Genomic DNA, 117,500 nt, shown 5'->3' with positions numbered 1-117,500 from the left:
ATGTGAGCAAAGTGCAGAGACAAAAAAAAATATCAGCCTTACAGCAGAGATTTCAGAATAAAAATGCAAAACTTGAAGTTCATCCAGCCAGCACAGGAAATCAATTGACAGAGAGAACCCAAGAGTGAATATCTGAGGAGCTGTTATTGAAAAGGAAAATGACGGAAATTTGAAAACCTGATCTGCAAAAAAGAAAAAACACTGACGGGCTAAATGGAACAGTTGAGAGCACACGGCACAAAAACAGATGTCAGAGAATGAAGGTTTTGGAGTTTGAAGTTGCCCTTTTTTTACTTTTTGTTTCGTTTAGTCAAATCTAATTTTAGTGGATACTGTTCTCTGTCAGAGAAGTTTTTGGCTTGCCCTTTTCTAGACAGAGGAGTCGACCCGCTCCATTAAGTCTGCGGCCTCTGAACTGTAATGTAGACTATTTCAAGCCAGAGGGGGAAACCATCAGCTCATTAGAGAAAAGGCTGAAGGTTAAGGTGATGCCGCCTGCAGCTCTGGAGATGCAGTAGCTTGTAAATTGTTAGTAATTAACATATTAATGCATGTTTACACTGAAATGATCTTCACAATTAAGACATGTACAAGGAGCCGACTGCAAGGCAGCGGAAACCATGGATTAAATCCAGTTTATGAGTAATCACAGCTTGTTTTCCTGCAAGTAATTGCATTCTTTGTTTTTTGAGATTTTATTAAAAGCTGCTCTAAGCTTTATTCTCCGAAAATAAAGGCATCAATCTAATATTGAACGGGATATGAAGGGGATTCAGTATTTTGGATGCAGCCTCTTGTTATCATTAATTTGTTTTCAATTCTTTTAGGCCTACTCTGTTGTCACAGAGATATTTTCCAGATCCAGCCGGATGTGGTGTGTCGGTGCAGATATTTTTGTGTGCTCTCATTTTGTCTTGACTCATGTCTGCCTCCCTGCATTCATTCCTGTTGGTGGTGTTTGAAAGTGCCTCTTACACGTCAGTCTAGTGAGGCGGGGCGGTAGGTGGATGAGCATTGCAAGGTGGTGGTGGAGGTGGAGGTGGTGGAGGTGGGGGGGTTTCCATGACTCTAACTAGGTCAGTGAAGACACACCTCTCTCTCCCTTTGCTGTGCCCCAGCTCTCCACCCTCCTGTCTCCTTCCCCCCCCCCCCCCCCCCCCCCCCACACACACACACTGTGACGCAGTGCAGACTTTCTGCACAGGCCTGCTGTTTCTCCCCTCTGATACCTCTGAATCTGAAAAAACACACAGTGCCCTCTTACACTTCATTCTATGACAGTGATGCTCGCTGCAAAATCAGCATATAAGCAAACCAGACTTGCACCTATTCCACCAAATGTCAGGGCAACACACTTTTTTTTTATAGTCACTCTTCCTGTGTGCTGGTGTGTGTGTGTGTGTGTGTGTGCGTGTGTGTGCACATGTGTGTGTGTGTGTCAGAGATGATAAAGAACAATCGCCGTATTCATCTGCAGTTTTTTTAAAGCCCATTAAATACTCAACTTGTGACTTATCATGCGTCTGCGTGCTCTTTTGACAATAATTATGAAATGTGCATGCTAAAGAGCAAACTCCAAGTATTACGTAAGCCCTGCATACCGTACAACCATCCAAACACTAGATGGCTCTGTTTGTGCCGGCTGTGCTGTGATGACTCATCCAGGCGGTTACATATGAACTGAATGCTAAATCCCCAATTCTCACTCATGCTTGATCCTCAGATGAAATGGGGGGTACTTCAGTAAACAAGTTGGACATGAGGATGCAGTGATTTATATGTGAAATACAGATGAGAACAAAAATGTGGGTCGTGAATAATGTTCTAAAATTAGCTGCACGACAAAACCCAAACATGAAAGGGATGCATGACGTATGAACAGGAAGCGGTTATCACAAAAAGGAGGATTTAGCTATTTCACTCTTCCCTCGTTAGATCATTTCAGCCAGAAAGAGGATTAGAACAAACTGACGTGGCTTTGAGTTGTAAATGAAAGAGAATTGAGGATGTGAGGGAAAAAGGGAGGATGAAAAGAAAATGGAGGATGAAAGAGGAGCGAGATAAGGAGTGTATGGGTGTCCAGCGCCCAGTGGATGGCACATAGCAAATGTAGGTCATCAGACCAAAGACGGAGGAAGCAAGATGTGCGAAGCGGAAGCGAGAATAATCAGTTTTAGGATTCTGGGAATGACTTTTCATGTGGATAGAAGCGTCTCGGCTTCCATGTGTGAGTGCACACGCATGTGGCACATAACCCAGTGCGTGTGTGTGTCCATTCACACTCCCTTGGGTGTTAATGGGTCAGGTTCACATGGCAGAGCACGTTGATTCACACCAGAGATAAAGAACCAGTTGCAGTGAAAACCTCTTTTTTAGTCTTTGCATGGTTGCATATTTGTGTTTGCATCAGATTTCTGTGACGATGTCGACACAGACAAAAGCAGCACAGCTTCTTCCACACTGAGGCAAACAGGCACTGCAAGGCCGTGATCATGAAAAGGTTCTGATCTTCAATCTCTCATGAGTGGCCTTTGGTTTTCAAATCTATAAACTATATTAAAGCACTGTGATCGTCCCTCTATTCAAGAGGTTGTGGAAGTGGCCACTTGTTTGGATGGAAACAAAGGAGGAGAGATGTAGAAGGGCGGAGGAGAGAGAGTGAGATAATTTGTGGCAGAGAGAAAGAGAGAGAGAGAGAGAGAGAGAGAGAGAGAGAGAGAGAGAGAGAGAGAGAGAGAGAGAGATTCACTGTCTGTCAAGACAAGTCTGGACATACAGCAGAAATTTCAGCACAGTTTAAACTTTGGATGTGTCAGCATGTTCCTCACACGCACAAGCAGCCATGAAGAACATTTCAGTGAAGACCTGCAGCCGGCACTTAGCAGCATACATGAAGTGGAGTTCTGATAAGAGGGTTGCTAAGTTTGATTCATGTGACTATTTGTGCAGGGCAAATAGAGAAGAACCAATCTTCCCCTGTTCAGCAGTAGAGGACCCTCCAACAGGCAATAAATGTTCATGTGCAATAGCAGTTAAATGCTAAGGCCGAACAGAAGAGAGCACATGCCTCCGCCAGAACCAAACAGTCCACATTTTTTATTTGGATTTGCACCAAACTGCACACACTAGTAAAAATCTGTCCCCTACATACACCAGGAATATGTTGAAAAGCGTTATAGAAGGGTGACAACTATTCTTGGATCTCAACCCAAATGTGATGTATTTTGGTTTTGCATAATGCTGCTTAATAACAAACAAACGGATGAAAACATAACCTCCTTGGTGGGTTTAAATATAATGAATCAATGATAGAAACTGGGTTTGGAGAGAGCAGGTACAATTATTAGATGAATTATAAATTCATTCAACCAATATCACACATCATAAGCATCAGAATAAAATGTGTCTGCTGCATCATCACTTCCAGCCAGTTATAAGCGCTCAGAGAAAAAAACATTTTTAAATCTCTCAAGTAAAACAACCCAAACTGCTTATGTAGGAGTTCATACAGGATTACTCGTTAAGAAGCAGAGTTATCCAAAAAGAGTTGAATCAGGGACAAAATCCTGGGTTGTTTTTTCAAGTATCAAGTCAACAATCAGGTCCAGTTGCCCTAAATTCAACTCTCGTTGGATCCTCATGACTGGATGAGAGAGGAATAAGGTTTCAGAGTCTTTTATGGCGAGGAAATCCTCATTTCACTGCCGGGGATTGGTCAGGGGTCAAGTTCAGTTGAGATATGTTCATGACAAACGATTATTAACAGAGGTCTGACTCTGGAATGCTTCTTCCTTCATTGCATTCAGGTTTTACTTTATTCATCCAGTGCAAGCTGTGCAGAGAACCTAAAACACTTTTTGAATGTTTCACATTAGCTTATTTTCAGTGATAGCAGCACTGACACTACAAAAATACACGGTTTTCATCCTGAAGGACTTTGGGAGTGCATATGCCCATTGAGTTAAATCTGTACACAATGACCTGTGATTGAACTCATATCTAATTTATAGTGCAGAGTTACCACACTGGAGAGCGGGGCGGTGGGTAAAAAATTCAACTGATAAGGAGAGACTGAGAGTGAAGAAGAAACAGATGTGCTTGAGTGAAGAGAGGCAACAGAAGCTTAGGGAATGAAATGTAAAGAATATGGAGATGCTACGTGGATGTGAGGTGAAGCTGAGTGGAGGAAAATGAGCGGGTCGTGACAGGAGGGAACAGTGTTTTCACTCTGTTCGACACACTGACCTAGTGACGCAGCACAGCTCACCGCTCCGGATTACAGAGCAATGGCTGCAGGGGAGGGAGGGAGAGGAATTAATTGGGACTTCAGAGAGGAGAAAACAGGGAGATTAACCGAATGAGGAAAGAGGGAGCGGGGGATTACAGTTTGTTGTTGGCAGCCTGAGCCGGAGCCTGAAATAATCTCAGGCACAGTCCAGTACATGTTTATGTGCATGGACGTGTTTCTGCCTGTTATGGATGTGACATTCAAATGAGAACAATGAAGGAAATGGAAGGATATGAGGGTGTGAACATTGTGTTTGATAGTTTGACGGTAAATCAACGCTGTTCACATACGAATGCATGAAAACGTTTGTTTTTTCATTATGCCCTATGAGAACCTTCACTGGAATGTAAGGAGTCGATGCTGCTAAGGCGGAGAGAGAGAGAGAGAGACTGGCCATGGGGCCCCACTGAAACCATGTGCGGCCAATCAGTTACAGTTGGTCCCTCATCCCCACAAAGACTCTTTGATGTGAGCGAGGCCTTTAAATTCAACCCAGGGGAGTCACAAGGCTTCACTGGCTGTTTGATCTGAGTCAGGAGAAACCTTATTCCATTCCTAACAGCAAGACGTTCTGCACAACAACCAAATGGCCAGACATTAAAAGAGTCGGTGATATTCATCCTCGGCTGCGAAAATCTGAAAAGCAGCCTTGCACTGCACTGATCAAAAAAGTATGATGGGAAAAATGATCTATTCCACAGTGAAAATGTTGGACTTTACTTTGAAAAATTGTAAACAGTGAAAGTGTTGGATTTTACTTTGAAAAATATCCAAATATGTAGTCAGTACAAATTGTGGATATTCCCATATGTACAGTGCCTTGCATAAACATCACCCCCTTTGGACTTTTCTACATTTTATCATGGTATAACCACAGATTAAAATTTATTTCATCGTGAGTTTATGTAATGGACCAACACAAAATAGTGCATCATTTGGAAGTGGGGGGAAATATTACATGGATTTCACAATTATTTACAAATAAAAATCTGAAAAGTGTTGAGTGCATATGTATTCACCCCCTTTACTGTGAAACCCCTAACAAAGATCTGGTGCGACCAATTGCATTCACAAGTCACATTTGCAAGTCACATAATTAGTAAATAGGGTCCACCTGTCTGCAATTTAATCTCAGTATAAATACACCTGTTCTGTGACGGACTCAGAGTTTGTTGGAGATCATTACTGAACAAACAGCATCATGAAGACCAAGGAGCTCACCAAACAGGTCAGGGATAAAGTTGTGGAGAAATATGAAGCAGGGTTAGGTTATAAAAAAATATCCAGAGCTTTGAACATCTCTCTGAGCACCATAAAATCCATCATAAGAAAATGGAAAGAATATGGCACAACCGCAAACCTACCAAGAGGAGGCCGTCCACCCAAACTGAAGAGTCGGACAAGGAGAAAATTAATCAGAGAAGCAACCAGGAGGCCCATGGTTACTCTGGAGGAGTTGCAGAGATCCACAGCTGAGGTGGGAGAATCTGTCCACAGGACAACTATTAGTCGTCTACTCCACAAATCTGGCCTTTATGGAAGAGTGGCAAGAAGAAAGCCATTGTTGAAAGGGATCCATAAAAAATCCCGTTTGGAGTTTGCCAGAAGCCATGTGGTAGACACAGCAAACATGTGGAAGAAGGTGCTCTGGTCAGATGAGACCAAAATTGAACTTTTTGGCCTCAATGCAAAACGCTATGTGTGGCGAAAACCCAACACTGCCCATCACCCTGAGCACACCATCCCAACAGTGAAACATGGTGGTGGTAGCATCATGCTGTGGGGATGCTTCTCTTCAGCAGGTACAGGGAAACTGGTCAGAATAGAGAGAAAGATGGATGGAGCCAAATACAGGGAAATCCTTGACTGGGGCGGAGGTTCATCTTCCAGCAGGACAATGACCCTAAACATACAGCCAGAGCTACAAAGGAATGGTTTGGATTAAAGAATGTTAATGTCTTAAAATGGCCCAGTCAAAGCCCAGACCTCAATCCAATAGAGAATCTATGGCAAGACTTGAAGATTGCGGTTCACAGACGGTCTCCATCCAATCTGACTGAGCTTCATCTTTTTTGCCAAGAAGAATGGACAAACCTTTCCATCTCTAGATGTGCAAAGCTGGTAGAGACATACCCCAAAAGACTTGCAGCTGTAATTGCAGCGAAAGGGGGTTCTACCAAGTATTGACACAGGGGGGTGAATACTTATGCACCCAACAGATGTCAACTTTTTTGTTCTCATTATTGTTTGTGTCACAATAAAATTTATTTTGCACCTCCAAAGTACTATGCATGTTTTGTTGATCAAATGGGAAAAAGTTTATTTAAGTCTATTTGAATTCCAGTTAGTAACAGTACATAATGGGAAAAAGTCCAAGGGGGGTGAATACTTATGCAAGGCACTGTAGGTAGTCAGGGAGTTCCTGAACACAGGCATGTCAGTCTCTCTCTGAACTTATTGAGCAAAGTGTTTTTACAGTACTTTGAAGTATCCTGAAATTATCTATTCTACTTTGAAACATTTTAAACAGTGAAAATGTTGGATTTTACTTGATGTGTCTGGTCAAGTAACACTCTCAACTTACAGCTCCCATCCCTAATTTTCTCATGCACAATAAGAGAGAAGGTTGAATCTTATCCTTCAAGGTCGCAGTGTAAAAAGAGAGCTATTTCACAGATTGTTATCTCAGAGAGCCTCGAGTGATTCCAGGAGGTGTGAAAAGGAAATACATATTTTTTGTTTGTACCGGGCAGCCTTGTAGCATACACTTCGACCTATAGTAGAACCTCTTTGCTTGATGTGCATGAGAAAATATGGGGTGGTTATAACGGTGTTATGCTGGGCAGACACATTAACATCATCCGGATGTCTGTCCTTCAAGGCTGCAGTGTAAGAAAATACATATTTTACAGTGGGTTATATCTCAGAGAGCCTAAAGTGATCCCAGCAGGAACGAACAGGAGACATGTGATGATAATAATTCTCTGCAGGGATCGTCTCCGTCCTTCACTGGCTGCGCAGATGTGTCACCTTAAATGTGCTGCTGTGGTAGTGTTTTTTTCTAGAGGACTTAAGGCACATTGAACATGGGCTCTTACGCCACCCCCCCGTGTGTGCTCTGCTTGTGGTCAAAAGGCCTATGACGTAAATGTCCGTCCCTTTATATATAATTTCAGCCGGGCTCCCACATCTGCTCCCTCATCCTGTTATGCTGCAGCTGGCAGCCTCCCCAAAAAATGGCCTCCCAGCGCCTTTGAGCCTCTCCTTCTTCTTCCTGCGCTCTTCTTTCACCTCTTTGACTTCATCATAAGGCAACAAAATGTCTGCCATATACAAACCCATGCAGAGGACCTCTTCTTCCTCTTCCTCTTCCTCTTCCCTTTCCTCCTCCCGTTTCCCTCTCTCTCTCTTTGCTCTGGCGTGTAACCGAGTTGCAAGGCGGTTACATAAGAGCTAAGGTCAAAGTGTCACTGGCGTTGTCAAGGGAGACATAGAACCGAGGGGCTTTGGAGGAGATGTGTACATGGAGCGAGAGACAGAGAGGGAAAAAACAGCAGACACCAACGGCGGAGAAGGAAAAAAACATATGCAGGAAATGCCGGCAAAAATAAGGATTTGAGAATGTCAACACAAAATGTTATTATTCACTTCACTGTGGCTGACGTGAAGGAGTGTACAAATAAAGAATAAAGGGGATGTGTATGAACAACAAGGAGGAGGAGGAGGGAAAAGGGTTTGGAGAGGAAACAACAAAAGAATGTGAGTCTCTGTTGGTTTCTGTGTGGGTGCGTGCGTGCCTGTGTGTGCGTGTATGTGTGTGTGTGTGTGTGTGTGCCTGTGTGTGTGTGTGTGTGTGTGAGGAACAGAAAAGGAATCTGTGACTGTAGGTAGTCTGTGCTCGCCTGTTCCACTAACCTAGTTTGAGTAATCTCTGCCTTCATGCCGTTTCGTAACACCGCTGCCGGAGCATTGCATCATAAGTCCACACACACACACACCCTCCCTCAGAACTCACCAATCAGCACCAACAGTGAAGCACTATCCTTGCATCAGAACGTCAATCCCCCTCCTTTCCATTCATAGTTTAAAGCCGCAAAGATGAGCTGTAAACGTCCCTTTTAAAAACCAAGAGATTATTCATAAGAGGGAAAAAACATAGGATAATTGCTGGAAAAATACCAAACGGTGCAGGCAGCATACTTGTTCAATAGTTAAATAGATGAGATTCAAATATCACAGTATTATTCCTGCTATACTGAAATCTGCCAGGTGTCTGCTGGGTGCAACCTCAGGAGCAGCATCCACGATACACAAAGTAAATGGAGAGGTGGTGAGCAATCGTTGGGAATGCAGCTGAGGATTATTTCTTTTTCTGACCTATTCTTCCTGGTGCAGGAACAAAGCTCGTTGGAGTGCACAGGCTCAAATAAATATTTGACAGGCCCGACAACGCCCCTGCAGCGGCCCCACTTTGTATATTTACTACCAATAAAATTATACTCACTCTCATTTTATCAGAAGACATGTGTTTCGATTTGTCAACAGCACAACATGAATATTCTGACAAGCAGCCTCACTGAAGAAATTGAGTCGTCTTTCATTAATGTGTTGGATGTTTGGGGAGCGGGGGGGGGGGGGGGGGGGGGGGGTGGACCTCTGATACACTGTAAAGAATATAACCCGTTAAATTACAGTAGACTCATGGCATCTACAATCGCCAGTAAAATAACGTTGTTACTACAGTGTACCTACTGTTTCCTAAAACAACAGTTCATTACCATAAACAATATTACTGTACTATACTGTGCATTTAAATGTTTTACGAGATAATGCTGTAATGTTCTGTTACCATTATACCGTTTTTTTTATCGTACTTCTTACTGTATTGTCCATTACGGAGTGTTGCCATAAAATGTATAAAAAAACTGTAAAAATCTAATCTAATGATTAACTTGTTTTAAATTTCACAATGACAACCTTTAAATTGACAAAAATACAAATGTTACACACAAGAGTTGGCCTTGAAATGTTTATTTTGGCTGCAACTACTGATTAGGGAAGTTCTGTTTTTGTCTTTGGTTGTTTGTTATTTAGCAGGATTTCACAAAAACCTACTGGACTGATTAACCTGACACGTGGTGGAAGGATGGTTGATGGCTATGGACCAGGGAAGAATCCATAACTTTTTGGTGCGGATCCAAATTAGGGGGCTTTCTTTCATTAATTTCTTTAACATTGCAAGTTAGGGCATCTTTCCACAATGATTTATTAAAAAATAATGAATGGATCTTGGTGGAGATAAATCCTGATATAGAGGCTTCATATATGAGTGTGGGTGATGTGGTGCAGTTTGATGGAATTCAAAGACACTGTCGGGCTTTGATGGAGGTATGTGTTCTCTGACTGACTGATTTTACTTATAGGTTATGTTTTTGTCTTGTTTAATCGAATCCCATTACATTTTCCGGAAGGGTGGGACATGACCCAAGGAAGAACCCATTGAATTTTTCTAAAGATCTGGATCAGGGAGCTCTAGATTTTTTTCTTCAAAGAGAGTGATTAACGGATCAGGACCAGGCATGTTTGAGGGAATGATATTTATGAGTGTGTGCAATTGAAAGAGAAACCAAGTAAAAACACAGATCTAGTAAATCTAAACGCGGTTTCATGAGGGGACTGCTGGGCCTTGGAGGAGGTATATACTATACTGATAACCATTGTAGTGTTCTGTATTCGGTGAAGTAATGAATCAATCATCATCGCTATGAATTCTACCAGAGATTTTTGTGAAACGTCACTCTCAACCTCGTGTTTTTGAGAGGAAGTCATCTCAGTTCAAACAATTACTCTGTGAACTAGGTCAACAGGATTAAAACACACTGTGTTCCAAAGGTGCAGGCTCTCTTGTAACAACCTGTTGAACAGCTTCTTCTTGTTTGTTTGTTGGAGAAATATTTCTTTCCGGCAACACCTAATAAAGAAAGTATGAATCTTAAAGGGATAGTTCACCAAAAAATGAAATTTCACTCGTAATCTACTCACCACTATGCACATGGAGGTGGTGGGTGAAGTGTTTGAGTCCACAAAGCTATTTTGGAGTTTCAGGGGTAAACAGCGTTGCAGCCAAATCCAATACAATTAGGGTAAATGGCGACCAAGTGCCTGCGTGCTGCTCCTGTGATGTCATCCAAGTGTCCGTAAGCCCCGAGATTCAAAATCAACTCGAAACGGTTTCATTTACACCATGTTTTCGCCCAAATGTCCACTGAGAACCTTCTGTGGAGCCGCGCTCACACAGGGATCACAGACGACATTAATGCTTAAAACATGCAAAACACGCTGTTTCAAACTATTGAATGACGTTGCTTAGGGACACGTGGATGAAACCACAGGAGCAGCATCATTTAATGTTTTTTTCTTCTTTTTTTTAACGTTTGAATAAGTGGTCACGATTTACTCCATTTGTATCGGACTGTTGACCCCTAAAACTCCAAAAGTGTGTTCCCTCCATCAGCATAGTGATGAGAAGATAATGAGTGAATTTTCAATTAAATTTTTGGGGGGAAATATCTCTTTAAAGATGGATAACTAGGCTGTGTGCTGCACTGGCTCCATGCAGCCAAGTCAGAGAGGAAGGTGTCTGTTTGAAAGGAGAACTGATTGTGGGTTTTTTCACCTTCCTGTCGCCTGTTGGAAGTGACAGCTGCTGGTTTCTCATCACTGGGACAGAAGAAGTGAGCAGCACAGTCTGGTCACTATCTGCCAGCAGCCACCTTAAGCTCGCTCCCGAAGGCGCGCCCCCGCCAGTGATGCGAGCGGAGCTGTCGGCAGTGAGATCATGTGAGAGTCCACGCTCGGAGAAAGTAGGTTAGCAGGGTAGACTGAGAGGAAGGAAGGCGGACAATCACAGCTCAGAGAGAGAGAGAGAGAGAGAGAGAGAGAGAGAGAGAGAGAGAGAGAGAGAGAGAGAGAGGGAGAGAGAGAGAGCTGCCAGCACTCTGCCACCGTGGGACTATTCTGTCAGAAAAGAAAACCAGAGAGAAAGTTGATCCGAATCTATTCGTCCTGCAAGTTTAGGATGCGATCCAAAGCGACTTCCTGCACTCTTTTACTCTGTTCGGACCTGACCGAGCAATAAAGACGAAGGAGAAGAGTTACAGTTTTTTTCTTCTTCTTCTTCTTCTTCTTCCTCCATCTTCTTGTTTTTGTGACAGCTGCAGCCGGGACCAGGTGAACACTGACAGAGCCAGCGTCCTCTGGCTCCTGCGCTCTCCCCCCCCCCCCCCCAGGTCCTGTCACCTCCAGTCGCCACATGTAGTCGAGTTTTTCTTCGCCCTGATCCAGAGACAAGAAAACAGCAACCATGAGAGGTGAGTGGGTTCGTGCGTGTGTCATAATAATACATCTGTTTGGTTGAACTTGGGGAGGAAACGTCGCGGTGTTTGTGTGCGTGTGTCTTGTGCGGCCACATGTGTGAGAACACGAGTTGAAGTGCGTTTGCCTCCCCAGTGCGCATTAATCCCTCATGACTGGATTATCTGTGCACAGAGCTCCTGGGGGCTGCGTGCGCCACTGAAGTCCTATGCAACCATAAAGACACGGAGCCACTCTTATCCTAGTCTATGTTATCATAGCAAAAGTATCGTTCAACTGCGTGCACGGTGAGGAAGTGGCTGCAGAGACGCACACATGTGTTGTTTGTGGAGAAATGGGAGTCACGTCGCACCTGTGGGTCCTGCTGTAAAATGTGCCAGGGGGATTCATGTTCGAGTTATGCAATAAGGGGAGGGAGGGGCGTGAGGGGAGCTTGTCTTTAACCAAAACTAGAATTATGTAATAGAGATAATATTCGTTTTTTTTGCGGTTTCTTATCAGGTGAATTTATAACACGAAAACAGACAACGTTTTTTCCTCGAATCGCGTGAAAACACACAAAACATAGCCATTTCCCTGGTATTTATGTACACTCAACCATCTTATTTTCTTATATGTCTTAGAATTAAACCTCCTTGAAGAATGTCGGAAGTTTGTACTGTAGTGATTTATGAAAACATGGACTTGGGCAACGTGGGCGTGAGGCTGCTGAGCTGGTGTTGTGATGTGTTGTGACTGTGCCAGCATGGTCCACAGTGTGATGGTACAGAGGGAGAGAGGGACCTGGCTGTTCCACTGACCTAGTTGTGTCACCCAGCATTATACAGCACTGGCCGCGGAGGGAGGGGGAGCGACTGTGGGAAGCGCCATGTGCGTGCTACAGGCGGCTGAGTGACGGCCCGCACGACGACGTGTTGCCCCCTGACACAGGCCGAACTTGACCTTGCGGGCAGCAGTTGGGTGTTATTGACAAGGCTGGGTGTCTGTAGACAGACTGTGAAGAACAAACTGACGGATCATAAATCAATGATTCATACAAAATACTAAAATAGGCTTAAATGTCACATGGAAGTCACATTTATCTGAAATGTGTATTTTCTGTGCATGTGTTCGATCCACAACATGGCTGCAACCTCTTAAACTTGCATTCACATGCATCCACTTCTGATTAATTTACAAATCAATTAATCAATCACACTTCATTGTGAGTGCTGTATTTTTCAGTTGCTCTGTTTGGTTCTGCTCTCCTGTTGCATTCCTTGGTTTTTGGTCTAAGCATGGCCAACATTATCTGTTCTGCTGAACAGATAAATAGACTATAGGCAATGTTTGTTTTTTTAATATTATTGTGGAGCAAAGAGATGAATGTTTGCACTAAGAAGGGGGAGGGCTGGAGAGAAGCAGAGGGGGCCCCTGGTGGAGGGAGGTTCCCTTTCTGGCAGGATATCCAAAGGTAAACAAACCTTGGCCCTTTCTTAGCCCGTAGCTCTGAAAACGGAGGTTGCTCAACTCAACTTGCTGTTTCCTCACCCCCCAAAAAGGAGCGTCAGCATTTTATTTCTTAAAGCCTCAGTTTTAAACATGCTTTGCAATCACGCATACATTTTTTCAGACTTCTTGGCAAGTTGAAAATACTTTTCTCTGTTGATGTCTGGACCTTGGGCGCTTCCTGGACCGAAGAGCGCACTTTGTTTATAACGTGTAAACACAGTGAGAGATCATGGGATTCATGTCATACACTGACACCCGCTGCAAGGGGCCTATGGAATTCTTAGCTCTCTAATCCCCCAACCCTCTCTGTGGGCCTCAGCTTGGCCTCCACTGGTATTTGCATCTTTTTAAAATAGAGCCTATTGATTTGAATGCTCTGGCAGCCCGACTGTGTACATGCATTTAGTGTCGAGACTCAACACCATTGTTCTGTTTCAGGGAGGACCATCGACAGGGAGGGAAGAGAAAAGAGATCTACGACTTATAAGGGGAATGAGTGAGAAGATAACAAACAAGCTTTTGTCACGCATCTGAGAATGTAATGTAATTTAAATATAGAAATAATATAGAACCACTCTCTGAACATGATTTCCAAAGAGAAGGAAAACACACAACTGCGGTGAATTGTTGTGATACATCTCCGTGCTGAGCTGTAGGCCTACACCCAACTGTGAGGCATGACACAACAAGTGCTTCAGACGTACACAGCCCGAGCACACAAGGCCCCCACTCGGAGTGTCTCCACACGCTCAGTCTCCTTATGAGCAGGTCATGAACAACATTCAGTCACGCCACTGAGACCTCAGTTGATCTGTGTCTTGTCTGCATAGTGTCGTGACTCACGTGATAGGCAAACACGAACAACCTGTATCTGATTAAAACTGTTTATGAAATTTTTAACAGAGAATTGGTGCACCGAGGACTTATGGGCATGTGGGGAGTTAAAACACATTCTTGTGTTCGTCAGGCCACTGTGACACTGACTGGAGAATACATTAGATGCAGAGAATTGAACTGTCGCAAGCACAGTCAATGATTTGTTTTCTCTCTCTCTGCCTGTCCCGACACCACCTTACTGAATTAGGCTTTTAGAGATAACACAGTTTACACATTTAGCTGGTTGATAAACACACTGGGGGCAACCTGTTTGCAGCAGAGCTCGTAAAGTGTCTCTTCCCCAGTTCATTTTGTGAAAAGGCCTTGGGTGTGCCACACAAAGTTGCTGTCACGCTACTTAAACACCTTTCTTTGTTTGCCATTTGAATGCGGAATTACACGTTATTGAGTGCATTTCCTGCAAACACCTTTAAAATGTGAATGTGTCAGTGGTTGATAAATGTATAGTCAATGTCAGATGTCTCAAGTTGATGTTCTAGGTCAACAATGATATTCAGGTTAAAGGTAAACGTTAGTGTGGCTCCTGCTGCTGCTGTCGTTGGTTGAATCGGACATGTTTATTTAGTAGGTTTTAATTGGGTATTGACACCTTCACAACAATAGTTGCCAATTAGTTATTTAATCGATAAGTCAATACATACAGCCTACAACTAACTGGCAAATTTTCTGACAATAATTTACGTCACTATTGAGGCAAAAAGTACTGAAAATGCACTGTTGCAGCTTCTTGTGATTTTATTAGTTACATATGATAATAAACAGAATACAAATGTGTTGTTAACACAGTGTGTCCAAAGTTTAAATATGTTGCCTTTGGCTCCAGGACTTTTGTTATTGACTTTTTTTCATGTTTTTTTCAGAGAAAACAATCAATCAATCAAGAAATAATGGATAACAGAATTCTATCTCTGAAATAATAGTTACTTGCAGCAACAGTTTTTCTGTCTCTCCTGGTTCAGCGACGCTCACAAGCTACCTCAGTTAAATTTCGACACTATTAATTATTTTTATGTCTATAATTGCAATAACTGTGTGAAAATGTTTCCTTCTCCAGGTTATAAAAGATGAAACAACATCAAATTAATGAACATTAGGGAGATGAATCTCAGAATGCTGTCTGTGGGGTGCGTTCGTATATCTGCAGAGAGTCCAGAGAAGTGAATGTGTGGTTGTAGCAGCAGGGGTGGGTGGCTGGGCATCTGTGTAAATCTGGCTTCCAGCACAGGACAAGAATAGAATAGGTTGAAGCTGAAGCTCAATGTCAAAGAGAGGGGAGGCGGACGGATGGCTGACATTCAAGTCCTGAGTTTGTCTGCTTAGGAGCGGACTGTGGACAGGAAGAGAAGGGGCTGTTGGATTCCACATGAAATATGTTTTTTCTCTCACAGCACAGTGTTGGATTATTGCATAAACATCAGCGCATACAGAAATAGACTTAATTGTAAATCAGAGATGTGTCTAGTGTTAGAACTGAACTGGTAAGTGTAGTTTTCCTAGCCTCATCACTGCAGCCTGTCTTGGTTCATTTAGCTGTTACATAACACAGACCAATTTTCAAATGCAACTTATGAGCCTTCAGGGAAATGTTTTATAGGGGAAGTCTGAGCGTTGTCCGGATCCACCTTAAAACTGGTCTGCGGAGAGACGGGATCGCGCCTGCCTGCCTGCCTCCTCCCTCTCCCCCTGCAGTGGGAAAGTGTGTCAGTGGGACAGAATGTCCACATGAGCTGACAGGCCACAGTGCCGACTGACTGATGACTCAGCCAATGCCGAGGAGGCTCGGCAAGCGCTCAACCAGTATGAAAGGGGAGAGTCGGCAGAGGGCGGGTTCTCGGTCTTGCTAGATTGAGCCCTGAATGAGTGTTGTGAGGAATGCTCACAGACTAGAGTTATATAATTAAGAGATGAGGGAGGGGTGGAGGGGAACCTGAGAGAAAAAGAGGAAGGGAGGGCGGGAGGGGGAAGAGGCAGCTATTTTTCCATTGCATGCCTGCAGCTGCCCTGATCAGTTAGAGTATTTTAGTAACAGTTTCAGCAGAGAGGGATGGCCGACTGCGGCGTTTAAGGAGGTGGAAATTTGTGTTTTCCAGTACCTAAGAGTGCAGCAATTCCTCCTCAACCAGTGGTTTTCCACACATCCTCCCAACACGTCCGAGAAGGCACAAATACATATTTTAATAAATCCGGTGACAAGGCGTAGTAGCAACAATCGCACAATATAGTTGCTGATGTTGTTTTCACCTCAATCGAGGAAGAAGGAGTCTTTGTTATATGTGCAGGGGTCATGTGATTCCCTATCTGTTTGTGTACTCTGTTCCCTCATGGGGGCCACATGAAGGGTGCAGACAAACACAGTTCACAGCAAGTTATCGCCTCTTGTACTTGTTGTGGGAGGGTTTGTCTGCAAGGTTGTTATTATCAAGAGAAAAAGATTAAAGATATATATATATATATATATATATATATAAATACACTGTATATTAACTTTTTGATGCTATTACATCCTGTTTTGGGGGTTTTCATTGTCACACTCAGGACTCAATTTGAGTCAAGCACTGATGTGTTTTGAGTTTCTGAACTGTGTTAATAATTAGACAATAATAATAATAAAATATTATTTTAGTGCTTTTCAGTTAGTTATATGTTTCACCAACACAACACAGCAGGGTTCAGGGTCATTCAGCATCGTAAAAGAGAGACAGGAATGACATAAGAAATAGTCAAAGATCTGTGGACAAAAGGTTTTATTAAAAGCCTCCTGGTGAAAGAAGTCAGTGCTGTTTGTTACCATGACATTTACAGAAACACATGATCACCCCTGGTCATGGGGTAATGTCTTAAGAAGAAGACTGACCTCGGGGGAACAGGAGCTATGACACTGTCAGTAAAATATCACATTAGAATCTGTGAACAGGAGCCTGTGTCTGAAACCTGTAACACTGTCAGTAAAATATTAATTTACAATCTAAAAACGTAAGGCCTCCTAGGGACAGGAGGCGAGGAGAGGTGCAACATAACAAAAGCCCTCCAGATGCATCTTGTATCAGTCGGAGGCAGGAAATAGACTTCTCATTGAGCCCAGAGTACATGGGGGGGATACAGTAGTCTGACTGTGACCAGATAAAAGCATAGTGCAACCTTTTTCAAGGATGACAGAAGATACAAAGGAACGACTGTAATCTTGCCAAGGTTTATAGCCGAGGAAAACAACATGATAGCGCGACAGAAGCAGGACAGGACCAGAGGGGAGAGGCCTGAAATAATTGGGTTAGGGGAAAAAGTAATAAAAGGATGACAGATTTCATGTGTGCAAACAAGGACAATCTGTTACATGTCACAGATCAAATAAACAATATACAACACACATAGTGTTTATCATTAGCATTGGAAATTGTTGATTTGTCCAAAGGGCTACAAAGAAAAGGAAAATATTAAGGGTTAAAAAATGATTCACTGGGTAAGACTAGAAAAGGAAGAAAGAGGACGAAAAAATTACCATAGAAAGAGAGACTTCAATTTTACGCACAACATTTCAACACAACTAGCTGTTTCTAAGGCAGAGCCCAGATCGAGGAGGATTCAGTACATCATTTACAGGTCCAGAACAATATTTATCAAATATGTTTTTGATCATTTCACCCGAAATCGACAGGACAGTAAAGCATGAAATTGAAAGAAAGTGGGGAAGACATGCAGCAACTGGCTGGGTCAGAACCGAACCCATGGTCGCTGCAGGAGGAACCAAGCCTTCTTTGCAAGTTGACAACAGTTGCAGCGCTGCGTAGACGTGTCAGAATCAAAGTTACACAACATCTTAGATTAAATCAGTAGTTCAGGCAAGTCCCACTGACTCCCCTCAGAGTGAAGCAGGCACGGAATAAAAGCCAAATATGGGCTTCTGTGAAAGTATTTTGTCTGAATGGATGTATCTTGTTACCGAGTTGTGTTAGTGTATAGTTATTAACTATACTTTGGCAACAGTCCACAGGATGACTCGAGCCAAAGATGTAACTCCTGAGCAGATGTTGGAGACTGACTTTCCAATCTGATGTGCAGCTTTCTATGCTCATTTGAGTCGCATGAGGCTGCAGCTTTCTGACCCCTCTCTCGTCCCTCTTGTTTTCTGTCCTGCAGCTCAGATAGAGGTCATCCCCTGTAAGATCTGTGGGGACAAGTCCTCAGGAATCCACTATGGAGTCATCACCTGCGAAGGCTGCAAGGTGAGGAGGAAACCCGGAGGCTGGCGGACCAACATTTTAATCAACCTGTTTTATTTAAAATGTGCAGGCACTCATTGTGTGTGTGTGTGTGTGTTTGTCTAGGGTTTCTTTCGGCGCAGCCAGCAGAACAATGCCATGTACTCATGTTCCCGCCAGAGGAACTGTCTGATTGACCGAACAAACCGTAACCGCTGCCAGCACTGCCGCCTACAGAAGTGTCTGGCTTTGGGCATGAGCAGAGATGGTAAACACAACGCACCGTAACCACAACATTTAGTTAAACCGAAGCTTTGACATACAAATGACAGGTTTAGTGGAGATTTGTGTGTGTGTGCCTTTAATTTAAAGCTGATACCTGGAGAATTCGAAGCCCTCAGCAGTAATGTTCCACATCAGCTGTTGTAGCAGAGCTCAGCACACGCTCCCCTCTCCTGTGGACCGCAGAGAGAAAACAAATATGGTATATAGACTGAGGAGGTGATTGACTGTCATCATTCAAACTGGATATAGAAACAGGAACATACAGTACTTGCAGATAAGGTGGCAAAAGGAATCCTATTTGAGCCAGGAATATCTCACAGTTGGACTGAGGTCACAGCTACAGATGTGAAGGTTTGAGTTTGCACAAATGAAAAAACAAAAAATTTGCTTAGTTTTATCAAAATAAACACATCTCAACCACGCAGCGCGAAGTTAGTTGAGATTAGGTTTCATTTGACTAAAAACACATGTATTTTCTTGTTCTCTCTGCAGCCGTGAAGTTTGGTCGCATGTCGAAGAAGCAGCGCGACAGCCTCTACGCCGAAGTGCAGAAGCACCAGAAGTCCCAGGAGTGTGCTGGCTCCGGAGGCAAAGGCTCCACCGCTCTGTCTTTACCCAGGGACGATGGAGTCTGCGGAGGCAGTGGGGAGGACGGTGAAGAGGGCCTGAGCCGGTCCTACAGCAGCGGGGGCTCCAGCTCCACCATCAGCGACCTGGACGACATCGCAGCGCTGCCTGACCTGTTCGATCTGCCGCTGACCCCCGAGGAGGCCAGCGAGTACTGCAGCCTGGAGCTGCTCGGCGGGGGCACCAGCACCGGCAACACCTCCAACTCATCGTCCTCCTCTGCTTCTTCCTCCTCATCCTTGTCCAATCAGAATTCCCCTCAGCCGACTGTACTGGACGGCACGGACGGCACTGGGATACAGCTCCTGCACACACACTCTCACACGCATGTGCTGCTGGGACACACACTGCTGGACCATCTGCCTGATGACTGCTCAATAACAGAACTTGGTGAGTCCAAACGATATAGTGTCACTGAAATTCCTTTTATTCAACCCTTTACAAACAGTGTGTGTATACGTTATTCTCATTGTATATTAGCAAGCCCTTTTGCAACTAAATATAAAATCATTTCCTAATACAAGGTTGCAGTGTTTGTATGGTCAGCTTTTTGTATTGTGTCACATTGCTCGCATTTTTCACTTCCTGCTTTATCCTCTGCAAACTAAAAACTTCTGTAAAATGATTAACATTAAAACTGTCCTGAGCAACTCAGGGACTATAAATCCTTTATTGTGAAACATTAACTGCGACTGCATCGTATTTATAACAGCAGTAAACACGGCAAAACAGAATGAATAGTTAATAATAAATCAATGACCGAGGGGAGACTTGCTCCGTAAAGAGAGAATGGCATGGGGATGCTCTACGGGGAACAAACTGCTCTACAAATGTCATATGGGTAGTGTTCATTTACTTTAGTGTTTTTACTACCTGACAGTTATCTGAGTACTGGATCTTATGAGGGAACTTACAGTACATTATCAGGGGCAGATCAAGCAATAAAGCTGTAGTGGTATTTATTTTTAAGAGGTTGGAGACATCTTTCAGAGCTGGTGTCTCTGGACCTTGAGGAAGAATGCATTTAAAAAGGTCTCTGGGGACTATTAAAAGAAGCTGTAGGTAAATATTGAAGCTGCTGGATATAACAAGGGCAAGAGGTGTAGGAGATGCTAACTTTTGCTAAAATAAGCTGAGCACTCAGAAGCACTCTCTGTCTTTTTGGGGACCAACAGCATTGCAAAGCTCATTAGTTCCTTACTCAAGATCACACCAATGCCCTGGTCTGTGAATAGATACAGTATACAACACCCATGTTCCACCCTGCCGCTATCTCTCAAACCTACTGCCACCAAAAATAATATGTGTGAGTGAGACAACACTGATGTTTGTGCTTGTTTTGTTCCACAGAGCGCATCACTCAGAGTATTGTTAAGTCTCACTTAGAGACGTGTCAGTACAGCGCCGAAGACATGAAGAGATTCACCTGGGTACAATACACTCCTGAGGAAACACGTGCTTTTCAGAACAAGGTACACGATCGAGCCCAAAGCTGTTTGTCACAATCATCAGTAACATTTATTATTATTAACTCCTGTCTGCTTCCAAAACATCTTGTTGTTGGGCAGAGATTAAATATCTTTTACTGAAAATATCTGTTATCTGTTTGGTCTGTGCACGCACTGAAGCTGATTCTGTATTTCTGATTATTTCTCTGTTCCAGTCAGCTGAGTGGATGTGGCAGCAGTGTGCCCACCACATCACCAATGCCATCCAGTACGTGGTGGAGTTTGCCAAACGCATCACTGGCTTTATGGACCTATGCCAGAACGATCAGATAATACTGCTCAAAGCCGGTGAGTGCACAGTCTAAAGTACTCCCAATAAATAATCCAGCAGACTAAATTCATACAAAGGAAACAAAGGAATTCATTCTCTGAAACTTGCTAACTTTGGTTCCTTACTCTGCTTTGTCTCCAACCTTCTATCTTTGCCTTTTTTATGCCATCTTTTCATTTCTTTTTAATATGGACCTCCTATGTCCCTCCCCTCCTCTTTCCTCTTCTGACTCCATCTCTCCATCTCTCTCTGTCCGGGTGTTTATCGGTGGCTGACCTTTCAGGCTGCCTGGAGGTGCTGCTGATACGTATGTGCCGAGCTTTCAACGTCAACAACAATACCATCTTCTTCAACGGGAAGTTCGCTCCGGCCCAGTTCTTCAAAGCTCTTGGTGAGGAGCAGCTCGGGTGGGAATGTAAATTGTGTCGCCTCTAAGATATTCAGATAATTGACGGGGGCCCTACATTGAAGCGTCTTATGCATCTCGGGCCTTATGTAAGCTTGTGCCTTTTTTCCCTTTCTCACTGTGCACTAATTGCTGTCAGAACACACCAGCTGTGTATGAAAATGCCAGGGCATTCTCACTGTTCTCAATCCATTATTGACACAGATGCCTCTGCAATGACTCATCATTTTAAATAACACATACCATAACTGTGCTTATTCTTCTGATAAATGTTTCCATAAGAAATGCATTTCCGTCTCGTCAACAGCAGTTTGTTAAAGTTTAACAATACACCCTAATGGAGGAATAGAAAAAACACTTAAGGGCAAATGAAAACAATGTGATAAACCAATTTAAGGAACAATTTGCAATGTCTAATATTAAATGATGGATAGTGTCTGTCAGTACAGCAGATTGACTTTGTCAGCGATTCTGTCTCTGCTGTCATCATGACATTTCACAATATTTTCATAGCATCAAATTAAATCCCAAGTTCTATTTGATGCTATGAAAACTTTTAAGTTAGGTACATGTCCCGTCAATTAACATGGAGGAGGCAGGACTTATAACCTGTACTGCAGCCAGCCACCAGGTGGCGATTGAGACACTTTGGCGTCACTTTTGGGGAGCAGTCATTCCGTCCATCTTTATAAACACTCCATGAGTAAGACGTGGTATTTTCATTGTTGCTCAGTGATTACACACCAGTATCTCCTACATCAGCTGTCATTTTAAGGAGCATTTAGGTCTTCAGACTGTTGTTTTTGACAGTGAATTAAATCAATATCCTGTGTCTTTGCAGGTTGTGATGACCTGGTCAGTGCAGTGATCGACCTTGGAAAAGGACTCTGCCGTCTACAGCTGTCCGATGAAGAGATGGCTCTGCTTAGCGCTGCCGTCCTTCTTTCCCCAGGTGAATATTCTTCCTTCTATTTCTATTTCTCGCCCAGAGATACTTTCATAAACACATACATGGTCAAGAGGGAAGCAGCTATCACATTATGGAATAACAGCAGTCCGTATGTTTTGTCCTTGCTAAAGGAAGAAACATTCACTATAAGATGTCCATTTTCAACATAACATTCTGACCAAAATTTGCTTTGTGTTATCGATATCTCTCACATGTAGGTTTTCAGATCACTATTGCAGATTGATACACTTATAATAGTTTTGCATTGTAAACATTTTCTTTTTTGGGGGGAAGTATCGAAATATTCACACTAGGTAATTTATTTTTATTTTTGGGTGCTTCCAAAAGCTTTCACCTTAGGTTAGAATATTTTCTTCATTGTCAAGATCATATTATATCAATCAAATAAATAAACCTAAATACATACACTTTTATATTATTTATCATACTCATCTATATCAGTCACTTTACAGCAAGTGTGTGTTCTTTGCACCCTTGTTACATTCAACCTGTGTCTACTTATATTATAGAACTTTATTTTATAAAATGTTGCTTGTTTTTACATTTTATAAATATTGTTATTATTATTGAATTTGTTTCCCTTTGTAAATCTTTATAACAGGAACAATTTGATTTGTTGTACTTAATGCAGGATGACAATAAAGTACTTGAATGTCGAATGAAGGGCTTACACAGAATACAGAGAGCATGGTGTACGTTCATCTGATTTTAACAGCCGTAACAGCCTCTACAGCTACTTAAGGAGAATTAAACAGAGGGAACTGTATGTTAAAGGTAAATCCTTTTCTCCTGTAGATCGACCCTGGTTGACCGAAGGCCAAAAGGTTCAGAAACTCCAGGACAAAGTCTACCTGGCTCTGCAGCACAGTCTACAGAAGAGCGGTGCTTCTGACGAGAAACTGGACAAGGTAAAGCCAAACAGTTGCAACTTCTACTTGTTTAACGTGTACAGTTGTGTGACAGACCCAGACATTTACATTTTGTATCTCCTCTGTCCCCTCAGATGATGTCCAAGCTGCCATCAATGAAGTCTATCTGTAACCTCCACACCGACAAACTGGAGTTTTTCCGTTTGGTTCACCCAGAGACCGCCTTCAGCTTCCCGCCACTGTACCGGGAAGTTTTTGGCAGCGAGATGTCTCTGCCGGACTCCACAGACAGCTAGACAGATAGATAAACACACAAGAGAGATGGAGAGAGTGTATTGAGGGGGAGGGAAGCAAAGACAAAGAAGGATAGAGATGTTGAAGCTCAAAAACCAGCAGTTAAGAGACAATCCAGGACTTGTAATACTTCGTCTCCCATTATCCAAAGCTATACCTCCACTTTCCCAGCAGGCAAAGCACCTTACACTACAGACCACACATGCTTATGGTCCTCTGCATGTTCTAGCATTAACAACGAGCGGATGGACACCGTAAAATAATGACAACACAGCAGCCCGCTTAGCATGAAACAGCTCCAAGCTCTAGGACTCGTTTTAAGATCAGATCCGCTGTGGATCACCCAAACAATTATGAATGTACCTCATTGATGAGCACCAGTGCACAAGCCAGAATCCAACAACCGTGAATGTACGATCCCTGCCACTCCAAGACACGTCGTGTTAGAATGAAATCGTATTGATCACCAGGTCTCGCAGTTAATACAGATCTCGGTCAGTAGTTCTCTCTGTAATAAAGCACCTCAGTATGGTACACCTGTGTATTCATACAGACAATATCTGACCATTACTTAGGGACCAAGATCACAAGTCATTTTCTCTGCTATAAAAGGAAAACACAGATTCAATGACTCGAGGCTTAGGCTGACCTCCCACATCATTCGAGAACCGGTCTCGCACACATTTGGACGGTGTTCGGTGCTGCCTTTTTTTGTAGGCTCTTGTACAATGAGAAACCTCAGTCCCACACACCCCTTTCCTTGTAAATGCCACTTAGAGACAGGACAAGAAGAAATTATCTTTAATTTATATACACATTTATAAACAAATATTTTAAATAAGAATGTAAATAGATGGTAATAGGTAAATAGGTATATGGAGTGTCAGAGTGTGTGATCAGTTCAGAGAGAAAGGCAGAGGAGTGGATCGTGAGATGTAAAGGATGTAAAGAAAAGATGGATGCGTGAGGATACCTGATTTTTTTTGGACTCGGATGATTTTTCTGGACTATTTTTCCTCTCTTTGAAGGACTCTCAGGTTTTCGTGACAAAAGACCCCGTCTTACCCCTGACGGCAAACCCAACTGGGGTTACGCGCGGTCATCAGGCAAGCGACGGGCTGGACACTTTTTGCTGATGCAACACAGCAGGGGAGGCAGTGTGCCCAAACAAAGGCAAAACAAAGAGAAAAACATTGCCTTCTTCTTGCATTTGAACTGAGAATTTTCAGTTTGCACTGTGGCTGCACCCTGCGCCCCTGCCTTAAGAGACAAGAGGACAAACAGGACACTAAGGAGAAGAGAAAGCGAGGCAAAAAATGACTTCATGAACTGTAAAATAAAAGCAGACAAAAAAAGGCTCTGCCCCGCCTATTTCTAACCAGCAGGCAGAAGAGTAGGTGTTGTATAATTATCTTTCACTCATAATGTTTCAGTTAGTTAAAGGCCGGGACGATGATGGTCCTCAGTGTGTATCATAAACCCTTCCTGCTGGTTGGAGCAACTGTATTATTGTGTACATTTGCTGTTCCTCTCACCTTTAGTCTGAAAACCCAGCACTTGTCAGGATACCAAGCACTTATACTTTCCTCTTTCTCACTGGACACTAGTCTAAGACCAGATAGAGCTACCAGCTGCCCCCCTGAACTGGGCCTCAATGCCAGTAAGACTCAACCATTTTTAGTCTGTTTGATTACTTTTAAATTTTTCTCCACGTCTGTCACACAACGTCACCTGTAACAGTTTAGATTTGTCATGTACATAAAGTAACACACTTTGAAAATGATAATGTCTTACTTGGGTTGCTGTGAAGTTTCTTGAGCAGAGTCCGGGGGGGACCTGCTGTTAGCCGCTCAGGGAGCTAGCTGTGATCTCTTGTCCCTTTATTACCAGTGTCGTCTTTTAGCCTTGTACTCCTCACACCTTTGCACCTAAGATGAGACCCGTAACCATAATCACTGTGGACGTAAGTTCTATTTTTGTGAATGTTACTCACAAAGTGTCAAAGCCCTTCCCCTTTGTCCTAATATTGTAACATTAAATTTAAGGAGCAGATATTTAAAAAAAAAATCAATTAGAGTTCAAAAATGGATTTCATTATTGGGTTTAATGTTTCTTTTGCTGTGAGTTTCAGTGATTTTTCAGTCTTTATCCACCTTTTTTCTTTACGTGTCCCCACTTTTTGTCTTGTAAAGTCTGTGTCAGTGATCTATTTTTTTTTTATTGAAGAAAGATTAGGAAGGTTACAAACAACAAAAGAATAGTTTGTCTTCCTTCTCTTTCTCTCTATGACAAAATGTACAAGAGGTATATTACTAGTCCAAAAGTATGTGAGTCACACAGCTCGATATATATTGTTGTCCAATGGGATACCTTATATGTGGTTTTAAGAATGTAATAAATTGTTTCATTTTCTTTTGAAATGTTTCATTGAGTCTCATTTACATTTTTGCTTTCATATCAGTAAATATGTACAGTGTTTCTCTGCATGTTAACGTTACAGATGGTATCTAAATCATTATATACTAGGATTTGCTATCAGGGCTTGGCATAAACAATACCAATAACTGTTGCAATACCATTTTCATTAGTAGCAATATAACAAAGCTCCAATATATATCAACATAATGTGTATGCATTGTGTAAGCACAGTGAGGAGGTATAGCACATAATTGATCTACCTCAGATTTGTAATATGTTTTAATGCATTCCTCATTCTCTGAAATAAAAAATAATTTCAATCCGGACATAAAATAAATAAAGTGAAATGTATCAAGATAATTATTGATTGATATGAAACATTGTATCCATGTGATGGGCTTTTTTACAGCCTTTTTTGAGATTCCGTACGCTCCTTGGAATAATTTGACATAGCATAGTTTTATTCACCAGCTACTTAGTTGTGTGAAAGAACAACACAAGATAAAGTTCTTTGAAAGACATTAGACGTATATTTAAAATATCTTCACCATGTAATCACAGAATACCCTCATGATCATTTGAAAGGATGCATCTGGAAACTTTTAAGGGACCTCCCTTGCAGAATGAAAATGCACTCTATCTACTCACCACTATGTCGATGGAGGGTTGGGTGAAGTGTTTAAGTCCACAAAACCATTTTGGAGTTTCAGTGGTAAACACCGTGACAGCCAAATCCAATGCTATTGACATAATGCGGACCACTTCTCCAAATATAAAAAAAAACGACATCATAAAATGGCTCCATAATTCTCCAGCGGTGTCATCCAAGTGTCAGTTAGCGCCGACATTCAAATTCAACTCGAAACTGAGCACATTTACAGTACACACGGTGTAAATGTACTCTACTGGTTTCGAGTCGAATATAGATGTCAGGGCTTACAGACACTTGTATGACACCACAGGCAGTATGGAGGCATTTTAGGTTTATTTCTTTTTTTTACGTTTGAAGGGATCAGCATTACTTCCTATCTATTGGATTGGACTGGAACACTTCACCCTTAGCATAGTATTGAGTAGATAATGAGTACATTTTCATTTTGGGGTGAACTATCCCTTTAGGTTGAAGAGCTACATCAGTATAAACTACTAGGTACCTTTTACACATTTCAAAAGTCGTTTTGCTGTTTTATTTATTATAAACACAAAGAAGGCAGTAGCGAAGTTAGTGTGTGTGTGCTTCTGTACTTATACCTTTGTGAGGACAAAACTACACTGGACATTTTGATCAGTCCTCACTTTTCCAATGGGCTGTTTGAGGGTTAAGACTTTTAGGTCTTGGGGTAAGGGTCCGAAGCAGGTTAGTGTTCGGCATTTAGTTTGGATGGTTAAGGTTGAGGCGGTCAAAGGTATTATGTCAATGAGTGTCCTCCCAAACCTGTGTGTGTGTGTGTGTTGACCCACTTTAGTCCACCAGGATGGAGCCTCCCACACGCAGCCCCAGTCCAGGAAACTGAGGTTGCTTAGCAAGTTTTTCTCATCCACGGTGCAAAGTTTGCAGACGCGCCGCTCTGCTGCTGTTTGTGTTGTAAACCACAGACCCACGTCGACTTTTATAAAACACACACCTCGTCCCCTCCGCCGAGCTCCAGGTGGCAACAACACAGACGGTGCAAGATGTCCGTCGCAGGATTTAAGAAGCAGTTTTACAAAGCGAGCCAGGTAAACTAGCTAACCCTCCTAGCGCTAGCCGATAGCTAAACAAGCTAGTTGACAGTGTCTGGAGTTGAACTGCGCTAGCCTCGAGCTAGCTGGAAAACATCGTGAAGAAGACAGCGATAATTGCGTTGTCTTGTTTTAACAATGTGCTGTTACTCGTTGAGAAGTAACCCACTAGTTAAGGTGTTGTTAAACTCTTCAGTAGCTGTGCTGTGTATGTGTTGTGGCTCACACGTAACGTCAAAGTTAACCCTTCACCGAAACTAGCTAATGTGGAGGCTTGGCAAGTTAACGTCAGAAGCGTAACAATCCAAACAACGTTCAAAATACTTATTTACAGCCGACTTCAGGAAAGCACGCACATGTTTACGCATTTTCTTTCCTTAACGTGTTTTTAATCTAGTCGCAGGTAAGTTAGTTGCTACTTAGCATTAGCCAGGTTAGTCAAACTTAAAGATGGTCGCTAACCTCTTAAAGTTGCTATTGCTATAAATAAGGAGCCTCTGATGGTGTGTGTGATTATAGGAGTGTGTTTTTGTTGTGTTTTGTTGTTAACAAAGTGTGAATGCTCTGAAGCGGTGATTGTGTTTGTTATGTGCAGGATTACCGAGCGATTTCAAAACACTTATCTGAAGACAAAACTTTGTGGAGGTGACAACATAGTTCTCATGTGACAACATGACGCACTGTGGCACGATTCACAGACAATGCTGTCATCTCCTTATCATTCCTGTGTGGAAGTTAGCTGACCTGGGGGCGCCCCCGTGTAGCTGGTCAATGTTGTGACAAACAACATGTTTATCACACTGTTCATATCTCTGAATTACAAAGGGATCTATGATGTCAATCCGAAACAAATGTTGCAAACCATCATATGAATTACAAAGTTGTTTCTACTTATTTAAAATTGTAAGTGTTCCCAGTTCCGGCAGTCTCTTTTTGTAATATAACTTCTGCCCTTTGGGTGTGTACCTTTTAGGAATCCTACTTATGTGGGTACTCTGCCCAAACCAGCTCCCTAAGTACATCAGAAGACACAGATGTGGTCACCCTGTTGACAACACAGCAGGAAAAACATGCTTCTGAATCTCACATTCTTTTGGATCTTAAATCTTTCATTCCTTTAGAAAAAGTTACTCGGGCACGAGAATTGGGCAAATCTCACTATGAATAATTCAGCTTCTGAGAGATCCGGTAGAGCTCTCAGCTGTGAAAATTTAGAACCTTCCTATACAGAAAATGCCGCCCTCCTTGAGCACAAGGCCTGGTCAACAAGTGGCATTCAGGCTGTGAAAGAGGATGCGTGAAGGGAGGATAATCAGTTGATAAACAGGCTTCATGTGATACCATTACCAGTAGTACCAGTAATACAAAATAAATGACTTGATTTAATTAATTATTGATCTAAGTTGTGAAGGAGGCTGCTCTGCTTGTCTTATTCGCATGGTGTTTATCTATGTAACTTTGTTTAAGTCAAAATTATTGTATTTCTTTGTAGATGTTTTTTGGGTCTTCCCAGTACAAGTCCCTGTCTCCACCTTCACAACATCTGTTAACCAAATCTTGAATTATTTATCAGTTAATCTGCTTATGAATCTGTCATCTTTCTAACCCATTATGTAGTTATGATTATGATTAACAGTTTTCCACATACATTAACTACCGTAGTCTGAGTGATATTGGCAGGTTTGGTAGTTGTGTTGTGCAAACAGTCATAAAACTACATGGGGCTCTAAAGTGTGTTTGCTGTTTAGCTTTCACTCATCCAAATGCAATAATTTCACATCTGGTAACAAAGGATTCATTAAATACCTCATTCAAGGAGGTCATGTTTTTGTCTGCATTTGTTTGCTTGTTAAGATTATGCAAAAACTACTTGATGGGTTTCAACAAAACTTGGTGGAGGGATGCGTGCTGGTCTTTTTCAGAAAATAAGTCATGGATCTTAATGAATGAATCTGTGACATGTTTAGGGAACTGATATTAATGATTGTGTCAAATTTGGTGCAGATCCAAATATAAACCTGGATCTAGTTAATTTAAATGTTCAATTTGGGTAACTTGGGGCATTAGTGGAGGTTTATGCTTTATGCTCTGAGTGCAATTGTAGTTTAAATTAAAATGCTGTACATTAAACTTGATTATTTGGGAATGCATGGTGCTGTATTATGTCCCATGAACCAGGTAGCAGTAGATGCTTTGAACATATTAAGAGCAACTGGCCAGGTCTGTGCATTATATAAAGGGGAGACTTTGATTGATGCATCTGGTCATAGGGTTTTATGTGCAATGTGGTACTAACAGCTGCACCAAATAAAGAAGCACAAGCTCAACAAGTGTCTGTATGGCCTGCCAGACAAAAGGGTAGGAGTTTGTTTGTGTGATGAGAAATGGAGAATGTATGCGCCATGTGTTAGTGAGCATAAGCATTTGTGAGTGAGAGCCAGATGAAGTTACCATCTGTGTTTAGTAAAAGTATCCATGGATATGGTGGAAGTGTAGGAAACTGCAGTGTGTGTGCTGACCTGATGGAAAAGAGGAAAAACGCTTCAGTATTATTCCTCATGAATCGAGACTCAGTGAAGAGGAAAGTCTAGTTTGCAGAACTTGTTCCCTGATGCAGAGTTTAGATGGAAAACATGGGCATGAGCATTCCTGGATAGAAAGTGGTGGAAGATATTAAATATCCCTTAAAGTTTGGAAACAGCAAAAGGGCGGTTTATTTTTAACCTTACTTGACAACAAGATTCTGCCCTGCAAGAACCAGAAATTCAGTTCTGTTGATGACCTCTCTGTATGTGGACACCTGGAAAAAAGAAGACTAACTGGAAAAACAATACATAATTAAGTAAACTTCATTTTGTCACATTGGACTGCAAATGTGGGTAATTAATGTGTGTATTAATAATCTTACATTGAGACAAGTGAACATGCTGAGTGAAGTTAGCCTCATAGCTCTGTTTGCTCTGTCATCACAGTTGATGAGCGAAAAAGTTGGAGGTGCAGAGGGAACCAAACTGGATGAAGACTTCAGGGACCTCGAGAGGGTAATTCATGACTCTTTAGGACCACACACAGAGTTAATGTGGTGTAACAATGTCCTCATATTTTGGGCTGTAAAATCGTGCCCATCACAGCTCCTAAACACTTGTAAATAGTGTAAAGGCCATGCAACTCCGTATATGCACTCAGGTATCAATTTCTCTCCCTGACTTGTATCACCAGAGAGCAGATATTACCAGCAAAGCAGTGGTGGAAGTCATCAATAAAACATCGGAGTATCTACAGCCCAACCCAGCAACCAGAGCTAAGCTTTCCATGCTCACAACAGTGTCCAAAATGCGCGGACAGCTGAATAGTCCTGGCTACCCACAGCCAGAGGGCCTCCTGGGGGAGTGCATGACAAAGTATGGACGGGATATGGGCGAAGACACCAACTTTGGTAAGCATTATGGTGTCGAGAGGAGGAGATCAACTTGGATTAGAGTAGTGTAATATAATGGTGAATGTTTTAAATTCATTAAAATTAATTATTTTTTCCTATTGTCAGATATAATCTGACTCGTCACTTGTTGTAGTTTTCCACCTTACTCAGAGCTGATAATTGTTATTATATCCCACACTGTCTAATGCGGGTGTTTTGCATGTTTGTGCTTGTGTGTGCACTGCAGGTGGGGCTCTTGTAGACATAGGGGAGTCCATGAAGAGGATGGCTGAGGTCAAGGACTCTCTGGATATCGATGTGAAGCAGAACTTTCTCGATCCACTGCAGGCGGTTGCTGAGAAGGATATCAAAGACATTCAGGTAGAATCAAAGCATTGGTATTCAAGTCCAGATGCATGACAGCTGAATTGCATGTGTGTTTGAATCTCAATAATGGCATAGCAATTAAAAAAAGATTATAAGCAGGAGAAAATCTGAAAACCCTCATCCTCCCATTTCCAACTCGTTCTCCCTCTCAGCACCACCTGAAGAAGCTGGAGGGTCGTCGTCTGGACTACGATTATAAAAAGAAACGTCAAGGTAAAATCCAGGATGAGGAGATCAGGCAGTCCCTGGAGAAGTTCCATGAGTCCAAAGAGATGGCTGAGGGCTCCATGCATAACCTGCTGGAAACAGATGTGAGTGACCTGTAGACTAAGCACACTAAGCTCTCACAGACCTGTTTTTAATGCCATAAGTTCATTAAAAAAAACATTAATCAGTTTACCTTCATTACTTTCATTAACAGTCGGTAAACCTGACTGTTATTAATGACACTGAACCAAATATATATTCCTGTGAGTAATGGAGTCATATACTGAAAGTGTGTGAAGTCAGGTTAGTGAGGCTGTCCTTTTTATTCTACTAGATGAACGAACACAGGCAACAGCAGGCATATTGAACCATATGTACCTGTATTTACATCTCTCAATGTTAAGAAAACATACCATTCTTGGCCCAAGTTCAATCCTTCATGTTTCAAGGAAATCTGTTTATTGGCCTTTGCTTAATCCTGCTTGAAAAACAAACAAATCATATTATACAGTTACGTTTGATGGTAATCGGACAGTATTTTCTTTACAATAATATTGTTATTTTGAATTCTTTTGGCCACAATAATCATATAATTAACATATCTTATAATTACAGAGACAATTTATATACTGGCTTGTCAGGCCTCCAGAATAAACTTTTGACCACTATCCCGGGACCATCCTGAAAAAATAATTATTAGTTATGCCTGTTCCAGAGAGAGAGTATCTTATTTTCAAAAAGCCTGAGCTTCGCTTTTTCTTTTTTTTGTTTAATCCAGCTAACATTTTAACAATCTTAAATTTACAATAATCCTAAAGTCTCAATCTCTGTTAAGAATTGAACAGTTTTTACACTTTTTCTCTTATATTTCACTTATTTCTCGGCCTGTTGTCTCTCCCCCTGTGTTTGTATCTCGCTATCTGACTTGACTCACACAGATTTCTGTGACGACAACAATTGTAAACACATGTTGCACGCTGCTCACAGCTTCTCATTAAGACAAAAGGACAGAATGTGTCAGGCGACATGCATTCTTTTTTCCTGCAGTGCTTCAGTGTGATCCAGATAAACCTGTTAATTGTGTTGTCATAATGAGTGTTTCATGGCTTTGAGTGATGTGTTTGACATCAATTAGTGTGCCATAGTAAATAAACAAATGATTGAGATTAGAGACATGAAACGAAATGGAATGATAACAATTAATCATTGGATCCTTTTACAGAAAGACCGAGCTATGCCTGTGTTTGGTCTCCTTCTAAAATAGTTTCTGTGTGCGTGTGTGTGTAGGTGGAGCAGGTGAGTCAGCTGTCCTCCTTTGTGGAGTCTCTGCTACAGTACCACAAACAGGCCTCGCAGGTCCTGGAGGAGCTTTCCGACAAACTGAGAGAAAGGTCAGCGCCATGACTGCTTTGTGAAAATGACATGCCTTCTGTATGTGTCCTCTGGCCTGTGACGCAGGATGATTCAGCCTTTTTTTCCTGTACTGATCTGATTACGAGTAACTAATGTCTAACAGCAGCAGTGACTGAAATGATTTTTTTTACTGAATCATATCAATCGTTGTTTTTTGTTGGCACAGACAATTCTGTTGTAATCTGTTTTTCTTCCATTAGAATATCAATCTGTCTTTCAAATAACACAAAATAAATTAGGTTTGTTTTGATTTCAACTATTTACCAGTAATTTTATTAATTGGTGCATCTCCAACTTCTAAGCTCAGACATAATGTTTCTTTCTTCTTTCGTATTCAGGGTGAATGACGCTCAGAACCGTCCAAGACGTGAATACATACCCAAACCCAGACCAGAATTTGACTATGGAGACTTGGAGCCATCCAACGGAGGATACTCACCTGCTGCAATAAACCCTCCGGCTTACTCTCCAGGTAAATTTTACACAGCATATCCTGTGAGAGCTTTGTGAGTTTTCTCGAACATCTGTATGTGTATGTGTGCCAGGCCTGCACCAAGAAGGAATACATGCAAGTCCAGTCCTTCTTTACGACTGACGTGTCTTTCCTTTGTGACATGAACCAGCTCCAGAACAATATCACGGTACTTCCTTCCAAAGAAACTCCGTCAGGAGCAAGCCACGTGAGTTGGTGGATGAAGATGTCACTTAACACAGAACTACAATGCGTCTCTCACCTTCACTCACTCTGTTGCACATGCGTGTGGCAGAGGGCTGCACGCTTGTCTGGGTCAACTATTGCACTAACATTTTTGAACGGTATTTGTTGGGTCCAGTGTCGGCCAGGATCTCAGAACGAGATGGGGCTCGTTGGTATAAGCATTACTGTCTTACCAAGCTGTAGAAACGTACAAGCTTTAGCAAACCATTCTATTGTTGTTATAAACAATCGGTGACTATGGTATTTCAATGATAGTTCAAAGCCAATTTAAATAAAGTGATAACAACCATTTTTATCCATAGTCATGGTTTTGCTGAACTGTATGTATCTTACAACCTGTTCCCAGACTGAAACTTCTGAACCTTAAGAAAGATCACTGCCACTGGGTTAACTTTACAGGTAGTGAATCTAATGTCCTTCACCTCTGCAGTCCACTGAAAAATAATTTGAATGAATTAGTTTTGCTGTGAAACAAATAGTATCAGTGGCTTGATTTTGATCTTAAGCTTCAGAAGGATTCTTCTCCTCCACCTCCTACTCCACTGATGACTAACTTCCAAACCTTCCATGTTTCATGACTTCACTTGTCACTGGTCTATTCCAGAGTCCTACTGGAAAACATACGGGAGACACACTTCCTCGTAGGATCTCCTTTTACAGGAGAATATATTAATCCTTTTCTCTTTTTTTTTCTCTCCCTCCTTGCATCTCTCTACCTTTTCTTTCTGCAGCCGAGCCATGCTGTAAAGCCCTGTATGACTTCGAACCAGAGAACGAAGGTGAGCTGGGCTTCCGAGAGGGTGACATCATCACCTTGGTCAATCAAATTGATGAGAACTGGTTCGAGGGCACCTTGCATGGAAAGTCAGGATACTTCCCCAACAACTACGTCGAAGTGGTGGTGCCGATAACCCACTAAAATACAGCAAGGCAAGAGGGGGACGGCAGAGGATGGAAAGGGGGAATGATAAGAGGGTTGTTGACTCTCATTAAACCAAAAAATATCTTTTGGCGATTGTAATTAAAGGTAATCATCTCAAGACAGGGACCTTATTTTGAATCCAGGAATTATTTGACCAAAGTTTTTTCATTATAATAAGATTGAAAGGATTTTTAAAGACGGTAAGACTGGAGGGATGTTAGACCAGAGAAATTACCACCTGACGTCTGAGTGTGCATATACCACATCCTGAATCTTTATATTCCATCTCTATGCACCTGTGCACTTTGTACACTACACCTCCAACGAAAGGACTAATGAAGAAAGATCAAGATCTGTAATAACCTGTTTGGCAGTATCCACAAACACTAAGAAGTGCAAGTACTTTATTCATATATTACTATTTTATATCCACAATATGAACTGTTCTGTGTGTTTGTCATATTGGTACTTCACACATGCACGTATATGCATGTATTTTTCTGGGCAGTGTTTTCTACATCCCTACTTTTCACCACTGTGCCTCTGCGTTTGTACTGTCGACATCCTGGACTCAACATGGAGGACAGGCCGCCTTTTGTTGATGTCCAAATCTATCCTCTGCTGACACCTGCTGGTGCTACAGATTTCTAGCTGTTAGTGCTGTGTTCTCATGGCTTATAATATATATGTGTAGACATTAGGGCTGCAACAAGGTTTAGTTTTTTTTATGGAAAAAAAGTAAATTCTCTGATTTCCGTTTCTTATGTGAATATTTTCTGGTGTCTTTGCTGCTTTAATACCAGTAAAGTGAATCTCTTTAGTCAATGGACAAAATAAGACAGAGAAGGCCATCTTTGGGTTCAGGAAACTCATGTGAACTTTTTATGGACCAAACATTGCTTAATCGAGGAATTAATCAACAGATTAAGCAATGATGAATATAATCATGGCCCTAATATACATATATATTAGCTGAGTTTATTTTAGACCAAAAAGCTGTTTGAGGGTCTACGTCTGAAGGACTGTAAGGGTCCATAAATACACTTCTTTTTAATTACATGTAATTGTTATTAGTTAGTCTACTTACCTAAACCTCAACCATTGTTTTTCCGTGCACGCCACCCTCTTATCTCTTAATACTAGAGAAAGGCTGCACACACTCCCAAACTGTTCATGGCTGCTGCTTGTCAGCTAAAATGTATTTTATACAGCGCAAATTACAAAATGACTAAGTCAATCATTTAACTATATGTAAACATGTGTTTTCCTTTTTATTTACCTCACAGGAGCAGACTTTTGTGTCCATCACAGTGCAGCTCACTTAATAACGCAACATCATTTTCCCACACCCCAACCTATTTGCATCACACCAAAGCCATAAGCATCAGCCCCTCTGTTTGCTCAGCCTCTAGTGATGCTGCTGGCAGTGTCAGTCACAGTGTTTTGGGGGCTTTCACTCCACTGTTTGTCAGTGAATTTTCAATCTTGTGATTTATTTTCCCCCTCAGCATTTGGGATTAAGCTCCTGCTTTAGTGCTCTTAACCTAAAATTCTGAGCATGTAAATGAATTTGATGTGTTTTGGCTTGTTTTTTGTGGCTGCCTCACGTTTCAGTCTGAAACTGTGCACCAGACCTGACAGAAAACGCTCGCTCCCAACTATTGTGTTCAGAGTTTACTAATAACCAGTGCGGCCTCTACACAATGGTTGGTTTGAGTTTCATTTAAGCCTATTTACAAGCATGACTATGAACTGCGAGGGTTTGTTCTTTTCACCGAAAAATGCCAACTTTCTCCTCTTGTCATGATCGCCTTGTTAGACCGCCCCCCCACCCCACTCATCTCTCCCATCTCTATTTAAAGTGGGAGCGGAACAGACAGGTCTTTTCAGCAGGGAAGGGCACACAGCAGTGGATTACGCTCCCTCCATCCCCCCAACTAGTCTTTATTCACCACCTGCCCCCGTACCCCTTCCCCCTTTCCTCATTATCTGCTCCCATCCCCTGGTCTATCCCTGCAATAATCTCCCTGTTATCATAGTATGGGCCTCCTAATGTTATTTTTGCATGTGTCCTATATGTTAGTCGTGCTACCTTTTGGGCTGAAGTGTTTGGCTGTGCTGAATAATAACCGTGTGGCTCAGGTGTGGCTTCTCATGCCTCATTATACTAAATCAAAAGCCGGGAGTAGGAGAGCGGAGGGTCAGGGGCTCAGGTTGAGCTATTATGTCGCTTGTATAATGTTGATGATTAATGTCGTGGAACAAAGGACTAAGATCAATTTTTGTGTGCCGTGGCTGTCACAGCTGAAATAGTTGTCTTGACTGCTGTGTACTGACATTTATTGCAGCCCTGTGATGGTTTGTTAAGCACCCATACCCATAAGTGTCCCAACTCTATAACACTATATAAATGAAAGAAGTATTATTGGCCTTTAAAAGATACCTTTATTTTATTATACACAATCGTTTTGTGTGTTTAAATGTAACCGCTCTGCATGCGTCTTCATTACAGCTGCTGTGTCTGAGGCAATGCCTTCCTTTTGTAACTGTGACTGTGGGGAGACTAAAAGTGGGATTATCCTGGATTATCTATAGGATATGTGGTTTACCTCTATTCTTAATGTAATCGTATGTGTGTATTGTGTATTTCCTTATTGTGTAAAGGGAAATGGATGCTGTTCATTTGCTTCTTCAATAAATGTTAAATAATTTGGCTTCCGTGTGTCTGACTCATTACAGAAAATTACAGCCATGCAACGAAAATGATCTTTTAAAATCATGCAGAAAATATGGTTTCTGTATGTTTATCTATTTTAACATGAAGCCTTCACGATTCTCATTTAACATTTCATTCATCTTTACACATCTGCACAGATGTTCATTTGTGTTCAGTGAACATCTCTATATATTGGACGTTTATCCCCCTGCAGCCATTTTTAATCTGCACCACCACCCGTCCGCATGACCCCCCAGACACAGCAGGCTCCGGCAGCCAGCTGTTGGATTAGTGCCACAGTACTATCTCATCGAGGAAGGCGTGTCACTCCCCCAGAATCACTCGGATCCCCTTTGTCCTCGGTGCCCAGCCAGCGACACTCATGGCGGCTGCACCCGTCAGACAGCGGCCCGGGCCGGGGGGAGCCCGGGCGCCGCTCCCGCCTTGCTACTACGAGGGATACCTGGAGAAGCGAGGACCGAAAGAAAAGGTAGGCGCTGCCGGTGCAGACGTAGAGCCATGTTGTTCCAGTGCATGCTAATGATAGACAGGATCTGTGTGTACGAATGCACCGGCTGATCCCCCCCCCCACCCCATTCCCACAGAGCTGTCAACTTCCTTATTGTGTTGGATTGGGCGAGGCGACACTCGAGATCTTTAACATAGCGGATCAGAGATTCATTATCAGTCTGTTTTCTGAAGAGTCTGTGAAGCAATCACGACGTGAGAATCGAAACCCGTCGGCTGTCAAAACGATGCATGTCATTTCAATCACATCACGTGAACGATCTGTGGCTGTGATCTTATAACGAGCCCACTCAGTGTATCTCTCACACACACATGTCTGCCAAGCAGTTTATATCCCAAGATTCACTGCTGACTCAGAGAAATACTCTTCATTTCAGGGTATTGACCTGACAGCCTGGACTGTGCATCTCCCAACATATCTAGTACAAAGTTACACCCAGTCAAGTCATTCATTTTATGAAATATGAATGATCACATACAATAAACAAACACTTAAAGCGATAGAAAGAGCTGTGTCTTATTTGTTTATTTTAATAATACCATTAGTATAATTCAGCATTGGTTTGGAGTCAGTGGGTCACGACATGGAAGCTATTATAAATAAAGTACTTAGCAATCTGCATGTTTTATAAACATACAGATACATATAAGGTAACAAACAAAGAATGGGACACATGCACGTCCTCCCTCTCATAATGCTCATTTTAATGTATTCAGACATGTAATATGAGCCTGGCTCAGGTGCAGGATATCCCAGTGATCCCAGATTGACCACAGCTGAGGCTCCCCTCTCTATCCATCTCTTGGGACAGGAAATGTGAGAGTGATAAAGAAGGGAAGGATCCATTAAATTACGGATGTGGGAAACAGCCCAGTTGTTGTCCCAGCTCTCTCTCTATCTGCTTATTTCCATGTGTGACAGGCATCCAGGCGACTGTGGACATGTCTCTGCGGGAATTCACTGTATTTCTTCAATAACCCCAAGGACACCCATGTAAGTGTGTATACCTTGTATACATGCAAGTGTGCATCATGGTGTGTTGATGCTAACACGCGTTTATGTGTGTGTGTATGGGGGTGATGCAGTTTGTAGAGAAGATGGATCTCAGTGGATTTGTGTCCCTGAAGGACGACTGCAGCCGGGACAGAAACCTGGAGGCGGCCAGACTCATCCTACGCATGAAGGATGGGGAAACCAAACTTACAGTAACTAGTCCCTTACCTTAACCTTAACAACTGAATGACTTATTCTTACCCTTAAACCAAGTCTTCACCCTCAAACAGCTCACTGAAAAAAGTGCAAAATGTCTTCGATATATATGGTCTATTCTCAAAATGCTCCTCATAAAGATATAAGTACAAGTACACACACACACACACACATTCAGTGGTAATCACATTAACTTAAATTGATTTCCTGGAGACTTACTCTAACCGTGACTATAATTATTACTTCCATAATCCTAATCCTAACCTGAACCTTACCTAACATGTCTTCACCTTATTGTGTCATCATTTGTTATGGGAACATATAATGACATTATTATAAAATAAAATGAACTGTTCTTACAAGGTGTTAAGTTCTCTTGTCTTTTCCAGGCACCTAACCTAGAATCAAGGGAGCTGTGGAAAGGTTTCCTCTACTCTGTCATTGATGTAAATACTCATCTTTTGCTCACCAGCATTCCTCTAACTAGTGTCTGCCTCTTGAGCCGTGTAATAAAAAAAAAATCTGCCTTCCACCCAATCCCAGCTCAATGTGCCGTCCTGCCTGACGTTGCTGCCGGGCCAGCTGCAGATGCTGAAGGAGGTGGTGGACAAAGAGAGGTCCAGGCGGAGGATTCGAACACCTACACGTGCTCCTCCCTCCCCGCTCTCCGTGCCTTTAGTAGGAGAGATCCCAGCGTGAGTCCTGCTCTGTGTTCAGAGTAACTGCTTTGGAGTGCGTGAGCACGAGTGTCATCGTCCTCTGTGTGTGGCGTGCAGGTGCTTTCGACCAGTGTCGCGGACAGAGGCTGAAGTCCTCCTGGAGCGACACCCAGACAGTGGCAACATGCTGCTCCGTCCAGGCAGAGATGGATGCTCGCTGGCTGTCACCACTCGACAAGACCTCAACGGGTAAAACACCTGCTGAACATCTGGACACCACAGCTGCCAATTGACACAGACAGATGCCATCTTCACAGCAAAATGTGTGAGCTCTCTATTTGTCTTTTGCTCCAGGTCGGTGTTCAGACATTACCGTGTGACTCAGAGGGACCAAGGCGGTTATGTCATCGATGTAGAAAATCCTGTAAGTGTGTAATAAATGTATAATACATACACAATTCATATTTGACCAAATAAAAGGATGTGGATTTCTTAAATTCAAAATTATTGGAAATACACTAGATCACATGTATTAAGTGGAAAGTAAAAGATTAGATGCTGCTAATATCTCATCTCTCTCTGTCTGAGTGACAATTTGTCAGAACTAACTTATTGTATTAACTTTTTTCTTTATGTCTTTTATTTGAGTTTTCAGAGTGAGTGAGGACGTGGTAACAGTCGAGCACACAGACGATCTTAAACACTGACTGTGAAAATTAATGACAAATGGCTTTTTAACATCATTAATAATCCATCAGATTTTTTTCATATAATCCAACTGTTTTCCTCTTTTCAGATTCCCTGTGCTACACTTCACGAGGTCATTGACGCCCTGGTAGAGAAGACGGCAGGAACTCTTCAACCGTTCCTACTGGAGGAGCCATATGAGGAGAATATCAGTGAGGAACACTTTACTTCTTCTGCTTTTTTTTTAATCTTTCTCTCACCATAAATCTACTAGTCCCAACACAATTATTACTCCTTTTATGTCACCAGCATATGTTTCTGCCAATGATGAAAATGGAGAAAGGATCCTCCACACTGCCCCCACCAGCCCCCTTCCAAAGGCTCCTGCCCTGCCGCCTAAACAAGGTTTGTCTTTTCAACATGACACACAGACAGATAGTCACAGACAGTCACAGACAGACAGCCTTAGGGTGCTTTCACATCAACCCTTGGTCCAGACTTTTCAGTTTAGTTAGAATCAAAAATAAAGGTGACTAGGACCATGGTTCTAACCAAATGACCTATGTTTATTCCAAGAGGAAGTCTCCGTCATGGTTCGTTTCCTTCTCAGTGTGAAAACACTTTTTGGGATAGTTCAGACTTTCAGACCAACAGGAAGTTGAGGACAATAAAAAAGGAACAGCCGAGAAGCAGAAATGAGCTGTGGTGCCACATGGGGGAGGGAGGAGCTACCATTTTTTATTTCAATTTGTTAGGAAGTTATATACACCCCAATATAAGACACAAAAATGCAGCCCACATAGATAATGACGATGTTAGTATGTCACACAAAAGTCTTAATTGCAATGTGAGACTACAGACTGTAAAGATGGACGACATGACAACTTATCAAAAGTGAAGCCAATGTGTCTCAATCGCTACCTGGTGGCTGGTTGCAGTAAAGGTTATTAACCTGACCTTCTCCTTGTGAGTGTATGGGACATGGACCAAACTATAAAGTCAAAGCACACATCAAAAATATTTTCCCACTGGAAATTTTGTTTCAAATGGTTATTTGATGCTATAAAAATGGGGGGACATCTGAGACTGACTTCTGATTGGTCCAGCACGTATTTCGACTGGACCTCCCCCCTGCAGCTCCATCCCCTGATTGCTACTGTGCAGACTCTGGCTCCAAATGTGCAAGATGGCAGCATTTGTATCTGGGGTATTCTAGCTTAATTTCTGGAAAGTTGGAGGAAGTTGAGACGTGTCATCCATCTTCATACACAGACTATGTAGGAATCCAAATCTTATCGGATAAAATGTGAACGACGCAACAAAGACATGGAGCTTGGTTTGGAGCTTGGTTTGGACCTTCAGGTGTGAAAACACTTAGTGATCACTGCATGCTTTCATTCTGGTGCAGATCGGTGGTGCAGCAGCAGTCCCCTGTCCAGGTCCCCCGCCCCAGACCGCCGTATCCTGACCACGTCTGTACCGGCCTCGCCCACCAACCCGATGAGACGACTCATCCTCTCTCCTTCACCTCTTGCACAGAGTGAGTAGATAAAGTACAGACGTCACCTGCAGCAGTCGATCCTCAGGCCTTTCAGCTCAAAGTGTTTATCCTCTGTCTCTCCGCAGCGCTCAACGAGGAACTCAAAATGAAGCTGGAGATGAGACGAGCCAGTCAGGACTGATTTCGATCGGGAGGAACTACTTCCTATCACAGCGAACTCAATCTTCAGTGCCAAACCCCTTCTCACCGCAGCTATGTACTCATCCTGTGCCTTCTGGGCGGACGACAAGGGACTACAAACACCGCCATTTTCTTTTTAGTGCTTCGTCCACATGCATCAAACTGTTTACAAACCGCCGTCCCACCAAATTATTACTTTCCCTTCTGTGAATCAATGTGACTGGCAGCTAAAACCTCCAGGAGAAACCCCTAAAACACTCGGACCACCAACGGAGCCGAATGTTTTCCTGTCTGAGCCCGTGTCTGTTTGTGCTGACCTGCTGATGTCACTGCCGCACCTGAGACACTTTATCTGCTCCGAAAGTAAAATAAACCAGACGCGCTCAGGTTTCAGCCCAGCGGCCTCCACCTTCCTCGTCATCTTACATCTAGTTATCATGTGAATACAGTTGAGCTGGCCTGAAGGTGAAACCTGCACAGTCTCTGCCTGCTGCTCTGAGTGTTATATGTGGTTAATAAGCATTGATAACCATTAATATGTTGTTGATCGAAACAGCTACACCACCCTGGTTCATTTCAAACCCAACTTTGACTGTAATGTCGGTGCTGATTTTAAAGTGTTTCCTTATTCTCTGCTACTGTGTATATGTGCTACTGTATGGTGCTACGACTCACCAGTGCTCAGACCTGCTCGGAGCCTCCGCTGTTCCCCTTCAAGAACATCTATCTGCTGTGTGTGAGGGTGCCCTCTAGTGGAAGGGCTGTAAACTAAAGAGACAGAACACTAATTAAGTATTAAGTACACAAGAACCAGAAACTTGGCAAAGACCAAAAGTTTTATTTTCCAGATTGAACCCACGAAGGGTTTTGGCTATCACAGTATTATACCCTACCTTTTTGCCTTCAATAACAAAATGATAATGTATTACAGATCTGAGGGTAGTTTTTTTCTACATGGGAAACATTATTTGACATTTCTGTAGCAGATTTAATATGTCTGAGCACTCGTGGAAAACTGTGATCAACTGACTTGAGTCTTCTAACAATGATCGGTTTCTCGTACATGTATGTTTGTACAATATGTGATGTGTCCACTTGATCACTATTGAAGAATAGTGTTTGTTAGATATTGAGGGCATTAAATTGTTTTTGCATGGATCTCAGTCGTTCCTCATCTGGAGTTGAAAGTATGACCCTCCAGTGACATCATGAAACTACGGGAATCAGAAGTTATTGGAATTAATTGCTACCATGAGTGGCTGGTTCGGGAGATGATCCATAATCAAGATATTTTACCACAAATAAATAGAAGGAAAAAAACTATTTTTGTAAAAGTTTACTTTTCTACACTTCAGTAGGGAAGTATATTTCCACATTCCATCTGTGATCTCACAAATAATACACACATACTGTATATATACAGATTATACTGAATATAAAGATGGACGACCTGACAGCCAGCTCCTCAAAAGTGAAGCCAAAGTGTCTCAATCTCCCTCTGCTGGCTGGTTGCAGTATATCATAAACCCTGCCTACTTTATGCTACTTTATGCTAAACTAAACCAAAGGTATATGTCAAATAACTTTTTTCTCTGAGATAGTTTCTGTCATTTTAGGTACTTTATCACACTGTTTGTTCAAGTGTTAATATTTATGGTAAGTTTGGTTTTAATAAGTTATTTTGATGCTATAAAAATAGGTGAAATGTCCAGATTAACATTTTTATGATTAGTTGAGTGGTTGGCCTCATTTCTGGATTTTGGGAGGAAGTAGAGATGGGTTTTATGTGACAGATTTACACTGAGGCTATTTTCATCAGGAAGTGTATACTGTCTTTTCTACTACTACTTAGCTGAAACCTATACATCTGTAGGAAATACATGTTCCTCTTTCATTTGTTAGTTTGCAAAACCACCTGCTATTTTTTTCAAACCACTTGAACTAACATTTTCAAACGGAACTAACATGTACCAAAGAAGAACAAACAAAGAACAGTGCGTATATGGACGATGTAAGATGGAAGTAGGCGTATTAAAAGAGGGGCATAGGCAAAGCATTCATCTACTGAGCAGAAATGCTGCCCTAAGAATGGCTGATCCACAGCAACAATCATTTTGTGAGGACCTCCTTAAATTCTATAATGTTGTGTATGGGAGACAATAACTGCACCATAATCCTGAAGAAGAACATTTTTAAGGTTTGGTTGAAGACTGGAATGTCTATTGTGCATTACGAGACTCTAGGAGAGAGGCCCTCCACACCCCGAGTTCCTTTGTCTGGAGCCCCCCAAGTCCTTTGTTGTGCTACTGGCTTGAGGACCTTGAAGTTCACACATAAAAGCCTGAGATAAGTAAGATATCCATCCATCCATTATTTCTACTGCTTTACCGGAAGCTGGAGACAGTCCCAGCGGACACTTGGCCAGCGTATTACGTAATATGTGGCCTGTCAGGTATATGTATATTATAGGATGTAATACGCTTTAATCCAATTCTGTGTTTTTAGGAATTCACAACACTGGGTTTGGCTGATGTTTTGTAAGAGAGGGATGGAATTTGGATTTGTTTTGTGTTTATTGAATTTGTCTCCATTGCAGAATAGGTCTGCCCTGTGGGCAAAACAACAAGTAGCTGCAAGTTTGGACTTTTTGCACAATGTGGAAGTTGCATCAACCAAATTCATATGAAAGTGATTATGACTCCATTATCTGTGGTTGATTTGTATTATGTATAGATTATGTGTGTGCAGGTGCAACATTATTACACTGGATGTGTTGAGAATATGAGAGGAATGGAACTAATGGCTCCCCTTGTGCAAGACAGAAAAACACTGGGTTACTCAATCTCTCCTGTCCGGACATGTTGGACATGTTGGCTCTGTTGGAAAACAGCAGCTTTCATCATTCACCTCGCCCGTCTGGAGTCAGCTGTGTCATCTGCTCTAAGGCACTCAGGTGCACTGGACGAGTTTTAATCTGACCAGAGATCAGCGTCTTTCCGCCGCGTCAGCCCGAAGGAGGGAACAACAATAACACAACTAGCAGAGCTGCCATTGAGACGCTTCTCACCGCGGGCTGAGAGCCGGGGGTCTGTCCAGTGACGGAGCTTCGCTGTGTCTTAGAGGGGACACACAGACACACAGAGACAGACACACAGAGACGCTACTTCTTTCCTGTTTCCGCACGTTTAACCTTTAACTTACTTGCGCGCTTCTTTCTCGTCAGCGGCTGTTGTGTCGGGTTCATTTCTCGTTTTTTTGTATTTGTTCATCTTCAACCTGAGCTCGTCTTCACACCGACCTGCAGCGGACCGTCGCCGAGATCCTTCAAACTGCGCCGAACTCACAGGTGCTGGGACTACTTTCCTGAATGGAGGCGCACACAGTCTCGGGCGTGTCCGCGCGCAGGTAAGTGTCGCGTTGAACCTGCTGAGCTGCCGAATGAAGGTTTGTGTGTGTGAGAGTTTACAGCTTTACTACATGCCGTAAAATAACAACTTGTGTTTTAATTAAAGTGAAACAAAGTACTAGCTAACTGCTAAACTGTTTTCTGTGTCGCGTTACTAACACAACAACGTGGTTTAAACAACCTATTATCAGCAGCTGGCAGTTTAATGCTACAAATCGAGCTGGCTTTTCATTGCCGGGGGCCATATGGCGCAAAAGTGCAGTGTGTGGGTGTGTTGGGTGGGTGTGGGTGTGTGTTTCCGGCCCAGGTATTCCTCATGTTGTGGGGACCTGAATGTAGTTACACAATCACACTATGGGGACAAAGCAAGTCCGTGTATGTGAATAAAACCAGTTTAAAGCGACGACATGATTTGTGAGTTAGGTTTAAGCTAGGTTTAGGCTACGGTTAGCTTTGAACTAGGTTTAGGCAAGAAGTGAGGTAAGAGTAAATCCCAATGAAATCAATGTAAATCAACGCAATGTCGTCTGAAGTCCACGAGACACTACTGTGTGGTTGTGTGTGTATGTGTGCACATCTCTTTCTATAGCTTAGGGCCAGTTTCTGTTCAATACCATCATTGTGAGGACATTTTGATCAGCCCTCACAAATTCAAAGGGCTGTTTGAGGGTTGAGACCTGGTTTTAGGGTTAGAATTAGGTTTAGGTTAGGGTTAGGCCTTTTATTTATGATCCTTAGTGTAAGGAGCTAGAGAATGCATTATGCTAATGACTGTCCTCACTCTAGAGAGACTTGTGTGTGTGTGTGTACTCATTTTTCCTTTTCCAGCATAAACACAGACCTTCTCAGGTCCAGTAAACCTCATGAGGACCTACAGCCCAGTCCCAATGAATTAAAACATCATTTCTGAGCTCCTGGTTAAGGTTAGGGATAAGATGGAACTGGAGGTTAGGGTTGGGCATGAATTGGTCATGGTTATGGATAAGGTTCTGGTTCGGCTGCCAACAATCAATGTAAGTCAGTGCAAAGTCCTACTAAGGAAAGCTGCACAAACCAGTGTGCGTGTGTGTGTTGAGCGAAGCTGGCTATGGCCCCCAGGGACAAATATGTGAAACATCTTATCAGAGCTGCATTCTCTGACATGCTGCAGCTCATCGGTGAAACGCGGCACATCTCTGTTGGGAAAGAAGCCCCTTCATTGGTTCACACCTACTCCGCAGGTCGTAGGAACACCGTCTGCAGGACAAGATCACTTGTGACAACAGCTGTCATAGCTACAGCTCTGAGCAGGCAGAGGAAGTGTAGGATTTCTTAACTGCGGTGCAGTGATGACTCGAACCATAGTGTTTCCTGTCACTTCATGTAAAACTGCTCTTGCAACAAACTCGGTCACCGGCGCTCATCTGCACCACACTTTTGGCAGCGTCTGTGCATCTCATTGTGTGCTTGTGTTTGGTGCTGCAGGAGAGCTGAGGTTGACATGCCTGCACCCTGCTGAATGCCTTTCATGGCCCTGCATTAACATCACTATGGCACTGACAGAATTACTGCTGTGCTGACTTTAGCTCACTCTGCTCCCTCTGGCCATTCCTCTACTTTTTCTCTCTTTTTTCCCTTTGTGTCTTTCACCTTGTTTTCAACACATCTTTAAGGATTCTCCTCACATCTCATTTCCCCCATTTGTTTTGTGTCTGTCTTTACACAGCCTAAGATTTTGTATTTTTCATCTTTCAGGTCTCACGTTTGGTGAGTTGATTGTGATACCCATCCAACCTTGTCTCTTTCAGCCTTCCTCTGCTTTGTCTCTTTGGTGTGGGCCATCTATCTCACCATGGACAGCCCGCTGAGCGGAGCCAGTGAAGGGGCCGGGGCTCTTCAGCCTGCACAGACCTCACCACGTCATAGATGCCACTTGCTGTCTCTACCTCTGTGAGAGTGACTGTTGGGGAAACAATAAAGCGTAAATTCCTCTCAGCTTGAACAAAGGAGCCATGCATCCGCTGCTCTCCCTCTGCGTCTTTTGGCTGCTGCCCGTGGCCTTGGTGCTGGAAGACGCCTCACCACTGGACTGTGTTCCCCGCAAAACTGTGCCCCATGATAGTGAGTGTTACTGCCTGTTTGTATACTCTTAGCTTACAGTGTGTCATCCCATATTGGCAAACACAGTTAAATAAGGGATAGACTCATTGGGAAACAGGGTGGCTGCTCAATAATGAATCGGTCATGTTCTGTCAATAGTGGTCAAGGCTCACCTGTTTCACGAGAAAGGCGTTTTCAACTACTCCACCATGTTGTTGAGAGAAGACCTGGATCTGCTGCTGCTGGGTGCCAGGGAGGCAGTGTATGCTCTTGACCTCAACAACATCTCCAAGAAACATGCCTCAGTAAGAACACCTTTTGTCTACTATGCGGTTATGGCCAGTTCCATCTTGGAGCAAGGCCCGTTGATTGTTAGCTTTTGGAAATTCTTATCAGAGATTTCTTGGATGACGGCTAGAATTTTTTTAATTATAAGAACAAACTTCCGCGTTGGGCCCGACTCTGTGACCTGAATTCAACCTCTCAGGCTTATGTTGCTCTTGGGTTTTAATCTTGTCCAAACAAACTTTGAAATGCAAGTGTCGAGTTTGGAGGTAATGTTTTAACTTAACACAGGAAAACAACTAGTTTATGGTGAAACTTGCCTCACAGATTTCAACTACCTCTGGCGTTGCGTTTATCAACCTCTATGATAGGAAACCCATTGTGGTGGAATGTGTAACAAAAACTGTTGTCTCTCCTAGGTGAAATGGGAAGTGACAAAAGAACAAAAAGATGAGTGCACAAACAAAGGCAAAGATCCTGAGGTGGGTCCCTTCTGGTTTTTCTCACTAGAACTGACTATGCATTGAGCAGATGTACTTATTGCTTTTTTGATCTGTATTTACAGAAGGACTGCATGAACTATATAAGGATATTACATAAGATGGAGGATAACAGGATGTATGTGTGTGGAACCAATGCCTTCGATCCAGAGTGTGATTACATGGTAAGAGCCGCTTGTCATTTTGTACAAACTAAACTGCTGTATAAATTTTCCGTCTAATGAATTGCTGTGTGTCAATGCAGTCCTATGCAGATGGGAAGCTGACTCTCGAGAAGAAAGAAGAGGATGGCAAAGGGAAGTGTCCATTTGATCCTTCTCAGAGATACAGCTCCATCATGGTTGGTGAGTAGCTCTTCAACAACAGATTAAGAAATCAAGATTGTTAAAGGAGATATATTATAAAAAGTCCACAGTAAATCCAAAGAAAACACTGCTCCAGAAACATCCTTATCAGGAGTTTGGGTTTTACTTTTGGGCTCACGTGACAATGCTCTACATTTGCATAATGCATGTAGTGGCTAGTGTGGCGCTAGCAAAGCCAGATAAAGTGAGAGTAGCATCAAACATTTCCTACTTGTGCTGGAGGCTGTTGACCAATCACAACAGAGACGGCTAGCTGGCCAATGAGAGCAGACTAGGCTTTATTGGAAGTGGGGCCTTTAAAATGGGGACATTTTAATTTAAATTTTTGTGTTTTCTGTCTTGTTTCAATAGATAACAACCTTTACTCAGCCACTTCAATTAACTTCCTGGGCTCTGAACCAATCCTGATGCGCAGCTCTCCTGTCTCCATACGCACCGAGTTCAAGACTTCCTGGCTTAACGGTAAGATGTGATGTTTTTTAAAATAATTAATGTTTGGACTTCACTGTCTCTGCACTGAACTTGTTGAGCTTTGCTGGATAGCTGAGTCAAAGTTAATGTCTTTTCTCTTTTATACACCAGAGCCCCATTTCGTTTCTATGGCTCAGATGCCAGAGAGTGACAAAAATGAGGAGGGAGATGACGACAAGGTTTACTTGTTCTTCAGTGAGACGGCTGTGGAGTGCGACTGCTACAACAAACTGATGGTCTCCCGTGTAGCCCGCGTCTGCAAGGTGATTAAGAGCTCACCATGCGTGTGCTTATTTTAACAGCTCCATTTACCCACACAATAGTATATAAACAGTGCTTCCTCAGTTACGCTCGTTTCGCCCTGTTCCGTTGTTTGATTGGAGGTTTCCGTTTGTATGGAATTAAAGGTGTGTCTGTGCCCACAGGGGGATCTTGGAGGTCAGAGGACTTTGCAGAAGAAGTGGACATCCTTCCTGAAGGCCAGGATGGATTGTCCGGTGCTGGAGTCCCAGCTGCCGCACATAATACAGGATACTTACCTCTGGTGTGACCCCCAGCTGCACTGGAAGGACTGTATGTTCTATGCCATCTTCACACCACAGTGGTGAGTTTGGTTTAACAGACGTGTTAGTGTGTTTGTCCAAGAGGAAGGAGGCTAGCTTTTTTTCTTTAACGGTCTTTGGCTCTTTAATGTTTTTTGGCACACCGCTCGGCTCACATTTTCTGTGTTCGTGTTTCAGGGGCACATCAGACCTGTCTGCAGTGTGTGCGTACAAGGTGTCTGAGATCAGCAAAGTGTTTGCGCAGGGGAAGTACAAGACTCCAGTCCCCGTAGAAACCTCTTTTGTCAAGTGGGTGATGTATAGCGGAGATGTCCCCGTCCCTCGGCCTGGAGCTGTGAGTGTGCCCACTGTGTGTGTGTGTGTGCCTGTGTGTGTGTGAGAAACAAAACAAAATCTCCAAAAGCAACTCCTTTTTGTTTTTTAACGAGTGGCCCAGCAGAAAGCTGACTCCTTTTGTACTCTGACTCCGTTGTTCTCCCTTTGCTCTTTCCTTGCCCTCCTCTCTCTCGCCAGTGCATAAACAACGAGGCTCGTAAAGCGGGTATAAATCAGACTCTGGACCTCCCTGATCGGACCCTTCAATTTATCAAAGATAGGCCCCTCATGGACCAGTCCATCCAGCCAATAGGAGACAAGCCACTGCTGGTGCGAAGGGGAGCTACATTCACACGCATCATAGTCAATGAAATGCAGGACGCAGATGGCGAGATGTATCACGTGATGTTTGTTGGCACAGGTGTGTGTGGTCATTTTTTTTATAAATGCTGCAAACTGCCACTTCCTGTGTGTATTTCAATTCGCTGCTTTTAAAAAGTGGACAAGATGAGTGTTACACGTGAGGCCATTTGCGTTAGTGTATAAAATGTTATGTTGTTCTGTTTTTATATGAAAAGACGAGGGCACCATGCTGAAAGCGGTGAACTACGATGGAGAGATGTTCATCATAGAGGAAATACAACTTTTCGATCCCCCGGAGCCAATCAAGATTCTGAAATTTTCGAATGTCACGGTAATTTGAAACTCAAACACAGCGAAACATGTGTCGCTGTATATATATAACTATTCATGTTTATTATATATTTCTGCACATACAACATTGTGATTATTCTGCGTGTGTGTGCACAGGCTCAGCTCTATGCAGGTTCAGACTACGGAGCAGCACAGATACCACTGGCCAGCTGTGAGCGGTCCTCATCCTGCATGGACTGCATTCTAGCAAGAGACCCTTACTGTGGCTGGGACAATGTTGTTCGGAAATGCGTTGCCCTCTCGAGTTCACAAAGGTACAGGCAGCTCTTCAGACGAGCAGTGTCGTGTTCTGGTTCAGCCAAACTAATATTTCCGTTATTTTTGCATCTTCAGAAAGCTGATCCAAAGTTTGAAAAAAGGAGACGCCTCTCTTTGCCCAGATGCTGGTGAGTCAGAGCACAGTTGAACCGACGCAGTGTGTTCAGCACGTTTATTTGGATCTTGAATAAAACTGAATGTGTCAGGGTTTGCATTTTTTCCTTCTTAAGGCTCATTAATGCTAAACATAAATTAGAGCCTCAGTGTCCACTCTGCGTTCCTTTCATCTGTATTTGTGCACATCTTCTGAAAACTTACAGATATGAATTGAGCAGATGAAACAGAGCAGTGCCCTAGGAAATCACTGGGCAGGGGGGGCAGTGTAGCCAATAGTCCAAGAGAGACAAGCATTAGACACAAGGAAGATTAACTCATCATAATTGAGGTCATTTGTGTCTGTTTGGTTTTCAGACCCTTTTAAACCAGTGAATAGGTCCATCTGGCCTGGTAGCAACACGAAGCTCCATTGCCCTTCGTCTTCCAACTTGGCAGGGACCAGGTGGGAGCGGGACAAACAACGTCTGACCCCCTCAGACCGTTTTCAGCTACAACAAGACGGACTGTATATCTTCAACGTCTCAGACAGAGATGGTGGTCGCTACCGCTGCCTGTCTGTGGAGCGCTCGAAAACCAACGAGTACACAACCACTGTGGCAGAGTACCAGCTCACAATAGCCACGGCAGGCTCAGGCAAGAGCATTGATACATTGTCTCCACAAGCCCAGAAGGACGGCCCCTCTGTGGCTGGTCTGCAGGCCGTAGTAGCCATCCTGGTCATTTCCCTACTTGTTCTTTTGGCCTGGAACTTTTACAAAGGACACATACCACTTCCCTGCAAGTGTGGGAAGAAAAATGGCCAACAATCCCACGAGGAAGGGGGGCTGAATCCTGAGTGGCACCATGAGGCACAGAGGTCTGCGGCGGCAGAGGACAAGCCCATGGTGTCCGGAAGAGACAACGGCAGAAGCAATAACAACCACACCGGAGAGGAGGTGGAGTTCAGTGCTGCAGGGGGAGAATGAATAACCTACCACCGCTGCAGCACATTGATGATGAGTCCAAAATTGGAAAATGACAAGCAAATTATTCAATTTACTCTTGAGGGGAGATTTAAGTTTTAACAAAAGGTAAGGCAGACTTTTGTTTCAAAGCACAAATAGATTCATCGGTTCGTCTGTAATATCTCAGTTGAGACATTGATTTTCATAAGAATTCCAATAGGTTGGAGTAAAAGGTTACTTCCAGATTAACGAAACCTTGTTTTAAGAATCTATGAACTGTTTTGTACAAATGAGTTGCTTGAATTTCAACAGTAGAATGTACATTTTAATAAGTATGTTTTTAGTTTTTTTACTAATTGTTGTAAATTCTGTTATGGGTTGAGTTTTCTTGTAAAGATTGGTGTGGTTTTTAACAGGGAATGTACAATGACTAAAATTGAGCCAATTTCTTCCTAACCACTAAATGCAAAGATTTGTTTTGTTGTATTAAAACCATTTTCTACCTGATGCATGTGTTGTTGCATTGAATCCAAATATTTGCAACAGGGTTTTTACTAGTTTTCTACGACAGGACTTGACATGAATGTGAAGAACAGATGTGGACGTTAATCACACGTATAAATCATCTTGGTACTTTTACAGTTTTAAACATAGAATCTCTTGATTAGACACCAAGTGTTTTGCCTGTGAAATCTGACGTTGTAAATTGGCAGAAAACCATCACACAGACACAGCTTGCATAGAGTAAAAATCATCTTTAATGTGTAATTTGCCAACTACATTACAATTGACTTTTTAAAACAACAGTACAGAAATTATTTGTAACCTTAACAAATTGGCTTTTCCCAAACGATACAACAATGCAGATAGAGCATAAATCATAAACTGTGTGTTTAAAACCCAGGGACTGGGCTCTTGGTCCATCCTGTTACGTGGCGTCTATCTCCTGTAGCGGTACCTCTTGAAATGGAACCACAGCTGGAAGATCCCGTTGGCGAACTGACAGCGGAAGCCGTGCCGGTGCGAGTACTCCCACTCCCTGTTCACGATCTTGAAGGCGATGTCCTCGTACGGAGGCCCTGCGTGGAATCTTAATATCCCGAAGTCCTTGTTGTCGGGACTGGGCTCGAGGAAGTACTGCGGGGTGGAGCGCTTGTCGATCAGGTCAGGATAGAAAATGTTGAACTTGTATCCCTGGACGATCTTGGGCGGAGGGTTGTCGAAGTCGTAATGCGTCTGGTTGTATTTGTTCCACTCAAAGCCCGTGTGCACCCGATTGAAGAAGCGGGGTTTCCTGGGGCGATATTTGTCTGCCCACAGGTACATCTTCCCCCCGACTGGGAACTCTACACTGAACTGGGCCTCATCATTGCCCATGCCCTCTTTGGCTCGACGAACAAAGGCGTCCTCGGCGCTCTCGCTGGCTTCGTCTGATGGACAGAGAAGTCAAAGAAGCAGCAGTTAGTGAAATGTCTGCGCCACATTAAACTCATTTTATACATGACTAATTTACTTAACACGTCTACTGCTTGGAATTGACTCTTCTAGATGTTCTCTTACAACTGGCAACACAATTTATTATCTTAAGGCACATCTTGTTTTTGTGTGTGTGTGGTTTTATAAGGTCTCATACCGGTAGCTTGGAGCTGTGTGCGTGCCAGCTGCAGTCGGTGTGCGTCCTCCTCCGGGGTGATGGTGTGAGTGTCCAGCGGCAGCTCAGACTGCGTGAGCAGCGTAGGACTGTAGCGGCCTGAGTCATACTCTGCCTGGCTCTGCTGGATCAGGTCCTCCTCCGTCAATACGGCCTCCACCACCTCGCCCTTCTCCTCTTCACCCTTTTCTTTTCCCTCCTCATCTTGTTTTCCTGTTGGGGATTTGGATGGTCCCGCCTCTTCGCCATCTGTTTCTCTGTTCTTATTTTTTGTGGAGGACGAAGATGACGACTGTCCCGGTTCCTCTGTTGCATTCTCTCTGGTTCTCGCTCTCTCCCTGTAGTTAAAAAACAAAAATACATACATATCAGAACCAATGCAGGCTGATGGGAGATTTGACCCTGGAGCACAGAAACTGACCGAGCCTACGGGTCTCTACAGTTTCTGGATGTGTGCAGCACGTGCTGTCTGGGTAACTTACTCATCTTCCTCATTGTCTGGCTCCTCTTTGATGATGGGGAACAGAGGCTCACTTTCCACTCCTTGTTCCTGTTTGAGCTTGAACAGCTTCTGACGCAGCACATCTTGGTGTCGCTCTCTCAACCTGATACATAAAACACACGCACACAAACAACTAAGCGATTTTTTCTACTCCCGAGTTCACTGGGTAGTTCCAAATCTGTACAACTTCTAGCAAAATTTACAAAATTACTATGTTTTTTTTTTTTAAATTAGCTCTGTAATTTTATAGTTTAATCAAAGAATAGTCTTCTTCATTTTCAACATCACACAGTAACTTTCAGTTAGGGTCTTGACAACGACTCATCCGCTTCCCAGCGTCCTCAGCAGCAACAATGTCACGTTTCATGTCAATCAGATGAGTGTTTGTCAAGACAATTTAATGACAGAAAGACAGAGATTTATGAATTTATAAGGATTTCAGGAGCAGAGGAACAGTGGGCGTACCTGGCTCGGGCCATGTAGACCCTGACTTGCTGCAGCAGGCTCTCCCAGTAACCAATATCAAGGTTGGATCCTCCAGCCCGAATCTTTGTCTCAATGTTCAGGTGCAGAGCCTGCAGCTGGCTGTACGTCTTCCCTTTGAACACTATCTGGACGTCAGTGGTAACAGCTGTGTTGATGCCTTCACGCCGGTCTCCTGGGGTTTCACAAAGATTGCATTAAGAAAAGAAAAATAATGTGTGGCTGAGCATAGCTTCCTGTGGCATTCACCACTGTTTGATGATAATGAAGAAAAAAAAATTAGGTACCTGGTCCTTTCCCAGAGGCCTCCAGTTTCCTCAGTTTGCTGATCTCGTCCTCAGTGATGGTCGTCATGTCTCTCCAGAAGTCCACGTTTTTGCCTTGCTCCAACTCCATATACACCTGTCGGTATGACAGCACTTACAATGAGAGTCCGTTTTAACTATAAAAGGTGCAAAGCAACAAATAACATGTCCTCTGTTGTGCTTAGGGTCAGAACATCTCTACTGAGTTCACAATCATTCATGTTTAAAGTTGTGTCTACATTTGACTGTATTGTAACACAGTTCAAACTGACAGACTGCTGTGCACCACATTCACATCCTTCAAACATCTTTCAGAGCCTGATGGCTCAAATATGTTGAAACAATACTTTTTGAATATGTGGGGTTTTGGCACCCCTCAGTGGCAATTACAGGAAATACTCATGAAAGAAAACTGCAGTGATTTTCGGCAGATTTGGCAGAAGGCGATGAATTTCTAATCACAATATTTATACCTATATTTATATAACATGATCCATTTTATATCAATCTGTATTTACTGGGAATTGTTCCTGCACTTTTTTCACAGTATTCTGTTTAATACACTATCCCCCCTTTAAAATCCAGTGCTATGCTAAGCTACACCACTTAGACCTTGGAATGTAACATAACAACACACCTTGATGTCCTCCAGCAGGTCATCCATGTCGGTGACTGTGAGCCCATTGAGGAAGGTGTAAGGTTCATGCATCTCCACAGCGAGATCGTCATCCTCCGCACTGATGTACTTCGCCAAAAGATCGATGGGTTTGGCGCGCCCATCACGAATTCGAATCTTTGATCTAAACACACAGCACAAGGATTTTCAGACAATGCGTGTCATCAGGAACTGTTGCAGGATCCTGGAACTGGACTGGAAAAGTGCAAACAAACTGATACACAAATACACAATGAGGTAAAGCATACTATAAGAGAAGTGCTCTGTGACATAAGGGGTAAGAATTCTAGGGGAGTCATGTCAAGTTTTGTATAATAGTCAGGTCCTTAAGAGGTCTCATGCTATTGTGGACTTTAAAGACATTTCACTCCACAGGGAGTTTTAGTGATCGATCGGTGAGATTGTACTCTCAAGACATCCCACGTTAAGATTATAATTTAACATAACTCCATTTCTCTGTGATGTGTTCCTGCTGGAGAGCGTGACAACCCGACCCGAACCTGACAGGGTCCCCGGGTCCGGTCCCGTCTGAACACCGGTCAGGTGTGGGTTGGGCTTGGCCTCTATTCTACCACAGCAAACCCTGACTAATAGGCTTTGTGTTTCGTATGTTGTATATTTACAATCTGCACTTTTCCATTCCTAATTCTATGCACATTTTTACTTACGCTTACTGGCACTTTTGTAATTGGTGTGAATTTATATTCCATATATGTTTTAAGTGTTGTCACACTCACTGTTTATTTGTGGAGAGTGAACTCAAGCAGGACAGTAAAGATGACCATGCACTTTAAACCTTGTAACTGTTGCTGGAGACTTACCGTAGTTTGGCCTGGTGCAAGTGGAAGTTGTCTTCCTGTTCGGCCCAGGTCTTGAAATGCTCCGCCTCTTTCTCTCTCTGCAGCATCTCCAGCTCAGTCTCTCTCATGGCTTTCTCTCGCTCCCGCTCCAGACGAAGTTGTTTAACCTACACAATTATAATGATTCATTAAAAAGCTGTTTCTCATAACTCTGAAACATTATATGACCAGAAACAAATATATAGCCTCATGCTCATACCTTCTGCAGCTCTCTGCGGTTCTCCTCCTGAATATGTTTGTTCCTGTCTTTGAGATCTCTTTCTCCGAGATGGCCGATGCCTTTCATATCCAACGCCTGAAAACCACACACACACACAAATTATTTACACAATAGAAAAAAAAGTTCCCAACTACTCTGACTGAGTGGATCTGTAGCTACTGGACGCTGCTCCCCAACTCACCTTCTGCCATTTAAATGTTCCTAACAAGTTGTTGTCACCGAAGGGATTGTCTGCATTGGTGTACCCCATGTACTCCTCGCTCCAGCCCATCTTCTCTCTCCTTTTCTTCTCCTTTGTTTCCTTCTTTGCCAGTCTTCTGGCCCTCTTCTCCTCTGGTGTCTCCAGAGCTTTCAGCATGTCCTTCTGTTTCTTTTTATCGACCTTCTCTCTAACTGCACGGCCCTCTTGGTCAGAACCTGAGCTATCAGACGACTCGGGGGAGCTGGAACGCTGCCTCCCTCTAGCACTGTGGACTCTATCTCTGTCACTCTCTTTGCCTTGTTCGCTTCTCCCTGGCTCTCTGTCCTCGCTCCTCTTCCTTTGCTCTTGTCTTTTGTCTCCCTCTGTTTTTCTCTTCTGGTCCCTGCTGCTGCTCCTCCTCCTCCTCCTCTCTCTGTCTCTATCCTGCTCCTTTTTTTGTTTACCCTGAGTTGGACTCTGTCTGTCAGGACTTCTCCTTCTTCTTATTTCTCTATCACTGCTTCCATCATGGGAGTCTGAGCTGGACCCAGACTTTCTCCTCGTTCTGTCATGAGATGTTCCTCTCCGCGTCTCCATTTCCTTTCTCCTTCTCATCATTTTAGGATCATCTGAATCAGAACTGGTACAAAAAAATGTTGATTAAAATCCAGTGGGTAAGATTCAGGTGAAGATCTATTGGCAGAAATAAATATAAAATAATCCTAGAGATCTCTTAACTAACGTGTGTCATCTAAATCGTACGATTTGCTCCCTAACCCCTGTCTCTATCAAGGCCGCCATGTTTTTTACAGTAGCCTTAACTGGACAAACTAAACACCTTTTGAGTCAACCTGAAACGTCATCATTAGAGCTTACTAAACTCTACACACTGATCATTTATGTACATTTGTGCTCTTTTATGAGAAACCATGGTCTTACTTATGCTCTCAGGAAGATAATATTCACAGATGTATATGTGTTTTAGAATTAAGAAGTTATCCTTAAATCTTTGGAAAGTCAAACTAATGCTCTGTTGACTTTTATCATACTGTGATGGATCAGAAACTCTGACAGTCAGTGACTGATCAACCTGATCCATTGTAACCGCAGGTCACCGGGACCCGATGAGAAGCAGCACTGACAGTGAATCGAAGAAGACAGTTACCTGGATGACCGACCCCTGGACTTGCTCCTGGGCCGGTGTGCTCCCGGCCTGAAGTCGCTCTCAGAGCCGCTTCTGGAGCCGGGACGGTCCTTGTGTTGAGGCCGACGCCGGACAGGAGATCCGCCGTTCGAGTTCCTGCTGACGGACCGCACGCGGCCACGGGCGGTTCTTTTCGAGTCCGAAGACCGACTGCGGTCTCTCCGTTCCTCAAGGGACGGGGACATGCTGACTTTGGACCGGTTCCGCGGCCCCCGGCCTCGGCTTCTGGACCTGGAGCGGGACCGACGTCGTGACTTCGAACTCATCGCGAAGTTCTGCTCAGTGCGGGGTCCTGGAAGTCCCGAGTCGCGTAAATAAGAGGTAACAAAGACATAGGTTTGCTGACACACGATTTAAATACAACACAGTTGAAAAAGCAGTCTATTTGTGACATACAAAAGTAAATAATCGCGTTGACCTCAACATATTCCTGAAATCAATATGATCTTTGTATGGTTAAAAATTAACTACTCAGGCTGTTAAAAGGCCTGCTCAGGGGGGGCTTTCTACACTGTGGCGCATATTACTGACGTCGGGTGCATAGCTGGCGAAAATAAATAACAAATAAATAAGCGTTACGTTTAAATACAGTTTTTACAGCACATGAAACATCAGTAGTACATTTACCGTCACTTACACGTGATCCTGTGTTAAAACAACCAGGAAATGAAAATAGGTCAGAGCCGCTTCTCTTAAACACAAACAACATCGCGTTTTGGTGACGTCATGTCACTGATAAATGAAGTTCTCCCAGTTTGCCTTTTAAATTACTATTCAAGAAATTATGGCCGTGACAAAACGCTTCACACGTTTTTGAGTTTAATGTGATTCAACAAGGTCCTGGTGTGCCTCCGTGCGGCTTGTTTGTGGTTATCCGTGGAAAAAAATGAAGGCTGCAGATTATGTTGAACTACAAATACCAGAAGCCAGGGCGCCGCTGCCTGTTTTGATGGGAGAGGGGGGACTTCTTTCAACAACACTGTTCTTCACCCGGTGATGTGTTGGGACATAATCAGCTTCACATCTGACAGGAGCGAAGCAGCGGCTGTTTACTCTTCCGCTTCGGTGATCTCAGGGAGCCGAACACGGTCGGTTCCTCGGTGAAGTGGCCTCCAGCTGCCCGTGAAAGGAACAGCTTTGTCGGCTAGCTCACATTAGCCAGCCCGTTACCAGTAGATTTACGGAGGCTTATGTCCGGCGGCTGCCCTGCCAGGTAGATCAACTAAAGCCGAAGGGTCAGCCACCATGGTTCAGCCACTCCACCAGAGACCGAGTGTTGACGTTTGAGAGGAATCATTTAGATTATTTTGGGGGAACAAACGCGACCTTTTGTCTGCGTGTGCGCAGCCAGGCTGGTTTGGCCTGTTTTCATTGTCTGCGAACACCAAGAACACACAAGTTGTTGTTGTTGTTGTTGTTGTTTGGCCGGTTAGTGGTTCACTTAAAGCCCCGTTGGTGTAAACAACCCCCGTCAGCTGTCCACCCCTCCACCGTCCTGAGAGCCAGCAGGTCCAGGATGGCGCAACACAACTCCACTCATGTGGCCAGCTCTCAGAAAGCACTCATGTTGGAGATGAAGAGTCTCCAGGAGGAGCCCGTCGAGGGCTTCAAAATCACACTGGTGGACGAGGCGGATCTCTACATCTGGGAAGTGGCCATTTTCGGACCCCCAAACACTCACTATGAAGGGGGCTACTTCAAGGTAAGACGAGAAAGGAACACCAGACGTTTTCCTAGACACATCTGACGGTTCATTAAACCACACACAGCACATCAGTCAGTCAAATGTATAGCTAATATTCACAAATCATAATAGGCTCATAGGCGGAACGAGGTGCAACATCATCTGTCCTTCGATTAGAGTGAGAAAGAAAAAACAAAATTTCACAGAGGAAAAAAAAGTGAGAAATCCTTAAATTGGCTTAGCTTGTAACATGCTCCTCAACTAAATAACAATATTTACAACTTTCGAGACAGCATCTAACATAAATTGAGAGGATCCATGTTTAAAGTTTTTATACAAAAAATAATTTCAGACAAAACAAGGACGCAGTAATGACAATTGTAATGAAAGCAATATTGCCAGTCATAGATCCCTCTGTGTTTCATGATCACAATGTGGCCGCAGCCATGATCCTAGATGTGCAACAATAAATAACCAGGACTCCAGAGAAGAAGTTGAGTCAGTAACCAGCTGCACTATATTTCACACACTCATCGATAACAGTGACCTAAATGTGCTTGAGTCACTTAATCGAGATCCATGAATTAATCGTGAGATAAGGATGAAAATGTTGAAAACGTCCTATCTAACAATGTTATAGAAAGTAAAAAACCTGGATCCGCACCAACTTTTAATGGCTTCTTCCCTGACATACCACATCCATCAACCAGGCTTTGTGGAAATCTGTTCAGTTATTTCTGTGTAATCTCAGAAACAAACCCACAAACAAATGGACAGGGGTCAGAGCTCTGTTGGCAGAGGTAAACCAATGATTTTCTAAGACTTTAAGTCTAACAGTTGCCATTGTGTTGGTGTGAATGTTCCCTCAGGATACACTGAGACTTCCTGCTCACCTTCTGTTTCCACAAAGCCCACAATTACCTCTGCTTCCATCTGACTAGTTTGTTGGACAACCCCTGCAGCTGGAGCCTGTTGTCACTTTCCAGGTTGCTGCCCTCATCATGCAGTGAAATGAGAGACATTTACAGAACTCTAAAGTTATTCAGTAGTTTGAGCAGATAAACAAACACACCTTTTAAAACCGTATTCAGCGTCTGCAGATGGAAAAGTGTAAAGGTAGAACTCGTAAGGCCACGCCGTCATTAAAACTCAAGCCTGTTAATGAAAACTGTAGCAGCAGAGTGTACAGTTACATGTAAATGTCCTTCTTTTATCTGTTTTGCATCCCAGTCTCGGGTCAAGTTCCCCATTGACTACCCGTACTCCCCACCCGCCTTCAGATTCCTCACCAAGATGTGGCACCCCAACATCTATGAGGTGTGGTATCAATGTCTGGCTCAACTTTATATGAACTTGTGTGTGTTCTCTTGATATTGTATTTGATTTAAATGGCTGCCCTACACGTGAAAATGAAAAGAGTCGCTTTCCTTTGTTTCAGAATGGAGATGTGTGTATTTCCATATTGCACCCTCCAGTGGACGACCCGCAGAGTGGAGAGCTGCCTTCAGAGAGATGGAATCCCACCCAGAATGTCCGGTTAGCAGCCACCTTCATTATTATATCTCCTGTTTCTGGTTACCTCCCTGCTTTGTGCTCTTGAAAACCACCTGACTTGCACCTTTATCACATGACGTTTGTCTTTAGAATACAAAATAATCTATACTATAGACTAACAATGAATACATATGCAGGGATTCTACACCGCATGTGTAACTGGATCTTTTTTTGGGCCAAGCTGTCGATAGGTGCCATTCTTTCGCAACTCGTCCATTATTTGTACAATCGTAAAATTGGTAGAGACTAAAGCTCAGTTTAAAACCTATTTTTAATATTTTGAAAAAGCCACCAAAAAGGTGGAATGTTATTCATTATGGATTGTATAGTGGTATCTTGTGAAGAGGTCAGGGGGGGGTGGTTTTCTCTTCCGCTCCAGTGATCTCAGGGAGCTGAACACTGTCGGCTCCTCGGTGAAGTGGCCTCCAGCTGCCCGTGAAAGGAAGAGCTTTGTCGGCTAGCTCACATTAGCTTCAGTGTTCACCCTAGAGCTGAAATGATTAGTCAGTTAACTGATTAGCTGGAAACACTTATTCATAGAGTTCATAAGCAGAATATAAACATTTAATAAGTCGATTATTACACACTAACATGGAGTGTTAGTGGAGGCTGGTGTATAAACAGATAATAAATTACAGTAATACAGTAAAACACAGTTGTATCATGTCTTCATATGAGACATCGTTAATATGGATGAAATCTACACATTAGTAAACATTAACAATGTCCTTATAGTTGGTTAGTTGATGGTAATCAATTTAGGGAAAAAGTAATTGGCAATTAAATAAGTTGACCAAATGAATAATTAATGTGTTTTTATTCTTTAAAATGGGCGAATACGTAATTTCTGGAGGTTATTTTTTTACACTAAATAAATTAAACACATTCTCTTTTCCCTCATGTGTGTGTTTTTCTCCAGGACCATTTTACTGAGCGTGATCTCGCTGCTGAATGAACCCAACACCTTCTCCCCTGCTAACGTGGACGCTTCCGTCATGTACCGTAAATGGAGGGAGAGCAAGGGCAAGGACCGTGAATACGTAGAAATCATCAGGTAACATTTCAAACTGTGTTTTCACAGGATAAGCTCTTCCTGAGGAGTCAGTGTGTGAGTGTTTTCTTAATTTCTCCCTCAGGAAACAGGTTTTGGCCACTAAAGCAGAAGCAGAGCGCGACGGCGTGAAAGTCCCAACCACACTCGCAGAGTACTGCATCCGCACACGCGTCCCGGCCCCTGATGAAGGCTCCGACCTCTTCTATGACTATTACTATGACGACGACGATGTGGAGGACGGGGACGGTGACTGCTGCTACGATGAGGACGACTCCGGCAACGAGGAGTCATGACAAGCTGTATGACAGCAACGCAGTCTAGCTGACATAGGCTACCCCCTTTTTTTCTGCCCGGGTTGCCAGATATTCGAGGCCTACAACCAAGAAAGATTTGAAGCTTCCCACTTCTCAACTAATGAAATGAGCTGTTTTTACCTAAACCTCTCAGGAGGATTGAATCGATGCGTCGTTGTGGAAGGGTCAGACCCGGTTAAGATTTCCACCAGCACAATAGTCACCAATTTCGCCATTTTCGCAATTTTCATCACCAACTCAATCCTTATTTTGAGAGAAAAACTTCAACTCGCTTTATCCCATTGAGTTGTACAGTTTAAGGTGTTGCTGGATCCAAATCAGCAACATTTACTCTGGTGCAAACACTTCCAAACATTACTCAGCCTCTCTCCTGCATATCTTTATTTCCTTAATTGTAATTGTATAGCGCTGCCCAGTAGTTGGTCTATATGACTGACGAATGAATAGGACTTACAGGAGCCTGACTGTGTTGAGCAGTTTACTGCAAACACATTGAATCAGACATTTCCGAGTTTCACAGTCTCCTCTCGCTGCGACAGGACAGGATATGATTTGACACGGGGCCGTGTTTTCAAAGTTCCTGTGCATGCCTGAACACTTTTGGAAGCGTTGCGTGTCTTTGACTGAAGGACGATTCCCCTCCATCGTGATCTGATCTCAGCTTGATGATGACAAGCACTTGTAATAATGGAGGACGGTGCCAGTGGCTCAAAATCCTCATGAACGTTTTTTTTTTGCTAACGTTGATCTTTGCCGTGTTTCTTCTGGTTACTGTTGGATGTGTTTCTCTGTCATTTTGAGTGGGGGTTCTGTTATTTGAAGTAGCTCAGATGTAAGAGTTGTGTAGGATGACCATGTTTTTCAGGGTGGGGGGTGGTGGTGGTGGTGTTGGGCAGAAATAATTAATGATCCGAGCTGTATTTCTCCTCAGGTTTGTGGCCTTAAAGAGCTAAAAACCCGAAACAAGTGTAAACAAAAGCCCAAAATATTTCATGACTGTTTGTTGTATTCTTGTCTTCTTTTTGTTCTCTTGCCAGCTTTGTTATTTTACTCTTTCTTTGGGTAGACACTATGCCTGCAGTCGCTGCTTGGGAATGTTTCTTTTTTGTGATCAGATGTTTTGCTTTAATTGGCACAAAAAAAAGCTTCTGTAGGAAAAAGTGTCTTTCATAAGGTGTTGTTGCAGTGTCAGTCAAGATTATCACAGTTTTTTTGCCCTGGACATGAAGAAGAGGAAGAACATCATGATTTATTTTCATTTCAGGTCGTTGTGTTGGCCCGAGAGTGGACAGGTTCTGGCATAATATGTTTTAAAGCGTATGGGTGTCCTCTGTGCATTTTTGCGTATAGATCTTGATTGTTTTCTTAAATCTGGACTTCATACTGAATTTCTCAGGATAATGAATTACATTATGACGAATTCAATTCACTTCAAACAGCAGATATTTGTCCTTTTTAGGTTTTCTTCATGATTTACAGCTTCAACCAGAGCCATAACTGATATGCACATGTAGCTGTATAAGTGATTATTATGTTGTTTTACTCACCTGCGTTTATTTTTTATTTTCTGTCATTAAAATCTGAAAAATAAAAATGTATTGGAAAGGGAAAAACAGTCTTGAAAGTTTATTGACAGTAACCTGTTATTTTCGGCTTCATCTGTGGATGAGTCCTGTTCTTTCAGAAAAGCCTTGAAGACTTCATGGATGTTTTCAAAGAAGATTTTTGCAATGATGTCAAGGATCATAACTCATGAGGATTCACGGACATAGATATAGTTCAGCACGAGGGTGGAGAGTGCAAAATAGCACATGAGAAGAGGGACAGCTCTCTATCACCATGTCACAAGGGGGTGCACCTTTCAAGTTAGCATTTCTTAAAAATAAAAGAAGTTACTGTTAAATTGGTGTTAATCCACATTTCACTAATCACTAATAATACATGTTGACTGCTGCAAATAACTATCATAAATGAACACATGTTTTTTAAAGAGAAAAGGGTTGTCATACAGTTCATGAGAACACGGACCTTTCATTTGTAGGCAGTCGGGTAAAATCTGTAAATTATAAATCAGTATAGATTCCTACGGGACAATAACTGGTTTCTTTTTATTGATACATATATAAAATACAAGCAAACTTGTCCAGAGAGCATTTACATAAAGACAAAGATAATATCAAAGTTGTCAAACATATGAAAGGGGGATATTTACACTAGAAACTAAACACATAATAAAAATAACCAGAATGTAATCTCAATGAACGCAGCAGATGTCGTCGCCCAGTGATGACGTCAGCTAAACAGCGCCGCTAGCATCCCACTGTGTAGAAAACATACAGGAAGAGATTTGTAAACCAAAACAAAACGGACCAAAACGCAGTCATGTCTGTGAATTACGCCGCGGGCCTCTCTCCGTATGCGGACAAAGGTGTCTGCGGACTCCCTGAGGTAAATTCACACGCACAAAGCGGAGCTACATCTCACAAACAGGCAGCTAACGGAGCTAGCGTGTTAGCCGAGGATGGCTGGTTCATGCATGTTTGGGATGTGGAGGGAGAAGAAGATTTAGATCTTTTTATAAACATTTGAAGATGTTAACACAAAGACCCATATTAAAGGTGTTAGGTAAGAACGAGTAGGGAGATAAGTGCTCAAGCATTCAGAGTGTTTGTGTCAAGGCTGGGCAATAGAACAATATCAATAATTACTGTAGTAAAATTCTGATAAGTAGCAATAAAAGAAAGGACCAATTTAAGTCGATATGATGGATTTGCATTGTGTAAACACAGTGAGGAGATGACGATGATATTAAATGTTTTTCTCTTTATCAAGCGTTTGTCATTCTCTGCTAAAATCCCTCTTTAAACTCAACAAAACAAAAATGTGACATTTATCGTGACAAATATCGATATCTGTTGTTATAACATTTTTAGATCTTGAGAGCATTTTTGGCAATTTTTACCTTCTTCAATGTAACGATAATTAATGGATAATGCCCAAATAGGGGGTAAAGCCCTGATAAATAGATTTAACTTGTTATCTCTCCAAACTAGAAATGAAGTTATTTTTTAATATAAAATGCTCATTTGCATTTTTTATCCACATACCTGTAGTATTTTGTAAGAATGTAGAATTGTTTATGATGTTGTAACTTGCTTCCCATTATTGTTTTGGGATAAAATAAGGAAGCACATAATAAATCAAAAATAATTGAACAAGCAAAGAAAGCAGCTCCTACTTAAACTAGAAGTTTAGTGGTGACACCACTTCTTGAAACCACATTCACTTGAAATATTTAATACTTTATTATACTTTTACCTTTTGGGATCATGTTTCCTGAAGCAAATGGATGGATCTAAAAGATGTCAAATGTCTTATTTGCAGGCTTCATTAGATACAATATTTAGATCTTAATTTATTGGTCAAGCTGTGTGAAATATAAAGTTATTTCTCGACTTGCTTGCACAACATAATCTTACTATTCTTTCTCAGATACTATATAACTCCCTCATGTACAAAAGCATCTGATTGCGTATTTTGTGCTGTGGCAGACGTTCGACAGTGCTGAAGAGGCGAAGGTGAAGGTGGAGACTCTCGCCCAGTTGATTAAAGAGTCTAAGTTCTTGGTCGTCCACTCTGGAGCAGGAATCAGCACCTCAGCAGGAATACCCGACTTCAGGTGAGGCACAAAACCAAGTCATTACCGTTTCTTTTTCAACATTTACTGTTACTGCTCACACCTGCTAAACAACATTCACTGACAAATAATACAACAAAACAACATAAGTACAACAACAGGTGATACCTGCGAACATGAACAGGGGCCATCCTGCTGTTCTTTGTAACTCTGTTTCAACACAGAGCCCCTGCTGCTGCACATCTTCAGGCTGGACAGGAAACTGACAAAATGGGTCCTCTTATTACAGTGACCTCAGTTTTTAGAGTTAAGGCTGTGTGAAGTTGAGCTGCAGCCTTGTGGCATTTGAAAGAAAAATGGGTAAAGAAACGTACATTTTGCACGTTCCATGCATGAGGTGGTGCTAGTTCTCCATTCAGGTGCGATTATGCAACTGCAGCAGAAGACAGTGCAAAGAGATGACTTCATTAAAACAGTGCTTATCAAGCTTCAAACTAAGACAAGCCATGGATGTGTTTGCATGATGGAGAGCTTGGTGACAGAGATCACAATATGTTTGTTTCTTGTATCAATTCAAGAAACTTTGCAGGCTCCTCATAGTCCACACATGCCTGATGTTTCCCTCTACTCTGGGGCAGAAGCTTGAGTGATATTAACTCACGCGATTTCAGTCCGTCATTATTAATTTGCAGAATCTATTTTCACGTTAACTTTTTGTCAAAACACAGAGTTTTCAACACATTCCAAGTGTACAATAAGAAAAATCCACCCCAGCTAGACTTAAACATCTATCAAATATTTTGTGTATGATAAATCAGAAAACCCAGTATTCTGTATTTATTTCATGGAACCACAAACAAATTAAAACGCGTGCTGTTTCGAGGGTCATCCTCTTCTACCCTTAACATTAATTTAGGGAGGAGAAAATATTTCTGGGACTCTGGTATTTATGTATTCCTGTTCTATTTGAAATAGGTATTAAATTTAATTCATTAAAAAAAATCTTAAATTGACCTTAAACTTGCAGACTCCCTGTTGCAGTACCACTGTTTGAGCAGACGAGGGTGGTACAGCTCTTTGTAAGATTAAGACACATAAAATAAAGAATTGTATAGCCCATATTCCCTTATCACAATTTGACTCATAGGGGTTAACAAGGTACAACATCCTCCGTCCTTAATGCTCAACAAGAGTAAGAAAAAAGTATACCAAAACAAAACCCTATTAACAATAGGGAAGAACATAGAGACCTCAGAGAGCCACATGTGAGGGATCCCTCTCCCAGGACAGACAGAAGTGCAATAGAGGCTGCACGTAACTTGCAAGGTCTTATATGATTTTACTCATTCTCTCATTCATTCTTTTTTACTCATGGTTCACCTAGTGCGAATGACAGATAAATATGCTTGGCGATGGAAACTCGACTATTTAATATTTGATTGGTCTGCCAGTCAGGCAGGACGACTCGACCTTGGACAACCTCATCATTAAAGCCAAACCGCATTCCCACTGCTGCCACACAAACACACAAACATACAAACATGTTCCAGCTGAGAGTAAGACAGTCAGTACCTCCCCCACCTCAGCCTCATTTACCAGCATTACAGATCCTCTGTGGCTTTCATGTCTTTCAGCATCTCTCATGGTTTTAAGCATGTAACTAATGATGTAGATGCCTCTCCGTTAATAATAGTATGTCTTTGAACTGGTGTTGGCAGAGCAGGCGGTGAATCATATTGGCGATGAGAGACGGGGCCGTTCGAGCACACATAGTAAGAGAAAGATGAGACTGTTGTGAATGCATAATAGAGATAAGTTGTGTGTCCTTGAAGTAACTTGCGGCAGCCAGGTTGTCATACGGCACCAGCACTGTCAACAGCGCTGTGTTCATCCGTCATTCAGAAGCACAAGACTCAATGGGTAATTATAGAAGCATGAAACGATTGATGGTGGATTGTTCACCAGATTTAATGTATTTCACCATGAAAAAATGCAGCTCTATGCTGTGAGACATTTTTCTTTCATGTTCGATCTTTGTTATTGCTGTGAAACGTCTGTATGGATAATTTTATTTAATACGTTTTCTCCAATTTTCTTTGTAGATCTCAGTAATGGGTGAATCTTTGTGCGGTGTGTTTTTTCCCCCTGGTATTGTCAGTGGGCTCCAACTTGCAGCATTTGACAGTGCATTGTCAGTTTGGTACACAAACTTCCCAGAAATACTCCAATAACATCATTAACACTCCATGAATAAAAAAACTCACACACACAATATAGTTGAAGCCAGATAAAGCCTCGGGTCCACTCACTGCATCCAAACCTTATACTTAATTCATCACTATCCTCCATTCCAGGGGTCCAAAGGGAGTGTGGACGTTAGAGGAAAAGGGGGAGTCACCTCGCTTTGACATCACATTTGAAGACGCCCGGCCCAGCTTGACTCACATGGCGCTCCTGGGCCTGCAGAGGGCCGGATACCTCAAGTATCTCATCAGCCAGAATGTGGATGGCCTGCACGTCCGCTCAGGCTTCCCCAGGTATCTCCACTCTGCCTCCTGTCCTGCAGCATGATATACTCACCTCACTTACCCTAAACCACTAGCTCTCAAACCAGTATGAATGTTTATACACAAACTTGGGGTTGATGAAACTCCAGAGAAAGTGCAAGAGTCCTCTCTCCTGTATGCCAAGGGAGGAGCTGTTACCTGCACTAACAAAGACACACAAATTAAAATGTTGGAGAGAACTGATTGTTCCCAAGTGTGGTTAGACTTCGGTAGAGTTGATGCTCGTTTCCACAAATGCAACACGTGATTTACATGTGAGGACGGAAACATGAGCAATGTGTCCAAACCAGGACTGTATATAGTTATGATATTAAAAAATAATCCTAGATGTAATGTTCTACTTCAAAGTAAAGAATGATAGAGATCTGCATTTTTCAGAACAATGTAGTTACGCCACATTTTCATTTAGCCAAACACATGTTCAAAATGGATCTGTTGTGATGCTTTGATTGTGCTGGAGAGTTTAAATTATGCAACATATTGTATTTGTCATATTTTAAGGTAAAATGTGTAATTCTTCAAATGCTTTGAATTTATGAACTCACCCATAAATTATTTTCTTTCATAAAAGCTCAAAAAGAACGAAAGATCAGAATACAGTGTGAAAGTGCTCGATCAATAAGCAGTATTGATTAGAGTTGTAGTATCGTTAAAATATTAATGACAACCTTCCCCGCTTCAGTTTTGTTTTCTAACATTTTCCAAACCAAAGTATAGAGCTTATGTAAGATGTGTGAGATCTCACATTGTTTTTTACACGTGTGGTTATGACTCATTGTTTTAATGTTAAGCTGCTGCTGCTTCGTGATAACAAATCCAAAAGCGCCAGACATGAAGCGCTTTTGAAACGCTGCTCAAATAATTCTCAGTGTAAGGGAAATAATCATTTAGTACTCAGACCCACACTTCCCTTGAAGCCATCTTGGCTCTGCCTCTCTCCTCCATCAGTCAGGCAGCAAAGTGGAAGCTCACTGAGGAAAATCGTAGACTTTAGACTAACTGGTGAAGTAAACTGGTTGACACTTCTACTTGCAGATGCCAGAACTCAAAAGAACATTAAGTAGAAGTGATCTAAATAATGATCTAAATCAGTGTCATCTTTCTGATTCTTTGTTGCCTTTGTGTAATTTTTTCCCTCTAACTCTGTTAGGGATTTGTTATCAGAGCTTCATGGAAACATGTTTGTGGAGGATTGTGAGAAGTGCGGCCGGTACGTATGCACGCACACGCACACACACATGCTCCAATCACCAACATTTAGCATCTAAATAAATAAAACAAATAACAAACCACAGTCAATGGCAACTCTGAAATTGAAAACATCTCATCAATTAGAGAAATCAGAGGAGAAAAGCCAGACTTATTAAAGATCATGGGAAGTCTAGAAGAGAACAGGTAATGAGCATTCTGAACACACAGTTGTTGAACTCTGACGCAGATGCACTGCAGCAGCAGCAGAGAAACCGTTTCATACCTGTAGAATAAGAATAAGGAGAAGAAAACTGAAATGATTCCTGGAACCGGTGAGCTGCCATGACACATTTTCTAGTAAACTAAGGTTCTCTGGTTAAACAGTGTTGTTTTCGGCTCTCCTCTCTCAGGCAGTATGTCAGAGAGAAGGTGATCGGTGTGATGGGCCTGAAGCCGACAGGACGTTACTGTGATGTGGTGCGCTCCAGAGGACTCAGAGCCTGCAGGTAGAGCAAACGCACTTGGATCATTTGGAAATGATGCTTTACCATTTGTGATTTACTAACCGTGTGTTTATTTACTACAACAGAGGGAAGCTAATCAGCACCATACTGGACTGGGAGGATGCTCTTCCTGACGTAGACCTGAACAAAGCAGAAAATGCCAGCAGGTGAGACAGATACTTTTGCTGCAGTTTGTGCTCAATTGTTTCCCTTTTACATTTTATAACTGGCCCTTTTGTTTTCGATTTAGCGTCTGCCTTGATAAACTATAAACAAACATTTGGAAATTATCCTGACTTCCTTTCCTTAGCGCTTTACTTTTTTCAGCTTCCTAACAGGACAGTCTGCTTTATTTTTCCTTTTTGCCTCTTGAGTATAATTACTGTCTAACTGTAGTCACTACTCTAGTCACTACATCTCCTGAGATATCAGCTGTTGTTAGAACAGTATTCCTGAACAGAAGGTTCAGGTTTTATGCAGCTTTTAAATGGAATGAGCTGCAATTTGTCCTTCAACTGCAGTCTCACATTCCCTTTGGCAATTTTTTATATTTGATTTTAGATGTTTTCGTGATTCTTGTATTTTTTTCAATTAAGTCCCTTTTGTGTTGCTTTTATTTATTTACTCTATTTGCTTTTATTTGCTAATCGTGAATGTCACCACATGTCTTTTGAAAAAGAGATCAGAAATCTCAATGAGACTGCCTGATTAAAAGAGATTAAATAAATGATTAAATATAAAGAACATTGTACAAACAACTATATTTAATGTCTGAATAGTTTGGTCATTGGTTTTAATGTTAATTTATGTATTTCTTCAGTGTTTAAAGAGTTTTTTCTGAACCATTTATGTGTGATGTGTTTCTCTCCTGTTGCCTCGCAGACGAGCAGACCTGGCACTGACCCTCGGCACGTCCCTGCAGATCAAACCCAGTGGAGACCTTCCGCTCCTAACCAAACGCAAAGGAGGGAAAATGGTCATTGTCAACCTGCAGCCTACGAAGCATGTGAGTCTCAATCATACGACATATCCTCACACGCATATTTACATACGGAAGCATCCAATGGCAGTCACTTCTTGTACGTTAGAGTGCAAGGGCCATATTAAACAATCCAAAATCCGATATTACAAGTATAACGTCATAACATTTCAAGAATCTAGAAAAAATCTTTTTAGGAAAACCCATGCTTGCCAGGGTTGCTTTGTTCTGGTTTCAAAATCTTGAACCAATCTCAGTGTTTCAAGAGAGAGAAACCTATTTGAATATCACACAGATGGAACCAACAACGTTAAATCAGAGTCAAACACGACCTGACCTTTCCTCCTCCAAAGGCAGGTTCTTTCTCCAAAATAGACACTTTTTATCAAACAATCCTTTCAGTCTCCTGATACTCATGATAATGTGGTGCTGATGGGACAAAATATTAATTATCTCGTTATTTGCGAGACCCACCCTAAAGTATTTCCTAACAAGCTGCTCAACATGCCTCATTTTAACGCAGGTGAGAGTCTATTCTCCTGATGTTCCCCCTCTAATATGACACGTAGAATAAATTTACGTCTTTCTTGAAATATTATTACTTTTTTCTCGTAATATTGGGACTTTATTCTCAAATTCCTATTTTGACCCCTTTAATTTGACCTAACACTCCAACAGATGCATTCCTGTTCTTTGTTTCACGGTTGTAATGTTTTGTCTTATAGGACAAGCATGCGCACATTCGTATCAACGGTTACGTGGATGAGGTCATGAAACAGGTGATGGAGCTGCTGGGATTGGACATCCCAAAGTGGGAAGGGCCGACCGTCTGCGAAAGCTCCACAGGCGCCTCAGAGGCCGCCCAAGATGTCAAACCACCGCGAGCTCTTCCTGCAAAAGGGAGGGGGAAAAAGAACCTTGTTAAGGATGAAAGGAAGAGAGAAGCAGCACAGCTAACAGACAATGGGAGCGTGAAGGAGGAGATGCCTTCAGTAAAGAGAGAGAGAGAAGAATCCCCAGTGGTGAAAAATGAAGAGAAATAGCCTCAGGTATTTTTTTTCTTTCAACTGCGTCTCAACACAAACCCATGGAGAAACAGAGTTTACATGTGAGGCTGCTCGGTTTCATCAGTTTCACAGATGATGGAGGTTCTACTCATCTAACCCCCCTCGTGGATTTGTCAATCCTAGATTTTGTACACATACCGTCACAGTCATAATGAACAGCAAAGAGAAGTCTCTGTAAAAAGATTCTACATGAGAATATGTAGAATGTGGAAGGCGAAGGACAAGATTTGGGGTCTGGAAGCCTTCTGGTTTCCGGATTTTAGTTTGACCAATCATGTTGGAGCAGGCTTTGGCTGCACACAGGTAAACAGTCCGTGTGGAGAACAAAAGAGGTGAAACACATTGACCACATTGAAAACTGTTCATAGAGATTACCCAAAATGTCGCCTGGACCCAAAACATCTACAAAAAGTAGAATCTGAAGAATCGTTTGACTCGTGTGATAAAAGAAGAACAGAAGACGGAGTCTAGGCCTGGATTGTCCACTGTCTACACCAGAAGGCCCCGAAACACTGGCCGTACCTCCTGCTACTTTAAGAACACGAAGGATGTACCTTTACTTAGGACAATGAAATGAGAACTAGAACACACTGATAAGTGAAGCTTTTATTGAGGTATGTAAAATACACCCTGTTAAAAGCTTTTCCGATGGGCTTCTGCTGATTAGCTGTAAATGGACCATAATCACATATTGTGTTTGTTTGTAGGACAGTGTTTTTATCTCAGGAAAAAGCCTTGTACTTTGTCTGCCATTTTACAGTTTTTTTACATATATATAGGTAATGGCATTAAAGATAATAATGACCTGTGTTCTGTGCTGTGTTCTATGTGTGCTGTGTAAGTGCTCTCAGCCAGCAGTGGCCTAGTTGCAAAGACAGACCTGTTTTTCAAAGGAAATGGAGAAAAGCACGTATGAGTCTTAGTCTTCCGTGTCCCTTCCTCTCCATCACTGAGGACAGAATATATAAGCTGCTGGTAAAAAGATTAATCACCCATCACTGCATAGTGATTGAAGGTGGCAATCGAACCTGCTGTCTGTGAAGAAGACATGTTGTCAATGGGAAGAGGAGAGAAGCGCCTCCAACTTGTAAATACAGATTTCAGGAAAAAAAGAAAACCCTGCACTTTAATTTCACCCTTTGTTTCCTTTTCTTTCGTAAATAAGATCATTCATTCCTCAATGCCACGGCTGCACATTGAGACACAGGTGTTTGTATGTGCAGGTCATTACTGTACAGATCACGTCGCTGCATATCCGATGTTGAATACGCTTCAGCCTATTAAGGCCCTTTGTCTTCCTCGACATACGGTATGAGCAACACAGTCGGACAATGCGACAGCTGTAACTCCCACACGCGCTCTGTCAATCTTGCTGCTCTGTGAATGGTCCTCATTACGGCTCTGGAGACGACACCGCTTACTGTTCGAGGGCAGAAATGTTGTGCGTGTGTATTTGCATATTGAGTGGGAGAGTGAGATCTCATCACAAGTGGTCACTCCACACACGTAGAGGTGCATTCTAATGCCATGTGTGAACTGACGTACTCTGATATTACTACCAGGTCTCCATCGGACCTTATACTTGTTAGATCTACTTTTTTAGACCTAAAAAGGAAAAGAGAAATTAGAGAAATGTAATATTTGTTTTTTATTGTTATATCTGAAATGTATTCTGTTATGGTAAATTTACTAAAAACACAGTTTCTCAGGTCCGACAGTGGAGATCAGAGCCATGTTCTCGTTGGCTCTTGTGAGTTTCAGTCAGAATAGTGAGGAATGGTTTCTGAAAAGTTCTGAGGTCATATAGTTGCAGACTATCTACTGCTACAATGGCGCTATCTGACAGAAAGGCCACGAGGAGGCAGTCAGCAGCGGCACGGCCTGAGTGGGCACAAAGGGACTAGACGACTGTTGATCTTGCGGTCTGACGAAGCCAGAATCAAGTCTGAAGGAGAGCTTGTTAACTATGTAACACTCACTGCTGTGGAGCGCTGTGGCACGTTTAAGGAAAGTAAGAACAATGAACGGAGCCAAAAGGTCAGACTAACCTGTAAATCAGCGTTAATGGTTTCTTAAACTGAAGAGTTTAGGCTTCTAAAGGGTGTGGCACCAGACCGTTGGAAGAAAATCATTAACGAGCCAAATTTGCGAGCCATTAGAGACAGTTTTGAGCGGATTTCCTTGACACCTGAAGGTTTGAGTGTCCAGAAAGGAGAGAAAAGAGAGATAAGTGGCCTTAATTCACCTATAAATTGGAAGTAAAATCTTTCAAAAGCACTCTAAATTGAGTGGTAACACTGATTTTATCATGAGCTCGCTCTTTGACACAGGCTGATAATGGTTTTGGTTTTTTTCAATTAGCAGGCGTCGTGAACCTGCCTCTCCACGTGCGGGAGCAATTTTCCGGGCAGTCACTTCCACTCGTTGCTCTTCTCGAAGGAGGAACACAGGATTATCAATGTCCTTTTAAGACACTTCCATCTTAATTGTAACGTGACTAAGTCGTGCCGCTACATCAGCGCTAACAGCTCCATCAAGATTCACCGCCACTCTTCTCGACAGAAATGATTCTCCAGAGGCGGACGTGTTGAAAACAGCATAAATTTACTTAATGTTCACTTAAAGCAGTCGACGCTACAAGTCGTACACACACACAAATTCATACAGGGATTCTATTTATAGCACTTAACCACCATTCACACTGCAGTTCGGGGTTTAGTGTCTTGTCCAAGGACACTCTGAAATATGGACTGGAGGAGCTAAGGATCGAACCACCGGCCTTCTGATTAGTGAACGACCGTGCTACCTCCCAAGCACAACATCCCGCTAACTGAGGAGAAAGAGTGGTTTTGAAAGCCGGGTTATATGATAATTTAACTCTCTCAGACATTAGGGACATGTTCAGAGCGTTGTCCCTCCCAATTTAGTGGTGATGAAGAAGACCAGCAGAGGGGATTGAAAGAGGAGTATCACGGGACTGTCAAAGAGTCTCTCAACATCCCTATCAGACCGAATCGAGAAGGCTGTAATATCTAGAAAAAAAGCCCATAATTAAGAGAGATCATGAGGCGCAGTTGTAATTTGATCTTTACTTAAGAGTGAATGTGGTTGAAAGCTCTTTTAGACCTAAAAGAGGAATTCTGGTATTTTTTAATGTTTATAAATGCTGTTGTGTAAATTAATTTGAAATGATCACGTCCACAGCAGCTGTGACTACATTGTAAACTTAGGGGGCAACTGTGTAAGAAACGTCCACTTGCTGTTTGATGGATCTTTGCTGAAGCAGTTGAGCTTTCAGCTGGAGCTGTCTACTGCGACTCCTAGTCAGGAAAACTGAGACGCAGTCGAAAAGTTTTCATGTTGAAGACAAAGTAACTGGAATTTCCCCTCGATGAAAATCAATAAAAGCTTTCTGTGTCCCAAGCTTTCAACTGCAGCGCTTGGTCTTCATGCTGTGACTGATAGAAGAGGACGGGTCGGACTCAAAGTTTTCTTGATGAAAACTGGGATGTGGCTGAAAGCAGATTGACCATGAGCTATCAACCACATCTCATTAAGTCTTCATCCCAAAGACTGAAGCTCTGATCTACAGCATGAGAATTGGTTGAAAGCGCGACATGATGATGACCGTATCAAGCAGTCGAGCCTTTGTGGTAGATAGTTAAAATGCAGATGGTGCCATTTTAGTTTTGTCAAGTGTCAAACAGAGAGTTGCATGTTATTAAACTTAATTATTCTAACATTACTTTTAAAGCAGTGGTTTAAATAATATTCAAGTCTGTGATAGAGAATAGTTAATCTGCACTCGATTAGTATAGCCTGGTTGAAAGATCTGCTGATCGATCTGCTGATCGATTGGATATACCTGCAGAGGCCGGATTAGGGGAGCTCTGGGCACGGTGTCATTCTTGATGACGCTGACGCAGAGGAAGCACCGTGTCCGAGTCCCTTTATTAACATCTCCTCTTTTCAGGGCACAACACCTTCAGACATCTCAACTGCAGCCTGTGGCATTATTGATGAAAACTGGGAAACATGGTTACAATCTTCTCATCTTGAAAACCATTAGAAGTGAATTTACCCATCATGGCTTTCAAATATAACTCTTGTTCTTCATGCCGAGGACAATGAGCTTATAACAAGAGCTTTAACTTCAAGTTCTGTTGAGAATTGTGAGATGCGGCTGAAAGCACCAGAAAAAGCTGAATTTAGATTTAAAGGGGACATATTATGAAATGGGGATTACGACCAGAATTGACGTCATAGGCTCGCTCGCCGGCCGGCAGTTAGCTCGCGGCTAGTTGCTCGCGACCGGGCCAGTGGAGCCCACCTGACTCTCTGGTTCAAAACGATATGGTTGCAAGATTGTATCTTCGTCTCCAGTAGCCATATTTCTACAGAGGTAATAGCTAAAAATCTTGGCGCTTGTATCTCGGGAAGGAGGGGGGGCGGGGCACTCAAAACAGGTCAATCTGAGGAGGGCTGTTTTAAATTATCCTTGTGGTATTTTGACCAAAATATGTTTCAGACATTTCATTTAGACCCCAATGAACCATATCAACTGTGGTAAACTGTCCCCTTTAAGACTAAGTGGAGCTCTGAAAAATGTGATTAAGTGAACTTTGAGTCTAGATTTATTTAGACTTTTCTTCAGTGGGAACTCTTGTTCTGTTCTGCAAACATCGTTGCATACTGAGATGCAACCAGGCATCATGTCTATACTTAGTGCTTTTCATAGTATCACCTCCAAGTGTGACTGACTTTGACCTATTTCTGATTCTTTTTATACATCACACGACAGCACAAGGCACTGTGACTTCACAAGGAGAAAAATCTTTTATTGTGGAGTTTGCGCCCAGTTTTCTCCCAGTGCCTCCATATTCTCTTGTTACTTGGTACACTGACGTCAGTAACTTCCTCCAGTGGTTTTCATCAGCGGCACTCTGGAAACTACTGTCTGTCCTTGAAGATGAATAGCCAGGATCACTCTGCCTGTCAGATTGTTATTCTTGTGAACCAGGCCTAAAAATATGTGCTGGAGTTCCAGAGCTGACTCTAGTTAACTATGTGTATCTATATCATCTGCAGCAAGTCTATCAGTGGTTCCCAGAAACAGCCGGGGGGGGGGGGGGGGGGGGGGTCGTAGAGGGCTCTTTAATAATTTATGCTCCTAAGTTGTCAAACGGACTGCCACTAGATATCAGACAAGCTAGTTCAACTAATGTCTTTAAAGGAAAACATTAAACTTCTCTCTTTGCTTCCACCATTAACTAGATATTGAACTTGCCCTTTTAATTTCCTTTTCTTTTATCATTTTAACATCTCTCCTTATTGGAATTGGAATTACATTTTAACACGTTTTTATTGGTATGTATGTATATTTTATGTAAATCCCTTTGAGCTGCATTTCTTGTATGAAAGGTTCTATACAAATATAACTTTGTATTATTATTATTATTGATCGCAGTACTTATACTCGCTTGGTGCTCTGGATCAGCGTTTCCAGCTTGATTAAAAAATAAAACCCCAAATCAGCGGAAACGATAACAGATGTACGAAAGCGACTTAAGACTTTCTCAGATATCACAGGGAACGTGTCGGGCAGTCAGCTGAAGGAGAACTGACTCTAGTTCTTTTGACTGGTTTCCATTCGTGGCAGGAAGATGCCGGTTCCCTCAGTGACTCACTGGCCTTTTAGCGTCAGAAGCTCCCACAGACAGACGTGCTGAATACTGTACATCTGTGCTTCTGCTTGTAGAAGTAATTACCAGCAGAGTGGCACACAGTGGAGCAACTTTGGTGTATGCGTCTGTGTGTCTGCGTGTGTGGCATGTGCCCTTATCTGTGTGCAGCTGAAGATGTGTATCCATGCGCGGACTACAAAGGTTGCACAAAGGGCAAAAGTATGGCAGCTTTTGTGCGGCTGCCTAATTTGGCCGCATCTCTGCAGTTTCGTGGCGAGATGAACTTCCTCAGACGTCACCAGACTCTTTTGTCCTCTCCTTTTATTTAATGTCACAGAACACATGTGTATCAACAACACACTTCACATCAGCAGAGCAAGGGGGACACAAAGAGACGTGGAAATGGCAGACAGCGTCATGCTCTATCAAACACTACCGACACTGAATACAAATAATATATATATATATCCTGGGGTTAAGTTTAACTGTGAATGACGTTAGACAGATTCTAATGCTCTAACTGAGTTAGCTACAATAACACAGATATTAAACACATCAGTCATAATGCAAATCTGACAATCTCAAATAGTACACTGCACTTTGCTTGATTGTGTCGGAAAGAATAACTCAGAGTCGACTGATTGGAGGAGTTTGATTGTTTCAACTCTCTCTCCAAGGTGAACGATTCGACTGTGTGTGTTGGCATGCGTGTGTGCGTGCGTGTGTGTGTGTGAAATAGATTGGGATGAATAGTGTGGTCTTTCAGTTGGAGAGAGGGATTTATCGATGTTACATTCAGATTTTGCAACGCTTTCACTCAAATAGCCCCCGTTTGTGCTTGGATCTGTTCTGCTTGTGCTCAAGCTGTCCACTTTTGTATAAAAGTTCATATAAAGTAACCGCCCTTAGGAGGCTAGTAAAGTAAAGTTGACACACCGACAATCAGGACGTGACAATTTTATGGAAAAAAACTATCGCTGGTATTCTATTGGCTGGGGAATTTTGACAGAATTGTTGCATAAATTAAATCACACAGAAGCAGTCAGTCAGAACTGAAGCTGGAGCGCAGGATGTCTGTGCAGGCAACAAAATATCTGAGTGCAAAGTTTTAGCACAAGCACAGACTATTTGAATGCGACAGCTTTACAAAATCTGAATATTAAATTATTATGTGCTGCTCTCAAGCTGAAAAACCAGCTCATGAATGAAGTTATAGGGGAAAAAAACTGTTAATGGCATCATTAAAAAAGGGCAATCAACTTTTAGGAAAAGTTTGGCATTTTTGAAAATATGCTGCCGGCCTTTCTTACTGAGAGTTAGATGAGAGGATTGATACCACTCATGTCTCTGTGCAAATATGAGGCTACAGCAGCTAGTTAGCTTAGCTTAGCATAATGACTGGAAACAGAGGGAGCCAACATGGCGACAAAGTTCTTTGTCGCCACTGGTCCCGTCCAAGAAATAGTCTGAAACATAAACCTCTGTAAAACAGCGGGTGGTCATTATTACCTCAGCTTTTCTGCAGATTTTGTTTTATAAGTTAGCTTCATGGGTTTTATGTTAAAGCCTGACTGTTTTAGTTATTTAAGTAAAGTTAACCAGGTGCTGGCTGTTGCATGCTATTTCATGTTCTAGCATGAGAGGGAGATCAATCTTCTCCTTCAACTCTCAGCAAGTAAAAACTAAATGAGCACCTTTCCCCAAAACATCAAACTTTCCCTCCGACAGTGAATCACATGTTGATGTCTTTGTGTATCCCGACCAGGCAGGATGGTGCCTCCTCCACTCGTCTCCCTCTCAGAGCCAGTCTGAGGACGCGTTGGAGGGAGTGAGACACCCTGAGCAGAAGCTCTTTCAGTCCAGCTCTGTACTCCCGTCGGATCAGGCAGTAGAGCACCGGGTTGAGGCAGCTGTTGGCGTGGGCCAGACACACAGTCAGGGGGAAGGCGTAGGCCTGCGCGTTGTAGAAGGCTTTACTGAAGGGCACTATGTCAAACTTGATTAACACCCCCCACATGGTGAGGGCCTGGTTGGGCAGCCAGCAGATGAAAAAGGACAGAACTACGATGGTGACGGAGCGGGTGACCTTGGAGCGGCGGCGCTGGCGTCCCCTCTCGCTCTCTGACTTCTCGGTTTCGCTTCCACTGACCACACTGCCCACGATGCGTCGGCTCAGGATGAACCTCAGGAGCAGGAGGTAGCACACACTGATGATAACCAAGGGCACGACAAATCCTAAGAGGACCTTTTGCATCTGATAGAGTCCGAGCAGGACTTGTGGATCCCAGTGGCCTGAGTCCGAGTCAGAGAACCGCACCAAGCACAGCTCGTCATCAGCAGATACCTGTAAAAGCAACAACTGTATTAGAGGCTGCTCACCCACAACAGAGAATACACTCTAAGCAAATCAGTTCAGGGTATGATAGATGAGTCTCAAAACCTGGACTGTGGTGGAGTAGAACGCATGAGGCAGCGTAGCCACCAGTGACACCACCCAGATGGTTAAACTGCCCCACTTGGCCCGAGCAGTGGCGATCCTTGGGCTCTCCATCTTCAGTGAGGTAACCAGGGAGCGGTAGCGGGTCACACTCATGGCGGTGAGGAAATAGACGCTGGCGTACATGTTCATGGTGGTGACCGAGCTAACGATCTTGCACATGATGCGGCCAAAAGGCCAGCGGAAGTCCAGCACCGTGTCTATGGCCCAGAACGGCAAGGTGAGGACGAACTGGAGGTCCGTCAACGCCAGGCTCATCACGAAGCAGTCAATGGAGGAGTGGTGGTGGCCCCGGCGGCGGGAGTGGAGCAGGAAGAGTGCCAGGAAGTTACCCACAAGCCCCAGCACACACACCACTAGGTAGACCAGGGCGATGAGGACTCGCACCTGTCGGACAACAACACTCGGACTTAGTGTTTCTCTCAAAGAGGATCAAACGAAAAATTGCACATTAGGAAATAAAAAAGCCAAAACCTGACATGCAGAGAAGAAAAGTGTTTGAAGCTTGTTTTTCATGTATAATCAAAAACTTTACAGAAACTTGTACATTTTATAAGTACAACATATTACATGTACGTTTTGAATAACATTAAATATAACTGTTCTTAGAGTGTGTTTTCATCTCATTTTAAATTATGTTATTGTTGTATCTTTTAAAGTCTTGATGGCATCTTACTGTCCACATTGTTATTTGTGTTGTCTTTTCTCGGCTCATGATTGGGAATCACTTAGAGCCGCACTACAACCTGCATGAACGTCCCTGTACAAATAGAGTTGGATTATTCAGTGATTGATAAGTACGGGATAATCAAACCTACGGCCAGGTTGGCGCCGTCCCCGTGCAGGTCCAGGGAGGACTCCTTGGAGAGGACGTGCAGCCAGCAGCTCAGGGAGATGTTGAGAGGAGCCAGGTTGGAGGCTGCTCCGGTGGGACTGACCACTCTGGAGATCTCTCGCTCGTCCTCCTCTCCACACGCGCTCAGCGCTGCGGAGCCGCTGCTGTTGCTCTGCATGGTGAAGCGGCTGCGGAGGGAAAATACGAGATAAACGGGGACAAGTTACTTTTGGAGGCGATAAGTTGCACAGGTTTCTCTCCTCTTCTCGGGCTCAGTCTCGGATGCAAAAATCCCCATAGTCCACGTCCTGCTGCATTTAAGGCTCAAAGTCCCAGCGGGAGATCACAGCTTTATACGATGGTTTCTTGAAGCGCCCCTGCGTTGTTGTTGTTGTTGTTGTTGTTGTTGTTGTTGTTTCCAGTTGTGGAGGAAAGAATAAAAAGCTAAACGATAGGAGCTGTTGAATGTGAAGGAGTCTACTTTGGAGCCTGAAGTGCGACAGCAGCCTCCTCTTCTCTCACTGATGCTGGCAGCATCCACACACTGGAGGCTTTTATATTCGCGGGATTCGGCTCCACCGCCTGGGGGCGCTCATGAGTGGCCCTGTCATGCAACGTGCACTTCAACTCGAAGTAAACCATTTAATCTTTTCTGCTTCCAGTAAGATCAGGTGTATTTTTTAAGTAAATAATCAGGGGGGAAAGATGTATGTATGATGTAGGGTAACATTTATGATTTTTTATAATAATAATAACCTTTATTGTTATGGCACTATTTATGACAGAGTTACAAAGTGTTTTACAAGAGGATAAAAACGCAAAACAACAACAACATAAATAAATAACTAAAAATTAAGTATAATAAATACAATTGCAAAGAGGGATTAAAGTCATTTTCTGTCTTTTTCTTTCTATTTTCTGTTTTGTAGGAAGCTTATGGGACCAGAGGTGGGCGGTTAAAATATGAAAAATCAATACCCACTGAATGACTGTTACATTAAATATTGAAGTAATATAAGCATGTTGTAAGAAGTGATCAGTAGAAGACGAAGCATTTCTGATCTCATCTGGAATACGTCATTCCAGAGATTTGGGGGCCCATATACTGCAAAAGCAAGATGGTCACCAGATGACGTGCAGCCTCATAGGGAGTAAATAAACTGTGATATACACAGGAGTTTCAATGCAAAACAAACAGGAGGCCAATGCAGCAAGGCTAGAATTGGTGCATTTTGCCATTCACTCAATTGGAATGATGGCAGAATGGTATCTAGCTGCCAGCCTTCTATCTCCTGGGGTTTTAATCCTAGCATGAGTAATACCATAGGAAACCTAGCCAGTACAAGATAAATGAATTGACAAACTTGAGTAGTCCTCAAATAATAAAGATGTTATCTTGAAATTGAGTGTAGGAGGGAAAAAACCGGAGTGGACAATCTACTTTTCTTGGACCTCAAAACAAATTTAACCCCCAGATTTCCTGCAGCGAGCTGAATCTATATTTTATTTTCATTAAGGAGGTTGTGTTGTTTTAAAAGGATACCTGTGCGATATATAACGAGATCACTGCAAAACTTTTCAGAGTCATTCTTGTTCTTGTTATAATTCTTGTTTACCTCATTTAAAGTTTGAAGCAGAGTTTCTGCTTCCTGTGAAATAAAACTGAGTTGCAGCCAGGCCATCTCTTCCCGTCTTACATAATCACTGTGGCGTCGGCTATAACCTCACATTTCATCGTTGTGCTCTGATATAACCTTTAGAAATTCCTGAATATGATGTTCAGCTAAAGTACAAGGTTGGTATTTCCAGTAAAGGTTTGTTTAGCCTACAAGGATTTGTTGTTACGCATCAGAAATACACATCAATAGAATGACAATTAGATTTCAAACGGCCTTTAGTGTTTGTTAGGGAGCCAGAGGAGGGAGAGAGGGAGAGATTTTAGTTTTTTCGATTTGCATTTCTTATAGGTCAGTGTTGGTATTCACATAAAGCAGTGGTGTGGCCACCTGTATACGCATCAGAGAGACAGGAGCAGGACGGGTGAAGCTGGCTGAGACGCTCTGTCATTTTCTCAATCCTCAACAGGCAGGACTGGACTCGCTCGGGTGCTCTGTGACTTATCAGTTTCCCAAAATCGCTCTAATGCATTTTTTTAAAGAATTTGTCCAAAGGCAGCATCTGACACATTGATGATTAAACAACAACACATCAACAGTTTGCTTGGAGGGACAACTGGAAATGGTCGTCTCTTCTGCTAAATCAGGATCGGATTCAAAGGCCTGTCAGGACATCTGGAGACAATTTATTCTCTTCTCTTAGTCCCCATAGCCAGTCAAGGCAACCCTGAAATAAAATTGTATGTAATTACAAATATCTATGAATAATTTATGTGCATTATATGTAACATCAAAACTAACTGCACAACAAACTTGAATACTACACCTGATCAAAACAAGCAACAACCCAAGGATTACATTATAATACAAAAAAATACAATTCAAGCCACTAATACAAAGCAGAATACATCATAATATTATATGGTATTTACCAGATATTGTTGGCATCTTACCCAAAGCTCTCTGTGAAGGGTCTGTGTAATAAGGGCTGAGATATATGGCCTAAAAGTCAAAAATATTTCAAAATTGGTCAATATTGATAATTATCAATATATACGTCACAAGATTAATTATTTTAAGTTTAAATTATCCTCTACTGAGTGAACGTTGTGGTTTCGAACTCTTCTTTATGAGCACATGACACTTGATAAACAGTCTAACATATCACAAATCTGAGGTCGATCAATTATCTGTTAAACCTCCAAATGCAAACATTATATCGATCTATATCGGACTTGTGGTATCTGCTGTTCGTGGAAACTATATGGATATGATTTTTGAATGTTATTGCAGCCCGACAATCACAAAACACATTATCCATTCTCCAGTATAGGAAATTAACCATCTCACCTAAATTATACTTCATTTCTGAAACGTCATCATTCATTTGCATTCTTCCGAATCTGTAAAAAGCTGTTTAAAGATGTTTAATTTAAATCTCATTAGTTTGTCTTTGTGTTGTGTGACGCTGAGGGCTTCTTTTTGTCTGCAAGTCCCGATAAAGCACAGAGGGAAGTGCATGTACCCTGACTTTTAATTCTATCATATTTAAATCAGATGAAATTTACATTCGGAGAGGGATACTTGTTAGAGATTATAATGAACGAGAGAAGCTTGGAATGAACTCTGCCACTGACAAGAGCTTTTCATCATTCGTCAAAATCGTTCGGACGTTCTACTCAGAATCACTTAACGGAGCCCTGTGTTATTCACACACAGATTCAGGGCTGAGTAGATCCAGCGGTCGCCTTCTTTGTCATTCTTGGTGGAAAGAGCATCATGCAGACGTAGCCATTTGAATTCACAATCTGAATGATTCCCTTTGCATTTCTGCAATGCAAAAAATATAGCAGCAGTGACAGTCAGGTTTTCTAACTGCGCCTTTTTCAGTGAGGTGACAAATTCGTTTTTAATAAAGGTCCCCTTGCCTGTAATGACTATAGACATCGGTGTATGGTTATAAATATCACAGTCATCATAAAGGGAGCAACACGTGCAAATGCCAAAGCCACGAGTTTGCAGAATTAATGATATTTCTGCTTCGATCCTCAAAAGCTCGTGGAACCGCGGACAAACTGAGCTCACAGGGAAAAGCATGATAAATTATCTTTTCGTCCAGTCACCTCTTTTCAGAACCCGGCTGGCAGTATCTCTGCTCAGCCCTTACATGATTGTTATTCATATAGAATTTCGACCTATATCTATAACTCTTTATCACACCACTGCAACACGCTGCTTAGAGCTACCTGATCAATAATTCATTTCTCGCTCCCTCTGTGGATAGTGTACTTGCATTTTTTGGGTTCAGGTTTGCTTGAATTTATTATATTTAGAATTTTTTAAAGTTTTTTCTGTCCACTCAGTTTTTCTATCAGCTGGGACTCACAGCACTCAGCGAGGTTTTGTAGGAATATACAAAGGCTGACCCCAGGCAACTTTTGACGAGCCACTAACTAAACTCTGTAAACTCGTAAGAGCATCAAATTAAATATAACATGCAGATGTTATTTATTTCAATAACGGCTTAATCATGTATTCTTGCCTCCACATATTATGGTCTGTTTCCAGAAATGTAAAACAGGTGGAAAGCATATTTGCATTTATTTTGTTTATCGATGCTTGTTGCAGCCTGACTCCACAGGGATCCAATGTCCAGCTAATTGATGGATTCACATTCATGGTCCCCAGAGGATGAATCAAGATAACTTAGATGACCTTCCTTAAGCGTCTCATCAGGCCAACTGTTGATCAGCCATGAATATCTTACAGTATGAATTACAGAGCTTACTACTTCTATACCATACTATGCCATACTATACTATACTATACTATACTATACTATACTATTCCATACTATACCACACTATACCACACTATACTATACTATACTATACTATACTATACTATACTATACTATACTATACTATACTATACTATAGTGAATACATCTGCCAAGGCCCAATTGTCCCCTTATGAAACCACATTTAAATTCACTAAATCTAGATTACTTTTTTTAATCTGGGCCTATTTGGCCTAACTTAATTAGCTTGATATTTGTGTGTTATCAAGATCTATGAATCAATGTCTAAAAAAAGCCCCACATAATAATGTTAAAGATCCTGGAAATGTAAAGGCGTCTTGCTTAGCCCATTGTGTAACCCTGCTAACAGACACACTGTAAAGAAGACATAAAAACGTATTTTCATTTGTTGAGATAGATATTTGATGCATTCTCAGACTCTTTACAGACATCAGGTACATTCTTCAATGTGTCATTACTCGGAGTTTGTACAAAGACAAAAATTCTTATCATTATAAACCCTCTAAATTTCTAAAACAGCCCAATCCTTGTATGGATATGGCCTCAGTGTTAACAAGCCCTGTCAACCAACTGTGTCCTGTATTTCCAATGAAAATCAATACAAATACAATTATCTTGTGGGCCTGACCTGAGCAGAGTTCACCGTTTTAATCCGAGCTGCTTCAATAACTTGAGTTTAAAAATATATATGATCTGAAAGTTGTTTTCATTCGTTGGCTTGGAAATCATCAAGCCAATAAATAAAGTGCATGCTTCCTGTGTGTGTGCCTGTGTGTGTGTGTGTGTGTATTTGTGTGTGTGTGTGTGTGCGCTGGTGAATAAGTACAGAGATTGAATATTGTTCACTTTGTGTGTCACATACAGATTTAATTAGAGATTTACAATCAAGGAGACAGAAAATCGATATGCTTTCTGAACTGTGACGTACTGTGGTGGGCTACACAGTGGATATTATTCCCCTGGAAAGGATCTGTGAAATTAAAATTGGGTTAGGTAATGCACCAATAAACTCGAGACATGAAGTGCTCTTGCTTAATTGATAAACTGAATGTAGCCCCTTCTGTCATAATCCATCAAAATCATTTGATAATAACTAATAATGACAAGATAGCAACATAGATCTAATTTCCACAAACAGTACAGCAACGGATACTTTTGCTCTAACATTTTAACATATAAAAAATATAATATCTACTATAAAAAACAGGCAGAGTTTCTTTTGACAACTTTCATGAAAGTGAGGCTTGGTTTGATTGAAGTGAGAAGTCATGAAGCAGTTTCTACTTAAATATTTGAGGCAACGAAATTGTAGTGTTACGATATTGCCTCATTATTTTTTAGTATGGACATCTCTTCCAAACTCGACTTAAAAGAAATAAAGCACCAATGCACTCAGAAAACATTTTAATCCTGAAATTATGTTCTTGCTTATATACATTAAAGTTAATAATAAAGTACAGCAGTAAATTGACATTCGTCTTCTTTTCCAGATCATACTGCAAACACCTATATCATGCAGTAGTGTGTCAGCAATAAAATATCTGCCAGGTCCCGGAGGCTCTGTGCATCCAAAGATAGGATGACCTCCTCCCGACCTCCATCTGAGTGAGTGAATTCCAGTTAGAAACATATTTTATTTGTGTGTTAGGGTGGGTGGCAAACACACCATGACACCTCACTCGGTCTCTGACCAAACGCTTAAAAAGCAATAAAACTGCTAATTTGGATGCTGGATCTGCGAGCAAGGCTGCACCGCTTCGCTGCTATCTTTCCTCCTGTGAGGCCCGAGGAGATCAGTGATTGTCCCGGTGCCTGGGATCCTGGTGGTAAGAGGACTGGACGTCTACCATGGGGAAATCTGCCCAGGTCCAGAGCTTCCCGGTCAGGCTGCTCAAGGCCTCAAAGCCCTTGGAGACAGTGAGGAGTGGAGGCGGAGGGACGTCTTGCACTTCATCCATCGACTGCAGGGAGCGGGACGGCACTGAGGGGGCAGAGGCACGGTGGAGAAGTGTAAGTGTATGTGTATGTGTGTGTTAGAGAAAGAGAGTGGGTGTATGCATGCCTACAGACCTTTGCTCTCTGTGTAGTCCGTCTGGCTGAGATGGCTGTAGGGGTCCGGCTGCAAATTTGAGGAAATAAGGAGAGAGAACGAGAGGAGCAGAACCTGGACATGAACACAGACAGCAGGACAAAAACAGGCCAAGCACAGAGAGCAGAGGGAAACAGCAGAAAGCACAGGGGTGAGAAAAAGGTGGTATTAAGCATAACCAACACACAACTGTGAACAAAAGATGAGCGCAGGTGCAACTCAAACATTTCACTCGATTAACATTTTAAATATAAATGCAACAGTTTTCAACAGTGGAACACAGGCTGTGACTTTTGATGATGAACTTGGATAAAAATCCACATTTTCTTGAATATCTCATTAATATCATATTTTCTCTAATACATATATAGAACTGAGCCTCTGTCACTAGTGTATTATATCCACATGTGCCCATTATGGTTGCAGGCTATGTCGTCTGGGCAGATGTGCAAATGCAGTGTGTAATCTGCCTCACCAGGATGCAGGTCCCTTTTTGCGTTGTCTTGCTGGAGCTGCTGGAGAGGAGAGCCTGTGCCTGGTTTAACTGCTCCAACAGAGCACTGTCATATGAATGCAAACAGAAAGATGAAAGAGGCTGTGTAAAAAAAACATATGTTTGCAGGGGAGATGCACAGGTTCCTTGATGTGCAGGCTTTATTTCTCATGATCACTGGCAACTAAAACCACAAAAGGAAGAGCACGAGCATGCAGCGTCTTCCCCCGTTCGTCTTCCCAGCAGCATCAGGAAGAAAGCAGCCTAATGAGGCAGCAGGATGTCGAAGAAGCGGAGCCAGATAACGGCATTTCAGGTTTCAAATTTGTAGAGGGCTTTGTATTCTGGCAATATAAGGAATGTCTGTCTGCCTTCTAAAAGGGGCCAAAGGACAAAATCGATACAGATGCAACACTGACAGATGTATTGCAACACCCAACCAAAGATACACAGTGTAGCTGCTTGGAAATGAATCCCAACCGGGAGATAAAATCATCAAACAAAAAAATGAGCCTAAATCATTAAAGTATTCCATCTGCATTTAAAGTTGTTTTGTTTGGTTCATCCAATTGTTTACGATGATGTCCATAATGGAATCCATACCTATAGGGTGAAGCTGATGTGAGTAATGTTTTTCCGGCACCACTTAATTGGCTCTAGAGCTAAGGATCATTGAGAAACATGTATTTGACGTTTACTTTGACTTTACAGTTTCATCCAGGTCCTATCCACTAACATGGAGGAGGCCGGATTTAATATTGCGACCAACCACAAGGGAGTGATCAAGATGCGTTAGCTTCAGTTTTTGGTAGCAGTCATGTGGTCCATCTACAGTCAATGGTCTTAAATCCCTGTAAATTGAATATCTGGTCATCTTTGGTTGATGATTTTTTTTTTTCATTCTCTCTCCATCCTTTAAAGTTATGAGCCAAACAACGGGCAATAATCCATGGATAAATCAATAATGAGGACACATCGTTAGTTGGAGGCCTTGTTTGGCTCCTTTGAGGACTCACTGGTTGGTCTCCTCCAACTGCTGGATCTTTCTCTGCAGCTCCAGGTTGTGAGCGCTGCATGCAGACATCCTTCAGAGGGCGACAGCGAGGAAGTAAGTGGAAGAGAAAGGAAACATAGATTAGGAGGATATTAATCAGCCTTAAGCATTGTGTGTTCCTTCAATTCTCCTTTAGCCAATATCCGTCTGCTGATTGTTATCTCGCACCCATTCTGAAATCTTGGGGCTCCACTCTTCCCCCCCGACCCCGTTCTACTGCTGTCTCTCTGATTTCTTGAGTCACTATATGAGTCACCCTCCATTAAGGCAGACAGACTGAGCCGGAACCATCAATAAGTGATAACCTGGTTGATACGCTCTGCTTGCAGTGACTTTGATTAAAGCAGCAACAGCCGACTCTGCTCAATGCAAACTTTTGTCATCCAGGGGAAACAGAGGTCAAGGTGGGATGAGATGTTCATAGCACAATATTAAAGTCCTATAAGACAATGAAGCATTTCAAAAGTTATTGAAATATGCACAAAGGGATGTTTGGTAATTTTGAGGCACGGGGATACAATGTTTTCTGAGATTCAAAATATGAATAAGATTAAGTTCAACTCATTAAGTTATAAAACACTAGGGCTTCTTGCTTTGTTTTGTTTTTTTTGCCTTTAGCCCCAATTTTTTTTTTTCTTATCACTCAGATCTCAGATTTGACCACGGTCCACAGCTCCCTCGGTTTAATGCCAACTTTATTCTGAGATGAATCGCTGATGGGGAATTTAAGAGTCCAGTGGTGCAAGTATAACCATCTGAAGCTCAGCGCCAGTGCAATCGAGCAGTCCTGGAAATACACTGGCACTGCTCAGGAACAATACATTGTTGGAATCTGTCAAAACAGCAGCATGCAGGCGAATTGAGGACTGCACTTTTTTAACAGTGTTATTCGTCATATGAAGTCATAGAGGCTGAAACATGCCGCATGGTTTGCGGAGGCGGGATGGGTGGAGGAGCCAACGTGGGGGTGGCAGGCAGGATTAATACATCTGGTGACAAAGGACGCCTGGCTGGGTAGTAAGGTTGATTCTTCACCACCTGGAGGTAGCGGAGGAGGATGAGAGGGACTAAACTGAGCTCCATTGCAAACAAACATCCTGCTCTGCATTATGAGATACTGCATCGATGCACCATCTGCAGTATTAAGCCAAGCAAGTGGAACATCACGACTTGTTTGGCTGTGTTTTGCCACCGAATATCTCAACAATAGACGGCAGTTCATGATTTCTCAACAGTAATAAACAGTCACATTGGTTATGTAGGTGAGGCCTCGACACATCCATGACAGTTTGTTAGAGATAAAGTTCACCCAAATATAAAAATTCACAAGTGTTCTGATATCCTCCTCTGGAACAGTGTTCGCGAGTGGATAACAGCGGACATTTTGAATAAAAACATGGTGTAAATTAATTTGAATATCAGGGCTTACGGAACCTTAGAAGACACCAAAGGAGCAGTATGGAGGCAAGTTTTTTAAGGTGGAAGAAGTGATCACCATTTACTCCAATTGAGACTCAAGAAGTGTTTTGTGGACTCAAACTGCAATTTAATTCTTGGGTGAACTAACCCTTTAAAGCTACTGAAAAAATACTCTTATTTTAAAGTGCTTCAGAGTACAACAGATGGCTTCAGATTACAACTTAATTTGCCCAGGCAGAGGAATGTGCATGAAATAATGTTGTGCTGAGTGAAGACACGGAGAGCAGCCGGCTCATACCTTCCCTCCAGACAATCGACATATTCCCTCTTCTTCTTCCGACTTTCCTGAGCCGAGCGCTTGTTGCGGATTTTCCGCCGGATCTTCTTTAAAACCTTCTCTTCAATCTTGTCAGGGAGATGAAACACATGGGAGGATAGGGAAAAGACAAAATAAGAAAGAAAAAGGGTGACTGAGAGGAAGTGTGTGTGTGTGTGTGTGTGTGTGTGTGTGTATATGTGTGCCCCATATACGTGTTTCAGTGTGTCTCCTGCTCATGTACCTTGGACAGGGGCAGTTTGCTGGGCAGGTTCAATCCCTCTTTAGCCAGAAGTGTCTTCTCGTCCTCGTCAAGCTGAAGCTCTGGCAGGGGATGCTGGGGGACTTGTTGTGCCTGTGAACCATGCGAACAGAATATTGGAGTTTAAGTGACTCTCTGGGCAGCTCACCCAGAGAAAGCACTGCAGTGTAGCTCAGGAAATGCTGTTGATATCGTGCAAAGGTGGCTCTTGTGTGGGAAAGGTAAGCAGTGGACCATGAAGTGCAATTATCGAAAACACTGAACCAAATTATTTTAATTAACACCCCTCATTGGTTTAAAAGCTGGGGTGGAAAAAATAATTCTCTCTCTACTCACATTCTGTCCCAGGTTCGACATCAGCAGGTCCTTCACTGTGAGCGTCTGACTGGACAACAGAGCAGAGCTTGGGTTCGTCGTGAGGTAGTATGCGATTCCAAACTGCTCCTGCAGGTTGCTGGACTCCCAACCTTAGGATTGAATGAGTTAAACATCAGGTGATGCTTCGCTTGATTACAAATTTCCACCGTGTGCCGTTCAAGAGAAACATTTAGTGTTTATGTTGCTGCCTGCGTCTGAGACCGCTGTGTGTGCTGCACCCCGCTGTGCTGTACAGTCCACTGCCACAACAAAATGTGTCACACTTTTCTCTGTTTGATATGTCTTTGTGTTGTTGCGGATGTGGTTTATGCAGACAATTGTCTGCATAAACCACATCTAAACACATTTATGTTTTTAGCACCAAGGAGGTCAGACATAAGCATTGTGAAAAGGGACATTTATTCAAAAAACTTTGACTTGCACAGCCTTTTATCCTTTGCAGATGCTCATGAATGGGAAACCAAATTATTTGCTCTTTGAAAGGGGCCTTTAGCCTTTAGAATATCACTCAAAACCCCTTCATTATTCTGCAGCACAAAGTAGAAATTGGAAAGTCTCACATTCAGGTCTTGGTTTTATACCTGGCAGTGCTGCAGTGCCCTGGATTACATTGTTCCTCTGGGTTTGTGTGTCTCTGAACGCTGTACTGTTTCATGTGGCTGTAAGCCTCGGAGATGATCCTTGCCAGTCCAAAATACCAGAATATAACTGTCACTGTTAATCCAGTCTTACTTTGATCAATGGAAGCAGTTTCTTCACTGGCTGGCAGCTGATTCCCTGGATTCTGAGGGATAGCCGGTGCGTCAAAGGTTGGGTGAGGGCATTCCGAGTGATCCATCAGGGGGTCCTCATTGATGCCACTGTCGGTCGTGCAAGGTGACCACAGTGGGGATGCCGGCGTAGAGGAGTCACTCCTCCCCAGCAGGGAGTCCAGGAAGTCATCAGCAGAGCTTCTCTCTGGGCTCTGGGTTTGAGGTGGAGGAAGAGAGTATATGAACAAATAATCCCATCATCTTCTTGCCATCGACTTCATCAGAAAATAATTTTCTCTCACACGAGCACAGCAAAGAACATTCAATTCCTCCAGCTCATTTCCTGGCAAGTCTTATCTCATCACTGTCTGTCAGCTGCATGTATACATGTAGCTGTAAATGAGCTCACACGCATGCTTCCATTAACATGACACATGACCCTGGATATATGTACAGATCCCACTCGGCCGTCACACTTTCATAATGAGATTCTGTGAGTTTGCATTTGGGATTATTATGTCCCCTGAGTGAACTGTGCAAAACGACCATACTCACATCATCAAATGTAATAGTCCACGATTGGTTGCTCTGGTAACCAATGGTTTCATCAGTGTTTCTGAGCAGGAGGTCAATGAAGTCCAACCCAGTGTGCGCCTGAAATGAACAACCAGTCTGAGTGAATGTTGAAGTTTTTCTCAGTTCTGCCTGATTTTACAAAGTATAATTCAAATCTTCAGTCCAAATTGTTCTTGCTCGAACCCACACTTGCCTTTAAAAAAGACTCAAATCAATATATATCCATGTTTTACCTTCTGTAATAACTTTTTCTTCCACTGCTCAGGCTGAATCTTTCTCTTACGTAAAAAAAGAATAGTTGTATTTCTTACCTTCTCTGTTTTCAGTGCCATAATTCAAATATTAAATCAGCGGCTGATGAAATTTCAGTGAAACCTTCCAGCAGGAATTAAAAGACAACACACAACTAGATCAAGACAATCCTCTGTGTTGCTCCGTGTCCAGGAGCAAACCTTGAGTCTGTCTCAAGGGACAAAGTTGAAATGCCATAAGCATTACCTCATCCCAGGTGATCACTGTCCAATCCGGTGTTTAGCAGACAGCTGGGAGAGCCAATCAGCACAAGACGAAGGCTCTCTGATAGATTTATTGGTCAAAGTTTCTCCTAGAGTGACATTTGATGTCCTCATCACGAGACGCTGTTGATTTCACATTGAATACTTTGTTGGACAGGATTGATTTACTGCTCATTTTTATTGCTTTCAAAGGCAGAGGGCGGACTGAGTCATGATTATCTTTATCTGTTAGGGACAACTAGTTAATTAGTTCAAACCAAAACAACAAAAAATGTGCTGAGACATGTTAGCAGCATGGCTGTAAGGATGCAATTTTTGATGGACTGAAAGTTACCATCACTTTTGGGATGGAAATGAATATAATTTAAATTAAAGGGGAACCTAACCAATTGTCTACATTATAACCCGACTGCATAAATGAACAAACAGAAAGAAGTAAAGAAGATAAGAATTACAATGATAATACATTTAATTTATGTATCACTTTTCTTAACAATATTACAGTGCTTTAAAAGGAAGAAACTATGAGAATAAATCAATAGACCAGGAGTCGAGAAAAAAACTAAGATTGAACAGATAAAATACATAGATAGTTATAATGAGTGAGGGTAAATAAGAGCTAATGTCAATTCTTTATAAAGTTTTGATAAGTGATTTAAAAGAATGCAAAGAATTAGTCTCTGATTTAGAATAAGAATCATGTCAAAAGTTGATTTTGATTTGCTCAAGATGTCTATCATTAACAAGGCTGTTTTCAGCTCAGCTGTGTTGTTGCGTACTTATTTGAAAAAGTTAACATTCGGACAGGATCAACCACAGACTATTTATAGAAGGACGATATGTCTCCACTTCTTCCCAGTCTCCAGAAATTAAGCTAACCTATTCCAGATCAAAATGCTGCCATCTTGTCTATTTAGAGCCAGGGTTCGCAGGAACAGTTCGGGGAGGGAGCCGTGGTACATGCACTTGACCAATCGCAACTCATTCTCAGCTGTCAATCATGACGCTTTCAGAATAAAATATATTTTTTAAATCAAATTTATCAAAAACAATTAGCACTTGAACAATAATCAGGGTAATAAGAACAGAAATCATCCTCTAGAAAAATGTAATTGACATGTACTTAGACTTTTTACTATGGTACATGTCCCATCCCCAAACATGGAGGAGACGGGATTTGAGATGCTTTGGTTTTAGGTTTTGGGAGCAGTCATGTTGTCCATCTTTGTGTCTATGATAAGGAGAGGCTCAACATACAATAGAGTTTTGAAGTTTTCTCTGTAGTGTCTAGAAAGCTGTAAGCGAACAGACTTTTTGTCTGGTCCATCTCCCATCCACAAACATGGAGGATTCAGTCAAGAGCCTTGGCTTCGACTATTGGGGAGCTGTCATGTGCAGACATTGCTTTGATTCCAAGGCACAGAAGAAAAACAATCACACACTTATTAATGAATCTGTCAAACCAAAGTCCTAGATGCAGAATTTGTCGAAATTGTTCCAACTATCCTTTCATTTGGAAAACACTCCCTCAGGTTCTTTGTGTACGTTCTTGAAGCACTTGTTATTATTCAGTTTCTGTCAACAATGACATTATTATTTTTTTCTCTGGGACAACCACCACTGTGCGCATTCACAGTGTCTTATCTTTATAGCCATAATTAGAAGCATACACTCAATAAGCACAGGGATTACATAATATGTTCTGGCAGCAGAAACACAAAATGATACTTAATCATGTGTGTCAAAGGTGTGTTTAGCAATTATCACATCGGGGGAAGAGATTTGATCAATGGCAGAGCTATTAAACTTCTTCTCAGAAAAAAGTAGATTCAACTGGCTGATGAAAAGCAACATACTGTTCCTCCACCACTGGCTTGACTTCAAAGCACGTCTGAAGAAAGACACTCATTTTCTTTTCTCTTCAGATGAATTCTTTGACATTTTTCCTTCATCAGACCCTTCAAAGTAGACTGATATGAGCTAGATTATTCTTTTGAATCTTTTCTTTTGTAAGTTTCTTTTCAGCGGGATGATGTTGCCTTTACTAAACCATTAAAAAGATAGGGGGGGGACAGGAGTGCATAGGAGGAAAGAAAAAGGTGATCTCAGGCACGTCAGATTCAGACCTGCTTGGGGTTTGTGTGGCACACAGCTGAGTCCGCAGACTCTCATTTTCTGTATAAACTTTAATGATGGGGTAAATATTCCCTTTGTTTCCAAGGCGTGTGTGTGTCAGGCGAGTCCCATAATGTTGATAAATCAAACTTGCTGAAGCAGTTTGGAATTTTGATTTCAACACCGGAGTGACGGACATGGATTTTACAGCTTCCGCAGGCTTTTCAGAAATACACAAGTCAAGAATCTCTAATGTTCAGAAATAAGGTTACGTTAGGAAAATTCGATTTTTGGCGGATGTGCTGTGAATTATGGTTTCACTGATTCACTCAGGACCCAATAGATTCACAGCAATTTTAATAATCGTATTTGTAACCCCTGTATGAAGCCTGATCCTTTAATCTTTCAAGAACTTGAAAGATTACTGTAGCCTATTTGTTGAATTAAACTCAACTTACCTCCGACATACAGACAGTTTTATCAGTACTTTAAACCACTAATTGCATGGCAGCGGGGCGGCGCTATCTTTATGTGGCTCTATCTTCAGATTAGAGAGTTTCAAAGTACACGCAGAGGTTATCAAGCCAGAACATTTTCAGCACATCTCTGGATACCAAGAATTTGTCTGCAACACAGTTCTGATAATTGCAGTGTTATTGCAAATGAAATCATATTGTAAATCCACCTCATCACAACTATTTGGATGCATGCTACTAAGGGTTACTGAGAGGTACATCCACTCAAAGCTATATGTTTTTAGGTTTTAAAGAAAAGGAAAAATGTATATATTCTAAAATTCTGTAACTTTATCCAACCTACACATAAACAATATGCCTGGGTGTGAACAAATATGAAAAGTTGACACATTTCCTTGAGGAAGACGAAGTATGCATTTGAAAAGGCATATCTTGAAAATGCCAGGCTGAGCTCTTCTCATGAAAAATTAGATCCGCTGGGGGGGAACAAAAGTAGGCTACACAGCTTCTGAGATCACCCCAGGGACTGATGATCTTTTTATACGGACAGGTGAGAATCAGAGAGCAGACTCTGAGCACACGGCCTGGTCGCTCACCGGTTAAATGCATGTTGGATGGCCCGTATCTGAAGGGCAGTGACAAAATGATTCACCTGCAGATTGTGGGAAATTCCTAATGCGTCATACACGTATAAGAGAAATGACAGCAATTCAGGGCTGTGTGGAGTGAAGTTCATACCGTATTTACTGCACTAAACCAAACTAGTAAAAGCCAAAATTCAGCTACAGGAAAGGAAGATGAAATATTACACAAGCAGGTGCCAGCTCAGTGTGGCAGCAACTTGGCACTTTTATTTCCTGTTATTCTTTAACAACATTGAAATCCTCAAAATGTTTCTACATCCTTAGCTGACCCATTATTTAATAGCAGGAGCTGATACATTATTTTGGAGCGAATTGGACAAAGAGCAAAGCAATCCATTTTTCCGGCTAGTCTGCATCTCCCAGAGCGAAGAGCTGGGTAGGAAAGGAGTAACTGAGCAATACAGGCAAAAATATACATTTATGAAATCAATAATTATCACGATAAACATCAAGACTGAGGTTGATCATTTTGTGTTATACGACCTCATTGTGCTATTTTTTAACTATAGTATAAACAATTTAATATATTAATATATTAATATTTTTCTATTTACATTTATTTATTATTACCTATATTACTTAATATATACATATATATATATATATATATATATATATATATATATCAGTATGCCCTGGTTATGATTTGTGACGGCGTTATCTATGTGGGGGTATTTAGGGTTAATGTTGTTGCTGTCTCAATGTTGTCACACTCTATCAATATTGTATGAAATGAATAATTCAAATGGGTAAAAAGAAACCAAAAGCTTCTCCGTCAGCTCTGAGCTACACGGGCCACAGCCAGCGTCGTGTGTAGGGTCTTTTCAAATCGAAGGTGATGATGATGATGATGATGATGAGGATGAGGATGAGGATGAGGATGAGGATGAGGATGATGAGAATGAGGATGAGGATGAGGATGAGAATGAGGAGGATGATGAGGATGATGAGGATGATGATGTCCACATTGCTGCGATAGTATGTCAACGTACATGTGATACTATGATGTTGTAAATTAGTTTTCCTCACTTTTGTCAAATCTAATCTTCACTTGCTCTATCAAATTCAGGAATCACCTCTTTACAATTTCACATCACTTTGTGGTGACTGAAGAGAGCAGATTTCTCCTCTTTTTGGTATTTGCATACAGAGAAGCTTGTTTTGACAGTCAACAGCCTACAGAGGGAAGCTTCAAGGAGACCTCAGCTGTACATAGAATATAAGAAAGAATAAATGATGCCATAAATCAGGCACAGTTCTGTTTCTTGACGTGAAGCGTAATCTGTGCTCACTTCCTTGAGTGACTGCACACACCTCTAAACAGAGCTGTTTTTATTAGGTCAGCTCCACTGGTGGAAACGTGACACAGTGCACATGTCGTGTTGCAATGAAATGAGAAAAATATCTGTGTCTGTTGACACGGCCTCAGGACTGATTGGATTTCGAACTCAAACTTTAATATGTTTCTTCCCTTGTGTTTATAAATGTTGTGTTTGTTTCCCTCTGATTCAGTTGGTGTGTTCTCTGTCACCTGTTGAGATAAAAAATAAGACAGTTCCCCTTTCTAATGTTCATACAGGGTTGTTTTAAGTTAATGAATGGGATTATTCATGGTTAAAAATTGATTGATACTTTAAAGATCAGTTGTCAGTCGATGTTAATCGCAAGCTGGTGGTTTCAGGTAATAAAAACAAGATATGCTTGGTTAATTCCTCCTCCAGCAATAATTACTTTTAGTTCCTTCTGCCCCTTCATCAGGAAAATGTAGCCTCTAGGCCTCTGCCCAACAGCTGAAGACCACCTGGAGAGAAATCATTTTAACACGAGCCATCTTTCTGCCGAAGAATTGAAAAATGGTTTCCAAAACTCCTTGTTGTTTAAAAAGAATTTAAAAAATGAATGGTGCCTCCACAGCATTAATCTATGCAGTCAGGAACTCAGCCGCTCCCTTGTGGGCCCATTATGTCTGCGATGCTGCATCTGTGAAGAATGTATATTTCAGAGCAGAGCTTCTCCTCTTAGTGTGTAGAATTGAGTGCACAGAGGAAACAGAAATCATCCAAGTCCCCTTCACATACATGTTCATATGTACATGTTCACAGACACACAGGTGCATCACATGTTTCACCCCCCCCCCCCCCCCCCCCCCCCCCCCCCTCAACCTCCCCTATAGTTGCTTGGTGCTGCTCTGCCCTCAGGTGGCAGACTACTGCTACTGCATCCTGAAGTGGTAAAACCTGAGATGATCTTTGACAGGGTAGAATGAACCCTACCGCTGTGTTGTTGCTGCAAGTGTCGGAGGTTTTTTGGGACATATTTAACAATTAATTTATTCAAAAGCGATGTAGTGACAAAAAGGCATGGATAAAATACGTCTAATAATAATCCTTACAATTTCAATAGGGCCTCACGTCTGTCAGTGCTTGTCAGTGCTCGGGCCCTAGTGAAATACAAAAAATACAAACACATTATAACTGTTTTTTTTTTTTTTGTATGTACAGTGAAGTTTTCTATATTTGTATCTCATCCATGGAGTCTAGGTAAAGATCCCCCGCATTAAGAATTTGTAAATTTGCCCCTGAAACATTCTGTGTACAGTTTTAGCATTTGCTCCATAATTCAAGAAATGAACATCTTCATCTGCATCCCCTGAATGTGACTCACTGATGAAAATTAAGTCTAACTGATGTGTAGAAGTGACTGAGTCAGAAAAGCTGAGTCATATATGAACTGAATTAGTCTATGTAAAGTTTATAAACATTTTGAATTTAGGTGTCAATTTGCCTTTTTTGACTGTTCCAAAACTTAAAAAGATTTCGCTACATGGCAACATAGCCCGATCACTACTGACTACGATAGTGCAAGATGGCTGCATTCATATCTATGTTGGCAGAATATGAGATAAACTTCCTCAAACTAAAGGAAGAAGTCAAAACTGTGCCTTTCTTCTTCAGAGGAAAGATCAGAGAGAGCTGGGTGTGAAGTTGCTACGAAGACTAACTAACGGTAAATAATAAAAACAGCATGCAAAGAGAATAACGAAAACGCACTAATACACCCAGCAGGGACTGAATGGCGCAGCAGCGCGCTCGCACAGCCACACAAACATAAACACGCACCCACACTTTGCCTCATCAGCGCCCCCTGCTGCAGCTTCTTCCCTGCAGCAGCAGTAGCAGCAGCAGCACCGGGACTGCCTGTCCTCAAGAGTTCACAGCAATAAACCGTCTCACACGAAGAGCAACCACCTGCAGACAAAATGGTGAGTCTACAGTGTGTGTGTGCTCTTATTGTGTATTTTGTATGTTTGAAGCAGGAGAAAGAAAACCAGCTGACAGCGGCTCTTCTGGATCATTATGACAGTTTGAGTGCAACAAGCTGCGGAGGCTGTCAGGGGCGAGTGCGGCTCCCACCGATGCCGATGCCCGGTGTTTTGTGACGTGTTGAGTGTGGTTGTGTGTGTGTGTGTGTGTGTGTGTACGTGTGTTATATACGCAGCAGCTGATTAGGAGCAGGGCTGTGGCCTAAAAGCTGCCTGGGCCTCTGTGCTCTGTGACGTTCACAACAAATCTTTTAATATCAAGCTGTGACACGATGTGAGGGGATATGTCCTGACTGCTCTCATGTGCATGTCGGTGAATCCTGTTATCTCCATAACCCGCAGATTTAGACTGGTCTGGAGGGGGCGACAGAAATATTTTTGGCCTCCAATAAAGACCTCACCTACACAGAGCTGCAGCACTGCCTCACCATGGTGGATAACTTTAAATGGTCTTAATACATTTATGATTACTGATATTACTCAGTCTGGATATCTAGGATTAGTATCATGGAATTGTTAAATTAATAAATGAATACTGGAATTATGTTAGATATCTATACTGTCCATCTATACTGTCCCTTTTTTGTCATATAAGTTAGTAATTTTATAATAGGTCCATTTAAACCCACTATGGTGATTTATTTTTTAAATAATATGTTTCATACCATGACATAAAGATCACAAAACCCCTTTATGGTCTTAAAAGTCCCCTAATTAATGCAAACATCAATTTAATTCTTAACTTATGCCCCACCTTTATTTTACTTTATCTAAACATGTCAGTTTTTTTTCTTGTCACCATGATTCATGAATTATTTTTTGCAGAAATTATTGAAAATGTATCTCATAGCGTTAAAAAAAAAGTGAAAAAGATATCCTGGATGTGTCCCCTGATCCAGATCTGCATGGAATGTAATGATTTCTTCAGTGACCTGTACCACACCCTTTAACCAAGTTCCGTGTTAATCAGTTCAGTATCTTTTGTGTAGTCTTGCTCACATACAAACATGTATACCCATCAACAAACAAAGGGACGATTGGGAAAACATAACCTCCAGATCAAAATAAACTGATTATATATGATATTATAAAGCAGTCTAAGCCCTCAATCATTACGCACATATTGAAACACGTAGCTTTTGTCTGTTAAATAATATTTCAAATCATTATTTAGCATATTTTTTATATATTTGCCACATTGTTATTGTAATTTAAGGTCTAACATTGATAACATTCTACTCCCTGCATGATTGAGTAATGTGGTGCTAGTGATTCAGCACTTCTGGTGCTGGTCAGAAGCCAGAAGGTGAAGTCTACATGCGGTGTTGATCAGGCCCATGGATTCAGTTACAGACATGTCTTTCTTTTTATAACTCCACTCGGAACAGCATTAGAGATCTGGACATAAATATTATTACAACCGCTGCTGGTTGGAACTCCACATGACCCCCTTACCCTCCCTCCCCTTCTCCACCAGGTGAACTTCACAGTGGATCAGATCCGTGCCATCATGGACAAGAAGTCCAACATCAGAAACATATCCGTGATCGCTCACGTGGATCACGGCAAGTCCACGCTGACTGACTCGCTGGTGTCCAAGGCGGGGATCATCGCATCGTCCCGGGCAGGGGAGACCCGTTTCACTGACACGCGCAAAGACGAGCAGGAGCGCTGCATCACCATCAAATCCACGTGCGTTGCCTCAGAGCACAGGGCTCAGACACAGCTCAGTGTTATTGTGCCAAACAGTGAAGGTCCTGAAAACTTGGTTGGAAATCCCAAGAATTCTTAATTGTTTTGTAGTATTAATCACAAAGTGTGCAATAACTTTAATTCAATTTTGGGTGGGGAAACATAGGTAGCATTTATGAATTTAACCCTTAGAAATACATCTGAGCTTCATCAGGACCTTGGCTGTGGGTTGATCAGATTGATTGACAACATGAGAAAACCACTGCACAATTGGCTCTCCGGGCCTTTCATTTTCAAATCAATCTAAAACATCCTGGGAGAAAAATCCATTGACACAGAATCACATTGGGCCTGTTATTATTATGAAATACTATTAATAATATAAATATCATTTCAGCGAGAGCCCAACAGATTTTTGGGGCTGATGACGATAGTAATTCAGTAAATGTGTGTGTATATACAGATATATATCCTACATACAGAATTTTACCTACTATCTATTTAATACAACAATCTCAACTTTAATGTTTGTTCCAGGAAAACGTTAATCTAGCTTTCTAGTTCCTTTAATAAAATGTAAATATTGAAGATGTTTAGAGAAGACAAATTGGTTTTTATAAAAATTCTCCCCAGATGTTTCAATCTGAAGCCAGTACATGTACCAGCACTGACACTGATTAACTGAAATAGTTTGAGTTGGGTCATTGAATAAAACTTGAACTAAGCTCGTCAGCCTCTCTTGACTCACTGAAGAAGAGTATTCAGTTAAATTTATTCATTTTTGTATTCATTCCTTATACATATTTGATGGGGAATTGGTGTTGATAGACAAACACATGTCCAGACTTTAAATGACGCCCTCTCTGTGACTCAGGGCCATCTCCTTGTACTACGAGCTCGAAGACAATGACTTGGCGTTTATCAAGCAGGGTAAAGACGGCAACGGCTTCCTCATCAACCTCATTGATTCTCCGGGTCACGTTGACTTCTCCTCTGAGGTCACCGCTGCCCTCAGGGTGACTGACGGAGCCCTGGTGGTGGTGGACTGTGTCTCAGGTAATCGCACAATGTTTCACGTCTTTGCCTCCCCCATCTCACAAGTGCCCTTCCCACGCTCACCTGCTTGCTTCCTCTGCCAGGCGTGTGTGTACAGACGGAGACCGTGCTGCGGCAGGCCATCGCTGAGCGAATCAAACCGGTTCTGATGATGAACAAGATGGACCGCGCTCTGCTCGAGCTGCAGCTGAAGCCCGACGAGCTCTTCCAGACCTTCCAGCGCATCGTGGAGAACGTCAACGTCATTATCTCAACCTATGGAGAGGACGAGGGAGGACCCATGGGAAGCATCATGGTATGGCACATGCACCACAGACACACACTTGTGCACTAATACAGCGCGAATTTAAAGCAACAGCATTTTATTTGTGATAGCGAAGACGCATGGGCTCTTCTCTCTCAGATTGACCCTATCATCGGCACAGTCGGGTTCGGCTCTGGCCTCCATGGCTGGGCATTCACCCTAAAGCAGTTTGCTGAGATGTACGTAGCGAAGTTTGCTTCGAAAGGATATGCTCAGCTGGGACCAGCAGAGAGGAGTAAGAAAGTGGAGGACATGATGAAGAAGCTGTGGGGAGACAGGTAAACACAAGTGCATTGATAGAGAAAGGTTGCCAGGCTGTAAAGCATGGTTGTTTAATATTTTATAACTCTTCCAGATATTTTGATCCAAGCGTCGGCAAATTCAGTAAGACAGCCATCGGTCCTGATGGTCAGAAACTCCCTCGCACCTTTTGCCAGCTTGTTTTGGACCCCATCTTCAAGGTAACTGAAAATGCACCTTGAAAAAAATTGCAGTTTAATAGGAGCTTAATTCGTCTGATGAATTTTCCAGAGTTCCTGTCTGAAAATGGCTTTAGACTGCACCAGTTTTCATGAGTATTGTTTAATTTCTCTGCCATCAAAATAACTAAATAAATAAAAGAGGATGTCTTCATTTGTATTTGCCCTCTCTCATTTTCCTCTAAGGTGTTCGATGCCATCATGAACTTCAATAAGGACGAGGCGGCCAAACTCATTGAGAAGCTGGACGTCAAACTGGACTCGGAGGACAAGGACAAGGAGGGGAAGCCCCTGCTGAAGGCCGTGATGCGTCGCTGGCTGCCGGCTGGAGAGGCCCTGCTCCAGATGATCACTATCCACCTGCCCTCCCCCGTCACTGCACAGAGATACCGCTGTGAGCTGCTGTACGAGGGGCCAGGAGACGACGAGGTTGCCATGGGTCAGTGAAACATGGACGAGACATCATTTAATTAGGAGCAACATGACTATGACTTTATTTAGATGTTGAGCTGAACATATTCTCTCTTTTCAGGTATCAAGAACTGTGACCCCAAGGCTCCGCTGATGATGTACATCTCCAAGATGGTGCCAACCACCGACAAGGGTCGTTTCTACGCCTTTGGCCGTGTTTTCTCTGGATGTGTGTCCACTGGTCAGAAAGTTCGCATTATGGGGCCAAACTTCACGCCCGGCAAGAAAGAGGACCTCTACTGCAAACCCATCCAGAGGCGAGCGTGTCTTGTTTAGAAACGACAGCATCTCTGCTCCTCTCGTGTTTCCAGGTTATTTGTTGGCAACTTGTTCATCAAACGTAATTCTCTTCTTTTATCCAGGACCATTCTGATGATGGGCCGCTATGTGGAGCCTATTGAAGACGTCCCATGCGGCAACATCGTGGGTCTTGTTGGAGTCGACCAGTACCTTATTAAGACAGGGACCATTACCACCTTTGAACAAGTATGGCTTTTTTCCTCCCTCCTTCATGCAACAAACAGTGGTGTGGCCTGTCCCGATTCCTCTCCCTTGGCCCTACCCCTAGATACGAGGGGCCCCTTGCTGGGTAGTGTCCCCTTCAAACGGAGCCACAAGGGGTAGATCTAGAATATCTTCCCCTAGGAGCTGGGACACCAATTGCTACGTCATGTGCAGCCAACCAACGTTATTACAATGACAAACAATATCAAGTAACGGTTTTGAATACACTACGTTGAAGAGGGTGTTTGAAGAGCTGGATGGCCACTACCTCTACATCACTAAGGAAATGAGACAACAGCACCCCTTCGTGGCCCTGTTCAAAACAAAGGGTCTAGACCAAGTGGTAGGGCTAAGGGGTGAACTTGGACATTTCCTTTCTGTACAGTGTATTTATAATGAGGTATTGTCACAACTGTCAACTTGGTGGCTTTGTCCGCAGGCCCACAACATGAGGGTGATGAAGTTCAGCGTGAGCCCAGTGGTCAGAGTCGCTGTGGAGGCCAAGAACCCCGCTGACCTGCCCAAGCTGGTGGAGGGTCTGAAGCGCCTGGCCAAGTCCGACCCCATGGTGCAGTGCATCATCGAGGAGTCCGGGGAGCACATCGTCGCCGGGGCGGGGGAGCTGCACCTGGAGATCTGCCTGAAAGACCTGGAGGAGGACCACGCCTGCATTCCACTGAAGGTGAGACGGCCAGAACAGAGGGACAGAGGTCTTTCAATAAGATCCGCAGGTCAATGTTATTAAGCTGAATCAGAAATGAATTCAAAATGTATTTATTTACATGGAAGCAGTTACATGAGGTGAAAAACATGTCAAGCTTCTTCACTCGACTGATATCGGATATTTCAGATTCCCCAACAAATTCAAACACACCACTTCAAGTACAAAAAAAATCAAATATTGTCATAGCTAAATTACGTAAACTAAAATAACACTAAATCTGATCTGCACCTAATTACACACACACGGGGATTCAACTGCAGCATTCAACTTCACCACTAGGTGTCACCAAGTTCTACACACTGAACCTTTAAAGGAACTCATATGATCCTCGACTTAGTGCACTCCCACCCCTTTTCTCAAGCATGATGTCCTCTCCCTTCATCTCTCTCCAGAAATCAGACCCAGTCGTCTCTTACAGAGAGACAGTGTCAGAAGAATCAGACCAGATGTGTTTGTCCAAGTCGCCCAACAAGCACAATCGTCTCTTCATGAAGTCCCGTCCTTTCCCCGACGGCCTGGGTGAGGATATCGAGAAGGGGGACGTCAGCGCTCGGCAGGAACTGAAGGTTCGCGCTCGTTACCTCGCCGACAAGTACGAGTGGGAGGTGACAGAGGCCAGGAAGATCTGGTGCTTCGGTCCAGATGGGTCGGGGCCCAACCTGCTGATAGACATGACGAAGGGAGTTCAGTACCTCAACGAGATCAAGGACAGTGTGGTGGCCGGTTTCCAGTGGGCAACCAAAGAGGTGGGCAGCGATTCATAATGGTTGCAGTTACATTTCACTATTTGTACATGTACTCGCATCCTCCAGAAATCATTGATGCATTCTCTGTCTTCATCCTGCAGGGCGCGCTATGTGAGGAAAACATGCGATCCATTCGCTTCGACATCTATGACGTGACGCTGCACACAGACGCCATCCACCGTGGTGGAGGACAGATTATTCCCACAGCTCGTAGGGTCCTGTACGCCTGCCAGCTCACCGCCCAGCCCCGTCTCATGGAGCCCATTTACCTGGTGGAGATACAGGTATGTATGGAGGCGGCCGCCCTCAAAAACAAAGTGATATCAAGACTGTTGATTCTGTAAATATATGACCCTTCAAGTTGACATATACATAGACTACATTTTCTGTGAGTATATTTGAACAGATAGAGAAACATAACTTACACACACTAAACATATAATCCCCATAAAATGTTAGACATTAATCAAGTGTCTTGCTGTTAATGTTCAATTTCTTCGAGCCAGTTTACCGGGTATTTCTGATCGCTGTGCCTTGTATTTGCACAGTGCCCCGAGCAGGTGGTCGGTGGGATCTATGGCGTGTTAAACAGGAAACGAGGTCACGTGTTCGAGGAATCCCAGGTGATGGGAACTCCCATGTTTGTGGTGAAAGCCTTCCTGCCTGTCAACGAGTCATTTGGTGAGTTTGTGGATCAGTCTGTGAATCTGTTTATTGTTGGATCTATCTATAAAACCTGTAGTTTCTTGATAAAATTGTATTTCACTAGTTTGACCCAATAGAGTTGAATAAAATGAAGTATGAATAGACGAAATATGCTCTGTGAAGTGTCTGTACATGAAGATCCATGTTAGTGTTTTTATTGTGATTATTTTAAATATTGTAAAATTATATGAATGACACTGAAAAATGTCTGTGCGAATCTTAGACTGTTTATAAAGATGGATTATTGACTTCCTCCCACTATCAAGAAACTAAGCAAAAAAATCCTGGAGCCAGAGTCTCTGCAGTAGTGATCAGGGTCACCAGTATAAAACACCAGTATTATAACGACCACCTAAAATGACAGAAAACTAATAGGCAGGATTAATGACCTATACTGCAGACAGCCACCAGGTGGCGATCAAGATGCCTTGGCTTCATTTTACTGGGGGCAAGTCATGTCATCCATATCTATTTTTAGTCTATGATGCATCGTCAGACTAATTTGTTTACAACAAACCAAACTTGATGAAGATGTTAAGCAATTCCAGCTGATCACAGTCACATTGTTGGCAGAGAGAGCAGTTCTATTTATATGTGTTTATTTCCTCCAGGGTTCACAGCTGACCTGCGCAGTAACACTGGAGGACAGGCCTTCCCTCAGTGCATATTTGACCACTGGCAGATTCTCCCGGGGGACCCCAGCGACCCCACCTGCAGAGCCCACCAAGTTGTTGCTGAAATTAGGAAACGCAAAGGCCTGAAAGAAGGCATCCCCCTCCTCGAAAACTACTTGGACAAAATGTAAACTCTGACCCTGGATTAAAAAGATTTAAACCAAATCAATCTCTAAACCCTACCCCGTGGGCACTTTAAAATCTTTGCACAGGCTTACAGATACTTTGCACAAAATTGTTTGGCTATGAGTCCGGAGTAGAAATAATGCTTAAGTTTTCGTTTGAGGCTAGTGGAAGCAGCATTGCTATCTTTTTTTTCATTTCACAGCTACAGGACACCAAGTGCCTAGGGCAAGGGTTTTGGGGAACCATTAGATTAAAGCAGTAGTATTATAAATTCCTTGTTTCTTCTATTCCTCCTTATTCCCCTCCGACTCCTCTGCCAGGACGGGCCTGTTCACTGCACTGTGATACTACTGCAATAATGTGTATTTAAATGGTTGGTGGCCATATGAAACCATGGGAATTACATTAAAGATCCTGAATTGGACCTTTGTTCAGTGGATGTACTGCATTAAAACATTTAACTCATGATGAAAAATGTGACTCCTGAAATTGTGTTATTGCATCAGTCAGACGCTGAAGGGAAAGTTTGACATTTTGAGATATAAGAATATTGACTTTCTGACATTGAGTTAGACAAAACTATTGATAATGATTAATCTCTGAGGGGCCCCTGTTGACCCCCACTATATGTGTCAGTGTTTCCCCAGACACTCAGAAAACCACCAGTACACTAGATTAGAAATAATCAGTTGATCGATTTAAAAGTTGAAACGATAAACGATTAAACATTTATCTTTTTTTTAGGAACAATTCAACAGCATTGGTTTCTCAGATGTGAATATTTGCTTGGCTGTCGCTTCAGTGACCATTTCCACAATTACCAGCGTAATAGTAAATAATGATGGATTGCTATTTCTTATTTCATGGGTTATCTGGGTTTGGTAATGCATATACTGTATAATAATTAAAGCAACAACTAAATAAAAGATTAAACTACTAATAAGGCAACTGTTGAAGCTTCAATGTTCCAGTCTGCCATGCGAATTTCTCAGTTAATGGAAACTAAAAACTCAAGGAATAAAAGTAGGCTATTTCGTTATCTTTATATTTTAAATACTCAATTCACCAAAGGCAATAACTGTCAGGTAGAGTGATGATGAAAATACTTGTTTGTTACATCTTACCTAAGGTTTTTGTGCTAATGACACGACAGAGAGAAACTTGATTAAGCAACATCTGTCTACAAGATGGAGGGAACGTCAGTTGATTTTGTACTTTACTAAAGGGATAGTTCACTGAAAAATGAAAATTCACTCATTCACTGAATTTATTCCTGCTAGCTTGTACTTGCCTAATTCTTCTGTACCACTGGCATTTACATCTCAGGATTTTATTTATTAACTTTTTTATGTAATTTCACATTTCATCCAATGAAAAGAAGAACATAGATTAGAGAGATTATAAAGGTGCCGATAGATGTTTTCTCAGCTATGTTAACCATTTGCTGGGTTTAGCCCACTGTTACATTTAAAGGTCAGACACTACAAGAGACACCAATCCTCAATGACTGTCTACAACAAAGCACATTCCTCAAAATGTCATTTTTTTTACTTCAGATGAAGAGTTAAAGAAACAAGCATCACAATATGTTTTCCTCACTCTTTAATCAATAGTTATTTCAAGTTACATATATAATGTTAATAAATGCCACTTTAATATACAACCCTTTAACTTCCGCACCAAGAAGGAAAGTTCTTCCCCAACACTTTTTAAAACAAAGCTAAATAGAAACATATCTGAAGAATCAGTGTGCATCCATAGAACAACCAAATGAACATATGCAAGGCCAAGAAGTGCAAGGTATCTTGGTTATAGGCAACTACCAAGCAAGGACACAAGATATCACAGATTGTACTGTATGTAGAAACCCAAAATTGCTTACCATAACCATATTGTTAAGATTAGTATGAAGTTTGGTTCAAATTTGCCAAGAATCCGTTAAGCCTACGAGGTCTTCAAGTCTATGGAAGTCATGTCAGTGAAATGCTGGTCTATACTGAACAATGCTAAGGATCGTTTCTTGGCAAATTGTGATATTACTGTACATTCATACACTTGCGACTCTCCTTCGCACAAATGCTGCTGAGTACAGGAAGGGGGAATCATACAGCTTAAGAAGAATTCAGTGTCAAGCTTTATGCCGTCAATCCACAGCAGGGACATGGATACTGTGAATGATCTAAGAAGCTCCTCCCTCCCTCTCTGCTTCCCCCGTGGAGTCTGTTACAGTCATGTCTGTTTCAGAGACTGGCACCACTACAACACAATGGGATAAAAAGAAGTCACTAAGAAAGAGAGACAGCATCTCAAATGACGAACTACACCCCATGTAGTGACCTACATCGCCCCACAGCAAGTTGTCTTCCCATGTGGCCGACGGTAGGACACTATATGGAGGGAACAGTATGATGTCTGACAGATTAGTCCCCAGTTGGGCTGCTGAGGTGTGGCCCTGCGCTGGTGTCAGTCAGTCACATTTGATGGAAAATCGTTGCCATGTCGGAGGTGACTATGTGTAGAAGATGACCTCAGGAATCTGTCCGTCCTCGACGGAAGTGCCGTTGTTGTTGCCCGCTGCGTAGCAGAAGGTGAAACAGGTCTTTGTGCCGGTGGATGATGACTCATATGTAACCTTTCGCATTCCCTTCGTCCCATAATGAGAGTCTGGACCCTGTACGTCAGAAAGAGGAGGAAGAGGAAGCTGAATACTCAATAGAAGCAAATCAGATTATCCCATTATAACCATTAAGGGGAAAATAAAACATCCTATACTCCAGTGCACTGCTGAATAGCATTGTGCAAGTTTAATGATTTGTATTATTTATTAATTATTCACAAAAAAATTCCCAAACCTTAAGTGTTGCGCAGGCAGTGTAGTTGACGTTGGGTAGAATCTCCACTGGTTCTTTGAACATGACTCTGAATGTGTTAGCTGAGCCGTCACAGCTGAAGCCTGTGTCGTTCTGTCCCAGCACCGTGTTACTGTCTGTGTGAATTATCTGCATGAAGAGAAGGTTTCACAAACATCCAGAATATGTTAAACAGGATCAGAGACGCTATTAAAGAAAGATAAAACCACTTCTGACAGGAAAAGTCTGAAACACAAAGGATGGCAGTTGTATGACAAATATAGCACCAAGCCAATCATGTTTTTGCACTGATGCAAATAGTTTTTAGAGCTCTTTCTTTCTTTTTTTACTTTGTTTGGGGGGAGCAACAGGGCCAATTCTTTCTGATTTAATTCTATGTTATTGGATTTTACTGAAAATTTTGTTCATGCAGTTTTTATTTCCCCATTAAAATTGCATCTGTGGCTCTTGAAATAAATACTAGCGTTTTGCCTAGATGGCTGCCAAGGGATGAGACTTTCATCTGAATTCTGAAGGGTTCATACCTGTATGTTGACCTGGTAGTCTGTGGGTCCGTGTATGGAGCCATAGAGGCCGAAACCAACCACAAATATCCTTCTGTTTACTGAGAAGCTGAGAGGAAGAGGGAATATATTTTCATTGACTACACAGTAATTATCTTGGCAGATGAAATCATAGGCCAATTTCAGATGTAAGTCGCACATTAATATAAATTAATATGCCACAACATCTCAATTCATTCAGTTTGTATTTTTGTTAAAAGACTGTGAAATAATTAAAATGTTCTGCTCCTCTCTCACCGTATGCGATCACTTGTCCCGCTGTACCCCCAGCGGCTCTCCACCTGTCCAAAACGTGTGATGCTGCACTCCTTCCCGCGGAGGCAGCAGCGAGGCCGGTCGATGAACTCTACACGAGGCTTAGGGTTTACTGTGAAGTGGAGAAAGAGACTCACCACCTCTCTGTCTGTGAGAATACTGGACTGGGCTGGACCTGAAGAGACATTGACAAAACCAATTGACAATAATCAAGAGTCTGAGGTCGCCAAAGAGCGAGAGCAGTAAAGAGACTGTGACAGTTTACTCTGTTGTCGCTCACCTGCAGCAAACTCCTCGATGGTCATGAGAGGGAAGCGGATGAGTGTGAGCGCTTTGCCCAGGACCTTGCGTTTGTTTTCAGGCGTCGGCTGCAACTGCTGCCTGTGAGCCTCGGCCTCCGCCCAACGCACCGCAGCTCCGAACAGACGCACCTCCCTCACCCCGAGAGTATCCCTCTCCAGCACAGCCACCAATGTATCTAAAGGAGGGAGACATACAAATCAATGGCCTGCTGCACAACACATTGAAACAAATGGCCTTCAAAAGGAATAGCAAGATTGAGGGTGAGAGTGCAGGATTTACCCAGGTCTATGTCTGTAAAGCCCTCAGCAGCAAGAGCGTCTCCAGTGTTTTTATCAATGTTTTCTAGACAAAGGCTGGCGAGCTGTGGCTCATCAAACAGCCGAGCCTGAAAAAAATGATAAACATCAGTTTGAGAAATGCACATATGTAATATGTCTCACGTCTTTAAGGTAGATTAGTTTCACCTCGATAAAACTGCAATTCTCTAGACCAAAAATTCACTTCTCCATTTCTCTAACTATATAGGGGATGTCATTGTTGTGTATTTATAGATTTATTTATTTGTGTTAAGTTATGAATGTCAAACTGGATAATAAAATAAAATAAAATAAGTGGCATGTATTTTCTGTATGTATTTTATTTGTTTTTCAAAAGGTTTAACCTGACCTGTGTAAGCAGCATGAAAGCGTTGTCTGCTCTCAGGTTCTTCTTGAGGAACTCCACGCAGTGAGCCTCCAGGGCCGGCACTGCATACTTCTTAGCCGTGTAAAGTGTGGTCATCACTGTCTCAGGCCCGATCTGGACTTCATCAGAGTAGAGGAACCTGCGGGAGAATCCACGTGTGAGTGAGGCTCTCTTTATGTCTTGAAGATGCCACTCAAGCTTTTGAGTCCAATCAAATAGACTTCAACAAAACCCTGTAGTCCAGGTGCATCGTTTCAAGAGGTTTACTGAAATACTTTCTTCAAATAAAAAGTTATGACAATGTCCTCAAAACAAAACACACAACCATAATAAGTAGACAAAGCGTAAATAGAGTCATCATTGGTACCATTTAAACATTAAGCTGTAATGTAAATATATTTACAACTCTTTTACAAGTTGCTCTAACACAACAGTTTATACATGACCGACCAATTTTACTATGTCACTAATTTATTGATTTGGAAGCTTAACCTGATTGATTTTGCATTGTCTGAGCCTTCCATTTAGATGCCAGTTATAACATTACCAGCTGCTTATACAAGCAATCCACAAAGCAACCAGATTTATCATGAGGTCAAACAGATGGTTACAATTCAGTTTAAACTTCTCAGCCTCACATATCCACCACTGCACCATCAGGCTCCTCCATATATCTAACAGATCTAATCTACCCTTATTCATTTGCTTGCTCTCTCAGATCCAATAAAAGAAATCTATCTACCCTATGCCGCTGTATCATGACTTATGGAAACAGGGCTTTTGAGGCGATAGCACCAAAGCTGTGGAACACCCAACCTAAATCTTTAAGATTTGCTGATCATTCAAAAACCAGTTAAAAAACATTTGAGTCAATCGGTTGAATTATACGTACCAGCTCTGTCCCCATGTGCACTTTACTTTTAGAAAATCGTCTAAGTGGGCAGATAAAAAATGCTTTTATATCCATATTTTACTAGTTTATAACATCCTATATTTACAAAGAGAAGTAACTATTTTGAGTAAAAGGCTAAAATATTAAGAAATACTTTAACCGAATATTGTGCTTAATTTGATATAACGCACAAAACGGAGTTCTTGCCCATGTTTAAATAATATAATAACATACTATATACTATACTATAATAACATGACTAAATACTGCATTTAACAATAACAACACACGTCCACTTTAATGACAGGCAGGTCGTCAGTTCACATGATCTGTCCTTCCTTACTTCAGCAGGGCGAGAAAAGCAGCTGGTTCCACATCTGGAAGCTCGATTTCCGTTGAGGTCGTCGCCATCCCACCGTTAAACATGGCATCGAACACAGCGCTCCCCACAGCCAGAACAAACCTGACGGTGTCAACAAGCAGCGGCACACGGGTCAACACAGGACGCGATACACATTCAGAAGTAGCCGGTAGACATCGTTCACATATCGCCCCTCTTACCTGTGTGCAGGTATCCTCTGGACCCCCATTCCTTTGCCCACTAGAAAATGAACGTCGCTCAGCACCTCGTTGTTGAACAGGAAAGCAAAGCGCTCCTTCACGGTGCTCTTCGTAGCCTGCCAGTTGTAGACCGGCTCCCGGTACACCAGCACGGACGCGGCCGCCGGAGTGGCGGTCGGCGCGGCCGCCTGCAACGCGTTCGACGCCGCGGTTGCCATGTTGGACGCCTGGGTGGCCATGGCTCCGCTTGCCGCAGCACCTGCCGCAGCGGACTGCTGCAGGGAGTTCTGCGCAGTCGGCGGCGCTCCGGTCGCGACACCGTTGCTGTCGCCGCCGCCAGGCCCCAGCTGCGGGTTAGGACGCCTCGCGACTCCCGACCCTCCCCCGGCCGCACCGACCCCTCCGCCGTTGGACGCAGGCATCGAGAAAACGCTGTTACTGGGCTGGCTGTTTCCCAAAGGACCCGCGCCGGAGAAATTAAGGCAAGGAGGCCTGCCGCTGTTGTCTCCAGCAGCCATCTTGGACTTAGCGTATGCGTAAACAACACACTTCGTCGTTTTGTGTATTTCCAGTTGAAACAGCAGTCACTGCCTCAACCTGCTGCCCCCTGATGATTAGTATTGGTACTACAAGCAACTCTCTACGTTCCCCTCACACCAGACTTTAGACGTTGTTTGTTTGATTAAGAAAACCTGGTGTGAAACCTGTTGTGTGTTCAGTAATGGAACACAAAACAGGAACAACATTAATGCCTGACCCACGATGCAACCAATAATTACCTGAATTGCAGCCATTATTATCTATCCTGATAATAAATGAATAATGACCTATTTCATGTTTTTAATTAAATGCTGCTGTTAATACATTCACTTTATTTGATTTTACAAAAATAGCAATGTCTTGGGGAAACATGTTTAAAAATCCACAATATGAAAAGTGTCACTGGCCATGTAGCTACAATAAGTAAATTGAAAAGTATTATTTTACTAAGTGGGAAGATGACAACGACAGTGGTGATGATGATATTTGCAGTGTTTGCTCATGTTAGGCTTAATATATACTGCAATGTTTATGTGTATACTCTCTGTAGTGTCTGCTCTGAACACCGTGTTTCATCTCAACATTTTGATTTGCACAAATCCTGTCAAACTCTTTGCTGCTGAGCCTCCTTTGTGGTCTGATTCTTCATCATTTCTCGACGCGCTCCGCTTCTCTTTCTTGTCATCCTCTGACTGACTCAGCACTCATGGGATTCCTATTTGATGTTTCCCGTTCCCCCGGAGAGCTCAGGATATTTATTTAATCCACTTTCTTGCCAGTGTAACAAAATAGACACCAAGATATACTCACATTGCCCACATACTGACTCACATCTATTCTTGGACAGGCATATCCTGAACATTGGATACTGGTGAGTTAATTTGAGTCAGTGAGCAGCATCGCTCTGTGTGAAAAGTAAATGAGAAACAATTCACCAGTATTTCCAGTAAGGAGAATTTATTTGAATTTCATTTCTACAGCATACATATGTTTTTTTTTTAATATAATATAAACTAAACATGAACGAGGACATCCAGACTTCAAAGTTCAGGAGGCCGGAGGTTTGAATTGATTAATGAGTAATGAGTGACCCTTACTCATTGTGCTAGTTGATGGGAACAACATGTAATTTATTTGATCACCGAATATAAGCTAGAAGGTTTTGCATGAATTTTCTGAATTATATTAAATGACTGGAAACTACTGGGTTATTCTCTAACAATAGGTTTTTAAAGCATGTTAAATCATCCAGTATCCAAAATCCAAAAATATAAAAGTAGCTCTTAAGTAAGGCTGTCAAATATATGTAGTAAAATAGAAAATACAATGGTTTTCTCTAAAATGTGTATCAAAAGCAGCAAAGAATGACCCAGAAACAGACACACACAATAATTTGTCCATCTTCTTGATGTGCTTAGCTTCTCATCAAACTGAGCAGGCTGTGTGGCCTAGTGGGTAGAGTGGTTGTTCTTCAACAAGAAGGATGGGGGTTCATTCCCCACTCTTTCCCATCTGCATGCCAAAGGGTTGTTGGCAAGATACTGAGCCTCTACAATTGGCAGGACATCAAATACCTATTAATTGCACAATTTGTAAATTTCCAAACAAAACTAAATAAGTTAAATTAAATTAAAAAAATTAAGTTAACTTAAATGAATCCTGCGCAGTCCGCTTTTGCGCAGGAGGTAAATATAACAAACAAATTGTATTAAATTAATAACAAAATAATAATAATAATAAATAAAAACAAAATGAAAAGTAAATTTGCATCACTTTCTAATTTTCTGCAAATTTTTGTAAAAATGTGAGCATGTTAAAGCCCTCAAAAAGCCAATTCATTTGCCTGAAAAATAATAATAATAATCCTTACGATTTCAATAGGGCCTCACTGTCTGTAATGTAATTGATAAATTGCACGAAACTTATCTGCAAGTTGGATTGCTATTTCCAAGATACATTTTGAATTGATCAAATTAAAAATTGTGCATGCAAGTTGTTTTCTTGTAAAACAGGAGCAGACTTTTGTTAGTTTGGTTGCAGGACAAGTTAAAGCTTTATCATTGTTGAGCTCACGTAAACCCCAGCATAGATGTCACGGATGTTACAAGCTGCAGATCCTGAGGCCAGGAGGATCTGAGCCCTGAAATATTAGACTCTGCAAACCTGGCCTTTTAATGAGCACCAAGGATGTGGTTAATAATCCAAACAGCTTTGGTTGGAAATGAATTAAATCTGTCGCCACATTGCTCATCGGGTAAATTACACTCATAGCACCCCCCCCCCCCCCCCCCCCCCCCCCCCGGCTGCTACTCATCAACCGTGACGTCAGGCGCGGCGCGGCGGAGCTGTCCTCGCGGGGTGCCGCCTGCCGCTGAAACAAGATGGCTGTGCGCGCAGGAGGAGCAGCGGAGGAGAGCTGAGGCAATGCAGAGGAGGAAAGAGAGGGGGGCGAGGGTTTTTTACTCCCGTGCGTGCGTGTGTGTATATATGTGTGTGCGTGTGTGTCTCGTCCTGCCCGTAAAAAGAGCAACAGAGGAAAACAAGACGAGGAGGACCGCTGACACGATGCCGGCTCGTCTCCGTGACCAGTTTGAGTGTTTGTCCCAGTAACCAGGAGACTAACGGAGCCAACAAATCCCGGAGCGCTCGGCAGAGCACAGAGGACAGCCAGAGATG

General features: G+C 42.3%; 11 protein-coding genes and 1 long non-coding RNA gene across 14 annotated transcripts; 7 read left to right on the top strand and 5 right to left on the bottom strand.

The window, feature by feature from the left end:
• Window positions 1–11,103: 11,103 nt before the first annotated feature.
• Window positions 11,104–25,896, top strand: LOC128455271 (nuclear receptor ROR-beta). 2 transcript variants are annotated; one of them, XM_053438954.1, is made up of 10 exons: window positions 11,104–11,658; window positions 18,185–18,270; window positions 18,373–18,514; window positions 19,024–19,548; window positions 20,509–20,630; window positions 20,822–20,954; window positions 21,221–21,328; window positions 22,185–22,295; window positions 23,109–23,221; window positions 23,317–25,896. In XM_053438954.1, the coding sequence occupies exons 1-10, from the start codon at window positions 11,652–11,654 to the stop codon at window positions 23,476–23,478; spliced, it is 1,509 nt and encodes a 502-aa protein (XP_053294929.1). In that variant the 5' UTR covers window positions 11,104–11,651; the 3' UTR covers window positions 23,479–25,896. The 2 variants fall into 2 exon arrangements, with proteins under 2 accessions (XP_053294929.1, XP_053294930.1); XM_053438955.1 differs by lacking the exon at window positions 21,221–21,328.
• Window positions 25,897–27,373: 1,477 nt separating this feature from the next.
• On the top strand, window positions 27,374–37,395 carry LOC128455272 (endophilin-A2). 2 transcript variants are annotated; one of them, XM_053438956.1, is made up of 9 exons: window positions 27,374–27,613; window positions 30,589–30,657; window positions 30,836–31,052; window positions 31,282–31,415; window positions 31,574–31,732; window positions 32,916–33,019; window positions 33,380–33,513; window positions 33,665–33,721; window positions 34,491–37,395. In XM_053438956.1, the coding sequence occupies exons 1-9, from the start codon at window positions 27,569–27,571 to the stop codon at window positions 34,676–34,678; spliced, it is 1,107 nt and encodes a 368-aa protein (XP_053294931.1). In that variant the 5' UTR covers window positions 27,374–27,568; the 3' UTR covers window positions 34,679–37,395. The 2 variants fall into 2 exon arrangements, with proteins under 2 accessions (XP_053294931.1, XP_053294932.1); XM_053438957.1 differs by lacking the exon at window positions 33,665–33,721 and having other exon boundaries at window positions 27,375–27,613.
• Window positions 37,396–37,779: 384 nt separating this feature from the next.
• On the top strand, window positions 37,780–43,320 carry stap2a (signal transducing adaptor family member 2a). Its single transcript, XM_053437857.1, has 11 exons — window positions 37,780–37,887; window positions 38,848–38,919; window positions 39,012–39,131; window positions 39,525–39,581; window positions 39,679–39,830; window positions 39,912–40,043; window positions 40,149–40,218; window positions 40,591–40,693; window positions 40,791–40,886; window positions 41,890–42,021; window positions 42,108–43,320. The coding sequence occupies exons 1-11, from the start codon at window positions 37,780–37,782 to the stop codon at window positions 42,161–42,163; spliced, it is 1,098 nt and encodes a 365-aa protein (XP_053293832.1). The 3' UTR covers window positions 42,164–43,320.
• On the bottom strand, window positions 41,178–43,002 carry LOC128454449 (uncharacterized). Its single transcript, XR_008341629.1, has 2 exons — window positions 42,838–43,002; window positions 41,178–42,133 (listed from the first exon to the last, which is right to left on the bottom strand). It is a non-coding gene; the product is annotated as an uncharacterized LOC128454449 (long non-coding RNA).
• A 1,676-nt stretch (window positions 43,321–44,996) lies between the features above and the next one.
• Window positions 44,997–52,686, top strand: sema4e (semaphorin 4e). The gene is made up of 15 exons (XM_053437856.1): window positions 44,997–45,567; window positions 47,356–47,668; window positions 47,807–47,952; window positions 48,352–48,414; window positions 48,498–48,596; window positions 48,677–48,776; window positions 49,149–49,259; window positions 49,380–49,531; window positions 49,694–49,872; window positions 50,009–50,165; window positions 50,345–50,567; window positions 50,725–50,840; window positions 50,957–51,114; window positions 51,194–51,246; window positions 51,590–52,686. Exons 2-15 carry the CDS (start codon window positions 47,560–47,562, stop codon window positions 52,198–52,200), a joined length of 2,277 nt encoding a protein of 758 aa, XP_053293831.1. The 5' UTR covers window positions 44,997–45,567; window positions 47,356–47,559; the 3' UTR covers window positions 52,201–52,686.
• A 233-nt stretch (window positions 52,687–52,919) lies between these two features.
• On the bottom strand, window positions 52,920–58,545 carry cactin. The gene is made up of 10 exons (XM_053437508.1): window positions 58,223–58,545; window positions 57,058–57,697; window positions 56,856–56,951; window positions 56,618–56,763; window positions 55,758–55,920; window positions 55,103–55,217; window positions 54,798–54,990; window positions 54,313–54,435; window positions 53,813–54,168; window positions 52,920–53,609 (listed from the first exon to the last, which is right to left on the bottom strand). The coding sequence occupies exons 1-10, from the start codon at window positions 58,525–58,527 to the stop codon at window positions 53,119–53,121; spliced, it is 2,628 nt and encodes an 875-aa protein (XP_053293483.1). The 5' UTR covers window positions 58,528–58,545; the 3' UTR covers window positions 52,920–53,118.
• Window positions 58,546–59,189: 644 nt separating this feature from the next.
• On the top strand, window positions 59,190–64,480 carry LOC128454387 (ubiquitin-conjugating enzyme E2 R1). The gene is made up of 5 exons (XM_053437780.1): window positions 59,190–59,963; window positions 61,176–61,262; window positions 61,384–61,481; window positions 62,419–62,553; window positions 62,636–64,480. Exons 1-5 carry the CDS (start codon window positions 59,778–59,780, stop codon window positions 62,844–62,846), a joined length of 717 nt encoding a protein of 238 aa, XP_053293755.1. The 5' UTR covers window positions 59,190–59,777; the 3' UTR covers window positions 62,847–64,480.
• Window positions 64,481–65,164: 684 nt separating this feature from the next.
• sirt6 (sirtuin 6) lies at window positions 65,165–73,621 on the top strand. Its single transcript, XM_053437779.1, has 8 exons — window positions 65,165–65,315; window positions 66,419–66,546; window positions 68,859–69,041; window positions 70,222–70,281; window positions 70,673–70,768; window positions 70,852–70,932; window positions 71,648–71,771; window positions 72,470–73,621. Exons 1-8 carry the CDS (start codon window positions 65,250–65,252, stop codon window positions 72,785–72,787), a joined length of 1,056 nt encoding a protein of 351 aa, XP_053293754.1. The 5' UTR covers window positions 65,165–65,249; the 3' UTR covers window positions 72,788–73,621.
• Window positions 73,622–80,227: 6,606 nt separating this feature from the next.
• LOC128454917 (relaxin-3 receptor 1-like) lies at window positions 80,228–82,005 on the bottom strand. The gene is made up of 3 exons (XM_053438511.1): window positions 81,811–82,005; window positions 80,936–81,379; window positions 80,228–80,839 (listed from the first exon to the last, which is right to left on the bottom strand). Exons 1-3 carry the CDS (start codon window positions 82,003–82,005, stop codon window positions 80,228–80,230), a joined length of 1,251 nt encoding a protein of 416 aa, XP_053294486.1.
• A 6,052-nt stretch (window positions 82,006–88,057) lies between these two features.
• On the bottom strand, window positions 88,058–93,935 carry LOC128455267 (cyclic AMP-responsive element-binding protein 3-like protein 3-A). The gene is made up of 10 exons (XM_053438949.1): window positions 93,915–93,935; window positions 93,583–93,681; window positions 93,008–93,230; window positions 92,234–92,364; window positions 91,880–91,990; window positions 91,618–91,724; window positions 89,863–89,931; window positions 88,829–88,913; window positions 88,335–88,428; window positions 88,058–88,245 (listed from the first exon to the last, which is right to left on the bottom strand). Exons 1-10 carry the CDS (start codon window positions 93,933–93,935, stop codon window positions 88,058–88,060), a joined length of 1,128 nt encoding a protein of 375 aa, XP_053294924.1.
• Window positions 93,936–100,516: 6,581 nt separating this feature from the next.
• On the top strand, window positions 100,517–108,608 carry LOC128454695 (elongation factor 2). Its single transcript, XM_053438173.1, has 14 exons — window positions 100,517–100,615; window positions 102,153–102,367; window positions 103,242–103,423; window positions 103,507–103,718; window positions 103,827–104,005; window positions 104,083–104,188; window positions 104,393–104,645; window positions 104,739–104,934; window positions 105,040–105,163; window positions 105,621–105,863; window positions 106,298–106,651; window positions 106,753–106,935; window positions 107,200–107,332; window positions 107,968–108,608. The coding sequence occupies exons 1-14, from the start codon at window positions 100,613–100,615 to the stop codon at window positions 108,159–108,161; spliced, it is 2,577 nt and encodes an 858-aa protein (XP_053294148.1). The 5' UTR covers window positions 100,517–100,612; the 3' UTR covers window positions 108,162–108,608.
• A 1,133-nt stretch (window positions 108,609–109,741) lies between these two features.
• LOC128454212 (BTB/POZ domain-containing protein 2) lies at window positions 109,742–114,823 on the bottom strand. Its single transcript, XM_053437512.1, has 9 exons — window positions 114,285–114,823; window positions 114,067–114,186; window positions 112,814–112,970; window positions 112,427–112,532; window positions 112,125–112,322; window positions 111,827–112,019; window positions 111,551–111,638; window positions 111,009–111,155; window positions 109,742–110,827 (listed from the first exon to the last, which is right to left on the bottom strand). Exons 1-9 carry the CDS (start codon window positions 114,800–114,802, stop codon window positions 110,666–110,668), a joined length of 1,689 nt encoding a protein of 562 aa, XP_053293487.1. The 5' UTR covers window positions 114,803–114,823; the 3' UTR covers window positions 109,742–110,665.
• Between the last annotated feature and the right edge of the window lie 2,677 nt (window positions 114,824–117,500).

This window comes from Pleuronectes platessa, chromosome 13 (genome assembly GCF_947347685.1).
Source record: "Pleuronectes platessa chromosome 13, fPlePla1.1, whole genome shotgun sequence".
In the NCBI taxonomy this organism is placed as follows: domain Eukaryota; kingdom Metazoa; phylum Chordata; class Actinopteri; order Pleuronectiformes; family Pleuronectidae; genus Pleuronectes; species Pleuronectes platessa.
Note: the sequence above shows the minus strand (reverse complement) of the source record. Positions and strands in the feature narration are given on the sequence as shown.

Bases quoted from the DNA above. Each gene is read 5' to 3' on its own strand.
- LOC128455271 (XM_053438954.1), top strand. The intron at 20,631-20,821 runs GTACACGATCGA...TCTCTGTTCCAG, and splicing joins CACGTGCTTTTCAGAACAAG to TCAGCTGAGTGGATGTGGCA. The intron at 21,329-22,184 runs GTGAGGAGCAGC...GTGTCTTTGCAG, and splicing joins CCAGTTCTTCAAAGCTCTTG to GTTGTGATGACCTGGTCAGT.
- LOC128455272 (XM_053438956.1), top strand. From the start codon at position 27,569: ATGTCCGTCGCAGGATTTAAGAAGCAGTTTTACAAAGCGAGCCAG. The intron at 31,416-31,573 runs GTAGAATCAAAG...TCTCCCTCTCAG, and splicing joins AGGATATCAAAGACATTCAG to CACCACCTGAAGAAGCTGGA. The intron at 33,514-33,664 runs GTAAATTTTACA...GACATGAACCAG, and splicing joins CCCTCCGGCTTACTCTCCAG to CTCCAGAACAATATCACGGT.
- stap2a (XM_053437857.1), top strand. From the start codon at position 37,780: ATGGCGGCTGCACCCGTCAGACAGCGGCCCGGGCCGGGGGGAGCCCGG. The intron at 37,888-38,847 runs GTAGGCGCTGCC...CATGTGTGACAG, and splicing joins AGCGAGGACCGAAAGAAAAG to GCATCCAGGCGACTGTGGAC. The intron at 39,582-39,678 runs GTAAATACTCAT...ACCCAATCCCAG, and splicing joins TCCTCTACTCTGTCATTGAT to CTCAATGTGCCGTCCTGCCT.
- sema4e (XM_053437856.1), top strand. From the start codon at position 47,560: ATGCATCCGCTGCTCTCCCTCTGCGTCTTTTGGCTGCTGCCCGTGGCC. The intron at 48,777-49,148 runs GTGAGTAGCTCT...TTGTTTCAATAG, and splicing joins ATACAGCTCCATCATGGTTG to ATAACAACCTTTACTCAGCC. The intron at 50,166-50,344 runs GTGAGTGTGCCC...CTCTCTCGCCAG, and splicing joins CCGTCCCTCGGCCTGGAGCT to TGCATAAACAACGAGGCTCG.
- cactin (XM_053437508.1), bottom strand. From the start codon at position 58,527: ATGAGTTCGAAGTCACGACGTCGGTCCCGCTCCAGGTCCAGAAGCCGA. The intron at 57,698-58,222 runs GTAACTGTCTTC...TTTTTGTACCAG, and splicing joins TCCAGGGGTCGGTCATCCAG to TTCTGATTCAGATGATCCTA. The intron at 54,991-55,102 runs GTACCTAATTTT...GTGAAACCCCAG, and splicing joins GGCCTCTGGGAAAGGACCAG to GAGACCGGCGTGAAGGCATC.
- LOC128454387 (XM_053437780.1), top strand. From the start codon at position 59,778: ATGGCGCAACACAACTCCACTCATGTGGCCAGCTCTCAGAAAGCACTC. The intron at 61,263-61,383 runs GTGTGGTATCAA...CCTTTGTTTCAG, and splicing joins GGCACCCCAACATCTATGAG to AATGGAGATGTGTGTATTTC. The intron at 62,554-62,635 runs GTAACATTTCAA...TTTCTCCCTCAG, and splicing joins GAATACGTAGAAATCATCAG to GAAACAGGTTTTGGCCACTA.
- sirt6 (XM_053437779.1), top strand. From the start codon at position 65,250: ATGTCTGTGAATTACGCCGCGGGCCTCTCTCCGTATGCGGACAAAGGT. The intron at 70,933-71,647 runs GTGAGACAGATA...GTTGCCTCGCAG, and splicing joins AAAGCAGAAAATGCCAGCAG to ACGAGCAGACCTGGCACTGA. The intron at 71,772-72,469 runs GTGAGTCTCAAT...TTTGTCTTATAG, and splicing joins ACCTGCAGCCTACGAAGCAT to GACAAGCATGCGCACATTCG.
- LOC128454917 (XM_053438511.1), bottom strand. From the start codon at position 82,005: ATGCAGAGCAACAGCAGCGGCTCCGCAGCGCTGAGCGCGTGTGGAGAG. The intron at 81,380-81,810 runs GTAGGTTTGATT...GTTGTCCGACAG, and splicing joins GGGACGGCGCCAACCTGGCC to GTGCGAGTCCTCATCGCCCT. The intron at 80,840-80,935 runs GTTTTGAGACTC...TTGCTTTTACAG, and splicing joins TCTACTCCACCACAGTCCAG to GTATCTGCTGATGACGAGCT.
- LOC128455267 (XM_053438949.1), bottom strand. From the start codon at position 93,935: ATGGCACTGAAAACAGAGAAG. The intron at 93,682-93,914 runs GTAAGAAATACA...TGTTCATTTCAG, and splicing joins TGGCACTGAAAACAGAGAAG to GCGCACACTGGGTTGGACTT. The intron at 91,991-92,233 runs GTGAGTAGAGAG...CATGGTTCACAG, and splicing joins TGTCGAACCTGGGACAGAAT to GCACAACAAGTCCCCCAGCA.
- LOC128454695 (XM_053438173.1), top strand. The intron at 106,936-107,199 runs GTATGTATGGAG...GTATTTGCACAG, and splicing joins TTTACCTGGTGGAGATACAG to TGCCCCGAGCAGGTGGTCGG. The intron at 107,333-107,967 runs GTGAGTTTGTGG...TATTTCCTCCAG, and splicing joins GCCTGTCAACGAGTCATTTG to GGTTCACAGCTGACCTGCGC.
- LOC128454212 (XM_053437512.1), bottom strand. From the start codon at position 114,802: ATGGCTGCTGGAGACAACAGCGGCAGGCCTCCTTGCCTTAATTTCTCC. The intron at 112,323-112,426 runs GTAAATCCTGCA...TCCCTCCTTTAG, and splicing joins CTTTACAGACATAGACCTGG to ATACATTGGTGGCTGTGCTG. The intron at 111,639-111,826 runs GTGAGAGAGGAG...TCTTCCTCTCAG, and splicing joins GGGACAAGTGATCGCATACG to CTTCTCAGTAAACAGAAGGA.